We start from the raw sequence: 114,638 nt of genomic DNA on the forward strand, positions 1-114,638 counted from the left end.
GAGTGGTACAAGGAGATCCAACCAGTCCATTCTGAAGGAGATCAGCCCTGGGATTTCTTTGGAAGGAATGATGCTAAAGCTGAAACTCCAGTACTTTGGCCACCTCATGCGAAGAGTTGACTCATTGGAAAATACTCTGATGTTGGGAGGGATTGGGGGCAGGAGGAGAAGGGGACGACAGAGGATGAGATGGCTGGATGGCATCGATGACTCCAAAGGACGTGGGTCTGGGTGAACTCCTGGAGTTGGTGATGGACAGGGAGGCTGGCGTGCTGTGATTCATGGGGTCGCAAAGAGTCGGACACGACTGAGCAACTGAACTGAACCATGGAGGTGCTGAGGATGGCACCTGAAGGAAAGGACATGGAAGCTCCCCAGCCCCTCCCCATACCTTCCCTCTGCATCCCGCTGTTCCTGGTTATATCCCCTTTTAAAACAAGCAGTAATCTAATATAAAATGTTTCTCTAAATTCAGTGAGCCACTCTGTCAAACTGCTGCTGCTGCTGCTAAGTCGCTTCAGTCATGTCCAACTCTGTGCGACCCCATAGACGGCAGCCCATGAGGCTCCCCCGTCCCTGAGATTCTCCAGGCAAGAACACTGGAGTGGGTTGCCATTGCCTTCTCCAATGCAGGAAAGTGAAAAGTGAAAGCGAAGTCGCTGAGTCTTGTCCGACTCTTAGCGAACCCATGGACTGCAGCCCACCAGGCTCCTCCATCCATGGGATTTTCCAGGCAAGAGTACTGGAGTGGGGTGCCATTGCCTTCTCCGTCTAGCAAACTAATCAAACCCAAAGAAGGGTTGTAGGAATCTTCCATCTGTAGCTGATCAGTCAGAAGCACACATAACAGCCTGGCCTTGCAACTAAGGTCAGAAGTGGAGACTTGGGTGGCAGTCTTGTGACACTGAATTCTTAACCTATGGCATCTGTTACTGTCTCCAGGTAAATGATGTGGACATTTAATATCAGAATTGAGTTGAATTCTTGAAAATCCTGCTGGTGTCCAAAAATTGTTTGGTGTGTGGGAAACAACCCTCCCTCCCCCAACCCACATATACACACATTGGAAATTGAATCTTGGAACACCAAAAGACTAATTATGATGAGTATTTTTTCATGTGCTCATTGACCAGCTGAATAGAACTTTTTTTGAGAAATGTCTATTCAAATTATTTAACCATCTTTAAACTGGATTGTTTTGGTGAGTTGTGAAAATTCTTTACATATTCTGTTTACTAGACTCATGAGATATGCAGTTTGCAAATATTTTCTCCCATTTGATGGGTTGTATTTTCACTCTCTTAATTGTGTCCTTTGCACAAAGTGTTTTAATTTTCATAAAATTCATTGTGCCCATTTTTTATTTTATTACTCATGTTTTTGGTGTCATAGCTAAGAATTCATTGCCAAATCTGAAGGTCATGATAATTTACCTGTATATTTTCTCCAAGTTTTATAGTATTAGCTCTCACATTCAGGTCATTGATGAGTTTTGAGTTAATGTTTGTATGTAATATGAGGTATGGAGGAAATGTCATTCTTTTGCATGTGGATATCCTCTTGTCCCAGCTCTATCTGTGGCTGTCCTTTCCCCAGGGTTTATTTATGAACTCTTAATCTTCTTCCATTGGTCCGTGTGTATGTCTTTATACCAGTACCACAGTTTTTATTACTGTAGTTTTGCAGTAAGTTTTAAAAATGGAAAGTGTGAATCCTCCAATTTTGTCCTTCTTATTCAAGATTATTTTGGCCATTTGGGGTTCCTTGAAATTCCATGTCCATTTGAACATTGGTTTTGTTGGAGAAGACTCTTGAGAGTCCCTTGGACTACAAGGATATCCAACCAGTCCATTCTGAAGGAGATCAGCCCTGGGATTTCTTTGGAAGGAATGATGCTAAAGCTGAAACTCCAGTACTTTGGCCACCTAAAGAGAAGAGTTGACTCTTTGGAAAAGACTCTGATGCTGGAAGGGATTGGGGGCAGGAGGAGAAGGGGACAACAGAGGATGAAATGGCTGGATGGCATCACTGACTCGATGGACGTGAGTCTGGGTGAACTCCCAGAGTTGGTGATGGACAGGGAGGCCTGGCGTGCTGCGATTCATGGGGTCGCAAGGAGTCGGACATGACTGAGCGACTGAACTGAACTGATTCCAATTTTTTCAAGAAAAGGTCATTGGAATTTTGATAGGCATTGTTATGAGTATGTAGATCACTTTTAGTAGTATTAAGATCTTGATGTTTTTTAATCCACAAATACAGAATGTCTTTCAATTTATTAAAATCTTCTTAAACTGATAGATAATTATTAATCAATAGTTGATCTAAGAAAGAAAGGAAAAATTTTATTCCAATGTTATAATCTGGGTGACAATCTTTCAGAAAGCTCTGAGGACTATTCTACCTGTTAAAGGTCAAAGCACAATTATACAAAGTTTTGAGACAAAGGGTTGTATGTCAAATGATATATTGCTGACAGTTTACATTGTCCAGATCTACACGTAAGAATGAGCAGTGGATCATGGGTTATCATGGCCCCTTAGCAGATTAAAAAGGAAGGTTATCTCCTAAGGAGGTCTGGTTAAATGCACAATATACCCTAAAGGGAAATGAGGAAGCCCAAACAGGAGAAGAAAAATTTCATGTTTAAATTGCTCCCACCTTGCCATAAAATATAAATTTTATTTCATCACATTATTTAAGCAATGCATTTTTAGTTTTCTGTGTACAGTTCTTTCATCTCTTTGGCTAAATGTATTCTTAGTTATTTTATTCTTTTGGATGTTATGGATGAAATTGTTTTCTTAATTTCCTTTTCACATTGCTCATTGCTGATGCAAAGAAAAACTGAGTTGTTAATTTTGCAGCTTGCAACTTTGCTGAATTTGTTTAACAACTCTAGCAGCTTGTTTGTGGGTTTATTGTGATTTTCTATATGTAGGATCATGACATCTGCATTAGAGATCATTTTGATTTCGTGTGGTCTTGGCCTGCAGTGACTTAAAGCAGGGTTTTGGTTCTTGGCCAGAGATTGATGTCAAATCATGGGGGTGAGAGCACTGAATCCTAACCTAACTAGACCAGTGGCTGGTCTAGTGACAAGGCCCTAGTTCTTCGGCTTTGCAGAAAAGAATGTCCACAAAAATGGAATATAGTGAAACAAGTATTTATTAAGAGAAAAAGAATACATATAGTACATGTGGATAGACACACGGGCAGACTCAGAAAGAGTCACAGAGTCATATACTTACGGTAGTTTGAGTTACTTTTATAGGATATTTCTTCCAGGTTTCCCTTGGCCAATAATTTTAATTTGCTGATTCAGAGTCCATAGTTAGTATATCTTAGGATCCACCCATGCGTATGCACACATCTCTTAGCCAACATAGATTCTACAAAAGAGGCCTGTGGGTAGTTGGTATCACTTAGCATCACTCCCCTTTTGACCTCCAAGGAGCCTTTCTGTGTGTGTGTGTGTGTGTGTCTGTGTAATTGGTGAGGTCTCCTGACTTTGAGACATATGTGGTCTCTTACCTTCTATTTGGGCAGAGCCCAGCTGCCTTTCTCAATTGTCCTGCTATTCTCATCTTAGAGAATAGGTCCTCAGGGGCGTATGAGTGCTGCATGCTAAGTCACTTAAGTTGTGTCCAACTCTTTGTGACCCTGTGGACTGTAGCCTGCCAGGTTCCTCTGTCCATGGGATTCTCCAGGCATGGACACTGGAGAAAACTGAAGTGGGTTGTCATGCCCTACTCCAGGGTATCTTCCTGACACAGGGATTGAACTTGTGTCTTATGCATTGGCAGGCAGGTTCTTTACCACTAGCACCATCTGAGCAGCCAGGTCCACAGGGGATGAATCTCTAATTGCTTTACCTTGTGAGGCCCATCTACCTCCTCTCTCAAATACCCACTAAGAGACCTCAAGAAATCTTTATTGGGAAGATGAAGGGCAAAGGTCTCTTTTCTGTAGCTTCTAAAGCATGGCAAGGGGCTCTTAGACCCTACCTAGTTGGGGTCACAGAGCTCTCAACCTGTCTCATTAAGGGGCCCCAGAGTGACTTCTATTGTTATTTCGGCAGGATCTGCTTTGAGGAATGGCTGAAGTCCCTGCATCATCATTATCTTATGGTGCCCTGGAGAAAACAAACTGATTAGAGAAGCAGGGGTCTTTTACTAAAAACCAGTAAATGACTATTATAATCAGAGGCTCAAGCAAGGGTAGGAATCTGGTTATGCAAGGTCAGCATATCTGTTAATCTCAGGCTTAAAATTTTAATATCTATCTCTAAAATGGAAAGTCTGAACCTGTTGGTCTCAGGCCTCCTTGTTGGACTGAAAGGTCTAAGTTGCAGATTTGCAATAATATGGAAGACAACAAAGCACTAGGCAAAATATAGCATAAATCAGTATGGCTGAAATGAGGAAGGTTATAAGAAAATGGAAACCTCCCATCAGAAAGTTTTTAATACCTTGTGAGATCCAGAAGAACAAGTTAGAAAACCAGTTTTCAATTCTCCAGCCTGTATTGAATAGCGAGGATTGCTGGCTAATTGTTGAAGCCAGGTTGCTCGCTGTTGAATTATCTCAATGTCCGTCCCTACCTGAGTAGAGGTGTTAATGTAAGTGCAACAGGAATTGTTGGCAACTGCACATACTCCTCCTCCTTCTGCCAACAGATAATCCAGTGTCATATGGTTGCCAAGTACAGCCTTGGCCAGTGAGTCTAGAGACTTCTGTAAACTAATGAGAGTTAGCGGTACTGTGAGCTATGGCAGGAAGAGTATGAGACAAGTTTCGAAGGACATGTTGGTATGCAGCTACTCTCCACTATGGTAACAAGGTTTACCCGAAGAAACAGGTGTCTCTGTCCAGGTAAATCTCAAGTTAATCCAGTGAACAGTTTTGATGAACTTGGCCAAACGCTTAGATTCATTTAAAGAGTGTATTGAGAAAGGAGTAATCAGGGTTCCTGGCATACACTGTGTAGGTGTGGAGTTACTGCATAGGCAATTAGTGGCCCGTGGTTTCTTACCCACCTGGCATATGAAAACATATCCTGGTGGCATACAATATAGACTAGTGGGCTTAAGGTTTCGAGGCCCAGCCGTTCAATTCTATTGTTATGAAAAATGTTCTCCAACCTGATTGTTGTTGAGTCGCTAAGTCATGTTTGACTCTTCTGTGACCCCATGGACTGTAGCCCCCAGGCTCTTCTGTCCATGGGATTTCCCAGGTAAGAATACCAGAGTGGGTTGCCATTTCCTTCTCCAGGGGATCTTCCTGACCCAGTGATCAAACCCAAAGCTCCTGCCTGGCAGGCAGATTCTTTACCACTGAACCGCCTTGGAAGCCCCTCCATCTTTTTTTTTTTTTTCAAGATGTCAGTTCTTTTTTTTATTTAATTTTTTAATTTTAAAATATTGTATTGGTTTTGCCATATATCAAAATGAATCCGCCACAGGTATACATGTGTTCCCCATCCTGAACCCTCTGAGCCGCCTCAGAAGCCCCTCCATCTTGATACCTGTTCCTTAAATGTTGATCCTTCTTCCTTCGGGTAGCAATTTGGACTCTGAGCACACATAGGTAACTGGAATTCTGGTTTAGGAGGAGACACTAAAGTGCTGGGATGTATTAGTGCCAATTCTTCGTCCTTCCAGTTTGGCTTTATTTTCTCTTTCTATTGCTAAGGGTAGACTTAGGCAAGAGACATTAGAATTTTCTTCAGTAGGAAAAAGAACAATTCTGACCCTGTACATTACTGTTCTGAGCCTTTGGATCTCTGGTAGAAGAGCAATTTCCATCAGGAACTTGGTTAAAATTCCTTATGGGATGGGAAGGGTGTCGTTCTGGTGCATGATGGACTTAGCTTGGAGTAAACAAATTCAGCCTTCTGTCAACTGGGTGGAGGAAATGAAAGTTTGTGCATTGCAAACCAGAGAGCTGTATGTCTATCCTGTGGGTAAGGAAAATAGTCATAGAAAAGCTAAGGCAATTATTAGCTTTATAGCAGCACCAGTCAGGATCATATTTAAATCACCCAGCAAGAGCAGAAAAGTTCAGTGAATTCTGAGAGCAAGGGTGAAGGCAAAAACAGACAATAGTTATCATTTACCATAATATATCAATTTCTCTGTAAGTGGAATGGAGTACCAAGAGGCAAAAGGAAGACTGTAGCTATGGATACTTAGGCCTAGGGCCTTTTTGAACAGTAGCTTCAGGTCTTGTAGTGGCTCACTCCTCCACCTGAAATTTTCATGCTGTCCTGGATCCTCTGGATCCTGTGGAGTCTTGGAGGAAGGAGTGGATTCACAGGGATGGGCTGGAATGTGGGTCTTCAGATTCCTGTAACATATCAGTAGAAACAGGTTTAATCCTGGACAGATGAACCCAGCTGGTGAACCCCTGGGGTTTGACTACCATAGGGGTTGCTCAGCAGGACTTGGGAAGAACCCTTCCATTTTGGGAATAGCTGGTCACCAAGGGACTCATTTTTCAAGGTCTTTTAAAGTACCCACTCTTCAGAGTTTACAACAGAGCTACTGGAACTGGTATCTGGAGAGGGCTGTACTCTGTTGCCATATTCGTATTTTTTTTTATTTCAGTTCTTATTTTTGGCTGTACTGGGTCTTCACTGCTGCATGGGCTTTTCCCTAGTTGCATTGCACAGGCTTCTCATTACAGTGACTTCTCTTGTTGTGGAACAGGGGCTCTAAGGTGCAAGAGCTTCAGCAGTTGCAGCTCCCAGGCTCTAGAGCACAGGGGTGCATGGGCTTATTTGCTCCATGGCATGTTGGGATCTTCCTAGATCAGGGATTGAAACAGTGTCTCCTGCATTGGCAGGAAGATTTTTTTTTTTTACCACTGAGTCATAAGGGAAGTCCTGTTGCCATATTCTTATTTAGGCTTTGGGATTTAGCTTAGGTTTATGACACCTAGAATACACTGCTTCCCTAGTGGCTCAGATGGTAAAGAATCTACCTGCAAGGCAGACCTGGGTTCCATCCCTGGGTTGGGAAGTCCCCTGGAGAAGGAAATGACTACCCACTCCAGTATTCTTGCCTGAAGAATTCCATGGACAGAGGAGCCTGGCAGGCTACAGTTCATGGAGTCACAAAGAGTTGGGCATGACTGAATGACTAGTGCTAGGTTTATGAGCTTGGTTTTCTGGATCACCTAGCATGTTCAGAGTAAGGAACCATCTTCCATATGTCATTTCGAAAGGGCTTAACTTAGTCATTGTTTTAAGAGCTTCCCTGACCCTTAAAAGGGCTATTGGCAACAGGCAATACCATGCCTCTAGCATATCCTAACAGAGTTTGTACAAGATTTTCTTTAGAGTATGATTAGCCTGGTCCACTTTTCCTGAGGACTGAGGTTTGCAGAATGAATAGCTGCTAAGTCACTTCAGTCGTGTCCGACTCTGTGCGACCCCATAGATGGTAGCCACTGGGCTCCCCTGTCCCTGGGATTCTCCAGGCAAGAACACTGGAGTGGGTTGCCATTTCCTTCTCCAATGCATGAAAGTGAGAAGTGAAAGTGAAGTCGCTCAGTCATGTCCAACTCTAGCGACCCCATGGACTGCAGCCCACCAGGCTCCTCCATCCATGGGATTTTCCACGCAAGAGTACTGGAGTGGGGTGCCATTGCCTTCTCTGCAGAATGAATAGAGGTGGTAGCTAATTCCTAAAGCTGCAAAAATTGTTGAGTTACTTTCACTACAAACAAAGGTGTATTGTTACTCTGAAGATGATGGGGCAACCCAAATCTAGGAATAATTTCCTTTAGGAGCACCTTAGACACTTCAGTCCCTTCTCTTTTCTAGTAGGGAAGGCCTCTATTCATTCAGCAAAGGTATCTATAAAGACTAGTCAGTATTTGAAGCCCTGAAAAGAGGGCACCTGAGTGAAATCTACTTGTCTTCTCTTGGGTAAGTCCCATGTTGCTGGACTTGGTTAACAAGAGGGGGTGGCTTGACAGTGCCTCCTGGATTATGGATGGTATGAAGGGCACAGGCTTGAGTAACTGTCTCCAGGAGCTCTTTGATAATTTTCCATTGGTCAGAAGTATGAGCAATTTCTGATCTATGTGCCACCAACCATCTGTTCCCTTAATTCCCTCTCTGTCTTATGCCCAGTGCTTTTTGGAAGTCAAGTACCATGTATAATGTTAAAAGGGGTTAGGGACGGGATTACAGCCACTTTGTTTATGGGCATCAAAGCTGCTTTCTTTGCTTCTCAATTTGCCCTGTTGTTTCCTCGGGAAATGTGAGAAGTTCCCTTTTGGTGCCTGCAGCAGTGAATGACTGCTACCTGTTTTGGTTTTTGAACCGCTTCTATGAGATATAAGATCTCAACCCCATATTTTATAGGGGAATTTCTTACATTTAGAAGTCTCCCTCTTTCTAGATAGCTGTGTGGGCATGTAAAAAGAGGAAGGGATATTTTTAGTCTGTGTACATATTCACAATATTTCCTCCCCTTAGGATTAAGGCTCAGGTTAGAGCTATCAGTTCAGTCTTTTGGGCTGAGTTTGTTAGGTGGCAAAGGTTTTGCTTCTATGACTCTGAGTGCTTACTGCATATCCTGCCCTCCTGACTCCATCTTTAATGAAACTACTGTCCTCAGTAAACCATTCTTCCTCAGGGATTTCTAGACCCCTGGTCTGTTAGGTCAGACCTATAGGCACAATTAGAACTGGACATGGAACAATAGACTGGTTCCAAATCAGGAAAGGAGTATGTCAAGGCTGTATATTGTCACCCTGCTTATTTAACTTACATGCAGAGTACATCATGAGAAATGCTGGGCTGGATGAAGCACAAGCTGGAATCAAGATTGCCAGGAGAAATATCAATCACCTCAGATACGCAGATGACACCACCCTTATGGCAGAAAGTGAAGAAGAACTAAAGACCCTCTTGATGAAAGTGAAAGAGAAGAGTGAAAACGTTGGCTTAAAACTCAACATTCAGAAAACTAAGATCATGGCATCCGGTCCCATCACTTCATGGCAAATAGAAGGGGAAACAATGGAAAGAGTGAGAGACTTTATTTGGGGGGGGTTCCAAAATCACTGCAGATGGTGATTGCAGCCATGAAATTGAAAGACGCTTGCTCCTTGGAAGAAAAGGTATGACTAACCTAGACAGCATATTAAAAAGCAAAGATATTACTTTGCCAGCAAAGGTGCATCTAGTCAAGGCTATGGTTTTTCCAGTAGTCATGTATGGATGTGAGATTTGGACTATAACGAAAGCTGAGCACCGAATAATTGATGTTTTTGAATTGTGATGTTGGAGAAGACACTTGAGAGTCCCTTGGACTGAAAAGAGATCTAATCAGTCCATTCTAAAGGAGATTTGTCCTGAATGTTCATTTAAAGGACTGATGATGAAGCTGAAACTCCAATACTGTGGCCACCTGATGGGAAGAACTGACTCATTGGAAAAGACCCTGATGCTGGAAAAGATTGAAGGCAGGAGGAGAAGGGGACGACAGAGGATGAGATGGTTGGATGGCATCAGCAACTCGATGGACATGAGTTTGAGTAGGCTCTGGGAGTTGGTGATGGACAGGGAAGCCTGGTGTGCTGCAGTCCATGGGTCACAAAGAGTCAGACATGATTGAGTGACTGAACTGAATGGGCACAGACCTAGTCAAGGGTTTTGAGGCAAGAATGTGTTAGCTATGGCATTTTGGTGGGCATTAATGTAGTTAAGAGTGTGGCAAGTATTTTTTATATATAATTTATTTCTTTTTGGCTGTTCTGGGTCTTTGTTGCTGTACAGGCTTTTTTATAGCTGTGGAGAGCGGGGCTGACTCTTTGTTGTAGTCTACAGACTTCTCATTGCCTACTCTTGTTGCAGAGCACATGCTCTAGGTGCATGGGCTTCAGTAGGTCTGGTGCACGGGCTCAGTAGTTGTGGTTCCCAGGCTCTAGAGCACAAGCTCAATAGTTGGGGCACACAGGTTTAGCTGCTAAATGACATGTGGCATCTTCCCAAACCAGGGATCAAATCTGTGTATCCTGCATTGGCAGGTGGATTCTTTACCGCTGAGCCACCAGGGAAGCCCAAGAGTGTGGCAAGTTTTGAGGTTTAGTTCTGGAGAGTCAAGGAGCAAAGCCGCTTAATAATGCAGCCTCCTGTTAGCCAATGGTGGCCTTTTATCTCTAGCATCCCTTGCACTTGATGAGTACATACAGTTGATGAGGGGTCCGGCCTTCCAGGGGCTGTCCAAAGGTAAGTTTGTTAGTTTCTTCCACTAAGAAAGTGGTGGCAACTAGTGTCCAGAGGCAGCCAGGCCAACAGCAGGCCATGGAGTCTAGCTGCTCGGAAAAGGAACCTATAGGTGAGGAACTCCCCCTAACTTTGGTATAAGGACTTTCACGTCTGTCCCCTGCTTTTCAGCCACGTATAAGATGAATGGCTTTTTCAAGGTGGGAAGACTGTGAACAGGGGCTCATTATTGTTAAAAATCTTTTCCTATTCTCCGTTCCAAAGTAACAGTTCTGTATCTGGGCCTTTAGTGGTTTCATATAGGGGCTTAAACATTAGCCTGAGCTCTGGAATCCAAATTCTACAAAGTCCTGCCATGCTCAAAAATGTATGGAGATGTTGCTTTGTCTTAGAGTGCTTAGGCCTAACATAGCTTGTTTTCTATCTGGAGATAACTGTCTACTTCCAGGGTTTATAATATAATCCCCAATATTTAACCTGTTGCTTTGAGATTTGTGCTTTTGTACAAGAGACTCTGTAACCCCAGGTCTCCAGGAAATTAAGGACTTCCATGGTATTTTGATCCATGGAGGGACTATATATTAATATATCAGCTATATGCTATAGAATAGCATCTTGTTTTAGGTGTATTTCCCTTAGTTCCCTTCCCAGGGCCTGGGTGAACAAGTATGGGCTGTCTGGAAACCTCTGAGGCAATATCATCCAGGTATATTGTTGCATTTGGCCCAAGTCAGGGTTAGTCCAGTCGACAGCAAACAGATATTGTGATGAGAAATGAACTGGGATGAGAAAGAAGGCATTCTTGAGATCTAGTACAGTAAATGATATAGCGTCCTCAGAGATCTGGCTTAATATGTTGTAAGGATTGGCCACAAGGGGATATACAGTGACCATTGCATCATTTACCACTTTAAGGTCTTCTACCACCCTTTGGCTTAACAACTAGCAGAATAGGAGTATTGCAGTCTGGCAGGGCAACAAGAGGCCATGCCTTAAGAATTTATCCATGAGAAGTCGTAAACCCTTCTTCGCTTTCAACTTTATAGGATATTGTCTCCTGCTAGGTTAGGCAGTTTCTGGCCTAAGGCTAATTCTTATAGGATGGGCATTTATGGCCCTTCCAGGGATTTTTTTTTTGTCCCAAACTGAGCGTCAACTGCTTGTAGAATATGGTGGGAATAACACCTTGCTCTTCTGGCTGGTCTGTCTTAGAGTCAAGATAAGGGGCTACTTAGGGCCTCCTACTCATAGTGTGGCCCCGAGGGAGCTCAGAAGGTCTCACCCTCGTAATGGGGTGGGACATTCAAGTACAACTGAAAAGGCATGTGAAATCAACTACTGCTCTTACTGGCAAGTAAGAGACCAGTAAGATAGTGGGTGTGAGGCTTTCCATCAACACCAGTCACAGTACAGTTTTTGGAGGAAAGAGGTCAATGTGAGAAATTAAGACAGTAAGTGATTCCTGTATCAATTAAAAAACAGACTTTCTTACCTGCCCCTGCAAGAACTAGCCAGGGCTCCTCCATGGAGACAGTCATCTCATTGTGGGGAGCCGCCAGAATCCCTGGGCTATCTCAGTCGTCCAGCATGGCCATCTTGAGAGCAGGAGCCCCCGCTTCCCCTTCAGGACTGAAGGCAGCCCCTCTTCCAATGACCTGTTTGTTGGCAGGCTGGGCATGGCCTGGGGAACTCTTTCTGGCAATCTTGGGCCCAGTGGCCAGTTGACTTGCATTTGTAGCATTCCCCCTCATTGGTCTTACCGCTAGCCAGATGGTTAGATGTTTTGCCCCCTCAGATTGTCCTGAGGTAGCAAGGCATGACTGTCAGCAACAGCTATCTGTTGTGTGTTAGCCCTGGCCTGTCTTTTCTCACGTTGGATTCTCTTTTCCTCCTGAGCTTGGTCTCGATTATTAAATACCTCAAAGGCCACATGTAGAAGTTGGGGCATGGGCATTTGTGGGCCAGACTGTGCCCCATATCAGGGGCTGCTACTGCTAGGTCACTTCAGTCATGTCCGACTCTATGCGACCCCATAGACGGCAGCCCACCAGGCTCCCCCGTCCCTGGGATTCTCCAGGCAAGAACACTGGAGTGGGTTGCCTTTTCCTTCTCCAATGCATGAAAGTGAAAAGTGAAAGTGAAGTCACTCAGTCGTGTCTGACTCTTCGCGACCCCATGGACTGCAGCCCACCAGGCTCCTCCATCCATGGGATTTCCCAGGCAAGAGTACTGGAGTGGGGTGCCATTGCCTTCTCTGATATCAAGGGCAGACTGGTTAATAAGGTGTTGTCCCAGAAAGGACTGACCTTCAGAAGTGGAGGGATCTATGTTGATATACATTTCCTAAATGGCTCCACAAGCTGCCTGTGAAAAGGGGCTGGGTTTTCCTTTTCTTCTTGGGTCACTCCTTTAAACTTTTCATAGTGAACTGACTTTTTGATAACACTTTCTCATCCCTTCTAATATGCATTGGCTCATGTGCTTCTTGGCTTCTGTTCCCTCCCAGGAATTATGATTTCAAGGGGGCTCCTGGCTTTGGACTGCATCTCCACCCATAGTAGAATGTCTAGGTTGGTCTCCAACAAGCTGGTCAGCATGCCCCTGGGCTGCTGTCCGGATTCTGTTCTGCCTCAGGGGTACAGTAAGTAGATAAAATGACTTGAACATCCTTCCAAGATAAATCAAAAACTGGAGTGAGGGCATGAAACCCTTCAACAAACTTACTAGGGTCTTCAGAAAATTGGCTCAGTTCCTGTCTGCATTGGGCTAAGTTGGTTAAAGAGAAGGGCATATGTACTCTGATTGTTCCTTCACCGTTTGCCACTGCCTTGAGAGAGCATAAAATTAGGATCCTGAGTGATAAGAACTCCAATTAGAGTTACCCCAGAGGGACTAGAGTCTGTTTCTTGGGATAACAGAGGTTGTGGAGGAACATAGGAAGGTGGTTCAGTTCAGTCACTCAGTCCTGTCCGACTCTTTGTGACCCCATGAATTGTAGCACGCCAGGCCTCCCTGTCCATCACCAACTCCCAGAGTTCACTCAGACTCATGTCCATCGAGTCGGTGATACCATCCAACCATCTCATCCTCTGTCGTCCCCTTCTCCTCCTGCCCCCAATCCCTCCCAGCATCAGGGTCTTTTTCAGTGAGTCAACTCTTCACATGAGGTGGCCAAAGTACTGGAGTTTAAGTTTTAGCATCATTCCTTCCAAAGAAATCCCGGGGCTGATCCCCTTCAGAATGGACAGGTTGGATCTCCTTGCAGTCCAAGGGACTCTCAAGAGTCTTCTCCAACACCACAGTTCAAAAGCATCAATTCTTCAGCGCTCAGCTTTCTTCACAGTCCAACTCTCACATCCATACGTGACCACTGGAAAAAGCATAGCCTTGACTAGACGGACCTTTGTTGGCAAAGTAATGTCTCTGCTTTTGAATATGCTATCTAGGTTGGTCATAACTTTCCTTCCAAGGAGTAAGCGTCTTTTAATTTCATGGCTGCAATCACCATCTGCAGTGATTTTGGAGCCCCCAAAAATAAAGTCTGACACTGTTTCCACTGCTTCCCCATCTACTTCCCATGAAGTGATGGGACCAGATGCCATGATCTTCGTTTTCTGAATGTTGAGCTTTAAGCCAACTTTTTCACTCTCCTCTTTCACTTTCATCAAGAGGCTTTTGAGTTCCTCTTCACTTTCTGCCATAAGGGTGGTGTCATCTGCATATCTGAGGTTATTGATATTTCTCCCAGCAATCTTGATTCCAGCTTGTGCTTCTTCCAGCCTAGGAAGGTGGAGTCTGAGACTAATCAGAGGGATCAGGAGAAGTAGCTGTCTCTGGAGAAGTAAGGGTTCTGTCAGAAGAAGGAAGAGTTGGGTTTTCCCTCCGAGAGACAGGAGAGCTTTGAAGAGAATCATATGCAATGTCAGGAGAGTCTTCTGTTCCTCCAGGTTTTAAATTACATGAGTTGTATCAGGCAGGATTTTGGTAAAGGACCACAAAAGCCTGAATATAGGGACTCTCACTCTACTTTCCCATCCTGCAACAATAAAGATCCAATTGCAGAGTGATATTATACGTTAGAGACCCATTTTTTAGGCCATTTTTCTCCATCCTCCAACTTACACAAAGGCCAGGCACTGCTACAATAGAATTTAAGTTTTTCCTTTTTTATCCCTTCAGTTAAAAAAAAAAAATCCAATTCTTCCCCCCCCACCCCCCAACCAGGCTTATTAAACATAACAAAATTCTGTATACAAGGTGACCTAAACCTGCTGCTTCAAAACATGATACTTTTTTTATCTAGTATTCGATAAGTATTGATAGTATTCAATCCACAGAATGTCAAAAAGCAGTTTACTCTAAAATTAATAGAAAAGTGCCCAGTGCATATTACATGAATGGTCTAATTACTGGAACTCTAATAGTTCTAGAAGATAATTAAGCATGACTGAGTCCCTGTGACAGGATGCTGGAGAACCACTATGAGTCATCAAGAGGCCGTTTTGTGCACGGCCAGTGTGATGCCGTCGTGCTTCTAACGTCCCCATTATCTAATTCTAGACATACCACAGGAATATCAGTGAGGTCTTGAGGTTAGCTTAGCTGCTTGCCAGGCTAAAACAGATATCACCCCATCATGCTCATCTGACAGGGTTCCGAGGCAGCCCAGATTGAGCCATTGTGAATCTGTGCCTAGCACTCCAACAATGGATGGATTCATCGTTGTGTCCTCCAAGTACTGCTCTAAGGTAGCCTCCATCCCACTGTGCATTGCCTTTCTTCATCACTGGTGCCAGGTCAAAAATTCTGATTCTCAAGTATGCACTGTATATAAGTATATACAGTGTTTCTTCTGGCTCAGAGGGGGCTCCTCCTATGTTGAGTAACCTACACCTGAGAACAAGAGAGCACCTCTAGAATGGAATCCAGCATCTCAGAAACATTTACCAGGAAGCTGTAACCTGGATATCAGGGCGTCTCCCAAATTCCCTTTGAATCTGATGGGGTTTCAAGCATCCTCTATTCTTCCAGTGATTTCTGACCAGACATCTCTGGCCCTCCTTTTGACATTGCACAAGGTGCCTCCCCCAGCATAGCCAGAGGAGGACTTTTGAATTAGTGCAGACCAGTTGTCAGGACTTTCCTTAGGAGGTATCCCTTGTCTATAGAGCTTATGTCCTATGATAAGTCTTCCTACACTGGGATGTGGGCTTCCCAGGTAGTGGTAAAGAACCTGCCTGCCAATGCAGAAGATATAAAAGACATGGGTTCGGTCCCTGGGTCAGGAAGATCCCCTGGAGAAGAGCATGGTAGCCCACTCCTTGTCTGGAGAATCCTATGGACAGAGGAGCCTGGCAGACTTTGGTCCATGGAGTCTATAGAATCGGACACAACTGAGTGACTTAGCACTCACTCATGCATGCCCACTGGGGTGTATTCCTCGTGACTGAGCATCCACAGAATTTGTAATTTAGGCTTCTGGGTAGTGGTCAGCCTGATAAACCATAGCAGTGTGTAGGCTGCCAAGGCCTGGGGTGAAGGGAGTCCAATGGATACAAAGAGGAACGCTTGGAGAAATTGGAGCTGGGCACTATGGAAGATGGGCTTCCCTGGTTGGCCAGATGTTAAAGAGTCTGCCTGCAATGTGGGAGACCTGGGTTTGATCCCTGGGTTGGGAAGATCCCCTGGAGGAGGGCACGGCAACCCACTGCACTATTCTTGCCTGGAGAATCCCCATGGACAGAGGAGCCTGGTGGGCTACAGTCCATGGGGTTATAAAGAGTCAGACATGACTGAGTGACTAAGTGCAGCACCCAGCAATGTGGAAGATGGCACAGGGTCTAAGGCTTGAGGGCTGAGAGAGAAATTGTCATAGTAAATTTCTGAGGATTGAGTGAAACGAGAGACTAGACAGCAGAAAAACCCCAAATCCTTTGCCCTATCTGCCTGGCAGCTAAGATAGAATGGAATCTGTTTGACATAGACAGTACCGGGTTTGACGGTGGGGCAGCAGTTTAGGAATGACATCCTAAACTCCTTCCCTAAAAGGGCTAGGAGATAAAATGTGGAAGGAGACCTGCTTGTATGAGTCAAGTGGGAAAGAAAAGAATAGTGGAGGGTTCCAGATGGGACAGTGAAAGAATGAGAGTGAGACCGCTTGGGTTCAGAAATCATGTTTCCACCATGTTCCAGAGGACAGCGTTAGCTGTCCACCAACCATTATTTGAATCTGCAAGGCCTGGGGATTCCCTTGCCAGCCACAGTGTTGTTGGGGGGGCCATAATGCTGTGAGCAGACACATTACACCTAGCATCATCTTGAAAAGAAAGCAAAGGGGAGAGCAAGAGAAAGAAAGCAAGAAGTAAGTTAGGGGCCTCAAGCCGCAGCCATGTGAAGCCTGCAGTTTACCGTGATTTCCTGAATTCCTAGTTTTCGGCACCAGTTTTACTTCTTCCTTTCCAATACATTTTATTTCTTCTTGTTGTCTAATTGCATTAACTAGATCATCCAGTAAAATGTTGAATGAATGATTGTCTTATTTTGAACCACTTTTCCCTTCTTTGCATAAATCCTTGACTTTCTGGCATAAATCCCGTCATGATATAGAATCTTTGGAATGTGCTTTTGGATTCAGTTTGCTAGTATTTTGTTGAAGATATTAAAGGATACTGATCTATACAGTTGACACTTGAACAATGTAGGGATTAATGGCATTCACCCCCTGGGGAGATTGAAAATCTGAGCATCACTTCATAGTTGACCCTCCCACTATAAAGTGGTTCTGTATCCATGGATTTAACCAAACTGAGGGCATGTAGTACCGTGGTATTTATTGGAAAAAAAAATCCACATATAAGTAGACCCCAATAGTTCAAACCCAAGTTGTTTGAGTCAACTGTATTTTCTTTTCTTGTTATATCTTTATCTAGTTTTGTATCAGTAATGCTGGCTTCATAGAATGAGTTAGGAACTGTCCCTCATCCTCTCTTTCTTGGTAGAGTTTGAAAAGAATTGATGTTAATTCTTTAAATTTTGGTAGAATTTACTAGTGAAGACATTTAGGTGGTCCTGGAGTTTTCTTTGTTGGGTGGTTTTGATTACTGCTCCAGTCTCTTTGGACTTCCTTGGTGGCTCAGACGGTAAAGCGTCTGACTACAATGCAGGAGACCTGGGTTCAATCCCTGGGTCAGGAAGATCCCCTGGAGAAGGAAATGGCAACCCACTCCAGTATTCTTGCCTGGAGAATCCCATGGACTGAGGATCCTGGTAGGTTACAGTCCATGGAGTTGCAAAGAAACAGAAAAGACTGAGCGACTTCACTTTCACTTTCATTACTTGTAATAAGCCTATTGAGATTTTGTTTTCTTGAGGGTTCTTTTGTTTGTTTGTTTGTTTCCAATTTGTAGGAATTTGTTCTTTTCATTTAGAATATCTAACTCATTAACTGTTAACTAACTCGTTAACTAACTGGCATATAATTGTTCGTAACATTCTCTTATAATCATTTTTATTTTTGTCAGGTTAGTAGTAACAACTCCAGTTTCATTCCTGATTTTAGTTATTTAGAGCTTTTTTTGGTTGTTAGTCAACGGTTTCTAATTTTTGTTGATCCTTTCAAAGAACAAATTTTTACTTTTATTGATTCTCTGGGTTTTCTCTGTTTCATTTTCATTCATATATATTTTCTTCCTCCTGCTGTTTTTAAGTTTAATTTGCATCTTTTTTGGCTGGCTCAGCAGTAAAGAATCTGCTTGTCAATACAGGAGACCTGGGTCCAATCCCTAGGTAAGGAAGATTCCTTGGAGAAAGAAATGGCAACCCACTCTGGTATTCTTGTCTGGGAAATCCCTTGGACAGAGAAGCCTGGCAGGCTACAGTCCATGGGGTCACAAAAGAGTTGGACATGACTTAGCAACTAAACAACATCAACACTGATTTTAGATCTTTTCACTATTTACTGTGTTTACTGCAGTACCTGAGCACCGCCTTTGTTGCATCCCTTGCTCAAGAAAGACTTAATATTGTTAAGATGGTGGTAATCTCTGAAATCGGAGAAGGCAATGGCACCCCACTCCAGTACTCTTGCCTGGAAAATCCCATGGATGGAGGAGCCTGGAAGGCTGCAGTCCATGGGGTCACTGAGGGTCGGACATGACTGAGTGACTTCCCTTTCACTTTTCACTTTCATGCATTGGAGAAGGAAATGGCAACCCACTCCAGTGTTCTTGCCTGGAGAATCCCAGGGACGGGGGAGCCTGGTGGCCTGCCGTCTATGGGGTCGCACAGAGTTGGACATGACTGAAATGACTTAGCAATCTGTGAAATATTCTATATATGGATATTCTATATGGATAGATAGGGTGGGTATTCTATATATGGAAAGTGTATCCTCCTCCATATAGAATTTACGAATATTTAGTTTTGTTGTTGGTTAGTACTAATTCTTAAATACTCCGTTTACTTCATTGCTTTGGTGAAGCTCTTTGGGCATTTTCTTTCAGTTGTGAAGTTTTTGATTATTAGCTCATTCCATTTACTTGAAACGTCTGTTCAAGTTTCTATTTGTTCTTGATGCAGTTTCAATAGTTTTTGTCTAAGACTCTATGTCATCTAGGTTATCTTAGTTCATTGACATAAGTTGTTCATAGTATTCCTTTACAATCTTTTGTATTTCTATAAGGTCAGTGATGATGTCCCCTCTTTTATTCCTGATTCTGTTCATTTAAGTCTTTTTTTTTTTTCTTTTTCATTCTATCTAAATGTGCATAAATTTTAATTCACCTTTTCAAAGAACCAACTTTTAGTTTCATCGATTTTCTATATTGTTTTTTTTCTGCTCTAATTTTTATTTTCCTTCTTGCTTAATGTGATTTATTTAATTTGTTCTTCCTAGTTTTACAAGGTTCTTTTTTAATATAGGCATTTATGAATATAAACTTCCCTCTAAACAAGGGTTTAATTTATCCCATAAATTTTGGAATATTTTCATTAATCTCAAAATATTTCTTAATTTCCTTGTGATTTCTTCTTTTAGCCATTGTTTAGAAGCATATTGCTTAGTTTCCACATATTTTGAATTTCTCATATTTTCCTTTGTTACTGATTTCTGATTTCATCCACTGTGGTAGAAGGACCTATTTTGTATAATTTCAAGCCTTTTAGATTTAAGATAGTGTCTTATGGCCTAATTTATGTCTGTCGACATCTCTATGCATTTGAAATAAACATATATTCTTGTGTTTAGTGGAGTGTTCTATAGATATTTGGTCTGGCTGGTTTGGGCTTCCCAGGTGGTGCTAGTGGTGAAGAACCCACCTGCCAGTGAAGGAGAGTAAGAGAGATGGATTCGATCCCTGGTTTGGGAAGATCCCCTGAAGGAATGGATGGCAACCCACTCCAGTATTCTTGTCTGGAGAATTCCACGGACAGAGGAAGTGGGAGGGCTACAGTCCATAGTGTTGCACAGAAGTCAGACACAATTGAAGTGCATGCATGCATGCATGCTGGTTGGTTTATAGAACTTTTCAACATTTCTATATCCTTTTGATCTCAAGTCTAGTTGTTTATCCTTACTTAAGCTTTATCTTTCTTTTCCTCAAATTGGAAAATCTCAACTGACCAATCTTCAAATTGACTGATTATTTATTCTACCAGCTCAATTCTGCTGTTGAGTATTTTGATCATTTTTTTCATTTTAGTGATTGTGCTATGATATCCATGTTTTTAAAATAATATTTATCTCAGTTCAGTTCAGTCGCTCAGTCATGTCCTACTCTTTGCGACCCCATGAATCACAGCATGCCAGGCCTCCCTGTCCATCACCAACTCCTGCAGTTTACCCAAACTCATGTCCATCGAGTTGGTGATGCCATCCAGCTATCTCATCCTCTGTCGTCCCCTTCTCCTCCTGCCCCAATATTTCTCTACTTAATTGATATTCTCTATTTGTTGAGGCTCAAAAGTTTCTTGAAGGAAAGAATACACTGGAACTAAGTGAATATTTGTAAATATACATCTTGCTATCATGGTCCTTTATACCATCCAACAATGAATATTAACAGAGATGAAGGCCCTAGCCACCCCACCCCCCCACCCAGTGTATTATCAGTAAGGGCTTGTAATCCAAATTTGATTCCAACACCAGGAACATGAGCATCACCTGGGAGCTGGTTAGAGATGTAAAATCTCAAGCCCCACTCCAGATTCCCAAATCAAGCTGAATTTTTAACAAGATTGGGCTTCTCTGGTAGCTCAGCTGGTAAAGAATCTGCCTGCAATGTGGGAGACCTGGGTTTGACCCCTGGAGAAGGGGAAGGTTACCCACTCTAGTATTCTGGCCTGGAGAATTCCATGGACTGTATAGTCCATGGGGTTGCAAAGAGTGGACATGACTGAGCGACTTTCACTTTCACCTCCCACACACATGTACATTAGAGCTTGAAAAGCAGTGAGCCAAAGGTCCTAGAACCCATCACATTTTCAGAGCCTTCAAGGTATACCAGTATTTACAACAGCAACTTTGCATTTATTTGTATGACTCTAATAAATGTCCATCTTTCTCTCTAGATTGAAACTCCACAAAGGGGGTTGTACCTCAGAGCCAGGCATATAGTGAGTGCTGTAAAATCTGTCAAATAAATCAATGAACTAGACTCTGAGATCTTATAACTTATTTGCTTCTTCCAACTTCAAACACTTTAGGAAGAGGTTTTATTTCTAAAATATTTGGAAAACTTCAGTTTTCTCAGATCTCCTAGAAATGATTAGGAAGGATCTCTGAGATAAGGAAAAAACTGAGATAAGGAAGCTGAAGTTTTTTATTATCTTTTGCTTAAAGTATATATTTATACAAAATTTGAGCTTCCTAGCCACTAAGGGTTCTCTGAGTACTGGAAAGGAAGAAGCTATTAACATATTCTCTATAATAATTCTGTAGGACTAATTTTTGATCTTTAGATTTGTCTATCAGAAAAGATTATTAGAATAGGAGTAAAATGTCACAAATTAACCAAATCAACACGTTTTTTTAAAAAAGGCTCATAATTCATATATATATATATATTTATATCTTTATACTCCTTTATATAAAAAGATTTAAGACAAATGTTTAGAAGTAAATGAGACATGAGAAAACATAACTAAAGCAATTTGCTGAGGTATGACATGTTATAGTGATTTTCCGATCTTTCTCAGAAAGCATAATAATGTGGTAATATCTTTCAACTAGAAAATTATTCACAACCTGAAAGTTGAGTTATATTCCATTCAGTGGCAATTTTTAGGACTTCAAGCCTGGGAGGCAGCATCTCAAGTAATCCCGAGAGAACTGCTCCAAGAAGGCAAGGGAAGGAGCCAGGTTATATAGAAGTCTTGCATTAAAGGGCAGGTAGTCTGAACATCAAGATTATTGTTATTAAAGAAAATTAGATATCTCAAGTTAAGGAATTTTGCACTTTTTTTTGTATGGGAAGATGCAAGAGTCCGGGCTCAGTGAAATCATTTCTTTGATATGCAACTCAGCTCCCTGGGGCTTCAATCCCTGGGTTGGGAAGATCCCCTGGAGAAGGGAAAGGATACCCACTCCAGTATTCTGGCCTGGAGAAGTCCATGAACTGTATGGTCCATGTGATCGCAAAGAGTCGGACACGACTGAGAAACTTTCCACTTCACTTCACTTCCCTGGGGCTAGTATCCTGTGTTTTCACATCCTGAGTTTCCTCAGGGCTCACCATAGGGAGTGGCTGCAGGCTAATGGCTGCTAGATGGTAGGTATTCTTTCCTTTCTCAGCTCTGTTTGTTTCTCAGGGCTCACCAGCTCAGGTTGGAGGGCTGCAATCGCCGATGACTGTGACATCCTCTGTTTACTGATAATGGCAATATTTTATTTATCATCTTTGTTCCCAATATTCCTGGTATTAAAGTGGTTCTACTATAGATGGCTTCTGTGAAAACTCAAATTACCTTGATAATTCTTCCAGTTAAAAAAAAGAAACTCAAAGAGACGATTGGTATTATTAACAGTGTTTTTATTTACAAACAATTATTTTTATTTGGCCGTTTGGAAAACCACTAACATTTTTCACTTTTAGAAAACATTAAATAATAAACAAGATGTTATACAGTACTTTGGATAACTTCTTCGATCAGTGTAGTGCAATGTATTATTGGCACCTAAAAAGTGAAATTTTCTATTTTCCCCTTTCATCTCCCGTTGTGCAGTTATATGACCAAAAAGGAAATGAATCATTAAAAATGGATCTAAAGCTGTATTTCCTGGCCCCTAACTCAAAGGCTTACTGATTTATATTCCCCCTCTAGCCCTGCCTCCACCAAGTTAAATGATGAAAGATTCTACAGTCCTATTGTTCCAAAAACAATACCATTTTGTGGGGCTTGGAGATTCCAATTGATGAGAGAAACTTCTGCTATTAGGTGAAGGAAAGGTCCTGGCAGTGGTGTTGGGCATGACACTCTTTTTCAGTAGCCAGGTTGAGTTGTCACACACACTGCAGGGAGATTGCACCAGATAAAAATCTCTCTCAAGCTATGTTCTTAGCTATAGTCTCTTTAAAAATTTGAAATATCATCCATTAAGCAAGTGAAAGGGTTATAACTTTACTAAGAAAAAAAATACACACCACCACATTAGGCTGTCACTGAGATACTAAAATATCTGCCCATTATACTCTTTGGGAATAAATAGATTTTACATTTTTTCCTATTTTTTGGGGGGGTTTGTTTTTGTAACAGTTCTAGGCTTGCCATAAACAGAGAGACCTTTTCATGAGCTCAGTACTGTGGCTTTCCCCCTTTTGATTCCTCTCTATTCAGAGGCCAAGAGGGAAATACCTCAGTTAGACCTTAGCTTAAGTCCATGTTACTTAGGCCTGGAAGTTTTCATTACATAGTAATACAATCAAGGTATCTTTGGAGAGATTCTGTAATCTATTACTCTACCTTGAGGTAAGAACACTTTTAACCATCTTAAATTAATAGAAAAGAATGTTATCAAATTTTTGTAAAGTCTCAAAAAAATTCACACTTTTTTTAAAAACAAAAGATTCTAATTTAACAATTGTCCCTGCCAGGAAACACTCCCTCACACTCCAGTCTAAGCCTGTTTCCTCTTGTTCTATTCTTAGTGCATGTGGAGAACAGCTGGTCACCATCCTCTCTGTACCAACCCTTTATATACTTGAAAACCAGCAATGGTTTGCCCCTCAGTCTTCTCTTCTCCATGCTGAATAATCCCAGTTCCTTTAACTTTTCATCACAGATCTTTTTTTCCAACCCTTTAATCATCTTTGTGATTCCTGGCAAAAACAGCAGAAAATATTTTGATTACTTAATCAGAAACGAAAGCCTCAGGAATAAGTTGCCTTTTAAAAGTTCGGTATGTATATTTTTAAACCTACAAGTAAACTTTGCAGGGAGGAAATGTAGTCGGGGGCTCATTGATCTTAGAATTCCAATCTTGTCCTGTTGCCCTAGTGTGAGTTTGAAACCCATTCCAGCACATCCAGCGCCTCAAAACATGAGATTTGCCTCCTATCCTTTCCTGACACAACAGCACATAGGTCATGATCTAGATCTGCCTAAATTTATACCGGTTTAAAAATTAGTATGAAAATCTATTCAATGGAGCTTCCCCCATGCTTCCAAACACCCTGCTTCCACAAACAGAACCTTTTCTTCAAAACAACCCGAACTTTCATAAAGCTTCTTACAGATGACCAGAAAGAGCCATGTTGTTACGGTAAAAGCTGTTGGTTTTCAAGTGTAACCTGAAACAGTGAGGGTTTTATATGTTAACCTCAGTTTCCTGTCTATTACTGAATGGTCTACTGTCCTTTGTAGTGATCAAACTCGATGCCATTAAATTCACCCCCTATGACCACAACCTGACACCTCTTCCAATTTTCTCTTGCTGCCAATATAAGGTCCTGGAACTGGATGCCATTCCACCGTGTATTTTTTAACTCCAGAGATCACAAGCTGCCTTTCCCTTGCAACTAGAGTCTGTAACGATTAGGAACACGTAACTACGTATTACCAATAACACATTTACACAAAACACAATACTACTAACGAGGGATTATGTGCCCACTTTACATAATTGTCTTCAGAAGAAAAATACAGTTAACAAGAATAAATGCATCTTGATATGTTATACACCCTTCTTTTACAAAGAGAATGGCAGTGAAAGAGTTCAGGAACTATCCATACCGAGTGGAGAGCAGAAACCAAATTTCACAAGCACACTGTACAACACATCTTAGGGGAAGTCAATACTACTCGTGGTACAACACTGAACAGATAACAGAATGGCCATTTGCACAGATTTCTTCTGAAACTTTCTCCCATAATTTGCTACAAGAAACACCTTGCAACCAGGATGAAGGATGGTATAGGTCACACACGCCGAAGGCCTTCTTAAGAGACTCAGCATGAAAGGTTAACACCCAAAAATGACTTTGGACACATCTACAGATGCCCTCCTGTATTTCAAGGAGGGTGTCACTGTTCGTTGGGATTGCACAACAAAAGCAGGCCAGCGGGATGTGGGTCACCAACCAGACTTTCCTGACCCACTCTTTTCCTAGGCCTGATAAGAGGGAGGAGAGGACAGGAGGTGAAGGCTGGAAAAAGAGGAGGGAGCAACATGGGGGTTCATTGCTAGTTCTGGAGTTGCTCACGTTCTTCAGAGCAGTGGCCTTTTTTCAAGCTCACATCATCCAATCCAATCTCCCCAGTGTGACCATGCCTTTTTTCACCTTTGAAGATGACCTAGAGAGAGAACGCACACACGGGTCAAGCCTCCTCTGCTCCTGTCCAACGTCTGCTCATTTACCAAAATAAAGGCAACCTTTCCCCAAAACTAAACAGTAAGCTTAACAGAAGGAAAGACTAGAACCGAGTTGCCAGTGTCACTGATGCTTGCCTTTTGGTAGGAATTTAAGTCATCAGTCGACTGTTCACCAGATCACCTTACCCAGAATCAGTTCCTCTTTGAAAAGTTATTCTAAACAATAGTTACATTTAGGAATGATTATGAAGTGGAGACTTTGTCAAAGATTACCAAGGTCAGAAGAAAAGAGTGGGATGGAATATAATGGTGTAGAAATTAGGAGCCAAAGATCTGAAAGATCACAATCATGCAGCCTATCTTAGATGTTTTCCAAGTTTTGTTGCTTAAAATGGAGCAGAACCAAACACCCTAATGCAATCACAGCCTTGGTCACTTATGTCAAGACCAAAGTCTTTCCTGCATTTTATCTTCTGTAGAGCATCCTTGCTCCTTTTAAAACAGAAACCTATGTTAGGGTGTGAAACAACTTACTGTTTTTTATCTCCAAACAATGTAAATATTGAGAGAAAATTTCAGAAAAATAGTCAAACAAAATCCAATTCTCTGATAAAAGCTGTCTTCATGGACTCCATCCTTTCTTTTTAAAGCAGTTTCTAGAAACTATACCTCTAGGTATAGATGCAGAATCCCCTAATAATTTTTATAAGTATCGCCATAAAGATGACACGTTTCCCAAATACATTCACTATTTCAGTGGGGTGTTAGAGATCTTTTATTGCCACCTATAACTTGATTACTTCAGATAAAATTTATATATTCAATCGAAGCTTTCCCCACATCCTGTCCTGAATAGAATAATACTTTCCAAACATATTGTTCTGGTTCCCACCCAAGGCTGCTTAACTATGATCTCTGAGCCAAAGAAGGGGAAAAAAAGACTTTAAAGAAACATTTAAAAAATAACCCACTTTAGGGTAGCTCATGGTGCTCATAGTTTGAAGTATAAGGAGTTTGAGTAAAAGGAAAAGCAGGTTAAGCCCACCACAACCCCCACCTTTGAAGTTTTTGTTAACTTTTTTTAACTTTTGCAACTCCTAAATTTTTTTTTTTTTTTTTCATTAAAAGTAGGGGCTGTTCACCAGGGTCAGGGGAGAGGTGGTGATCAGAGGTGGCCGTGAAGAACATGTATGAAGGAGCACGGGGTTAAAGAAAGAAGCAAGAGGCAGGGTCACCGCGCCCGGAAAATGCAACAGCCTCCTGCCTGAATTCAGGAAGAGAGGAGGAGGCTTCCACTGCAGACCCCCGAGTTCTCCTCTGAAAGGAAAACCTCCCCGGTTCTGCGTCCCTGGCGGGTCTACTTACGCTCTTGATGTCGGCCCCTCGCAGGGTGATGTGCGTTTGCCTCCAGCCATGGCCACCATTTCTTCCCCACAGGGCTGCTCCGTGGGCACCGTGTTTTCTCACAAACACCTGGAGCGTGCCGGAGTGCAGCCCCGTCACCTTGTGCCTGAATGACAGGCACAGGTCCCCTGCATGCAGGAGGTGGCCGAGAGGGAGCAGCAGGCGGGCGGCCCTTCCCAGCGGGCCTTTGGCTGCTGAGACTGTCAGATACTGTCCACCTGCAGGGGAAGAGCAGGGCCGTGTGTGCGCATGCGCTCAGGTGTCTGCTGGCACCAGGGCGGGGACTGGCACTTCACTTCTGTCCTGGTAAGCCTCAGGCTGTGCCAGTCATTTGTAAAGAATTGCAGACTTTTGAAGGAGGAAGACAGGACTTATCTCTATGACTGTCTTAAATTCTGTGGTTTTCTATTAACAGAGAACCTTTGCTCATGAGGGGCACAGATTATGCCAAGAATGCCTGCAATAGTAATCTTAATGCTATAAATATTTCCAGTTGAATATGATCAGACACACACAGCAAATACACACTCACCACCTCTTGATCCGCACACATCTACTGCCCGGCTGGTGTGGTGGTTGACTTAAGTTGCCAGGGAGAATTTTCTAGGTGGATTTTCTACTTCCCGGCAGTAGAGCCGATGGTGATTTAAAGGGACACTAGATCTGATTATTCTTGCTTCTCCCCACTTAAAAAAAAAAAAATATCTCAAGGGAGAAGGATCATTTACAAATGAGCTCACTGTGGTTCTCATACCTGACCTCAAGAAGACGCAGAAGTGTTCTGGGAACCTGCCACTCTTCCCAGAGCATCAGTATTACTTGGAGGCAAACAGTTTAAAACATGTTTATATGAAAACAAATCCATAATAATGCAATTAATATATACAATTTCTATTACGTATACATGAATACAAAATGTTAATAAAATCTTTCCCTTTAGAAAGGTCACTTTGATGATCTTGGATCTTCAGGGCTACAGCTTTTGCTTCCCCCTATTGTTAGAGGAACTGCAATTAAGGGGGAAAGATTTGAGCAGCAGTGATGTGGGAGGGGGTGCTGCTTCTCAGGATAGGGAAAGCTGCAAGTCATATTTTGAAACTCAGTCCGTGTACAAATGACATTCCCCTCAGGCTGTTTTATTGCAACCAACTGAAAAACACACTGATGTCTCGACACTGACTTGTCCATAGGAAGAATGTGGTTGCAATGCTGAACATGTGTATCTGTTTTGGTAGAAACACCACTTACATTTCATTGGAGATGATTTCTTAACACAAACTGTACAAGACATGACAAGGTTTGGGATGTTATTCTGCAAGTGACTTCTCCTCTACCAAGTCCCCTCTGGCCTTTAAAGACCCAAAGAGGTGACCTGTGTGTACCTGTGCAAGTGCTCCACGGGGAGCATCTCACTCAGCCTGCTAACAAGCCTTGAGGTGAATACCTCTTAGCTTCTGCATCTGTAGAAAAGCCTGAGGTTTTGGGAGGTGATGTCACCCAAGGTGTCATCCAGCCACTGTGTAGCTGAGTAACAGTTTGAGTTCAAAACTGCCTGAATACCTGTTCAGCATGGGAATCACCTATCTCCACATTTCCCTCCTCCAGGAAACTGTGAACTCTTTGTTGTAACCAACTTCTCCCCTAAACCCCATTGCATTCCTAATACATGGTAGGTGTTTAATGCCATTTGTTGAATTAATGATGTTCCAAGAATACAGCAAAAAACAACAGAGAAATAAGTCCCTGAGTCATGTACTTGAGTCACCAAAAACAAACACAATTTTTTGTACTCCTTCCTCCTCTCCCTTCCCCAAATGAATCCAAACAATATTTTGAGCCAAAATATTTAGATGGATTTAGAATGTCTCCCTGTTAGTCAGCTTTTTGAATCATCACAGGTATTTTGGTCAAGACAAAGATATAAGGTTATTACAGTTAATCTGTAATATTTAAGAAAACAAGAATTATCTTAAGTCCCTGTGGAATGGATACTATCACCATACCAGATACTGCCTACAAACAAGACAAGCTAACAAAAACCAAGGAATCCTATGAAGAGTCAAATAATCCTTTTATATAGATACTTAAAAATCTATAAATGAGGTTACAATTGCTCTCCCCCTATAGGGCTACTCTGTAGCCACTAGGAGTTTATTTTGTTTTGTTTTTTAACCACAAATAATTTTTTCCCTTTTTAATAAATGGAGCTATTACAAACTTAGAAATGGTAGTGAAGGGAAAAGTTGATTGAGCATTCCAAACTACCCTATTAAATATTTTCACTTCTGATTACAAAATACTGGTTTAAATATAAAATTACATTTATTTTCATGGATTCATTTTAAAGCATCACAGTATCTAAAGTTGGTTTTGGTCGATAATAGATGCCAGATATACAAGTGATAAAATTTTAATTTCAAACAGATAGGAAATGATATCTGCACAAGGTTACTTACTACAGCATTGTCTGAACTATCCAAAGGCTGGAAACAACTGAAACGTCCCTCAGTGGATGGCTGCTTAAATACGTTTAAGGAGTAATGGAGTAACCACCATTAACAAGAGTGAGGGTGCCCTGTATGTGCTGATACAGAACAATCCTCAGCAGCAACAGCTAATACTATTTTAATGGTAACTCTGGGCCAGGGACTGCCTTAAATGCTTTACATATGTTTAGCAGACACTACTGAAATAACTTAACTTGCTCAAGATCAAAGCTAGTAAGTGGTGGTGCCAGGTTACAGCCCAGGCTTCCTGGCTTCAAAGTCCACACTCATGTTAACTCTTAAGATAACACTGTTAAGTGGAAGAAGCAAGGTACTGAAGAGGGGGCTGTTGTGTGGAAAAATCTCACTCTGGAAAGGTAACCAAGAAACTGGCTGCATCTGGCAGCCAGGGTTAGGAGGGAGATTTTATTTTCCTGTTTTCATGTAATTCAAAATAATGTTTCTTAATGCTACAGTGGACATACTTGTACATACATGCTAGCATATAATTTTATATTTAAATGAATTCCCTGTAGCTCTCAGTAGCAGGCTGAGTCAGTTGCCCTTAACTCTTGATCCCTAGAGATTAGGGTTCCAGGAAAAGGGCCTCAAGTTTAGTCTTGACACTATAGGAGAAGGACATGTATTCAGGGTCCCAGCGACAAGTCTATAGCACAACATCATATCTGTCAGGAGCACACACTCCCTAGAGGATGGATTAATTTCACTAAGTCACAATTAAGTTCAAGACTGAATGTGATAACAAAATCTAATCAGCACGAGGAAAGCAGCTAATAAATGCACTTATTTTGCAGCTATTTCTCAAAATTGTAAGTTTGTTTAATTAAGGTTTGTCTTAGAGATATTAGTATCTAAGAATATTTGCAAATCTGGATCTTGCATAAGAAATACACAACATAAAAATCAGTCATAACTGCAGAAATCCAAACATATGTTCCCTTACAAATGGTATAATCTAGATAAAAAGAAGCAAAAAGCAAACAGTTTGGTAATTAGAATAATCACACAAAAGTGATTATTTAAATTGCTTATAGTCTTTTTCTGGCCTTAAGCATGTAATATACGCACAACCTCACCTGGACTTCCTAGAAGAAAAGTAGGCTCAGAAAGTAAGCTTCAGTAGTATTTATCATCTGAGTGTGTTAGAATCTGTATATGGTCAGAATTTCCCAATATGTGCTAAAAAAAAAACAAAAACAAAAACAAAAACAAAAAAAAACCCCACCTGCAATTATGCCCTGACATATAAGCTGTATCATCTTTGGTCTTCTAACCACCTCTTCTAACTCTGTCATCTTTGGTCTTCCCATCCATTTTCCAAGATAGAACTCTGCTCTCTGATTTCTGTGGATGACCTGGGATGTTCCATTCTGGTTCAGAGGCTCCCAGGGCTCGAATCCAACCCTTGTCCAATTCTCAAAACAACACCTTGTCATGTGTCGCCCAGTCCAAGGTCTCCACTGACAGACCCCTGATCTCTCTTTAGACAGCTCTGACTATGGGAAAGTTCTGACAGTGAGCAAGTCAGCCCCCCTGTAAGTTTTTACCTACTGATCCAAGTTCTTACCCCCTTGCGGTCACAGAACAATTGAGATAGATGTTGCCGGTCATGTATTTGAAAAGCTGCCCTGTTCCATTATTTCTACTCCAGACTAAACATTCTGGGTTCCTGGGTTTCTCACCTGTTTTTCTATAAGCTTTGCGATATCTTTCCATCAAGGTCATACTCTTCCGAGTCACCGACAATTACCTCTTTTCTCTGACTGGTAAGAACCAAAGTGTATTTTGCATTCTAGAAAAAAATACCTATTTCTATGGAAATGACCCAACTTTCTGGCAGCAGTGACACAGGGTTCACTCACATTGATTTTATCCATTAAAACTCTAAGTCTTTCACACTTACTGCTAAGTCACATCCTTGCACTCCCACAGTTGTGTGTGTGGTTCAAGAGCTACACTATGTATTCATCCCCAGGAGATGCCACCTCTTAAGTGTGGCCCACTGGTCTAATCTTTGGAGGCTGCTTGTGTCGGCACACACAGTTGCTTTCTCCCGTGGCTTTAAGTTATCCACAGATTGGTTAGTACACCTTCAACATCCAGTTCATCCAAGCTGTTGGCAGAAACCTGGAGCAACCCCAGAAAAGGGGCCAGAGCCAATGAGCAGGAGCTGTCTAATTACCCAGGCAGCCACCATTCCTTTCCACTTGTTCTGTATTATCACAGCCAAAGGACTGTTTCAGACCTTTTTCTGTCTACCATTCTAACTGCCAATCCTCTTTTCATTTTCCTCTTGGAGGGCAAGTGGATTTGGCGGGGGCGCAGGGGTTGGGGAGGGAGGGGGTTGGTCACAGCAAATTTAAACGTTTACATATGTGATGAATAATAAAAACTATTGAAAAGTACTAAATTGGTTCTAAAAGACAGTATTTAAATTCTAAAAAGTCAAGTATTTCACACGGGCTGTTTACAGACAAGTGCAATGAATTCTGAGATGAGTGTGAATTACTCTCCCCAGTGTACCTTACTTAGAACAGTTATTCATTATGATCATGAGCATTATTCACCATTTTATCACATCAGGTTGCTAAAGATCCTTCCTTCTGTAGCACACTACTCCGGGTCAGTGGTCACTCAAATCTCCAGGCCTGAGACCGGCTAATCAGATCATGTACACAATCCCAGGACAGGGAGGCCAGGCTGGATGGGGCAAGCCTCAGGAATGCTGCAGGGGCTGTGGGCACTGAACTGCTGAGGTGGCTGCATAGGCAGGATAGAGAGGCCTGGATGGGAAGTCTGTTCTGTAGCTCTGTAGCCTTAGGAAACTGATGTAACCCCTGGGCCTTTGTGAAATAAAAACATTACTTCCACAGGGTAGATAAGAGGATTAAATAAAACTGAGATGATGAATGAGTCAGGACTATAGTAGATATCAAATAAATGTTGATTTCTCCCTTATTCACAGTTATCTATGACATCAATAATAATGTCATCTGTCTCAGAGCTAACCTTAAGTGAGAATGAGAGAGATTGTACTGGTATGTGTGTATGTGAGATTAAAAATTATTTTATAGTTAAATCTAAAAACCCCTCTGAATTTATTGGGTACTTATTTTTTAAGTGAAACTGTTAGTCATTCAGTCGTGTCTGACTCTTTGTGACCCCATGGATTATAGCCCGCTAGGCGCCTCTGTCCATGGAATTCCCCAGGCAGGAATACTGAAGTGGGTTGCCATTCCCCTCTCCAGGCAATCTTCCCAATCCAGGGACTGAATCCGGGTGTCTAACATTGCAGGCAGATTCTTTACCATCTGAACCACCAGGGAATTTTTTAAAAGCTTACCTCAAATTTCATTTTTTAAATATCTCTAACATTTCAGTCTTAGGGGATGTAATGAATATATTTTGGCCCCCAACCTTTAATAACTTGCTACTCAAAATGTACATGAGGGATGAACCTGAAAAGTATCCCCAGGAAGTATGAGAAATGCATGAAAACCTACATTTTAACAAGGTCTCTGGCTGATTTGGTGCATACTGACCACTAAGAAGAGCTGGTTTTAATAGAGCATATCCTCAAGCTAACCTTTACATGTTCTGTGCTCTATCTCTATAGCTGGGATAGTATTGAGGAACTAGGCTTTTAAAGCAAGTAACTTTTTTTTTCTTTTTTTCATGATTTGCATCTTTCATTCCCGAGTCTAGAATCGGGAGTGTAAAAAGGAAAAAAAAGAACCCAAACTTCTCACCCTTCCATTAAGTTTGACTCACCTATGAAAGATTAACTACTAAAGGGAGGAGGGGAAAACCAACAATAATATGTAGCTTTGTTTCCTGAAGCAAGATGACAAAACATGTTGTAATTTCTGAAACTTTAAGATTCGTAGGACATGTGTAATTTAAAAGTCTTAATTTTCCGAGTGTCTATATTTACATCTACCTTTCCAATAACATTCACTTGTGGAAAAAGTGGTGGTAATTTATAACGAATTTGTCCAACATCCAAATTAGACTGAAAATTAGATTGTGAGAGAGATCCACAACTTCACAGAAATTTCCACTGTTTCCTTCTACTATTTCTTAAAGAAAGACATAATCAAGAAAACAACCAAGGACTATATGATGGCTGCTGTACCATATTTACCATATTATTTTTATACTTGGGCAGGGGGCACTACACATAACTTTATATTTTAGAATGAGTCTACATGTTTTATATTTACATGAAGCTGTTTTGAGAGAAATTAGCTGGCCTTTTAATAAATTACTTGTCTACTTATAATTCTAATTGCTAGCTAACAAATTCAGTTCACCTAAAAAAATGGAAGATGAATGCTGGACACACTTTCTTTTCTACTGAGTAAACAGAGAGCTGTGGCGCAGTATCCTTGAGTAGCGGAACTGGGTCCTCAGATAGGATCCAGCTGAAATGTGTACTAGAGTTAGACGAATGGTTTTACCTGCTGGATCCCTCACTGGTTCCCAGTGCACGTCACTGTCTTTTTCCCGGATCCATCCACAAAGCCCATGGTCAAAATTACAACTGTGTATCAGAACACCTGCAAGGAAATCACCAGGAAGATGAGTAGACCACAAACCCAAGGGCTAACAACAGCAAAAGTCTTGAGAACTAGGAGTATCTGTCCAAGTGTTCTCTCCTGTCCACATTTAAATATCCCACCAGAAGGTCTGTCCATGAGATCAAAAGGAAATCACATGAATCCCTTCTCAGCACAATGGTGCATCAGTGCTCAGCTGCAAAAATAGAGCACGCCACTGCTGCCAAATTATGACCTTGTTACATCATCACTTATAAAACATGACTTCCTCCTCAGCTTAACGCTGCTTCAGTAGTTTTTAAAAGAAGATAATGACGATTCACTCTTTTGCTCAACGGATCTAACTACAGGGGAAACCAAGTGGTAAAAAAAAAAAAAAAAAATGTACCATTTTCTCAGATGTAACCAAACAATCTACAATTTAAAAGCTGCTTTACTTAAAGCTGATTCATGTTGTTGTAAAGCAGAAACTAATACAACATTGTAAAGCAATTATCCTCCAACTAAAAAATGTTATTCTAATGAAATAGAGGGGAATAGTGTCATTATGACAGTACTAAGAATACAGGGATCTACCTGGATCATCCTTTGCTTCATCATCTGCACTGACTCCTCTTTCAATTTCAAATATTTCAAACAAGTCATTTGAAGGCTGCCGTGGAACTGCAAGAGAGATGCATTTTGCTCAGTTTCAATGAGGCACTGACAAAGAGGCATTACCTTTAACAATGGGGGAAAGACGTAGGTATTACACGCATCTGGAAACTCCAAAATATTTCATCACAGTTCACATGAGGATTCATGAAGTTTGTTCTGGAGAGATCTTATAACATTTTTCTGGGTACAATTTTATAAATGGGTTTCAAAAGCTTCTAAAATTCAACATACATTAAAAAGTATCTGGAAAATACATTTTAAAACAGCTACCAATTTCTAGCAAAATATCTCTATGACATTCTAAAATTTGTCTATGAAAGATACATTATGGACTCGAAGGCTGTTTTAATGGGGGGAGAGGGCCTGTAATTGCAGTGAATGGTTTAACTTTCTAACCAAAGCATGAACTCGTCTCCAGTGAACTCCGCATCTGCGATAGGCTTCAGGGCTTAAGCAGGTTCCCTGGCTCCTTTTAGATCAAATCCAAACCCCTTAGCACAGCGTTCACAATCCACCCCCTAAATCACACAGTACTGCCCGAACATGCTGTCCTGTTCACCTCTCTGACCCCTTGCCCAGCCCGGGATGCTCTTCTTCCTGCTAATTAACCAGTCTAACCTCCCCTCTCTGTTACCAAAAAAATATTTTTTTAGTCGCTCAGGCATGTCTGACTCTTTGCGATCCCATGGACTGTAGCTTGCCTGGCTCCTCTGTCCATGGGATTCTCCAGGCAAGATCTCTGTTCAAAGCTCAGCATAAATACCACTGGCCGGGTGAAAACTCTAATGTTCTGAGTGAATTCAACTCTTCCCCACTGTACTCAGACGACTCATATTTACATGCTGCTATTCCACTCTTTCCTAAAGAACTGCAGTCATTTACACACATGTGCGTCTCTTCCTCTGCTGGCTTCTGAAGTCCTGGAGGGCATCAATCGCGTCTTATTCATGTGGCATTTCCAGGGCCGCACCAAGTGACAGGCATTCAGTAAATGTTTACTGAGTGAATGGGAAGATCTTGTCAGAAGCCCATGTACACTTTAAAAATGGATTCATATCCATTTATTTACTTCTTCAATGTACATCTAACTGCCACACATATGCCAAGCCCTGGGGGAGGTCCCGAGGAGACAGACTCACAAGAGCAAGAAGGACCTGGCCCCCTCGGAGCCTGCATTCTAATGGGAGAAGCAAATTTTAAATGTAGAATTTAGGACACTACAACTCCAAATTCTAATGAAAACTAGCATGGAAAAGCACCAGATGATGTCAGGGAGAGTAGCTGGGCTGGGAGTGGAGAGTGTGAGAGAATGCTGGTGGTAGTGGAGGGGATTCTTGGCCCAAGACCAGGGAATCCTCCCTTTTCTTTGCCAGAACTTAAATTAATTAGCTCTATTTTTATAAGGCAGGGAGGAAAGATGTAGAACACCATGGAACAGACATCAGTCAAAAGGGTTCTTTTTCAATAATGTTCCAGTGATTTTTAGCAATAATTTTTAAAATTAAGTAACAAACCCATAATACTTGCCCTGATTTTTTTAGCTTACTACTTTTGAAGTTTTTCTTTTCTATTTTTTTTTTGTGGAAGTCTAAACACTGAAGCCCCTTCCTCATCTCCACCCCCCACCCCCGCCCCCCACTCACATATACCCATCTGAAATACAGACTCAGATGGGTGGAAGAAGAGAGGCTAGTTAATGGACAAGATCTCAGGACAAACTGATCACAAGCGCCCTTGGGGAGGCCACTTTTACACCCAAATGACTGACAGCAAAGTCGTCCAATTCCAGCTTTCCTTTCCTCATCTGGGGTTCTGAGAGGCAGTCCGCCTCTTATGACTAGAAATATTACAGGGTTGTAGGCACACATGTTTCATTTCTCATGACATAGAGAGTTTAAAAAAAAAAAAAAATAAATCCATAGAACAATTACTTTTTTGTTCCCTTCTCTTGTTATAGAATATACAAATCATCTCTGGACTGGAATAGCTCAAATTTGACACTACCATATTTTAAGGGCATTATGCTGGGAGGGATTGGGGGCAGGAGGAGAAGGGGACGACAGAGGATGAGATGGCTGGATGGTATCACTGACTCGATGGACGGAGTCTGAGTGAACTCCAGGAGTTGGTGATGGACAGGGAGGCCTGGCGTGCTGCGATTCATGGGGTTGCAAAGAGTCGGACACGACTGAGCGACTGAATTGAACTGAACTGATGAAGGTTTATCAGCCCCCGTTTCTTCTTCAAAGAAGGTGCTTGGAAATATGAGAGAAAGGTATTCACAGTGTCTGGAGGATGCTCAGAAATGAAGAAAGTGGGAGGGATGGAGGTTAAAAGTAAGGGATGAGACCACACGTTTGGAAAACAGCCACTCAGAGAATTAGTCATCTAACAACTTGTGAAGTGCCAGATGGTTCATTAGTATTTTAGGCACTTCGTTTCCAAGAACCATTTAATTTAGCAGTGGATGGTCATGCCCACCTTCATTGCAGTTCACTGGGAAGTATGCCAAGGAATTTAGACCTAAGATGCTCAGCAGCTATTAGTTCTTACAATTTTGTGTGCTGCAGTCTGTGGCTCTGCTAAATTATTCAACGAATCCTCTTTCCTTACATACACCAGTATGGACTGAAGTGTCCCACTGAAGTGTCAAGAGAAGGTTCACTACCCACCCCCTGGTATATTTTACAGTTTATATAAAATTTTAAATGAAATGATTTCCACTATGTACAAGAAAAACAAATGAACAAAGAAAAAAACAGACTAGAAAAAAGTGATGAGATATACACTCCCATGCTTCACACTTACATGGTCAATTAATATATGACCAAGGAACCAAGAATCTACAGTGTGGAAAGAACAGTTTCCTCAATAAAAAATGTTGGGAAAACTGGATGGCCACATGCAAAAAAAAAAAAAAAAGTGAAACTGGATCATTATCACACACACAAAATGACAGAATGGGTTAAAGACTCCCTGGGGAACAGGGGGCTGACCAGAAGACAGATGCATGAACATCTCTGAGAGGAGCTGCTTACACTACGACCTGCAGGATGAGTTACTGTGAGCTGGCGCCCTAGAGATTGAGCAGGTATGAATGTGAACATCATTCCAGGGGCAGAGCTCACGAGGGTGTTGGGGGCGGTGGTGGAGAGGGGAAGTTGGGAGGGCTCCAACTAAAGCTAGAGGTGCCAGCAGATTCTGGAGGGCCTTTTACAGCACTGTGAAGACTGTGGACTTCATTCTGGTTGAAACTGAAGTCTCGAAGATTGTAACAGAGGAGCGCCAAGATCAGGTACAGCATTCTGGCTGAAGCGTAGAGGATGAACAGGGGGGAGTGGCTGTCAAAGGGCAGTTAGGACCACAATTAACATCAACCAAACAATGTTTTCATATACTCTTTAGATGATTTCCTAAAACCTTCTCTTCCATTAGTCAATGTTTCATCCACCGAAACCTACTTCTTATAATCTTATGAACTAAAATAAAGAGAAGGAACAGGTACTGAAGCAAGCGGACAGCTGGATAAAATGTGGTTGGATGGGGCTCAAGGGCCCAGGATGTTCCTGATGGCTGGGCGACACAGGAGCCCTGAAGCCTGGGAGAAGAACTGGCCACACAGATAAGCAAAAAACTTCTTAAAAGGAACTCTGCCCTGGGATGTTCTATTAAGTATATTTTCCTCAGGGATAATGGTATTAATATATAACCTGTTTTCATAAATGAGGTTTCCCCAAGAGTCAACTGAGTATTTTTACCAAAAAAACATTAAAAGTAAGCACAGTGACATATATACACTACTATGTATAAGTGTTAGTTGCCTAGTCGTGTCTGACTCTTTGTGACCCATCCGGCTCCTCTGTCCTTGGAATTCTCCAGGCAAGAATACTGGAGTGGATTGCCACTTCCTCCTCCAGGGGATCTTCCCAACCCAGGGACTGAACCTGGGTCTCCCACATTGCAGGCAGACGCTTTACCAACTGAGCCACCAGGAAAGCCCCTAAAGCCTATGTATAAAATAGATAACTACTGAGAACCCGCTACACAGCACAGGGAACTCTGCTCAATTTCCCGTGGTTACCTAAATGGGAAGGAAACCCAGGAAAGAGATTCATGTACACAGATAGCTGATTCACTGTGCTGTACAGCAGAAACTAATGCAATGCTGTAAAGCAAGTAAACTCCAGTTGAAAAAAAGGTAAGCCCAGTGAAGGAAATGTAAATATTATCCCGCACACCTACTACCAGACTTCTTTCAAAGAGTAACTACTATAGCAGAATGTAAGCACAATTTATTAAAGGTAGGTTTACAAATTCTGTTTCTGTTCCAGGGTGGCCCCCATGACATTACCCAGGCCAGTTCTGGCATTTGCTGCAGGACTAGAAGATTAAAGATAACACTGTCTTAAATTCTTTCTATACTTAGCGGTTTAGTTCATCTGGAGAAAATGGTACATATGTAACTTCCCTAATATTCTGAAGGCTCTTTCTTGTGGCAGAAGTGGGCATGAATGAAAGGGTTTTAAGAGGCTGTCTCTCGCCTCTCTGCTCCCCTCCTCCTTTCTCCCCTCCCCTCCTCTCCCTCTGCCCCACTTCCCTCTCTCCCCTGCCCTTGTCTTCCTTCTCCAGATGAAGAACATACACAGTACAGCTTTAAATCACCAGAGGGAAGCAAATAAAAAGATTAGAAAAGAGATTCTGAAATTTCCTTAACTACCTTAGAGAAAATTCTCAGTCATCTACCGATCACTAACAAAACGCAAAGGGTTGCTGAGCTGCACAGAAATAAGCCCCAGTGTGCCAAAGCTTTCACTGTGGGAAAAATCCCCAAAGTTCAAAAGACACCTTTGGGCTGAGAGTAAAGAGTAGAACTGGGAAAAATTAAATCTCTAGTGAAAGGTAGGAACATAGACACAGCTAACAATAATCAGCCCCATTTTTGTAACTTCCCTATTTCTCTTCTAGTAAGGTTTCAGGATGACTTGAAGCACTTGCCTAGAGCCACACCAGGAGAAGAGAATGTCTAAGAGATGGCTTTTCTCTAAGTATGACCATAAGGGTGATGACTCATCTCTTCTAGATCACAGATCACTGGACAAGGAATGTGGAGGCAAAGAACAAGGAAGAGAGGAGCAGTGGGAGGCAAAAGACAGCATCTCAGACTCCTTGCCTTTCATCCCCACTCTGTAATCTCTGAAGATCCCTAGGTTTTACCACCAGAAATGTTTTGTCCCTTTGCTTTCTTATAAGCCAAAGGAAGTTAGAAGGTGAGGCCTGAGTCTGAGCCCTAGAACAGAGCACAGGTGGTACCATAGCTGACTCTTTGACTATTGCTGCCCGGATGAGCATAGCACCAATACCCTGGGTGACACAGAAGCCCACCACTGTGAGGGACATGCCCTTGGGACTAATGAATGACTTCAAAGGAAAAGGGAAAGCTTTTATTTCTGATATTTAGAAGACCCATCATACAAGTTTCCCATCTACATAGATTCATCTCTGAAAAGGCTGTCGTTACAATTTGCTCAGTAAAGAAGTTGAGGTGATACCGTCTCTGTTTTAACATTACCACTGTTCAATTAGGTACCATAAATACCTAAAAAAACAAAACAGGATATTCCAATTATTTGGTCCTAAGTAATGAAACATGATAAAAAGCATCTGAAAAATATAAACTTAAAACTAGAAGACAAAATAAGGCTGTGTTTTTATGATTTAAGTGGGACATGTTTTCTTCACCATGTAAATGAATTCAACAATATCAATAGAAGTAGTACAGCTTTTGGGTATTGAGTTCTTATTGTATGCCATACACTATGGTAAGAGTTTTACAAGCACTCTCTCACCTGATTTTCACAACAGCCCAATGAAGCAGATACTGTTATTACCCCCACCTACAGATAAGGAAACAAAGGCACAGAAGATTTGGTAACATGCTGCAAGTCACAGAGTGGCTATGAGCATAGTATTTTTCATTACAACTCTAAATGTGCACAGCAACTCAACAAAAAAAATCTGATCTCTGACTTTGCTCATGTGCACCAAAAACTCAATTTATACCTTCTGGAGAGAGCTATTTTTTTTTAAACAGCCATCACAGGATCCAATTAAAATATAAATAAAATGCCTTGAAAACTTTCAGAATTCACAGCACTCGACCCTGACCTTCAAGCAGTCCTTCAAAACATTTGCTGAAATTTCATCTTCAGGAAGATACCAGGCATCTTCTCCAGGGTCTCTCTAGGCCTTACGGTCTACTAGAAAGCAAACTAGTTTGAAGACCTTTTCACCCCTCAGCAGAAACAATCTTTTTACTCATCACCACACAGAATCAGAAAAGAGATCATATTTCCATGACTGTGGAACAATGTGATCACACCAGCCACAGACTCTGCAAAATCCGTAAAAGGGAAAAGAGAAAGAACTTGTGGACAGGAGGCAGCCAAGCAGCAATCATTAAAGTGCAAACATCTCTGTCTTACTGATGGTGCTCAACTGGAATTTCAGCACACAGTCACGATCTAGAGTATTACAGCAACAGTGAGTCTGGTTTTCTGATATGGCCACTCTTAAAAGCCCCTGATACATATTACATTATATTCCAGAATCTTTATTCTGCAACACTTTCCTTCTTGATATGGCCCAGATGCTATACGCTATGTTTTAGGCACAAGTGTTAAATTTTAAACAACCACGTGTGCACGCTCCGTCGCTCAGTCATGTCCAAATCTTCCTGACTCCATGGACTGTAGCCCACGAGGCTCCTCTATCCATGGAATTCTCCAGGCAAGTAGACTGGAGTGGGTTGCCATGCCCTCCTCCAGGGGCTCTTCTAGACCCAGGGATAAAACCCGAATCTCCTGCATCTCCTGCACTGCAGGTGGAACAACCCACAGCTGGCTTGTCTCCATTCAAGGCATGGTTTTGCTGTACTGAGTTGCCATTGTGTTTTAGGGAGCCCTACTCTTCAGTAAAGAACTTGCCTGCAATGCAGGAGACCCAGGTTTGATTCCTGGGTCAGGAAGATCCCCTGAAGAAGCAAATGGCAACCTCCTCCAGTATTCTTACCTGGAGAATCCCATGGACAGAGAAGCCTGGTGGCTACAGTCCATGGAATTCTAAGAGTTGGACATTTTTAACATAGTCTCTGATTTATACACACACTGAAGACTGAGACATGCCTCCCCAGAAAGTCCAATCTAGTTAATGTGTGGATTAGGACTCTACATCTTAAATAAGTACCCTAAATTACTCTGGTTCAACTGGGCTTCTGATAACACTCTGAGAAAAATCTACTTCCTGATCCCAGTGCTATTATATTCCTTGCAGAGCTTTCTAGCTAAAACTGGACAAATCTGACATGCTCAATTATAAACAAATTTTGAAATTTTGAAAGGTTAAAAATAGAAGTTAACAAAACTTTGAGTTTTTAAAAACCAGCAAGTTCTAATAAAGTTAACATGACTCACCATCAGCATTCCCTGGGGTACTTTTTCAAAACACAAAACTCTCTTGCTAGGAGGGTGGGATTCTACGGAAGACAATGAAGGACAGAGAAGCCTGGCATGCTTGGGGTCTGTCGCAAAGAGTTGCACATGACTTAGCGACTGAACAACCACCACCACCCTCTCCTAAGGAATGACTGTTGTAATAAATTACTGTGACCAGTGCAGGGGGAATGGGAAGATTAAAAATCACTGCATGAGGATAACAGAAAGACAATGAAAATCACCCCAAACATCAGCAGCTGGATAGGTCCATGGTTACTATTTTGGTATTTTTTATTCCAGACTTTTGTATTCATCCAGACATAGGAAGATGTGTATTTTATACCTAATTGGGATCAAATGGTATATCCAGTTCTGTATATTCTCTTTCACTTAACATTTTTATAAAGTAAGTACTTTTCCAAGTCAGTGAATATTTTTTAGAAAAAGAAATAAATGCATAATATTTCACTGTATTGCTAGACTGGAATTGCATTTTTCCCTAACATCCTTTACTTTGGGTTCTATATAGCGTTTTTCCTTTTTTCTCTGCTTTGGGATCCCTCCTACTTGCTCTGATACCAGATTTTTGTCTTTGGTGTTCACTTAGTCTTCAACCTTTTAGCAATCCCCTGCAGCATACCTCTGATATCCAGGCAGGCAGTCCACCAGTTAAATCTGCCTTTCTTGCTCTAAGTCTGCCCGGTAATTTTCTGTCCTCCCTACACCCCCTTACTACATCCCCACCAGGCTCTTTGAGTCCAAGATCAACCCAGTAGTTTCAGAAACCACACAAATGACAGCTAATGGGATAAGGCTATTGAGTTTGTGGTCTCTAGAAGTCTTAGTTCAGCCCAGCCTGATCTGAAGTGGGCTGTAATGAACTCTGAGCCCAACAGTTAAATAATCCCATGGTTAAATCCATTTGGGAAATGATGCATCTTATATGCCTCTTCAAGAGATTCATAATGACCACTAGCATATTGAAAAGTCCTATACTTAACAAACCTATTTAAGTTGACTAAACCTGCAGGCTTACTCAGTTGCTCAGTCATGTCCGACTCTTTGTGACCCCAGGGACTGTAGCCCACCAGGCTCCTCTGTCCAGGGGCTTTCCCAGGCAAGAATACTGGAGTGGGTTGTCATGCCCTCCCCTCCAGGGGATCTTCCCAACCCAGGGATCAAACCTGAATCTCTTGTGTCTCCTGCGTCGGCAGGTAGATTCTTCATCACTGTGTCACCTGGGAAGCCCTGACTAAGCATAGGATCTCTCAAATTCATTCGACTTCAGAACTTTTTTAGGTATACACTTGCCTAATATCCCAGAAAACTAATGTTCTATGAAACACTTTGAAAAGCATCGGTCTGTCCCATTAGTGGAGGAACAAGAATTTAATGCTGTATCAGGTAACTTTGAAAGTAAAAGTGTTAGTCGCTGAGTCATGTCCGACTCTTTGCAACCCCACAGACTATAGCTCACCAGGCTCCTCTGTCCATGGGATTCTCCAGGCAAGAATACTGGAGTGGGTTGCCATTTCCTTCTCCAGGGGATCTTCCCAACCCAGGGATTGAACTCAGTTCTCCTGCATTGCAAGCAGATTCTTTACCATCTGAGCCACTAGGGAAGCCCATCAGGTAACTTCAGTGTTGCTTAAAACAAGCTAGGGCTAGTCCTGCAAATATATCTGATTATAATTCTGTTCACACAATCTGAAAAACCTAGGGTTCCTCACGTTGGAATTATTTAAAAAACATATGCTTAATATTCCATATCATACATAAAAGTTATTGTCTTAATCACATATTATTTAAATGCTCCCCATCACAGTCATTCCTATAAAATACAGCAATCTTTTACATTTCACAGTATTTAAAAATTCACAAACATTTTTACTTGTATTATGTTTGATCCCTGAAGCACTCTATGAGAATGTTAAATACCACTGCCATTTAACAGATGAAAACATTCAGGTAGAAAACACAGTAATCAGTCCAAAGTCACTGAACTCATACATAACAGAGGTGAGAATCAAAACCATATCTTCTGATTCAATGTATTCTATCCTCAACAGTAGCTAAAAACTTCTCGTTTTCATATGCCTCAGTCTTATATTCTTTTCCAATGTCTTTTGACTGTTTCTCAGAATCATGCTTAAAAATTTAGAAGTATGTTAGATTTAGTTTTCCAGAGAATGTTTTATTTTAATAGCTACATTAAGCTTCATCAGCCTAAGAGAAAGATCGTAAGTCTGAAATAAATAAGAGTATTTGGGGATAGCCTGTAAGAATCAATAGTCTATTGGATAGTTGAGAAATAGCTGAATCCAATATAAAAATCCATTTCACTTCATTCAACAAATATTTCTGAGAGCCTACTCTGTCCCAGGCATTGTATGACCTGCCTCAGGGGAAAACACTTGCTGATTAGATATCTGCCCATGAATCTGCACTATAACATACCTGGCAGAGGAACCTTAACACTATTTCAGTTCAACACCATCTATTCATTGGATACTTTCTTCATTTCTGGCATAATTATTTCTTGCTGTTGTTGTTGTTCACTCACTAAGTTGTGTCTGACTCTGCAGCCTCATAGACCGCAGCACATCAGGCCTCCTTGTCCCTCACTATCTCCTGGAGTTTACCCAAGTTCGTAATTTCTTAAGCCATCCTTACTCTCCATTGGTCTGAGAATAGACTTTGGCTCTCCTCATTTCATGAATTTTCAGTTGATGTTAGTTACAGTCACTGTTGGGCAGTCTCCAAATAGCCCCTTACTTCGATTGTGTTTTTCTTTACATTGAAAGATATATATGTTTAGTGGAAGAGGTTGTTAAACAGAACTTTTCTTTATATTATGAATTAAAATCTTAGAACCACTCCCTTACTTGGAATATATGCTATAGTCTCCAGACAGCAAATTAAGAAGCTTCCAAAATATCCTCATCCATGCTAATTTAACCAGCAGCTATGACTGAAGATGAACTGAGAGTGGAATTTAATTTTTGGCAGGAGTATCCCAAAGCAGCCACGCTATCTGCCGCATCCAACAGTCTTGGCGTGGGATCAAGGTAGTTCTTTCTGAGGGCAAGTCTTTAAGATCACAGTCTCTTAAAATGAGTGCTCTCAAACATCATTGGAGCCCTGCATCTCCCCAGTTTTATCCTGCTAAATGCTAGGGGTGAACGTCAATGTTATTTTTAAATTCATGTGTGTTGGTATAGAGAGGAATAATGGGAAGAAAGAGATTTAAAAAAAAAAAAGAACCCATTAAAAGGCTCAAAAAGAGGTTGAACAAAGCAAATTTTGTTCTAGTTATAAGGGGACAAGCTCTTCCCCACTTTCAAAACTTCTTTACCTACAGCCTCTATCTCCATTGACACCCATTACAAATCTGGAATCTTGAATCCAACCTGGTTCCCGTATAGATCTAACCACCAGTTCACAGTAGAGACAAGGGGTAGTTGGCCAGTTTTTCTTCTCAGTCCTTGGCTCAACCTGCCAGTTTGCTGGTAGTTTATTGCATATGCTTTGCTGCTTCCTACCCTTGCGCCTCTGTTGTGCCCGTGAACCACGCCTCCCTTTTTTTAATCCCCTTTGCCCCACTTCACTCAAGAAGCCTCCCCATTCCCCAAACTGTCCCTGGCCAGTTAGGTACCCCTCTTCCCTACCTCCACTTCTCTCCCACTAACTAAGTACTACAGTTATCTTCGGGGCAACTGTCTTTTCCATCAGAGTGTATGCTTTTCTGCTTTACCTTCGTAAGCCCAGTGCCTAATACAGGGCCTGGCATTCTAAAATGTTTACTGGTTGAATGAATGAACACTTAGATTAAAAGTTAAATGGCATGTGCTATGTTAAGCTCCCCATCTCTGAAAGTTTTCAACTAAATCTGAATAGGTTAGGAGAATTCTCATACTGAATAGAAGCTATGATCTACTTATTCTTTCCTTTTCCACTCACATTCTTAGTTGCCCAATTGACAGACTTTTATATAGCTCTTTATAATATGTCACAATAGGGATATATGACTTATACTATGTATAACTAGTTCTTATTCAAGACATGGCCTGTGGCTAACACAAAAGACCACAAACAGCCAAAGCAATCCTGAGAAAGAAGAGCAAGGTGGTAGGCACACACTTCCTGACTCTAAGCTACACTAGAAAGATACAGTCATCAATCAGTATGGTACTGGCATAAAAACAGACATTTAGACCAATGGAACAAAATCAGGAGCTCAAAAATAAACCCAAGCACATAAGGTCAAATAACATTTGACAAGGGACGCAAGAATACTTAAAGGAGAAAATTCAGTCTCTTCATAAATGGTGCTGGGAAAACTGGATAATAACAGGTAAAAAAGAATGAATCTAGACCCTTATACTACTCACAAAAATTAGCTTGAAATGAAATCAAGACTTGAACAAAAGACCTGAAACCACAAAACTCCTAGAAGAAAACAGGAAAGAAAGTTCCTCAACACAGATCTTGGCAATGATTTCCTTTGATGGGACCTAAAGCACAAGCAAGAAAATAATAAGCAAGATGACATCAAACTAGAAAGCTGCTGCACAGCAAAAGAAAGCATCAACAGAGTGAAGAGACAGCCTACAGGATGAGGAAAAATACTTGCAAATCATATATCTGGCAAGGAGTTAGTATCTAAAATATACAGGAAACTCATATAACTTTATAGACAAAAAAAAAAAAAAAAAAACACCACCAATAATTAAATTAAAAAATGGGCAAAAGACCTGGGTTCGATCTCTGGATTGGGAAGACCACCTGGAGGAGGGCATGACAACCCACTCCAGCATTCTCGCCTGGAGAATCCCCATAGACAGAGGAACCTGGCGGGCTACAGTCCATGGAGTCGCAAAGAGCGGGACACAACTGAGCGACTAAGCACAGCACATTATAAGTCAAACCGTTATGCTGTACGTCCTTAAACTTCTACAGTGCTGAATGTCAATTACATCTCAAAAGAACTGGAGGAAAAATCCCCCCAAATGTGGCAACATTTGTGACTTACTGAACACATCTCCTCGAGGTTTCTGAGTATCCGTCTGTATCTTGTTGTCAACTGTAATCTCTCTTGAAGACGTGGTGGCAACTGGTGCTACGGTTGTCGGTCTGGTGGTTGGTCTTTCCGGGGCTGTTGCTGGTGGAGGTGTTCTGAGTTCTGTGGGTGGGGGTGGAGGGGGTGTAGGCTCTGGCATTGGCTTTGGTGTAGGCCTAGCTGTTGGCTTAGAAGTGGGCCTGTCGGTCATGACGGGAGGCATGTATGGTGTCTTCAGAGGCCACCTGGTACTTCTGACATCAGGAATCCAATTACCGTGTCCTCCATCACCCTTTGAGATGGTACCATTTCCCTTTGGAACATGAATAGGACCTGAAGGTTCAATCATTACTCTTGGAATATCTAGAAGAGTAAATATATTTTAATTAGTGCATAACCATCTCTCCTTAAAAAGAAAGATATGAACTTGTAAGAAACAAACACATCAAAATACCTCATGCCAATGAGGCTTACTTTTTACATTTAGAATATTCCCCTAATGTAAGTCACGCTGTTTAAGAAAAAAAAAGCAAATACTAGTGTGTATATATAATATATACATATATATACTCAAACACATATCGCATAAACATATCTGGTGGCTGTATAAAGAATTATATTGTGTTTCTAAAGTGAAATGTATAAAAACACAGTTTTAAGTATTTGTAAAGTAGAAAGAAATAAGAATCAATGAGATTTTTTTTTAATGCAGAGATATTCTAAAATTTTAAAGTATGAGAAATGTATATTTAGAGTCAATGTTAAATGTCCCCATGGTACGTGTATATTAGCAATATAAAATCATGTTTAGAATTGTCTAAAGACTAATACTTTTCTTTTCCACACTTTATATAAATTCAGTTCACACAAACACATTCTCACTAAATGCTCTATTTATTGTTTAATATTTGGTTTTCCTTCCCCTTTATTAATTTATACAATTGCTTTTTAGAAAAATGTCCAGAGATCATGAAGATCATCTGTGGAAACTTTGTCCTTGATTGTATTCACCAAAAGGAATTAATATTTAATCTTCCTGGAATGATCTACTCCAGACTGGGCATATAACTACATGACCCTTCAAAAATCCTTTAATCCTGATTTTATGCTCCATGATCTTCAGTAAATATTTTACTACAGAAATTTTTAATTTATCTATTGCTGCATGAAATGTATGCTAAATTGTGGCCTTTGGTTTGTGAAACTTTCATCTTGGAGGGTATTTTTTTCCATGTTTATCTACTAACATAGCCATACTACAAATAGAATGTATAAAGTTTTAAAAAGCAAAACAGTTCTGAACATAGAGAAAATAAATAAAGAAATGCTTTTTTAATAGCAGAATTGGAGGCATAAACCAGAGGAACAAAAATGTACAAAATATTCAGATTATCCCATCATTTTAGTCTAATGATAATGACAAACATTTATTTCTGATTGTAACAAAATCAAATTCTCAGGAAGGGCTCTAAAATGCCTTACCTGCTAAAGAGAAGCTATTGAGAGAGTTCAGTCAAGGAACTCAATGCTTTTAAGATTAGAGTCTATCACTGAGTCTTTAATTTTTTAAAACACCTGAGCAAGTGATTTTTATTTGTGGAAATCAAAGACTAGTTTTACTAGCTATGAAAAACGATATTTCTTTGATTCTCAATCTTGTTCCTTATCTTCTCTAGCAGTGGCCTTTGTGTAACCCTGTACTTCCTGCTGGAATTCAGAGCTGGGAGAGAAGCATGACTCACACACACAATTCAGTCCATCGCCCTGGTATCCGTCTTTACATTTACACTTGTAGGACCCGTGTATGTTGTAACATCGCGCAAAGCTGCTGCACTGATACTGCCCAAGGGAGCATTCATCTACATCTGCATCAGGAAGTAGGAAAAGAAGAGGTTTATTTGGGAGATAAATAATGAGTCACAAAAAATACATAGTTTCAAAAAAAAAAAAAAGCCTCTTTTTTGCAATGTGAATGTTCACGTAAAATCGCAGATAAAGGGAAGAAATAAAGTACATTTGCATCCAGAACTACCGGGGTTTGAATTTCACGTCTGCTTAATTTAATTGCCAGTAACCTCCTGTGCCCTTGACATCCCAGTCATCATCATAATTAAGAGATCTTTCCGCTCCACAGGAAAAACACAACACAATGCAATGGCTGGGGTTTATTACCGTGACATTGGTATTTGCCTCCTATGTACATGAGGTCGAAGCCTTTATGACATTTGCAGATGTAACTCCCAAAAGTGTTCACACACTGCCTGTGTCTGGGGCAGGAGGCTCTTCCAGTAGCACATTCATCAATGTCTAGAAACAGAAGCCAATTGCATTTTAGGAAGAGCAACAGCATGTTCAGGTGGAGTAGATTTTAAAATAAACAATTATCTGCAAAAGGTTGCCTGACGTAGCAGCTCATCATAAATGTTATCCGGCTGGTGGCCCTGGCAGGCAACATAAATTCTGTATCTCCAAATTTCAATTCATCCTTACAACCCAAGCTGTCCTCCTCTTGCACCACATCACAGGATGCACTACACCTATATCCCCCTGCTAGCCTGAACTAGAAACATAAGTCATCCTTGACAACCCCATTTCCCTTAATCTCCACATCATCAATCCCAGCTGTTTGTTTCTCTGGCAAATTCTGTGAACTCATTTACTCTGCTCTTCACCTACTGCCATGACTATAGTCCAAGCTCTCCCAGGATAGACTATTATAGGAGCCTCCAAACTGGCCTTTCCTCTGCCAATCTTACCCCCTCCAAAGCATTCCCACTCAATTGCCAACAAACGATTTTATTAAGACATAAGAGGGCTTCCCTGGTAGCTCAGATGGTAAAGAATCTGCCTGCAATGAGGGAGACCTGGGTTTGATCTCCTGCAGAAGGGAATGTCTACCCACTCCAGTATTCTTGCCTGAAGAATTCCATGGACAGAGGAGGCTGGCAGGCTACAGTCCATGGAGTCGCAAAGAATCAGACATGACTGAGCGACTTTCACTCTCGAGACCTAAGAAGGGATTGTTACCAAGCGCAAAACTCTCAACTGTTTCTACTTGCTTTCTGAATCCATTCCTTGTTCCTCACCATGTCTTTGGTGACCCTGTAATAAACAGTCCTCACCTCCCTCACCGGCTGTATCTTAAGCCACCACCCCTCATACTGTGTACTTAAGGGTATGGTCTTCTTTCTTTCCAAACCTCAAAGAAGTCAGCCTCTCTTTCACTGCAGTGCTCTAGAACATGTTCACCTGCTTGGCTGATTCTTCACATGGCCAGCAGTCCAGGTCTTACTTTATGGCTATCCTGACCATTATTTTCTAAAACAGATCCTTTCTGTTTTTCACTCTCTTAGTACCTCATTTTAACAGTTGGTATTGTTTGTAATTTCACTGGATATTTCTTTCTACTCTGTCCCTCCCATTAAAATATCAGTTTTGTAAGGACTAAAATCTGGTCTGCTTTGTCCATTACTCTACATCCTAGCAGTTAACAGTGTCTGGAATATAGAAAGTACTCAATAAATATCTCTCGAGTCCCCAAACACCTCCACTCACTCAGTGCTTACTCCATGCAAGGTACTACAAGCTTAGCTTACTAGATGCTAAGCTCTTTGCATCTATGATCTCATTCAATCCTCACAAGGGTTCCATATGGCATTACTCCCATTTTAAAAATGAGAAGACTCAAGCTCAAAGAAAGGAAGTCTCTTACCTAAGGTTACATATCAAGTCTATGGCAGAGCCAGGTTTGAAATCAAAGCCCACACTCTTATCTTTACTGCCTTCCTAATTTACAGGGGAAAAAATCAAATCTTTGAGTGCAGGACATGCAGTCTAGCCCTGTCTACCAGCTCAGCTTCAACACTCACTGCCTCTTATGTCCTAGAAATACTGAGCTTTTCTTGTTCCCTGAACACTGCGCTCCCTCTCAACGTCAGTGCCTTGGCACATGTGGTTTCCTCTGGCTGCACCTTCCTCCTGCCCCCCACAAGGTTTTCACAGAGAGAGGAGGCCCCCCTGTGAGACATGTGATAGCCTCTCAAGGGCAACTAATTACCTGATGTTATTTAACTGCCCTTTTCCCTTCCCTCCATCATATTTCATTTTCTTCCTTACCCTCAAGAGGCTACTGACAGAGATGCTTGGTCTTACAACTCACCCACACAGGTCCTCCCGTCAGGAGCCAGCTGGAGGCCAGGAGAGGGGCACTTGCACCGAATTTGACCTTTGACAACATCACAGCCATACTGACAGTTTGCCATGGAGCACGTCAGGGCACCTGGAAAGACAGGGACTGTCTGCCTCAGAGACGGGGAGCATGCCTGGTCCCTAAAATAACTATGTTTTCTACTTATCCTGAAATCAGTGACACGGAATCAACAATGAAGACACAACAGGCTTAATTCTCCAACTATCTAAAAAAAAAGTCAAAAATAGGAAGGAGATCTCTTCCCTCAGAGATGATTAAGAAGTGAACCGGTTCTGTTAGTATCTGGGGAAGATCCTTATGCATCTAAAGAACTAAAAGACAAACGTAAAACTTAGAAAAATTATATGGAACTTTTTCCAGTGGCCAAGCCAAATAGAAAATTGAGGTTATTTTTCCAGATTACTCATATTAAGTGCTGGTCTTAGCTAAAACATCCAAGTAAGTGTCTCAACCATCCCTTAAATGTCTCCAGGTACAGCACATTTCCAGTGAGTTGTACAAGGATAGAGGAGTCTAGCATCCCTCCCACTTGTTCATAAGCATGAGCTTGCCTCACTGCAAAAAGTTCCATGCTAAATATGAAATAATAAATAAAATTAGCTAACTTTTTTATTTTATAAAATGCAATCCAATTAGAGATAGCTGATACCTATTGATAATTAACTGACCTAGCTGATAGTTCAGTAAAAATAAAATTCAAGTCATAACTATTAGATATCCTATAACCACAACCTCAATTTAACATTCAGCCTGCAGAGAATTTTAGGCCATTGTCCATTTATAAAACACATCCAAATGATAGTAGGAAACACCATCCATTTCTTTCTTACAAAGACACACGTAAAATCTACTTTTAAGTTATTATAAGCATTTTTTTTTTCATTTGAACTATGCTTTTTTCAAGAAAAAAGCCGTAACTTAGCCTTCAGACTATTATAAAGAAATGTAAAACTGAAGTGAGTGGTTTATTGAGTATAAACCACTTGTGGGTGGTTTATACTCAATAACCAGGCTGGGTGGATTCCCTACCAGCCAACAGTTTACTGCCCAGCCTTATGGAGAGCACAGCAGTCCTCAAATGGTCACCGAAGTTCTTTTTCTACATGGAACAGTTCTAAAACCAGATGGAAGACAGGGAAAATGTGCTAGGAATAACATCAGAAGACCATTTCCAAATTAATTTGACATTGGCACCCACGGTAAAAGAATGCTAGACATCTACAGTGGGCAGCTCTTCTGGTTTTCCATTCCTCAGGCACACATACAAACACGTGCTCACATCCTGCTTGGGAGGAGGTTAGGAGGCCACTCGCACACACTTGCCGGGCACGGCGTGCAGTCAAGCCCAGAGCACTTATAAAGCAGTTAAGATTCTTGACATACTTGAGCAGGAACCGTCCGGCAGAAGCATGTATCCGCTGAGACAGTAGCACTTGTAGCTGCCAAACGTGTTCATGCACCTGTGCTTGCAGGGCCGCGGCTTCAGGCCACACTCGTTTAGGTCTGCAGAGAACGGGGAGGAAGCAGAGAGATGACAAAACCTCGACACCACTGCGAACCACCGCCAATGCTTCTCTATGCCAAAGAATGAAGGGAAAAAGTCAATCAAGCTATCGTAACCAGCCATAAACTTAAGAGATCGTTTGCTCACAGTGTCTTCATTTTAATGCTGGTTACACTAGAGCCGTGAAGAGTCTGCTAGCAAAGGTGACCATAAGCCTTATCACAATGGAAGGCTGTGTGAATTTCTGGGACTTAATCTAACATGTGTGATCTCTGTTTACAGAGGACAGTTGGGGAGATTCTCCTCACCGACACATACATGGCTTATCATCCCTAGAAAGAGCAGTGTACACACCATCTATCTGACTTCAACATCCTCAAAATATCTGGGGTTATACTGCTAGATTCACTCTGGTCCATGTGATCTTCCTACTTTAACTTCTTGTCTCTGTTTAAAGAAGATACTGTGTGAACCTATCTTAGTTTGTAGAAAGTATACGGATTTTTAATATTAGACTGCTTTGACCTTCCCAAAGAAAGGCTATTTTTTTTAAGAGGATAGAAGCTCAATGAATTAAAGTGATCACTGTTGAGGTTCCTCTTATTCATAGTCTATAAATTGGTCTCAGATTAAAGAAGCAGCTTCAGTCTCCTACTATAGTAAAGCATTCAAGTCACAAAATAAACTTTAAAAAAGACCCTCCAACATATTTTCATTCATTCTGCAGTTAGGAAGGGCACATAGAAATACAAATGGACAATACATAATAGACTATCATCCTGTATTTTAGGTTTACTGGTTTAAATGTCAATACGAAGGGAGTTTATGAACTTCACGTGAGACTTTTCCAACCCAAGTTGAACACTGCCTCAAGTGAAAATAAATCTCATGACAAATATACACTGAAACACTAATGCCCAAAATACAGATTTCATTAAAAAGAAATATGACATGTTTATTTTGTCAGGACTGCCAGCAAAGGCACCTGATTAGCCTAATTTAATTATCTATTAATCCATGTCATCAAATTGGAAATATATCTAGTTACAAGTTGTTTTCAAATCTAACTAAATTTAAATCTGACCTGCTCATTTATTAAGTCTATACATTTTTAAATACTTAATGTATACATTTTTATATACTTAATGTAACCAAGTACATTGTTTTTTAAAACCATCAAATAGTTATTTCATATAAAAATTTTAAAACTGTTTTACCAACTTGCCGACTTAGTCTATTTTCTAACCTTAACACAACTGTGAGCAGATCCCCACCTGGGTGAAGCCTGGGGAGGTTACATAAATAAACCAGATACCTTCATCATCTCCTATGCTTTCTTTATTTTTAAACTTCATACACTCTTCCCCAGTCAAGGATATTCAAAACAGAATCATAATTAAAATTTTTTTCAAAAAATTTCCTCAAAGAAACTGCTTTGCAAATTATAATATCAACAAAAATTTGATTTTTCCCCCGTTAAAATGAGTAAAATTTTTAAATCAAAGAGAAAAGACAGAGAAAGAAATCCATTCCACTTCTTATATTCTTCTACCTTGTTTTTCAATATTTATTAAAAATTAGAGTCAAGCAGTCTTTTCTCATGTTCTAAGAGTTAATTACAATGCCTAATGTGTCCCTGCCAGAGAAGGCGATGGCACCCCACTCCAGTACTCTTGCCTGGAAAATCCCATGGACGGAGGAGCCTGGTAGGCTGCAGTCCATGGGGTCGCTGAGAGTTGGACACGACTGAGCGATGTCACTTTCACTTTTCACTTTCATGCATTGGAGAAGGAAATGGCAACCCACTCCAGTGTTCTTGCCTGGAGAATCCCAGGGACAGGGAAACCTGGGGGGCTGCCGTCTCTGGGGTTGCACAGAGTCGGACACAACTGAAGCGACCTAGTAGCAGCAGCAATGTGTCCCTGCAGATTCACACCTGGCTTTGATAAATCCCTGACTGACATTAGGAGAAGGGGACGACAGAGGATGAGATGGCTGGATGGCATCACTGACTCGATGGACATGAGTTTGAGTGAACTCCGGGAGTTGGTGATGGACAGGGAGGCCTGGGGTCGCAGAGCCAGACATGACTGAGCGACTGAACTGAACTGAACTGACTGATATTATAGTAAATAGTATTAAAATCTGAATACATTAAGAGAAAGGCTTTGTGCTTTAGAATAGAACAACAAAGAATAGAGTAAGACTGAATTCTATACCCCAAGGGAAGCATACTGATGGATATAAAACATGTAAATTAAGAACCCTTAAAAAGCATCAGAAACTTCTGTGGTTTCTTGATGGGATTGGTTAGATGTTTATAGCACCAGGCAGCTCGTATACAAGGCGTATTTATGCCAGTGGAAATGTCTGCGGACACTACAGTCATGAACTAAAGCTGAAGCCCAGCTGAGGCCGCTCCAGTCTTGGTGGATAAAGTGCCCCCCTGAGGATGGCCAGGGGAGTCTTTGCAACTCAGAATGGGGTTGGTGGTGGTCTTCAATCAAATTTACCTTTCCCTTTCCATAAGAAAAAAACACTTAGGGGTTAAGAAGCATAAAACTGAAAGGAAATGAAAAATAAAAAGACCCAAACAAACCTGAGAATCACCTATGAAATGATATGGAAAATTAAATAAACATGCAGTATTTAGGGGGGCAAATATGGAGACACGTGTTGGCTATTTTACTATTATTAAATTGACACATAAGCATCCAAATAGGCTGAAAGCAATTTGAGAAAGCTGTACTCTAACAGCTGGTGACAGGCTGGGTGACACCCCCTGACAGCTGGCCGCTGTCCACGTCTCAGTGACTGCCACCATTGCCCCATCTGCGGTACGCAAGTCTCCTAAAAATTTCCCACTGACCCTTACAAAACCACTGCAGAAATGATGAAATAGAATTCCACAATTATCCATGATTTTCAGTATTTACCAAATATTAGAACTCTAAGGCAGGGCGCTTCAACAGATTAAAAGCATCTAGTGTCCCGTGATGAACTTCCTTTTCCTCAATATTCTTTAGAGTTTCTAGTCTATGATTACTATCTTGTACTTTATTTCTGCCTGCAATGCAGGAGACTCAGGTTCAATCCCTGGGTTGGGAAGATTCCCTGGAGAAGGAAACGGCTATCCCCTCTAGTATTCTTGCCTAGGTAGTTCCATGGACAGAGGAGCCTGACAGGCTCGAGTCCACGGGGTCATACAGAGTAGGATACGACTGAGGGACTAATACCTTATTTCCTTATTGACCTTATAAAATTGCGTTGACGTTTCCTGCTTCCAAAATCTCTAGCGTAATAGCCCTTGTAACATTTTTATTACTATCAAATTAAGTCAGAAATTCGAAAATGACACTTCCAATTTATAGGAAAGGCTCCTACAATAACAAGCAGATTATAAAGAACAAGTAAATTCCCCTTGATCGCACTTTCTCAGATCACTCTTAGAAGTTGACGAAAGGATGTAGGAAAGAAAACTTGTGTCTTTGTTTTAAATTTACTTAAATTTTGCTCTTTCTCTAGAAGTTTGTAATGTAATATACTTCATAAGGAAAATCTATTATAAAAAAATGAATGACTTTATCATGTACCTATCTTATCACATCAATGACAGAACTTTACAATTAAACCACTTACATTCAAATACTCATATTGTTATATATACAATCTTTAAGGAGTGTCTATTACAGTCAGGAGTATATTTAAGCAAGTGGGTGAATTCAGGAGCTTGGATTGGGGTTGGGGGGAGGGAAGCGGGAAGGAGCTGGTCCAGGACAAAAATGCAAGCTGCACAGCATTATAATTACACTTCAGGAAGAAGAAAGAATCAGAAATTTTATTAGCATGCAGACACTGAAAATTAGCTTGAAAATCTGGAAGAGATTCATTGAGTGAAATAATGCCATGGATTTTTAAGGAATATCACCTTTCATTCATTTAATGTAATTTGGACATTTTTTTCTTCCTTTGAGGTTTAAACTATGCAATGCCTCAGAAGTCTAATAAGCTTTTGCATTTTGTCTGACTCAAGTGGAGGTCACAGGCAAACAGATCTCAGTATGTCAACCGTCATAACTCTTACCCCTTAAATTTTCAATGATTCTGAAACTCATCCTATTGCCCGAATTTCTTGATCCAAATCAAGTTCCCTATGAGCACAGGCAATAATAATTTAAATGAATTTAATTCATTCTAAGTTCCTAAATTTATGAGTGAGGGGGAAAAAAGTCTTTCAGAAATACTGTAAAGTTATACTGCCATTTAATTTTTCTACAAAACTCCAGCCTAATGAAGATGTTAATATTTTGGGTGTTTCTAGTCTCACACTGGCCCTGCAGATGACCAGAACAGGAATTACTCTCCTATTATTAATTGGTATGCCAAGATTTGCTCACAATTATAGAGCTACTTGGGCCTTCCAAGGTGGTGCTAGTGGTTAAGAATCTGCCTGCCAAGAAAGGAGATGCAAGAGACACGGGTTCAATCGCTGGGTCAAGAAGATCCTCTGGAGTAGGAAATGGCAGCCCCCTCCAATATTCTTGGGAAATTTTATGGACAGAGGAGGCTGGAGGGCCACAGTCCATGGGATTGCAAAGAGTCAGACACTACTGAGTACGATGACAGAGCCTCTTAAGGCCTGTGCTGGAACCAGAACTCAGACTTTCTAATATCACAAGAAAGTGAAAGTGAAGTCGCTCAGTTGTGTCCGACTCTTTGCGACCTCATGGACTGTAACCTACCAGGCTCCTCAGTCCATGGAATTTTCTAGGCAAGAGTACTGGAGTGGGTTGCCATTTCCTTCCCCAGGGGATCTTCCCAACCTAGGGATTGAACCCAGGTCTCCCACATTGCAGGCAGATGCTTTACCATCTGAGCCACCAGGGAAGCTGGTTCACCAAAAGAGGGACACTCACATATGGTCTTATTTCCAGGTGACCTAAAACTCTAGACCCCAAATGTGGTGGTGGGGAAGAGGACTTGCACACTTCTAAAATCTATTCAGCAGATGTCATCAAAACCCCAGTCTCAGGTGCTGTGGAATTCCTGACTTCGCCTACATAAGAAAACAGAAGCTACTTTGTTATCTGATTCTCTGAGAAAAAGTTTGAAACTCAGAAGAGAAGAAGAAAGGCCATGGGTACTTGAGGCAGGGAAAGGACAGCAGAGGCGCCAGGCTTTTAGGAGCGCAGAGAATCGGCACCAGCTGACAATTCCTGCCACTTGCTTCACATGCTCAGGACACGGAGGACTGGGCGCTCCTGGGGGAGCCTTCAGGACACCGGCAAGAAGTGACAAGGCTGCAGGAAGCCGTGCAGGTGGGGGGGCAGGCCACCTGAGACGACGCACGCTCACCCCTTGAAGGCAAACTGGTGGCTGGATGATCCGGGGGTTGTAAAAGAGGCTGTTCACTGCCTTGGTCAAGAGGAGTTGGGTAGAGGTGTTCGTCTTCACACCAGGAAGAAGGTAATAAGAGTCAACTTTGAACTGATGTCATTTTAGCCCTAAAAATCTTTGTAAGTATATATTAAACAATTACATAAAGTTGGTGGAGTTCAAAAAGAATGCTTTAGATACTTTACAAAAATAAGGTTCTAGTTCTTCTGGCTTCTCTTTTTCAGTTTTAATTTCTGTGTTTCTTAAAATTTATCACTGCTATCTTGCTTCCGAAGAACACACAAACATTATAAGTTAACAATCCACATCTTCATATCGACTTTTTTAAGCACACACAAAAAAGAGATGGTCATTTTTAAAATGATTTTAGTCATCAACAAAGAGAAAATTCAAAGATTATACAAAAATTGACTATAATCAACCTGCTCTGTTTAGGCACATCTAGGTTTTAAATGACCAACTTAATATCTTTTCCTATATTAGTATGTTGTACAACAGTTTAAAACCTTATATAATCATGCATAAACTTATGATCTGCATAAAGATCTCATTTAAATAAGTAACATGATAGATCATTTATGTATTCATTCAGGTGTAAGAACTAATGTCACATTTAGGTCACTTTTAATTAGAATATACGTAAGAAACCCTGCCCAGACACAGATAGGATTGAGATATCAGGGGTTGGGGGAAAAAAAAGAATATACATTAGAAGCTTTCTGCAAAAAAAAGTGGTGTTGCCATTATTAGCTTACCAAAATATTATGAGTAGGTCCCAAAGTAGGCAATCACATCCTGTTTCAAGACTATCACATTATTAACAGCCAGTTAAATTTCCAAATTAAATGCATATTGGTTTCTGGGGTTGAAACCGCACGTCATTCAAAAAATAAAGCCTTAAGAAACTACCTTAATCTTAGTTAAAGCACTCCAACTATCGTGTTAAGGAAGGCAATCAATTTAGACCTAATTAGCTTACCACAGTTGACTGTCTCGTTCCCTGGTACAAGACACGGATTCTTTTCTTGGGATAAGGAATTCAACATTTGAAACAAAAACCATGCGAAGAGATTAATTACTGATATTTATGAACTGCTTCTTCTGAAATTATTATACTGTAAGGCATGCTGTAAATTCAGCAGGATATCTTTTATTCCTGAAAATATGCAATGATATGATACATTACATGCCCCAAATAATTCTCTAATGGGAAAGTTATGAAAAACACTATTATCTATAATAGTATCCTTTTTTGGCTGAGGAGAAAGGGGATTTGTATGGGTAGAGGCCCAAGGTTGTGGGGGGGAGGAGGGGGCAGTAATCTTCATGAATAAAATTACCAGAGAAAGTAAGCTGGAAAAAAAAATTCTTGCCAGAGTTCAGATTAGAATGAATATGACCAGTCCATGCCTACAATTTTCTATGTGATCTGGCTATGGCAAATCCAGAGTGTGACCCAGAGAGAAGCACAAGTCATGACCAGCAGATTCACACTAATCTTGTACCAAGGTTTCTAAATTAAGCCAGTTCCAAAGTGGGCCTGCCCTGCTCTTCTGCTCTCTGGCAGCTCCAAAAGCACTCATTAAGTGCTTGTCATCCATTCGAGCTGTTCACTCAGCTGTTCAAGCAAGTCTCCAGGGGTGAGTTCTTAAAGTACACAGCTCGTAACACAATTTTTAGTGGATATAATTTTTGCCTTATACCCAAACCTACTTTTAATCAAATGCTAATTTCCAGTTCTGTGGAGATTTATTTCAATTCTAACTCTTCTTAACATTTCTCTCCTCAAGAAAAAAGAAACCAGGGAATTCCCTGGTGGTCTCCTAGTTAGGACTCTGTGTTTCCATTCCAAGAGGCATGGGTTTGATCCCTGGTCAGGGAACTAAGATCCTACATGCCTTATGGTGTGGCCAAAAAATAAACAAAAACACCCTGGGTTTAAAAAAAAAAAAAAAAAACCTGCTTAATTTCTCATATCTCTGAGGCATGTTTTCCATTTTATTAAAATGTATGGATAAAATGTCTGGATAAAATCAGTCTAAGTTAATCTGTTATATAGCAGATATAAACACTTACTTCTAACATTTAACAACATTTCTGGGGCTCTCTGGCCTCTACCTGGATCACTGCAGCAGCCTCTCTGACCCTGATAAACAGTACACGGATACAAAGAATAAAGAGTTATACCAAACAGCTCCAGGGAACTCTTTCAGTTCCTATAGTGTTAGGACCAAGAACCATGATATTAAACAGTCACTAAGCAAATATTTCATGTACACTTATCATGTGCAAATCATTTTGATAAAAATTTTCAGGAACCAAGAAGTCAGAGGGACCCCACAAATGGTTCCTGCTCTCAAAGAATGTAACTTGCCACAATTGCTTATATGGTAAAAAAGGAAAAGAGAGAGATGATCAAAATACGTAGGTTTACTGTAGACTCAAGTTTTATATGGAGAAGGCAATGGCACGCCACTCCAGTACTCTTGCCTGGAGAATCCCAGGGGTGGGGGAGCCTGGTGGGCTGCAGTCCATGGGGTCTCGAAGAGTCGGACACGACTGAGCGACTTCACTTTCACTTTTCATTTTCATGCATTGGAGAAGGAAATGGCAACCCACTCCAGTGTTCTTGCCTGGAGAATCCCAGGGACGGGGGAGCCTGGTGGGCTGCCGTCTATGGGGTCGCACAGAGTCGGACACGACTGAAGCGACTTAGCAGCAGCAGCAAGTTTTATATTCAGGATTTAACTTGAAATTACATTTTCAGTAGGGCTCACTATTTTTGCAGGTGTAAAATCCCATTTTGCCACTGATAAAATCCTCTTCCCCCAATTATATTTAGTTTGGGAAGGCAAGATTTCAACTCGGTATATTTCCATTTTTCTTAAGAGAAACAGGTATTATTGCAGGGAAAGGTACACAGTCAACTAGTTTTCTGAAAATCAGAGATACCCAGATATGGATCCGTGTTCCAATGATAGTTTTAGTGTCTACGAATCATATTAAAGTTGATGTAGCTCCTGCAAATAAATTTAAATGAATTTCTCCGCAACCTCAACAGTGGCTTCTTTTAATAATCTTCTTTGTATACATTCCTGGCATGAGGACAACGTTTCATGGTGCTGACATATTAATGAAACCTGCGATGCTTTATGTTCAGCACTTTAAAAAAAAAGAAGCATGCTGGCACTCTAAGATGAACACTGAGAACTCAATAATCAGAACTGAACATGCTGCTACTTGAGAACTTACACTGGATAGGAAAAATTAAATGGGTTTTTAAAATCAAATGGGTTTAAAAACATGTCACATTTCACTAACATGGATTTCATCTGGTAGTTCAGGAACAATTACCCATACTTTCAAATTTCAATGTGCCTGATTCTTGTGAAAACTATGTCTATAAATCACAAGTTTACATGACACACTTCAGGGAACATCAGATACTGAAGAACAAGAATATTTCCACAAGATCATTTCTGTATCAGATGAGGTCAACTAAGTATCCATGGGACAGTTAGACCCTATACAAACTGTTTCATTTGACATTTAAAATGCTAGGAAATATTACTTTAAGGAATAAATGAAAAATTTTACTCCTTTTATCCTTGAATCTTTCTAGTGAAATCTAACCCTATCTTTTCTTTACATCTGTTTTTAGCTCTGAATGGTAGAAAGATTTTGGTTGAAATTAAACAGACAAGCCTTGTCAGCCTTGTAATGCAGCAAGTCAGAGGATCACATTTCCAATGTTTTTGCCATCCAAAACTACACTGGTAGAAAGAACATGAGTTATATAGACAACAGCTCTAAGTTGACATAGATCTTTTACCAACTAATTTTTTGAACCTGGACAAAACACTGATTATATACGATGTCTCATCCAGAGGAAAATACTATTTATAGCTTAATTATAATAAATAACATTCTACCTCCTAATGCTGTTGTAGTGATATAAACAGGTAATATATGCAAAATACCTTAGCACCATGAGGACTAAATAAAGATCTGCTTTTAAAAGCAACTGACACCAAGTTAAAAATAACTTGTTAGGTTAATCAAAATCTTGATTTCTCAGAGGAACCTCACAAACTGGTCAAAAGTTGAAGGGAACTGAATCACAAAGATCAAAGAGCTCAGAGTTGGAAGGGACCTCAAAATTTCAAGCCAAACCTCCTACCTGACTTTGCGTATTAAAGTGTTTTCACCTCACAGAGATCCAAGGAGGCTGAGAGTTTGCTCAAGTTTTCCAAATAGTTAGTGGAAGACCGAGGAGGAGCAGACGTAAGGCTTCTACTGACGCCGTCATTTTCTTTTTCAAAATGCATTTTCATTATTAATAGTGAATGAAAGGACGAAATTCTTTAACTGCCCCACAATTCAGTAGATTTAACAAGACTTATCATTATTCGATTTTTATCTTTCAGCGAAATGACATCTCACGTTTGGGGACAATGGTCATGGAAAAGTGGTCTGCATGAGAACTTAAGTTTCTGTATCAGGGAGGGGTAGAGAGGGTTTATGACTGTCTACTCTGCACAGGGTTTCCCTACCTTGATTGCAGGTCTTCCCGGCAAATCCAGGGCGACATTTGCACTTGTTTGGCCCGACACATTCGCCATGCTTGCACTGCGGCTGGCACACAGCTGTGGAGAGAGGGCATCACGCATTATTCCTCGTTCAGCCGCACGTCAACCATGTAGAATCTAGGTCATGTACCAGTTTGATAATCAAAGAAAAAACGAAGAACTTGCAACAGAGTGAGCAGTAAGCACTGTCTAGACTACACAATCACACACATGTATTTTGTGTGTCTGTGTGTGTATTGCTTATGTGCGTATTGCTTGGGGCTGGAAATTTTGCTAAACTTGAGGATAGTACTCAAATAGCCAAAAAAAGAAGAAAAACTGGAAAACTATATACAAATACAACTGATTTTTGTCAATGGTTATCACTTTACAATAACCTGCACCCATGATTTCAAAATGATTTTCTCAAATATGCTTCAAAACATAGTTCTCAATCCAAAGATATTAGTTAAAAATGAACCCTTAGATAAATATCCAATTAAATAACAAACATTTCTTTGGAAAGGATATTTCCAAGTATACAATGGTTCAAAATGAATTAGAAACTAAAACTCAGTATTTTGGAAACTTCAACTTCAGTATACTTCTGTCATTTTGCCCTTCCTTCACCTTAAGTTACATCATAATCACTCATCAATCTATAATAGGCTTCCTATAGCTTATCACAGAAAAGAGAAAGTTCCATTTTACATTGCCGATCTTCTATCAGCTGAGTTTGTCATCGTTCAAGACCCTAAAACGCTGTAAACCATCAATCAAATCTTTTCATAGTCTTCAATTCCTGCCAAGATACTGATAAGAATTTATTCTGTGTATACAGTAATTCTCAGAGCTGGGGATATTTTGCTGTCTATGGGGCACTTAGCACAAATGAAGACATTTTCTATAGTCACACTGGGAACAGGGTACCACTAGCATCTAGCGAGTATATAGTGATGCTGCTAAACATCCTTCAATGCTCAGGTAACTCCCCATAACAAAAATTATCCAGCTCAAAATGTGATGGTGCCAGACTGAGAGATCTTGCTCTATACCAAATCTGTATATGGTACTACACCAGATATTAAAACAGATGCAAAATCATTGTATAGTGTGGTCACTGGTCTCAAAGAGCTTACACTCTAGACACAAAGACAAAGCAATCATGTTTTTATTCAAGGCAACATTAATGAGCAAAAATGGTGGCACACGTGGGATTTGTGAAGAAATCATCACATATCCACATAGAGTTGTACAGAAAGCCTTGAAGAAGAGGTCTTGAGGTGGATCTTGAAGCCAGGTAGACAGAGAGGACAGTGGACCATCCAAGGTGTACAGATTTATACAGCAAAATGGGTCTCATTGATTTAGAGGAGGCTTATCAAGCCAAAGAGATAGGCAAACACTAGGGGAAGAATAAGAGGTAGACAATCATAGGTGAGTGGTACCAGATCATGATGCTCCCTAAATTCCAGACTGAGGAATATGCACTTTGTCTATAAGAAGTGAACACTTCATCATTATCTTTAGGAGAATTACCTGATAAAAATAACCTGGGAATATTAGCATGGTGATGATACGCAGGATGGACTGGAGTCTGACATGCAGATAAAATGATCTATGTTTGTTGACAGGAAGAGGTGGGCTTCACTAACCCCTGAGGGACGAGCAAATAGGTCTTGAAGACCAAGGGGAGAGGGGTTCAACAGTGATCCCGTGTCTCCAGTACCTGACACCTGCTCCCTGCCATATCAGCCCACACTTTTCTCCATCCTGGCAGATGCTCCCATTTTTGGACAATTCTCAAACATCATCTCCTTCAAAGCACTAACACTCCTATGAAACTGTTGTGCATTTTATCTTTGGTTTTTCCTCATTTCCTCATTTGACTCACCAACCCTCCCCTTGCTGAGCACTCCACACACAGGTTTGTTTGCCAGTCTTACTTTTAGCCCTTTCCCGCCTGTGTGACTCACCCCAAGTGAACCCTGCACCATGACTAATCCTTACTGCTGCTCTATAGGTATTTAATGTAAAATCTTGCAGAAAGAAATGATGAGCAGAGAGTCAAGTATAAGTGGTAGAGAAATGCACTGGGGAAATTCATAAAAATCCGATTTTAGACATGCATGACATTTAACAGAAAGCAGTGAGAAGAAATGAACTATCTAGGAGGTCCTTCCAACATTATGCTTCAGTCAACTGTATACCCGGTAGATGGTTTATATGCAGTTTTAAAAAGTAGTCCCAGAAATAAGCCATCCTTTATGTAAGTTCCAGGCCCAATCAAGAAATGCAAGTTAAAACATTTTAATTTTAAAGGAAAGATGTTCCATAAATCTTAACAATTATATATTAATACAACCTGAATTGTTATCACAGACGTATCCCAAGTGCCATATTTGAAAAAAAAAATTAGCAAATCAACTAGACTGGAATAAAATAAATTTTTAAAAAAGAAGAAGAGGGAAAAAAAGTAAACACCTCAAAATAATTAGATGCAAGTCAAGGTAAAAACCTCCCCAAATAACTGGATTTTGAAAATATCTCTAAAACATGAAAAAGAAATTTAGAAAGTAGTACATGAAAAAGTTTGTCAAACAATTACATATGAGGCACCCAGGCTGGGCTGCCTTTTGCCCCACTGACCAGCCTGAAGTCCATCCATTTATGGTGCTTTCAGGTACTTTTCAGAAATAAAGGGTTTTATTGTCCCCCTTCCTTTTTCCTTGTTTGTTCGGAGTGAAGTGCCCTAATCTCGGGCACATCAAATGCCCTTGTTCCAAGAGGCCCAGACTCTTAATGTTTCCTACATGTTTAGGGAGCCAGTATTTTCAAACAGACTGCTATTTACACTTCTACCTAACAGACTATTCACTGAAGGAACCACCAACCTATATATTAGTCAACAGCTATTAAACAGACTAAGATACTCACAATGCTGATGTGTGTGTGTGTGTGTGTGTGTGTGTATATATATATATATCTCCTTACAAAAAGAACACCCTTATTGCACAAAAAGAATTTCTATTATCCTGCTAGCATTAGGTCTGCAATGGAATTCAATACACATGTACTAAATATTGAGTAGATGCAGTTATTCTACTAGGCAAGTGAGGGGGAAGAGGGACTCACATAGGATATGAAAACTAACTTTGAAATTTTACTATGTTGGCTGAAAGTTAACAAGAGCTGTGACAGATGAGACGAAAGAAGCGGGGAGGGGCAGAGGGTAACTGACTGTGGTCCTAGAAAGGCTTCCTGCTGGAAATGTGATCTGAGCAACGCCTGAGAGGCAAGCAGCAAAGGCAGTTGAGATGGGAGACAAAGCCTTTCAGAATCAAGCAAAGGATGAGGGAAGGACAATAAAGGGCATTCTCAGGGGCCACCAAGGCTCTGTGGAGCCACACAGTATAAAGCCATACAGTGCTTAGAACAGCAGATGGGAGCAAAAGATGGGTTGGTGTAAGTCATAAAAGGCACTGGTGGCAGAAACTGCTAGGTTGTTACTAATATTTGTTTTTCCCTTCTTTAAAATAGAGTGGCTTTTTTTTTCTGAGTAGGTGAAGGGTTTATTGTTTAGTTGATGTCATGTCTGACTCTTTCACGACCCCATGAACTGTAGCCCACCAGGCTCCTCTGTCTATGGGATTCTCCAGGCAAGAGTACTGGAGTGGGTTGCCATTTTCTTCTCCAGGGGATCTTCCTGACCCAGGCAGGGATCAAATCTGCGTCTCTTGCTCTCCAGCTCTGGCAAGCAGATTCTTTACCACTGAGCCACCAGGGAAGTCCTAAGTAATGAGTTGAAAGTGAAGTTGCTCAGTCGTGTCCAACTCTTTGCAACCCCATGGACTGTAGCCTACCAGGCTCCTCTGTCCATGTGATTTTCCAGGCAACAGTACTGGAGTGGGTTGCCATTTCCTTCTCCAGGGGATCTTCCTGACCCAGGGATAAAACCTGGGTTTCTCACATTGTAATGAGTAACCCATAACAAGTAATGAGTTAGCAATAGACAATTATATTCCCTGTCCTCCCTGACATATTTGGGTAGTCAAGTGACTAAATTCTGGTCAGCATAAAGTATTGGGTGCAGCTTTTGGAACTTGAAAGCTACTTAAAAAGATGACTGATTAGTATATATATCCTCTGTCTTTTTGCCTGGAATATAGAAGTCATGGCTGAACTACAATGGCTACTTTGTGATTATGGGATGAATCTTGAGAATGGGAAAGAGGCTGAACTAGAAGTCATATTAACCCTAAATGGCCATTCTAGCCTTTTAGGACACTGGTCTTGTGTCAGTGTTCCTTGCAGCCAAGTACAATTACAATACAGTATAATTACAAGTAATACCTGACTATCCTGGAGCACAAGGCTGTGGAATCTGGACTTACTCTGTGTTTACCATCAAGCCAGCAGATGCTGGATATACTAAGGACAGAACTGTTATGACTGAATCTTCGTAAAGAAACACAACTTGTCAAGTTATCTTAAACCTCCACTATCATTTACTTTAGAAGTATCTAAAGAACTTCACTGCTACATCTAAAAATTAGATGAGAAAACACAGATCCACCTTGACATTAGGGAAAAATGATTCCCAACTTCTATGTAAACAGACCCACCCTTTGACAACCCATTTCACTACAATGTGAGTTCTCAGTGGTCAGCACACACCAACCTTCACAACTTGCTGTGAATAGTAGGTCAAGAAAAAAAAAAAAAAAAAAAGCGGACTTTTTTTTTTTTTTTTAGCAGTCTATTTCAGAATGAGCTTCTCAAAACAACAAAAATAGATGAGACCCTGACTGGTAGGAAACAATGTGTCTGCTGTCGCTAAAGGTTAAGCAGAAGTCAGCACTGTTTAGCTGAGCTTCCTGTGGATCAGGGACAAGAAGTCTGGGCCACATGTGGTCCATGGAGGACCACTGGCATCCACATATGATTTAGCAGCTCAAGAAACCAAATTCAGGTGAGGATCACAGGTAGTCAGTGAAGGACAGATTCTTTTCCCCACAAAATCAGATGTTGGAATTAAGGTCAAATGGGCATATCACACTCAAAATTTACTCTGTAACATTCCTACAACACAATCTCCAAAGTGCCCTTAAAATAACCCCTAAACCATTACTTGAACTAAAGAAACAAGTCTCAACTGGCAAAGCAAACAGAGTTCTTTAATGGCACATGTTCCTGTTTGACTACAATCTAAGATTTTCCTCTTAAAAATTCATCCTAACTGATGTAACTGGGGTTCTGAGAGTTGGACAATGTTTTCTGACACTAAGTTAGACAATGTTATCAAATAAGATAGGGGAAATTAAACTGCCACATCAGTTCTATATAATATCTTATGTAATCTAATCACAGTTGGGAGTCAAGTGCCAACATTTGTTAAAAAAAAAAAAAAAATGAAGACCCTGAGTTGCCCAAGCAGATGTTGGCTCTGGAGAGGGGCAAGGGAAAAGCCAACTCAACCTCAGGTGTTGTAACTTGAGAAGTACTTTCTTAACGTGAATAAGATTGTCTTCTGAACCTTAAAAATCACTTGTAATCTTCCTATTCTATATCATGTTGTAACTTGGGAAGTATTTTCTTAATGTAGATAAGATTGTCTTTCAAATCCTAAGAATCACTTGTAATTTTTGCAGTCTCCATTATGTTGCTATTCAGACATGGCACCATTAAAGGCAGAACAAAGAAACTGCTCTCCAGGGTGAGTGATTTGGAAACAACAATGACATAAAGTATTTGAGAGCAGGGCAGAAGGATGATGGATACAAAACTGGGACATTTCCTAGAGTGCTCATGACACCTAACAAGCTTCACAGAACTCAGATATGGATACACTCATTTTAAGGAAAGAGGAACACAAAATGAGGAGTATCTTTTTCAAAGAGCAACTGGCCTTGGGAGAGAGAGAGTTGCTGAAAGAGGCATTAAGCAAGCCATTGCTGTATTAAGGGGAGCTGGAAGGAATGGAACTTTTGAACTGTGGTGCTGGAGAAGAGTCTTGAGAGTCCCTAGGACTGCAAGGAGATCCAACCAGTCCATTCTGAAAGAGATCAGCCCTGGGATTTCTTTGGAAGGAATGATGCTAAAGCTGAAACTCCAGTACTTTGGCCACCTCATGCGAAGAGTTGACTCATTGGAAAAGACTCTGATGCTGGGAGGGATTGGGGGCAGGAGGAGAAGGGGACGACAGAGGATGAGATGGCTGGATGGCATCACCGACTCGATGGACGTGAGTCTGAGTGAACTCCGGGAGTTGGTGATGGACAGGGAGGCCTGGCGTGCTGCGATTCATGGGGTCGCAAAGAGTCGGACACGACTGAGCGACTGATCTGATGTGATCAGTCACTTGCTAGCTGCGTGTGTGGAAGGAATGGAGGCAGGATGGTAGAGGGCTCCACCGAAAAGGGCCTTGAGCCTCCTTTGCCTTAGGCACCACAAACCCACAGAGAAGAATCCTACAGATCCCAAGATCTCCAGAGGAAAACAACTCTCCAGCCTCCTAATATCCTGTATTCTAGTGCTGTATATCCTATTTTCAAATCTAAATCCCTTCTGTCGTAAAAACTGGAGGAAAAGTGCCTCTGATTGTTATCATTATAAAAAAACTATCTGTTAAACGATCTCATGAATACAGAACGCAAAACCACTTTATATGACTGATTAAATTTACCCTCAGAATATCCATATAAGGCAAGAGGGAGAGACATTATCCTTATTTTACCAGCAGACAAACAAAAGCACAGAAAGTTAAGTGATTTGCCCGATTTCAGAAAAAATTTCTTATAATCTTCTAATTCTTTTGGTATTCAGAAAAACTCCAGAAACCTAGCTTTTTGAGTGGATTTGGAAGAGAGGAGAGTGAGGTTATAGTGAAAACACTAACCAGGAAAGGATGAGAGGGATAGAGACTATCAAAGGTAATTAAAGGCATAAAAGTATTTAGGAAGGCATAAAACTTCGAGGAAGAAGTCACAGTTAAGAATACAACCTATAATTTGAGAAAATTTAAGTTAACACTGCCAGAATATTTCAACATAAAATGATCTTTTTACTTCACTTCTTGTTAGGTACAGAAGCTAGATTCTGAATCATTAATGAAGTATATAGAATTGTTATCTCTTCTGATGTATTATTACATCTATGATTTTTTTGCTCTCACATTTTAATAAATGTTATTTTCATTAAGAACTTAAACTAATCATAAACTACAGTCAAATATTAAGTCAATCAGTTGGTAATTTAGAGTATGAAATTAAAATAAATAAGGATTTCTGTTCTATATAATGTTATTTTCCAAGAGATGTCTGGTTAATTTATTTTATTTTTATCTTTTTGGAAACATCCAATTGAAATTTCTCAAGTGTCTATTTAATCTCTATTTAACCTTTAATTCCTGAAGTAGACCAAAGAAAATAAGTGCCTGCATCTTTGAATTGTAAAACAACTTTTATTTACTATAATTAAGCACTATCCATTTTCATTTAAGGAATCTTCTTCTGAAAGTATTGTCATTTTTGGTTAACTTGAAATTTTAACTTTTTTCTGTTTTCATTGTAGCAGAACACTGAAACTTAGATTAATGCTAAATGAGACTTTAAGAACATTTCATAAAGTGTTATTACTTATCTGGAAGTGTGAAGTAGATTTGGGGGAGGTTTTCTTTAAGGAGGGTTAACTGGAGCTACTCCACGTTCAAGGTCAGGAGGGGTAGGCTCGTCCAAGGTAAGGAGCAGCAGCTGCGCTTTGCTGGAGCAGCCGTGAAGAGAACCCCACGTCCAAGGTAAGAGAAACCCAAGTGAGACAGTAGGTGTTGCGAGAGGGCATCAGAGGCAGACACACTGAAACCATAATCACAGAAAACTAGTCAATCTAACCACACTAGGACCACAGCCTTGTCTAACTCAATGAAACTAAGCCATGCCCGTGGGGCAACCCAAGACAGGCGGGTCATGGTGGAGAGGTCTGACAGAATGTGGTCCACTGGAGAAAGGATTGGAAAACCACTTTTGTATTCTTGCCTTGAGAACCCCATGAACAGTATGAAAAGGCAAAATGATAGGCTACTGAAAGAGGAACTCCCCAGGTCGGTAGGTGCCCAATATGCTACTGGAGATCAGTGGAGAAATAACTCCAGAAAGAACGAAGGGATGGAGCCAAAGCAAAATCAATACCCAGCTGTGGATGTGACTGGTGATAGAAGCAAGGTCCGATGCTGTAAAGAGCAATATTGCATAGGAACCTGGAATGTCAGGTCCATGAATCAAGGCAAATTGGAAGTGGTCAAACAAGAGATGGCAAGAGTGAATGTCGACATTCTAGGAATCAGCGAACTGAAATGGACTGGAATGGGTGAATTTAACTCAGATGACCATTATATCTACTACTGCGGGCAGGAATCCCTCAGAAGAAATGGAGTGGCCATCATGGTCAACAAGAGAGTCCGAAATGCAGTACTTGGATGCAATCTCAAAAACAACAGAATGATCTCTGTTCATTTCCAAGGCAAACAATTCAATATCATGGTGATCCAAGCCTATGCCCCAACCAGTAAGGCTGAAGAAGCTGAAGTTGAATGGTTCTATGAAGACCTACAAGACCTTTCAGAACTAACACCCAAAAAAGATGTCCTTTTCATTATAGGGGACTGGAATGCAAAAGTAGGAAGTCAAGAAACACCTGGAGTAACAGGCAAATTTGGCCTTGGAATATAGAATGAAACAGGGCAAAGGCTGATAGAGTCTTGCCAAGAGAACGCACTGGTCATAGCAAACATCCTCTTGCAACAACACAAGAGAAGACTCTACACATGGACCATCACAGATGGTCAACACTGAAACCAGATTGATTATATTCCTTGCAGCCAAAGATGGAGAAGCTCTATACAGTCAGCAAAAACAAGACCGGGAGCTGACTGTGGCTCAGATCATGAACCCCTTATTGACAAATTCAAACTTAAATTGAAGAAAATAGGGAAAACCACTAGACTATTCAGGTATACTGCTACTGCTAAGTCACTTCAGTCGTGTCCAACTCTGTGCAATCCCATAGACGGCAGCCCACCAGGCTCCCCCGTCCCTGGGATTCTCCAGGCAAGAACAGTGGAGTGGGTTGCCATTTCCTTCTCCAATGCATGAAAGTGAACAATGTAAGTGAAGTCACTCAGTCGTGTCCGACTCTTAGCGACCCCATGGACTGCAGCATACCAGGCTCCTCCATCCATGGGATTTTCCAGGCAAGAGTACTGGAGTGGGGTGCCATTGCCTTCTATGACCTGAATCAAATCCCTTATGATTATACAGTGGAACTGAGAAATAGATTTAAAGGACTAGATCTGATAGAGTGCCTGATGAACTATAGACGGAGGTTCGTAACACTGTACAGGAGACAGGCATCAAGACCATCCCCATGGAAAAGAAATTCAAAAAAGCAAAATGACTGTCTGAGGAGGCCTTACAAATAGCTGTGCAGAGAAGAGAAGAGAAAAGCAAAGGAGAAAAGGAAAGATATTCCCATTTGAATGCAGAGTTCCAAAGAATAACAAGGAGAGATAAGAAAGCCTTCCTCAGCGATCAATGCAAAGAAATAGAGGAAAACAATAGAATGGGAAAGACTAGAGATCTCATCAAGAAAATTAGAGATACCAAGGGAACCTTTCATGCAAAGATGGGCTCGATAAAGGACAGAAATGGTATGGACCTAACAGAAGCAGAAGATATTAAGAAGAGATGGCAAGAATACACAGAAGAACTGTACAAAAAAGATCTTCAAGACCCAGATGATCACAATGGCGTGATCACTGACCTAGAGCCAGACATCCTGGAATGTGAAGTCAGGTGGGCCTTAGAAAGCATCACTATGAACAAAGCTAGTGGAGGTGAAGGAATTCCAGTTGAGCTATTTCAAATCCTGAAAGATGATGCTGTGAAAATGCTGCCCTCAATATGCCAGCAAATTTGGAAAACTCAGCAGTGGCCACAGGACTGGAAAACGTCAGTTTTCATTCCAATCCCAAAGAAAGGCAATGCCAAAGAATGCTCAAACTACCACACAATTACACTCTTCTCACACGCTAGTAAAGTAATACTCAACATTCTCCAAGCCAGACTTCAGCAATACGTGAACCATGAACTTCCAGATGTTCAAGCTGGTTTTAGAAAAGGCAGAGGAACCAGAGATCAAATTGCCAACATCCGCTGGATCATCGAAAAAGCAAGAGAGTTCCAGAAAAACGTATTTCTGCTTTATTGACTATACCAAAGCCTTTGACTGTGTGGATCACAATAAACCATGGAAAATTCTTCAAGAGATGGGAATACCAGACCACCTGACCTGCCTCTTGAGAAACCTGAATGCAGGTCAGGAAGCAACAGTTAGAACTGGACATGGAACAACAGACTGGTTCCAAATAGGAAAAGAAGTACATCAAGGCTGTATATTGTCACCCTGTTTATTTAACTTATATGCAGAGTACATCATGAGAAACGCTGGGCTGGAAGAAGCACAAGCTAGAATCAAGATTGCCGGGAGAAGTATCAATAACCTCAGATATGCAGATGACACCATCCTTATGGCAGAAAGTGAAGAGGAACTCAAAAGCCTCTTGATGAAAGTGAAAGAGGGGACTGAAAAAGTTGGCTTACAGCTCAACACTCAGAAAACTAAGATCATGGCATCTGGTCCCATCACTTCATGGGAAATAGATGGGGAAACGGTGGAAACAGTGTCAGACTTTATTTTACTGGGCTCCAAGATTGCTGCAGATGGTGATTGCAGCCATGAAATTAAAAGACGCTTACTCCTTGGAAGGAAAGTTATGACCAACTTAGATAGCATATTCAAAAGCGGAGACATTGTTTTGCCAACAAAGGTCCATCTAGTCAAGGCTATGGTTTTTCCAGTGGTCATGTATGGATGTGAGAGTTGGACTATGAAGAAAGCTGAGCACTGAAGAATCGATGCCTTTGAACTGTGGTGTTGGAGAAGACTCTTGCAAGTCCCTTGGACTGCAAGGAGATCCAACCAGTCCATCCTAAAGCAGACCAGTCCTGGGTGTTCATTGGAAGGACTGATGCTGAGGCTGAAACTCCAGTACTTTGGCCACCTATGTGAAGAGTTGACTCATGGGAAAAAAACTCTGATGCTGGGAGGGATTGGGGGCAGGAGGAGAAGGGGACGACAGAGGATGAGATGGCTGGATGGCATCGCTGACTCGATGGATGTGAGTCTGAGTGAACTCCGGGAGTTGGTGATGGACAGGGAGGCCTGGTTTACTGCAATTCATGGGGTCGCAAAGAGTCGGACACGACTGAGCGACTGAACTGAACTGAACAGTAGCAATGAGCACACATAACACCCATATCTTAGTTTCCAAATACCATTCCACAATAAAACCAGGGCTGAAGCAGAGAGGCTGGAATATTTTGCTGTGACAAAAAGCAAAGGCATATTCAAAAAATTATAGAAACAAGTGAAAATGACACAGGAGCTACTTGGAAGTGTTCCCACTAGCCATATTTGGCATAATTTGAGCACCAAGAAGAATAAGGATAGTAATTGATAATAACTGAATAGTAAAGGCTCTGGTTTTTCCAGTGGTCATGTATGGATGTGAGAGTTGGACTGTGAAGAAGGTTGAGCGCCGAAGAATTGATGCTTTGGAACTGTGGTGTTGGAGAAGAGTCTTGAGAGTCCCTTGGACTGCAAGGAGATCCAGCCAGTCCATTCTGAAGGAGATCAGCCCTGGGATTTCTTTGGAAGGAATGATGCTAAAGCTGGAACTCCAGTACTCTGGCCACCTCATGAGAAGAGTTGACTCATTGGAAAAGACTCTGATGCTGGGAGGGATTGGGGGCAGGAGGAGAAGGGGACGACAGAGGATGAGATGGCTGGATGGCATCACCGACTCAATGGACGTGAGTCTGAGTGAACTCCCGGAGTTGGTGGTGGACAGGGAGGCCTGGCGTGCTGTGATTCATGGAGTCGCAAAGTGTCGGACACGACTGAGTGACTGAACTGAACTGAACTGAATAATGAAAGAATCCATGGTCCAGAGTGATTCTAAAAAAGGAGCATAGAGCTCGTCTTTACAGAATGCCAGGAAACATGCAGAAGGAATGACAGAATCTGAAAAGATAATTTTACAACCACGACTGAAATAATTTGAGTAAAAATTATCCATAGATGTTAAAACTTTCACTGGGTGTAAGTTTGTTAGGGAACAGAATATTCAGAGAGTATCAATGTATCACCCCGTGGGGTACTTACTCATTACAAAGAGAAGGTGCCTTTCAGTGGAGAAATCTGGTAGACTCCTTAATCAAGTGATCAAACTTGGCACCACCAATTACAGAATAAACTAACATTATGTGCAATGGTAATGTCATAATACATGATCACCTATGTAATATTTTTGCCAAAAAGGCTTAACCAGCATCTAATAATGAGGAAACTTCAAATTCAGGTCTACAAAAAAAGTAGGTCTAGAACTGTTCTAAGGAATGTCACCTAAATGAAACATCTATGATTGGCTCTGGATCCAAAAAATCCATAAAAATCATTTGGAGATAATTTGGGAAATCTAATCATGGACTGCTTGCTACATAATATTACTGTACCTATGTTAAATTTAAGTGTGACATGGCATGCATGCTAAAGTATGTAAGTACAAAGAGCCATTATATCTAGGTTACTTTCAAATGGCTCACTAATTGTGTGTATGTGTGCAGATAGGGGTGGGGAGAGAGAAAGAAAGGGGGAAAGAGTGTATGTAGCATACCTGCAAATGTGTAATATGTTAACAATTGTACATGAAAAGTACATGGCTATTTACTGTTGCTATACTTTCAACTCCTGTGTGGATTTGAAATTTTTCAAGTACAAAAATGGGACAAAATTTATAAACACATGTAGGATAATATGCATACCTTGACAAATATTACTGAATTACTCTGACAAATATTTCTTAACTTGTGGGCTTCAGTGTACTTAGTGCGCTGTAGAGAAGGGGTAAGGGCACACGTGCTGGAGTTAGAGCCCTGGGTCCCAGCTTTACCTATGCAGAGTATCCAGCTCTCTCTGCTCTGAAATGAAGACTATAGGTTGAACCAGAGGAAAATGTCAGCACCGCCATTTTTTACTTAAAAAGTAGTAAGCCAACAGGGTGCATATAGAGTTTACCCATAGGTTTATGGGGATGATTGAATGAGAAAATCCAAATAAAGTACTTAGAACAGTACCCACCTCGTAGTAAGAGCTCAAAAAAAAAATATCTATAAACAGAATTATAAGAACAACAAAGACGAATTGCTACAGTGTCTAAGAAACTGTATTAAGGACTAGGGATAATAAAATCAGTAAGAGATCAAGTCCTCACCCTCAACTAGGGAAGTCTAGTAAGGAGAGAGAGAAGTAAGCAAAGATATCTTAATAACAGATATATGTAGAGGATACAGGAGAGGAAGCGGTCAATTACATAGGTTTAAGGGAGTCAGAAAAGGTTTTGGAAAGGAAATAGTGCTAACAGATTTCTTTCAAAAAAAGAAACTTATAAAACACCGATAGCATAATGTAAGAATTCATTGAGATTATGATGAAACACAGACTTCCAGGTGGCGCAGTGGTAAAGAATACACCTCCCAATGCAGGAGATATAAGAGATTCAGGTTCAATCCCTGGATTGGGAAGATCCCCTGGAGTAGGAAATGGCAACCCACTCCAGTATTCTTGCCTGGAAAATTCCATGGACACAGGAGTGTGGTCGGGCTACAGTCTGTGGAATTGCAAGGAGTCGGACATGACTGAGCACACAAGCAAGCAAGCAATGATGACAGATATATTAGGTGAAAATTATATTTGTTTTAGCTAAGGAGATGATGCTCTAATTTTGAATAGGGGTACTGAGCAATCATCAAAAAAAGGCCAGAAAGTGTTAAAGTAACCATCACCACTTCCTTTAGTGACCAAAATCCTTACGTTTAAAGAGTCACTGACAGACAGTGAGTTCAGCCATTTATTAACCATTTTTAAAATGCAACCAACTTTGTGACTATATACAGAAATGCAGGATGTGAGGAATTTTGTCAGTGCGGCTCACTTTTTTTTTTAAAGGAAAGCATTACTTCACTAATTGTTCCAAATTTATCTGATGGAGGACCTTACACAGAAACTTGGAAACAAACGTCCATCAAAAAGGGATTGCTTAAATAAGTGGTGGCACAAGGGCCTTGCTGCCTCCAAGATTGTGGACTTCAATTCAGGTATCATCTGCTATTAGAGGGACCTCACTAAAAACAGGCTTCACCATGATTTCACCATGCCGTTCTCCCCAAACACTCACTGACTCCCCTTCATGTTTACTTGGAGCTCATCATGCTGGTTCTAACTTTTTGTACGGCATTCAACACCACATTTCACAATCTGACTCCTGCCTATCCCACCAGTCTCCTGCCTATCCCACCAGTCTCCTCTCCGGTCATATCCACAAACAGACCAACTAATGGTAGTTCCCAAGAAATCACATACTCCGATACTCCCACGCTTTTACACAGACTGCTGTTCTTCCCTTTGTTTGCTGGACTAACATCTAGACAGCTTCAATACTCAGCTTAAATAATATTTGCTTTAGCCCTTCATTCTGATTTTGGGGCCCTCCTCAGTACCTTCATAAACCTCTGTGCATAACTCTGCCATAAATTATATATATGTGTGTGTGTGTGTGTGTGATTCACACACACACCATCCTATATTACCACAAGTATTATTCTTACCTAGCTCCTTCTCTAGACTTTGAGCTCTTTAAATACACAGTATCTGCTCTGAAATTTCACACAGTCTCCTAACAAAGACAGGCATGACAGGTGTACAAGGTGTTAAAAGAATATAGAAGAAAGAATTTCTCAGCAGGCAGGCAGGAGTAGGGAAAATGTCAGGAAAGGCTTGCAAGAGGAAATGTGAACTGAATCTTAAAAGATGAGTAGGAATTCACCATGTGGAAGGCTGAAGGGCCTTTTATTCAGAACAACCAGCATAAGCAAAGCCAGAGGCGCGAGAAGCAGCAGAGGGTCTGGCAGCACAAGGGTAGCCCACTGTGATTGTGTCCACAAGGCAAAAAAGAGTCCTTCTAAGATAAGGCAATCACCAGCTTAAAGACTCTCATACTCAAAGAATCAGTATTCCATCCATAATGGCGAACAATCAGTCAATTGTAAGAAGTAGATGTCACAATCAGACGATGCTTTATGTGTTTTCAAGCGTGTGCATTGATTTAAGAACCTTTCTCAAGTGTTAAGATCTTTTATACAATATGTGGTAAGGTCATAAGAAAGGCAGACAAATTAAATATAGTTATTTCCCCAGTAAACTGTCTTTCCTAAAACTACAATCTGCTTAGTAAGATTACATCATGTTCACATTTTTTATTTCTTTTATATAGAAGTGCCTGGTCCTTATACCTTCAAAGTACTGACTGAGCTAAAGAGGTACAAGATACAGTCCCCAGATTCATGGAACTAACAGTCTAGGAGAACAAATGATATAGATCCACAAATAATCCCAACGTAGAGCAGGATGAGACAGGTGCCACGCCAGCGTTAGAACTCAATGTAGAGAAAGAGAAGACTTCCTGTCACTAAAGTCAGGAATGCAGAGTGAATGCAGCATCTGAGCCACGACCTGAGGCAGGGCTGAGTCACCGTACGTTCTAATAAGAAAGAACATAAAGTTCTAACATGCGTGTGGGCTTCCCCAATGGATCAGCTGGTGAAGAATCTATCTGCAATACAGAAGCCACAGGAGATTGTGGGTTCGATCCCCGGGTCAGGAAAATCGCCTGCAGTAGGAAATGGCAGCCCACTCTAGCCTGGAAAGTCCAATGGACTGAAGAGCCTGGCAGGCTACAGTCCAAAGGGTCACAAAGAGTCAGACACGACTGAGAGACTAAACACGTACGCACACACACACACACGCATGCACACACACACAAGTGTAGCTATTCATTCCTAACAACAATTCACTTTGAGTATCTGCTTAGAATTAAAAGTGATAGTGATGGGATACAGAAAAAGTTAACCAAAAGGGGAAGAAAGAATGTTTTAAGAGAGTGGTTCTCTTTTTCAGCCCTTGATATAAACAAATGTTGAATTACTCATTTCTTTTGGCTAAAGGCCAAAATGGTAAATTGGAAAGAAACTTTGTCAAGAACCGAAAACTGTCAAGAGAACATTTCAGCCCCCATGCAATACAGTATTTTCCCTCTCCCACATTCCTCGGATACGTTTAATGTTATTCTTCTATGGAGTAAATTGTGAGGATTATTAATGTTGACTGAAGGTGATGGTGGGGAAAGAAGGTGCGAGCAGGACAGAGGTGAAGATCATTCAACCCCAGCCGGTGCCCCACTCGGACCCGCCCTGGAGCTCTAGGCCTGGAATCCACCCATGTATCACATCTCTCCACTTCTGAGTCTCACAAGAACTTCATCGATGTCACATCCAACACTGAGGTCATCCCCTGAACTTTCTCCACCAAATCACACACCAGAAACCCGGGCATCGTCCTTGATTCCATCTTCCTCACACCATCTGCTATCATTTCACCGAATGTGAAAAAACAATTACTAAACCAAGTGCTTCACATTTTTTCATTTGATCTTCATAAAAAAAAAAAAACCCTATAAGGTTGAGTTCTTGTCTATATTTTACCAAAAAAGAAGCTATTTCCCAGAAAGGTCAGGTAAGTTTCTCAAAAACACAGGTCTGGTAACAGCCGGGTCTGACCAGGAAGCTTGAACTCTCTGCCCCTGTTCTAATACTCATCCCTCCATCCTTTCTTTTTATTATCCGTCAATCCCTATTTTTCTCTGCTCCCACAAGTGTCGCTTAAGATAAAACTCGATGTCTCGCCAGGTTTACTGTAACAGCCTCTAGCCCTGAGCCTCAAAAGGCTCTCTCTTAATTGCCAACCAGCAAAATGTTCAGCAAGTGGCCCCAGAACCCAAGGGCCTACAGATCCTGGCGTCTGTCCTGAAGCAGTGAGTCCTATGGGAGTGCATGCTTCGTCCAACAGAGCAGCACTAGGCAACTCCAGCCCACCAATTCCTTGTAGCAAGAGGAGCGACTGATTTATTAACAAAGCCTGATCACTTTCCCTTGGAAACACTGGCACCTATTTTAAAAAATGTTCAAGCTCTCTGTGAGCAAAACTAAATTCACCTGTATGCTAGATCTGACCCACTGCATGCGTGTATGCTCAGCCGTGTCCGACTCTTTGCAACTCCATGGACTGTAGCCCATCAGGCTCCTTCTCTCCATGGAATTTTTCAGGCAAGAATACTGACACATTAGAATGAGCTTATAACTTCTGAAATATAAATCTGATTGGGTAATTCCCCTGCTTAAAATCTACACAATGCTGCTCTACAGCCCTGGGATAAACACGACTCTAAGATGCCATCAAAGGCCTTCTGCAAGTCAGCTCATTTCTCCCTCTCCCACAGCATCTGTCATCACAAACCCTTCAAACACACACCCCAATGCCCAGATGAAGGTTCTTACATTGCCTGGAATGTGCCCCTAACTCTGGCTTCTGAGGCTTCAGTGTATATTTTTATCTGGCCCGGTATCCCTCACTTGACTTAATCCCGAGGATACAGTTGGGCCACCAGTCCATCACTCTTGGCTGGGATGCTGCCCACTGCAATGGGCTTTCACAGTGCCTATCTCAAAGCACACCTGCATCAAAACACACTTCTCATCCAATATTGTCTTCATCTGCGGGCCTTCCACACAGACAGCGAATGACATCAACGCCTGTAGCTTCATCTTACTGATGTCTGCGGTGGTTGGCCCAGGATGAGACAGGGGATAGCCCTCAGTATGTAGCTACTGAATGCATGAATCACCTGAAGCCCACTGAGTCTGTGAAATCTTCCTTGATCCACTCCGGCAGAAGTAGTTCTTCCTCTAAACAGCCTCAGCTCTTTAATCCCTAACTATTGCCTACTTTAGAATCCAGGAAGGAATAAGAGACAACCATCTTATCGATGGGCTTCCCTGGTGGCTCAAATGGTAAAGTGTCTGCCTGCAATGCGGGAGACCCAGGTTCGATTCCTGGGTCAGGAAGATCCCCTGGAGAAGGAAATGGCAATCCACTCCAGCACTCTTGCCTGGAAAATCCCATGGACAGAGGAGCCTGATAGGTTATAGTCCATGGTGTTGCAAAGAGTCAGACAGGACTGAGCAACTTCACTTCACTTATCAAATCAGCTCCTCCTAAGCAACAGTCCATGTTTTACTAAACTTGGATTAAACTTTTACTAAAGGTCTCTCTCCCGGCCCTTAACTTAGCTCCTTACCTTTAGTAAGCTCTCAAATGTGTGTCAAATAAATCTCTAAGTAACTCTACATGTAATTCTACAATTCAATTCTTCCAGTTCCTTTTTCCTGGGCTAGGTAACCAAAACCATACCTCATTCTGACATCTGCAAATGGATGTTATTAAAGAAGTGGAAAAGGAATGGTTCAGAAGCACAGGCAGTTATCCAATGACAATTTTTACTTTAGACATGAATAATTTGAGAAATTTTCTACTACTTCCAATGGATTATTTCCAAATGATGGGCATGGTAAACAAAATGTAATTTAAAACATGCTATATACCAAGGATGCTATCATGGACCCTGGTAAAATACCATTTCAAAGTTCAAACACTTATCAAGAACTGTTCTTCATGAGGAGGAGGCTTTTTCCTTATGGCCAGCAACAATCCTGCCAGTAGGTTTAAAGATTAGGAAACCGTGGCTCAGAAAACTTAAATAAAATATCTAGTATGTCATGGGAGAAGGCAATGGCACCCCACTCCAGTACTCTTGCCTGGAAAATCCCATGGACGGAGGAGCCTGGTAGGCTGCAGTCCATGGGGTTGCTAAGAGTCAGACACGACTGAGCGACTTCACTTTCACTTTTTACTTTCATGCATTGGAGAAGGAAATGGCAACCCACTCCAGTGTCCTTGCCTGGAGAATCCCATGGACGGAGAAGCCTGGTAGGCTGCAGTCCATGGGGTCGCACAGAGTCGGACACGACTGAAGCGACTTAGCAGCAGCAGTATGTCATAGTTGGTGAGTCACAGGAAAGAGTCCTGAACCCACATGTGTTGGGGACAAAACCCAAATTATATTCTTTGGCACTGACTCCTTAACTTCAGCCATAGCTCTGATAGTTAATCCTATAGCTGACAGTAAATAAAAGATACACATGCTTTGATTTTTTAAGTCTCTCTGAACAGAAAAATGGAGAAGGCGATGGCACCCCACTCCAGTACTCTTGCCTGGAAAATCCCATGGACGGAGGAGCCTGGTAGGCTGCAGTCCATGGGGTCGCTAAGAGTCGGACACGACTGAGCGACTTCACTTTCACTTTTCACTTTCATGCATTGGAGAAGGAAATGGCAACCCACTCCAGTGTTCTTGCCTGGAGAATCCCAGGGACGGGGGAGCCTGGTGGGCTGCCGTCCATGGGGTTGCAGAGTCGGACACGACTAAAGCGACTTAGCAGAACAGAAAAAAGTCTTAACATTCATTTCTAGAACTATCAAGTTTGTTCCCAAATGGTTTTATTAAAATCTCCCCTTAAAGACACTTTCTCTGACATGTAAAAATATAAAGTACATTGTCTTTTTGGTACCAAATCCATAAAACAGAATTATACATATTTCACCAAAAATTTCCAGTTAAGTATCATAAGGATGATTTGTCAGGTGACATTGTTCACTTTCAAGAATATTTAAAACAAGAAACTCCTTATGCACCAAAATCATAGCATGAGCACTCCTAGGTGCTAGTACAACATCTTACATATGCTACACAATAAAAATATTTCTTACCTGATTTTTCCATGGAGAATTAATGAATATGAGACACAACTCCCTCAGGTTAATGATAGGATGGTGTTAGTAATTTCATTTGGTGGATTTTTTTTTTTTTGCTTCTTTAAGTATTAAAAATATAAACTGTCCTTTAGGTTAGAATGGAGGTCAATTTATTAGATTTGTAAAACAGAAGAAAGCAATTATAAACTGAAATGGAAAAGTTTAATGTAAGAACTGAAAACAAAATTATGAACAGAATAAACACATCTCTAAGGAATACAGCTTCCCCCCAAAAGCAACTCAAGAACAGAACTAGTGTTAAGTTTTATTAATAACTTTATAAAGTTATTATTTAGAAGTATGCCTTTCAAGACATAGATTAGCCGAAATTATTTCAAAAAAAATGTTCATCTAACCTTTGAGCTGGCACCTTATCCTGGCTATTCTCTGCCTTAAGACGTAGAAAGCTGCAAAACAAATGTCCAAAAAAAGAAATTCCAGATCTTTTCTCTGTAAGGAGGCTGGACTTGGGTATTTATCAACTTGTTACATTCCCGGAGACTTACATATTTGCAACTTTCAGTGCTTTTCTGAAACAAACAAAAAAAATCTAGGACATGTTCAAAATAGTAATATTTTAGTCACCATTTTGTCATTAAAAAACATTCTGTCACAAAAATATTCACCAATAATTGAAGTTGTGCTATTCTTTCATAGTTCAAATTCTAAATTAAAATATTTCAGACCTCTAGTGACATTGTACCTTGCAATCCAATTTTTAATCTTCAGAATATTAATGTTTGGTTCCAAGAGACAGTATCCTTTTATTTACATGAGTATTGGACAAAATATCTGAAAAAAAATTAAAACTTTTGATCAATTAGTAACCAAGGCTGGTAGTTTTTTAAATTGATATTATTTTTTACTTACCTGTTTCTTACATACTGTGTTTCCCTTTTCTCTCCAACTTTGAGAAGGAAATATTAAAGTTTTTTTTTTCTTTTCCTTCCACAGCATTTTCTTCTTGCATGGCTGCTTTGGTTGTCAATAGCAACAGGAGTTAGAGGGAAAGCTCAGCCATTTCACTTGAAGATACAAATAACCCAGTACAATGAAAGTAAATGGAAGAAACTTGAAACACTACTAGTAATGGTCAGGGTTCGACCAGCCTAGAAATCCCAGAGGTAAGGGAAGAGATGATTTTATTACTTCTCTTTTGGATCATGCCTTTATAGCATAAAATATTAGTCTTCTTTAAAGCACAAAATATTCACTTTAACTGTCCATTTGTGTTATTTGTTTGTATAATTTAAAGCAAGGTGAATAGAGCCTTCTTTGGGGTAGTATCAGAAAAAAAAAACTGTAAGTCCAATCTGACTCAAACTAGCAGTTTATCGATCCAGAATGATTGCTTTATACTTTTAAAGGCACACATAACATTTGCTTTTTAGAGTATTATTTTCATGTCCATTGGGTTTACAAGTTAGCATGTTGTTTTTGTTATTGTTCCTAACTTTAAAAGAACTCCTGACCTTGATACATTTCTTAAAATAATGAAATATATCAGGCACAATCTAAGCAAAAAGCTGAAAATAAATCAAAGCATAAATTGCAAATTATATTCTGGATCGCATATTAAGGAAAACCATGACTATGGTTATGTATGAGAAGGAAAAATATAAAAGGATACTGTTTCTTTAATACTCTTTAAATGTCAATTTTGAATAATCTATCAATAAAAAATATTAAATGATTTAAAATAAAAGTGAAATAAGCTAATAAAGAATAGCAAACATCATTATTTTCTAACTAGTTATGTTAGTACCAAGCAGCCAAACAGTTCTGTATAGTTTATTTTTGTCTCATAATATCTTAGTTGAGTCACATTTCTCCTACTTCCCTTAAATCAGTGTTGACACACATAGATTTATCAAGTTTTATGGTATTGGTATCTATTAAATAAGATAATTAATTAATATTAAATAAACCCATTAAATAAGACTTCCAGAATGAAATTTTAGCCGAGGTCCCATCTTCTAAAATTTGCATTTTAAAACTATACAAAACTGCATTTTAAATCAAAGCAATGTTAAACTTGGAGTAATTATTTCCAGGAAGTTTCTGGAATCTATTCTCTAATGATGTGTAAGAAAATGTTCATAGGCAACCATCACCACAATTTTTGTGAAAGCTGCCAAAAATAAATGCCCTACATGTATTTTTTGTGTGGTATAAACCCCTCGGTGAAAAGCACTAAAATAGGATTCATTCGTAGCACATAATATAGAAACGCCTGTTCATTTTCTCCTGATGATCAGTTTTCCAACAGCCACTATAAAAAGCCATAGTGTTTAATACATGCAATCTTGCCAGCTCCAAGCCACCCAGTGAGAATTCTCAACTGCAGAAGTCTCTCCTGAGACTTGCCCCAGACCACTGCTTCAGTACACCTGAGGGTTCCCAGTGACACTCTGACTTTACAGACAGGTCTCCGTGATTATTAGGCATCCTTAAACATCATAAGCACTCTGATGACTTTATAAAATTGTAACTAACATAAACCAGAGAAGCTAAACAATTTGGGGATGTCTTTTCTTGCCTGCTAAACACAGGTCACAGATTTGGAGTCCATTCTGGGCCCTGGGCAGAGTTAGGTAAAATAAGGGATAAGAAACCCAAAGGAATTGAGCCTCTGTATTATCCAAAGGGATCCCTATCTTACGGTGTATCATCACACAGCCTCTGAAGCATGATACACGCACTTCCTTCAAGGCAATAAATCCAGGCTCCCAGATGAAAGGGACTGGTCCTCCCAGACTTTGCACCTCTATCTTCCAACCTTAATCTCCAGCTGGAAAAAGCAGTAACTCTAAGATGTTCTCTATGTCCCAACCCAAAATTTCATGTATCTCTCATTGTCAAAAAAGTTAATATTAGCCCAGGAAACACTATTTATAGACAGTTCTCCAACTCTGCATGTTTATTAAAGCAACATCCAAGACAACAGATCCCATGAATAGAATTTTGAGTAACAATCTGGAATCTTTCCACTCCTTTATAAGTATTTAAGTTACAAAATTCATCAAACCTCAACACAAGATTAGAGAACAGAACATTTAACAAATCTACAAATTATCTCTTCATAATTTTGTATTTTCTTCATTTTAATTGCTTAAAAAACAAAACAAAACAAAAACACAATTCTGCCTTAATTAGGAAATAAGCTATACAGGACCATACACAAAGATGTAATTTTGAACCATACACAAAGATGTAATGAACTTTTTAATTCATCAGTGATTTAAAAACAATCTAAGGGACAAAAGAACTTGAAACTAACCTTATCAATATGAAACACCATGAAATATTTATGTAATCAGATGAACTTAGGACAATTTATCTAGTAGAAACTATCACCATAGTAAATTATATAAAATCATGTACCCTAACCCATGTATATTAAAAAAAAATACATTTAAGTATAAGCTGCAATTTGTGTTTTTCTATTACTTGCTATTTGTTGGCATGAAAGCATTTGGACAGTAGATTTCAAGTACCTACAAAACCTTAACAGTGAAAGAAAACAGGAGGTCACAAAGGCTTTAGAAAAATATTTTGGGTGGCATGAAGCTAATATTCAGAAAGTCTATCCAAGGAGTTAGTTTCTGTGCTAAACACACACCTCTGACCGTTTAAGGATTTTTCATAGAAACTGAGTTTGAAAACTCTGATCTATGAAAACAAGGCTAAAGTTTTGTAAAACAGCATTGTTTTCAGCAAAGTTAAGCATAAATCCAAAAATATTAGTTTCTTCATTTGTGTACATCAGTGCAAATTTTAACTGTGATGACATAGTTCCTAAAAGTTGAGAATAAGTCAGCAATATTTACAAAGGACAACTTTAACCTTGTGATTTAATGATGTTATAATAGGAAAACAATGTCAGATTTGGAGAATTTATATCGTTAATCTACAGGACAGTTAAAGACATATTGACCAAATTAAATGTTCAGTTTTAAATTTTATTTGATTCTAGAATACCCTTATTTGAATCATCTACAGCAAATCTTTAGTCTTAACTTGTATTTCCCTGGCATCTAGTACCTATGAAGACTGTCTCCAGCCTTTGGTTAAATATGGCAAAAAAAATGAGGGCTTCTAGCTAAATATAATTAAAAAGAAAACTGTTTCTTCTACAAAATCAACTACAATTAAGCTAAGAAGCCAACTTAATTATTCATATCTCTTTTTGCTTCAATCAGATAAGAATAACAAATTGACTTGTGCTTCATAGGCTAAGGTAAAACTACAATTCTTGAGAATATTTATGAAAGAATATGTAACAACACATGGGTATCTGACATTATTTTAACATATAATAGTACTTTATCACATCTAGGCTACAATGTATTCCTTTATGCTGGCTTTGTTAGGAATTTTATTAGTAATTATATTATGACCATAATTATCTGAATTAGGCACTACCAGTAACTTAAGTGGTAAAACTGGAAAATTTTAAATGAAGCTTTAGTGCATTAAAATGCACTAAATATAATTTAAAATGCACAAGTTTCTTTATATTTGACATTACTTAACTGAACTCTGTACCTTGCAATGCACCAGTTTTTAAGTAACTAGATCCATATTTTGCAACCAGTTTGCTCTGGTCAATTTCCAGGGATACACCGTCAATCCCATTAAGTCTATGCTAACAAGTTGGTGATGGACCAGGAGGCCTGGCCTGCTGCGATGCATGGGGTCGCAAAGAGTTGGACACGATTGAGCGACTGAACTGAAATGAACAATATTTTGCTATGGGCAGTGATTGATACCACTTTTAAATTTTTTCAAACCAAATTATCTTCGCTTAATTCTTTGAGAACTGATCATTTATTAATCCCCACAAAGAAGTGTAAGATCTTGGCCCTGGCAATGTAAACTCCTTGGCTCCCCTACAGGTTGATACAAGGTGGCAATTTTTGGACAGGTTAGATTCTCGGTTGGTGCTGATCTTTGAGGGAAGGCATTCAAAACCCCTTTCTGTGTTTCTCCTAAAGAGGTGGGGGACTTACTGGATTGGTGCCCTCTCAAGATACATGGTGAGTCCTCTTCTTTTTTGAGAGAGAGAGAGACTGATACAGAGTGATTCTCCTGGGCATATGTGTCCCCAGAGTTTCAGGTTCCAACGCCACTGGAGCTTCAGGAGTCCCTGAGAATTAGCCTTTCCTCATGTGTGTGTGTGCTAAGTCACTTCAGTTGTGTCTGACTCTTTGTGACCCCATGGACTGTAGCCCGCCAGGCTCCTCTGTCCATGGGATTTCCCAGGCAAGAATACTGGAGTGGGTTGTCATTTCCTCCTCCACAGGATCTTCTTGACCCAGGGATCAAACCCGCATCTCTTATGTCTCCTGCACTGGCAGGCAGGTTCTTTACCACTAGCCCCACCTGGGAAGGCCAGGCAGGCTTTCCTCAGGCCCCAGTGAAGGTAAGTTTGTGTCTGGATGGTGACCTGAGACCCTGTTTTGAGTCTATTCAGGTCTAAGTAGCTTATTTAAAGCAGCCTTCCATGAGATGCAGGTGAACTAAAATAAAAACTAAGAGTCATTTTGGCTCCTCTGCACATGTATAACAATCAGGAGCTTTGGGGAAATGAACACTGGTCAAAGATTTTGTTGTTTCTTGGCTCACTGGCCCTTATTCCATGTTACAGCGTAAGTAGGATAAATGATGCATTCGTGCCTCACCACTTATGCCAAGTCATAATTTGCGCAAAAAGGAGAAAGTACATACAAAATGATAATGACTTTCACACTGATGTTCAATGAATACAAAAATAATAACTCATTAAAATTGATACAAAAAAATTCTCCCACTGATTTCTTTGCAGAGCCTCTGATTATACTGGATCCTGCTGCTGCTGTCCCTTCAGTCATGTCCGACTCTGTGCGACCCCATAGACGGCAGCCCACCAGGCTTCCCCGTCCCTGGGATTCTCCAGGCAAGAACACTGGAGTGGGTTGCCATTTCCTTCTCCAATGCATGAAAGTGAAAAGTGAAAGTGAAGCCGCTCAGTCGTGTCCGACTCTTAGCGACCCCATGGACTGCAGCCCACCAGGCTCCTCTGTCCATGGATTTTCCAGGCAAGAGTACTGGAGTGGGGTGCCATTGCCTTCTCCGATACTGGATCCTAGGAGACATCTATCTGTATTCCATTCCCAGTGCCTCTAGGTACCAACTCCATCAAATGCTGACTGATCTTAAAATACATGGGCTAAAAAAGTAAAGATATATGGTTAGCTTTTAATTAATATTACAGAAAACTTGACATTGTTAGAGATCCTAACTTGAAACTGTCTGGTCTAACCAAAATCTAATTGGTTCATCCAATTAGTCCATCCAAAATCCCATATAGTTAACCCATTGCTGCCAGATATTCTGGAATGAATCAAGCTGAGCCATCAGAAAGCTCAGTGTGTGACTCAAATTATACCATATATATATATATTTTTTAAATTATTTTCCATTATAAGTTATTACAAGGTATTGACTATATTCCCTGCACTATGCAGTAAAACTTTGTTGCTTGTTGCATACTTATTTTTTAAATTAGAAATCTAGCATTCTATTCATGCTAAGTCAAACAAACACACAAAAAAAGGAAAGAATTCTACTTTTTAAAATTCAGTAATGTGTATCTTTTTGCCAGTTTTTCTAAATGTCCCATGGACATCTAATAACAACATATGAGAAACAAAATTTTAAATATATTTGTGTAAGATATAAGATTAATATAAATATAAATAGAAATCTATTATGTTTAAATTATTAATGACATCATTCAAGATGCTCCTATTCTTATTTTTTTCTGTACCTGATAAAATATTCAGAGAAATGTTAATGTGTCTTACTCTGATCATATATTTTTTTCTTTTCCCCTATATTTCTTCTGACTTTTGCTGTACATATCTTTTGTTCCTTTGTTGTTCGGCGTCTAATGGTTTATGATGTCTATCTTCTTCATAAATTGTACCTTTTATCATTAAAAATATTCATCTTTGTTTCATTTAAAAAGAAAGAAAGAAAAAAAATGGACAGCTCAGTGTGTATAATGTTTCTTAAGCTGCATATTGAATAGTTTTCTACGAACTGCACTTCTCGAGTAAAGGCCTCATCTTAGGCTGGCCTTCTTTTTTGGAACAGCTTCACAAAACCACCACTAGTTCATGGTAAAAATGTTGCTGTGGCCCCTTCCACTCCATCATTCACCCCTCTTCTCTAAATACCACATGAAAGTCTTTCAGAACTGTATGTGGTAAAAGCCATAATTTCCCCCAAATAACTGGCTTGCTTCTTCCCTAACAAACAAGAAGAATTATATGAGCAATGAAAATTCCCTTTTCTCTTTGGCTAGGAAAAACTAAGAGCCAAATTGTACAACAGAATTTGACTCCTATGGCTTACGTGTCTGCATTTATTAACTCTCCTCCCATCTTAAATTTTGTTCTATCCTTTTTCTTCCTCTAGACTTTGTTAATTCTATTTTCCTATTTTAAGGCACTCATTCCTGGAAACCACATCCTTTTCCAAACAAGGTAGGACATAAAACCATAGAAATAAATCCATTCTACTTGTCTTTTAAGGTATCTTCTAAGGAGCCAAAAATAGAAAGTGACTAAATGGAAGGTTTATGTTCAGTAATATTATCCATGACTTAATCTCCTTTAAGTTACATGTTTTATACAAGAAATTTTATAAAAATAAAATGAGAACTATTTAGTAACTGTACTTACATAAAAACAGAATGACTCTCTAATTCCCGCACATCTGTATGTATACAATAGTGATGATGAATATGTAAAGGTATTCACTACAGCTTATTTTGTAAAAACAAAGCACTGAAGACCATCTAAATATACATAAATAGGGGATTTTTTAATTAATTAATTTAAAATTAATTATGGTGCATCCACATCCAATTTACCTTGGTTCATAGACCTAAAATTCCAGGTTCCTATGCAATATTGTTCTTTACAGCATCAAACTTTACTTTCACCACCAGGCATGTCCACAGCTGAGCAGCATTTCTGCTTTAGCCCAGACTCTTCCTTCTTTCTGGAGCTATTTCTCCACTCTTCCTCAGTAGCATACTGGACACCTACCAACCTGAGGGGCTCATCTTCTGATGTCATATGCCTTTTCATACTGTTCATGGGGTTCTCAAGGCAAGAATACTGAAATGGTTTTCCATTCCTTTCTCCAGTGGAATGGAGGAATTTAAATTAGATGACCATTATACCTACTGCTGTGGGCAAAAATCCCTTAGAAGAAATGGAGTAGCCCTCATAGTCAACAAGAGAGTCTGAAATGCAGTACTTGGGTGCAATCTTGGAAAACAACAGAATGATATTGGTTTGTTTCCAAGGCAAACCATTCAACATCGCAGTAATCCAAGTCTATGCCCCTACCACCCACTTCTTCATAGAAAAAGTCTATGCCTTCTTCTTTCAAAGAAGCTGAAGTTGATCAGTTCTATGAAAACCTATAAGACCTTCTAGAACTAACACCAAAAAAGAAGATGTCCTTTTCATCACAGGGGACTGGAATGCCAAAGTGAGAAGTCAGGAGATACCTGGAATAAAAGGCAAGTTTGCCCTTGGAGTACAAAATGAAGAAGGGCAAAGGCTAACAGAGTTTTGTCAAGAGAACGCACTGGTCATAGGAAAACCCTCCTCCAACAACACAAGAGAAGACTCTACACATGTACACCACTAGATGATTAATACCAAAATCAGACTGATTATATTCTTTGCAGCCAAAGATAGAGAAGCTCTATACAGTCAGCAAAAAACAAGATCTGGAGCTGACTGTGGCTCAGATCATCAGTTTCTTATTGCAAAATTCAGGCTTAAATTCAAGAAAGCAGGGAAAACCATTAGACCATTCAGGTATGGCCTAAATCAAATCCCTTATGATTATACAGCATAAATGACAAATTGATTCAAGGGATTAGATCTGATAGAGTGCCTGAATAACTATGGACCAAGGTTTGCAATATTGTAAAGGAGGTGGTGACCAAAACTATCCCCAAGAAAAAGCAATGCAAGAAGGCAACGTGGCTGTTTGTAGAGGCCTTAGAAATAGCTGAGAAAAGAAGAGAAGCAAAAGGTAAAGGAGAAAGGAAAAGATATCCCCAAATGAATGCAGAATTTCAGGGAATAGCAAAGAGAGATAAGAAAGCCTTCTTAAGTGAACAATACAAAGAAATAGAGGAAAACAATAGAATGGGAGAGACTAGAGATCTCTTCAAGAAAATTAGAGATGCCAAGGGAACATTTCATGCAAAGATGGGCACAATAAAGGACAGAAATGGCGAGTACCTAACAGAAGCAGAAGATATTAAGAAGAGGTGGCAAGAATACACAGAAGAACTGTAGAAAAAATATCTTCATGACCCAGATAACCATGATGGTGTGATCACTCTCACTTAGAGCCAGACATCCTGGTGTGTGAAGTCAAGTGGGCCTTAGGAAGCATCACTATGAACAAAGCTAGTGGAGGTGATGGAATTCCAGCTGAGCTACTTCAAATCCTAAAAGGTGATGCCATTAAAATGCTGCACTCAATACATCAAATTTGGAAAACTCACCACTAGAGTCTAGAAAGGGTCTAGAAAGGGTCAGTTTTCTTTCCAGTCCCAAAGAAAAGCAATGCCAAAAAATGTACAATTGTGCTCATTTCACATGCTAGCAAGGTCATGCTCAAAATCTTTCCAGCTAGGCTTCAACAGTACGTGAACTGAGAACTTCCAGATGTATAAGCTGAATTTAGAAGAGGCAGAGGAACCACAGGTCAAATTGCCAACATTCACTGGATCATAGAAAGAGCAAGAGAATTTAAAAAACCTACTTCTGCTTCATTGACTATGCTAAAGCCTTTGATGTTGATTACAACAAACCTTAGGAATTCTTAAAGAGATGGAATACCAGACCACCTTACCTGTCTCTTGAGAAACGTATATGTAGGACTAAAAGCAACAGTTAGAACCAGACATGGAACAACAGACTGGCCCCAAACTGGGAAAGGATTACATCAAGGCTGTATATTGTCATTCTGCTTATATAACTTATATGCAGAGTACATCATTTAAAATACTGGGTTGAATGAATCACAAGTTGGAATCAAGATTCCTGGGAGAAATATCAACAACCTCAGATATGAAAATGTATCACTCTAATGGCAGAAAGCAAAGAGGAACTAGAGAGTCTCTTGATGAGGGTGAAAGAAGAGAGTGAAAAAGTTGGCTTAAAACTGAACATTCCAAAAACGAAGATCATGGCATCTGATTCCATCACTTCATGGCAAATAGATGGGGAAAAAGTGGAAACAGTGACAGACTTTATTTTCTTGGGCTCCAGAATCACTGTAGATGGTGACTGCAGCCATGAAATTAAAAGATGCTTGCTTCTTGGAAGAAAAACATAACCAACCTAGACAGTGTGTCCAAAAGCTGAGATTACTTTGCCAACAAAGGTCCATCTAGTCAAAGCTGTTGTTTTTCCAGTAGTCATGTATGGATGTGAGAGTTGGCCCATGAAGAAGGCTAATCACTGAAGAACTGATGCTTCTGAACTGTGGTGTTGGAGAAAACTCTGGAGAGTCCCTTGGATAGCAAGGAGATCAAACCAGTCAATCCTAAAGGAAATAAATCCTGAATATTTATTGCAAGGACTGATGCTGAAGATGAAGCTCCAAATACTTTGGCCATCTAATGCAAAGAGCTGATTCACTGGAAAAGATCGGATGCTAGGAAAGATTAAGGGCAGGAGGAAAAGGGGATGGCAGAGGATGAGATGGTTAGATAGCATCACTGACTCAATGGACATGAGTCTGAGCAAATTCCAGAAAATAGTGAAGGACAGGGAAGCCTGAAGCGCTGCTGTTCATAGGATTGCAAAGAGTTGGACATGACTCAGCGACTGAACAATAACATGGTAATCCATATTTAGAAGAATGAGCCAGGCTTACATGAATTGATAAGGACTAGCCTCCAAAATGTAGTATTATATGAAAAAAGAAGGTACAGACTAGGTTTACTTCATGCCATTACTTTATGAACAGGAAGACTTTTGATTAATCTATTATAACATAGTCATATGGTGGAATATCAATGCTATGTCACTTCAGTCGTGTCCGACTCTGTGCAACCCCATAGATGGCAGCCCTCCAGGCTCCCCCGTCCCTGGGATTCTCCAGGCAAGAACACTAGAGTGGGTTGCCATTTCCTTCTCCAATGCATGAAGGTGAAAAGTGGAAGTGAAGTCGCTCAGTTGTGTCTGACTCTTATCGACCCCATGGACTGCAGCCCAACAGGCTCCTCCGTCCATGGGATTTTCCAGGCAAGAGTACTGGAGTGGGGTGCCATTGCCTTCTCCAATGGTGGAATACTACACATTCATTAAAAAATGATCAATTGCTTCATGTACTGATGATAAAGAAAGACCTTCAAGATGCATTTTTAAGAAGGTAAAATGGGGTATATAGTATGCTTTCATTTGCATTAAAGAGGTAGGGGTGGAGATACACAGGAATTTTCCCACAAATATGTAAAATATTTCTGAAAAGTATACAAAAACCTGGTAATATTGTCTAACAAGGGGTATTTAAGGACCTGAACACACTCTTATAAAATAAAATATATATTTTTAAAAAATTAGTGGGAAAAAATTTTAAACCTGCACAAAATTGCTGGGAGAGACACAAAAATATCCACTATAGTTACGGGAGTGGGAAGTAATGAGAATTAAGGCTAAGAATGCTCCTCCTCTTCCCTTTCATCTCCCCTGTGGATATCTTCCATTATTCACTGAAGGAAACTGCAGAATCACTCAGCATCACTGGATTGTCATTTTAAACGCATGCGGTTGGTTCAATTGACTGAAAATGCAGATAACATGAACTCTACATCTGAAAACTGCCATTACAATTGCCACAGGAGGGGAGGGTGAGGAGTACACCTACATTTTTCAAAGCTTATCAAAAAATTTTGAAGGCGGAAACAGTGTCGTTTCTGGGCTAGAAGCGGCTCCTTGGGACCAGATGTGCATATGCTTCCAGGCAGCATCTCCATGTGGCAGGTATTTGAGGGCAGATGAAGCAGCTGAACTTCCAGCCACTAAAGTGCTTCCTTTCACTTGACCTGATATCCCAGGCTGAGAAGTGCTAACATTTCTGGTCTATAAAGGTTAAGACCCGCCCAGATTAACTGAAATGGGGATCTTAGGAGCATGCTAAGTTGCTTCAGTCAGGTCCGTCTTTGTGCAACCCTGCGGACTGCAGCCTGCAGGCTGTGTCCAGGGGATTCTCCAGGCATGAATACTGGAGTGGGTTGCCATACCCTCCTCTAGGGGATCTTCTCGACCCTGGGATGAAATCCCCGTCTCTTATATCTCCCGCATTGGCAGGCAGGTTCTTTACCCCTAGCACTACCTGGGAAGCCCTCTAAGGAAATTAGTAGCTCTCAATAGTAAGATATAAAGATCAGTTCTAATCAAGGGAAAGAATGAATGAACAAGGTAATTTCTCTGAACCTTGACTTGCAAGAAGACTCATCCTCCAAAACCACCTATGTGAAAAAGTCAAACTCCTTCAGCGCTGATTTTGGTGTGGAATCTACATTCCAGGACCACTTGAAGTTACCTAAAGTACATGCCATTCTTAAATAACTTTTTCATGGAAAGTGGATGGTTTGGTTTATCTTGAAGACTACTTCCTAAGGATGTGGAAATTCAGATTGAGGGCTGAAAGTAGTTATAAGATGGTCCACAGTCTAGCATTTATTCCTACCTCCAAAAATAAACCATGACATTTTGCATTCTCACCCCAAGATTAGAGGAGGAAGCTGATAAACATTAAGACAGTGAAGCATGCTCAACTCCATTAAGCTGGTCCAGGACCTGCTGGCAGTCTTCAACACGGCTCTGAGCAGCACAGCCCGCCTTGAGATTCCCAGCCACTCCTGGGGGGATGTATACAGTTGTATGGGTATAGAAAACTGCTTCATCCATAAAATGGATTCATGTCCAATGCAGGCTGCCACAGCTGTTCACCACTAAGGGAAAGGCACTCACTAGAACAGTGTGGGAACACTAGAGGTGGCCTTCAAAATCACTTCCGGTGTTTCTCGTTTACTCTTATTTTAAAAAGGATTCAAAATCCAAATAATCCCAGAAGGGTATAATCTATGTATTTTGTGACTAGGGACATGAAATCAATGACTAACATAGGGAGCGAAAATGAACAAATCATGTTCCTTTTATGAGGCTGGATTTCTGAAACCAGACGTGAATGAGGAATAAAATATGAATTTTAAGTGTTTCATTTACTGTATCAAAATTTTCTGCTTCAACTAATAACCATTTCATTTGACATACAGCAATAATACATTCAATAATTTGCTCATCATTCTTTCTAGTGATGCACAATCATTAGCCATAATGCATATCATCCAAATGAAATTATTGGAGGTACAACTCCAAAACAGTTTCAGAATGAATTACTGTTTCTCAGTCCTTGAGTTAGTCCTTGAACTAACCTGTAAGTTTATCAAGCACTTTTAAGAATCCAGAATTTTCACTTTACATGGCAATTGTACAGTTGTAGCCTGTACTAGGAGAAGGCAATGGCACCCCACTCCAGTACTCTTGCCTGGAAAATCCCATGGACAGAGGAGCCTGGTAGGCTGAAGTCTATGGGGTCACTAACAGTCGGACCCGACTGAGTGACTACACTTTCACTTTTCACTTTCATGCATTGGAGAAGGAAATGGCAACCCACTCCGGTGTTCTTACCTGGAGAATCCCAGGGATGGGGGAGCCTGGTGGGCAGCCATCTATGGGGTCACACAGAGTCGGACATGACTGAAGCGACTTAGCAGCAGCAACAGCAGCCTTTACTAACTTCGGGGCGGGGGACGGTAGGAGGAAATGAGGTTTAGAACTAGTAAAGTAAAATCAAACTTTAGGTGTGGGTTTTATTTCTCACCAAAATCTCCAAAGAAACATAACAAAATTCCCACAGTTTTTCCTGGTCTTAAGAATAATTGCTCAAGGACAGCCAAAGAACTCAGAAACTTAATAGCTTTGTTGAAACCTAGAACTAGTTGCATTTTGAATTTTTCTTCACACCTTTACAAAGTGCTTTCGACAGAAACACTATTGTTACAGCCACATAGAGAGCCAAACCTCCCAGGAAACAGAAAAACAACCATACAGAAATGCAATGTCTAGATCCTGTATACTTTAAAAAATAAAGGAAGTTCTCAGGTGGGATTTAGAGCTGCAGGGCACCTTAGAAATCCACTGGTAAACTGGGAAAAGTGCTGCTGAGAAATGTTAAATAGCCAAACAGGTACAAAAGTCAGAACTCCACTCAGTTGTCTCAAATTGTCTTGTGCTTTTAGTTAAGAACTGTTTCCACGGCATGCATGGCTTTTTAAAATCAGAGAAACACAGAGAAACCTTTATTACTGAGATCTCCACTTGTTAGGAGTAGAGAAATTGTTAAAGTAATTGAAATGTCTCATTAACATGATGGGGAAGTTAAGGAAGTTAAGCAGAATAACTACAGAGCAAGTAACAAGTAGTTTGTGATCCTCTGAGTGATTAACGTGCTGCGTTCTGTAAACATAGACCCATCCGGTGTGCTGCAAACATATTAGGAAACCTCCCTTTTCCAGTCCAGAGTTATATCAATAGTCAATAAAGGTAAAGTCCAAGACAGTTAATTAGAAACTCCAATTTTGAATCCTCAACATGTAGAGATCTGTTTGAGTCAAGAATACGAAACAAAGAGTCAAAGGATAGAAGGAAGATACAGGTATGACCTCTGAAAGCACAGTGAAAACGTAACCTGCCTATTTCTGGAACAGGGTGTGCTTTCCCCGGCCAGGTGGAAGTGTTGGGTGCCATGGGCAGGATGCAGGATGGTTCCTGTGCCTGCTGGGGAGCATCTCTGGTCCCTCCTTTCTTAGTCCCAGAGGAAAGCATGGGAGGTCTGGCGGAACTGTGGCTGGACTTGCAGGCTGAGCCATGCAAGCCCCATGCCAGGTGAATCGTCCATGAAAAGGTGGGCAGCAAGTGAAAATGAAATACAGCATCTTTTGGGTAAATACATATACTCGACTCACATAAATATTGAATCAAAACATCTCACATGTGCTCAACCAAATGGAATAGACACCACAGGGTCAGTGCCTTAGCCTGTGAGATCTCCCCCAACTTACACCTTTCCTAAGGGATAAACTGGGAGGTACTGCACGCAGGAGGGAATTGCTCCCTTTTGCTTTGCTGAGCTGATTTGAAAGAAAATTTCAAAGTGAATCATTCAGAAAATCAAGACCCAGGGCACCTTGTTGAGGAAGGGAGAACGCTCCTCATGGGAAAGGGACTGAGATTATATAAGGGTCAGAAAGGCAAAAACATTTTTCACATTAAATTTCCCAGAAGCTGTTTGGAATTTTTATAGGTAATCCATTACCAGATGTAACTGTTAAAGAATAGCAAGTCTATTTTCCTCGAATAAATATAGTGACAAGGGTTTAAATTTCACAAAAGCTTTCTTTAAAACCAATCAGGAGTTTTCCTTCTGTCCCCGACAAGCCTCTTTTTGGTGCTGTTCACTCCCACTTTGAGCAGACTCACCCTCAACATGCACATTTCTCTACCTGTTTATAGCAAAACAAAGACAGAGGGATCTCTGAACTGGTAAAAGATGCTGGGACCATCTGAGATTCTGCAAAAATAAAACACAGGCAAGGAAGCATCCATCGGTAAAGATCCATCTGGCCCTTTTTAAAGGCATTTTATTTTACGGCAACAAAGAATCTCAGAACCATTTTTTAAAAATATAGGCAGTATAAAGAACAAAGAATCTAATGGCACATAAGGACCCATCCCACAACACTGTCAACACCAGTACTCCTTTATATTTAATTTCACCAGACGCACATAATAGGGTATACCTGGAGTAGTTTTCCATGCTTTACAAATGATAATTTACTTCAACTTTGTTACGGTCCTAGGAGGTATTGTACTATTTTAGATCCGTTTTAGAGATGAGCAAAACAAAGCAGAGAGGGACTGAATGATCTGTTAAAGGTCACACAGCTAATAGGTGGTGGAACTAGTTAAACCCAGGGAGTCTAGCTCCAGAGTCCACATTTCCTCCATTATGCTGCCTCTCAAATTTTCATCAAATCTAAGATAAACTGGGATTTGTGAAGGATCACCTTAACGCATTTATCACCATTTCAATAACTAACTCATGCCATGTTGCAGCTTCCTCGGATCCAATGCAAGAAAGAAAAAATAAATACTATCAAATACTATATTTGACTGCTTGTGCGGTCTTTCAGAAACAAAATGAAGGTACAGAAAATTAGAGTGTCCCGTATCTGCTGGGAAAACTACTGCACAGAAAATGAAATGCCAGGCAATCACTTGGATGTTTAAATTTTGTCATACCACTGGACTCTACAAAGGTCTTTAAACTCATTCAAATTCAGAACTGCCAAGACAGTGTATATCAGAGCAAATTTAATTCCAAGATAAAGAGACATAAAACAGCTCTTTCTGGGGGAATTCCACAGTTGATGAACCTCTAAGAGAGTTTTCTCCTCAAAATTCTTTAAGCACAGCTGGCAGAGCGCAAATATCCTCCCACTTGCCTCTGCCGACTGCCCTGGCACGCTGCCTTCACGGAAGGTGCGCTCCGCCAGGCAGCCTTGTCCTGGGTGGGGCTGGGGGCCTGTGCACACCCCAGAGTCCTTTGGGGGTGTTCAGAAAACAAAGGCAATGAAGGAGGTGGAAACTACCTTCCTTCCTGCCAAGAAGCTACTTATCTTTTATTCAGGAGAGGTGTGTATATTGATTGGGTCAAGAGAAGAGTCCTCTCTTCACCTTTCGCTTATCAACACCTGACTGATCTTCACATTCCACACCTGTGGCCTCCAGCTGTGCAAACACCTCTGTCCCAGTGGCAAAGTGGCGCCATAGACTATAGTCCATCAGGTACCATTCTTCTCTCTGACCATCTTCCCTTAAAAACAACGTGAAACAGACCAGCCAGTAGGGGCACAGAAGCTTTACCTTGTTCTTTTGTTTACCAAAAACTGGAGTTACCACCATCTGCCTTAAATAAACGCGGCAGTGACCCAGCTGTGCAACAAGTCTGACCCAGAGGCTTGCAAGGAGCGGGCAACCAACCATGAGTCCCCTCTACCTTTTGCTCCCTAACCAGAAACATCAACCCAGGGCTGTTACTCTCCCTCTTTCACGAAGTTAGGGGCAGACATCCCCAAAGACTGAAATAACTAAGAAATGCCTAGCTTTCCAAACTGAAATTTACCTGATTCCTCACCTCGCCAACACTTCTCTAAGGCAGGCTCCTCCCTTTGCAACTCCAGCCTTTTTAACCACCCTTCCATATTTCTCTAAGCCCCTTTTTTATTACTGTTAAAAACAATGGAATACATCGAAATGAACTCAGTTCCACCATCTAACCAGACATACCAATCTAGGGATCCAAAGATATCGCAGAAATTTACTTGAATGTTTTGTGAATTTTTTGTTAGGGCAATTGGGAAAGATAAAATTTTAAGATGTAGATAAAAAAGTGGGAATGAATTTCTCAAACTTCTGGGGTGTGGCTCTGATTTCTACCATTAAATATCCATCTGTGATTATGGAAAAGGTAAAAAAAAATCAGTGTTCTGATTTGGCACTTATTACATGATGTTGACTACTCATAGAACTTCAAAATGATTTTTTTTAAGTGCTATTTGATTATACTGGGTGGTCCATTTAGAATCCAGTCAATATAATCTCACTTCAAAAAAAAAAAAAAAGATTTACAAATAGGCCACTTTATACAACAGCTATGGCAAGGAATTTATAAGTGCTGCAAGGTTCAGAGTTTATTTAGTGTAAATACAGTCTAAACTCATTATCTTACCCCCATCTCACAGCCCACAGCAAAGAGTAAGCCTGATGGGAAAACAAGAGCTGGAGGTCCCGAGGACAAATGCTAAAATGAGCGTCCTAGGTACCTCTGTGAATAACAAAACTGGCACCTTACTTTAGGAGGGGGGATTCCAGTTGGAAAGGGGCAGAGTAAGAGGTCAGGGGCAACTCCCACGTCAGAACCACACCAGGAAGCCTTGCTCTGTAAGGAGCCCTCCGATGTGCACAGTGAAGCCATGACTGACAGTGGACAGCCCGCCCCCCACAGATGCTGACGTCCAGGCTGATACTCACGCTGACACTGTCCCCAGGGCCGGCGGGCCCAGCCCCAGCAGCAGTCAATCCTCCCACCGTAACGACACAGGCCAATGGATGACACTATTTGCCTGGGCCACCTACCAAACAAAAAGATGCAAATTAAATAAAGACACTCTTGAAATTAAAAATAATTTCCTCATTACTTTAGAAAAACTTTTTAATAGCACCCAACAATTTTCTACGAATCCTTTTCATGCCTGAAGAAATTAAACAACAGAACACCTTCAGAGAAATGGTTCTGCTATGATCTAATTTCAAACATCAGACAGACATATATACAACAGTGCAAGAATTGAGGGGCAAAAGGAGGGGAAGATCCTTTCTTACAGGGAAATAGCACCAGCTAAAACCAAGAATTCTCAAGGCTGCCACTCACAGGATGGTTTCTGAAGTTTGAAATAAAACAGATTCCTCAAAGGCCCACACCTGTTACTGAGGGGAAGGCCAGTTTTGGCTGATTCATGGTAAACTGAAAAGTATTAAATCAGACATGTCAAAGCAGAAAAAAAAAAGTCTGCCTTGTATAAGGGGGTACCTGTGGGAAGGGGCAGAAAGAGGGGAGGTTTCTCAAAATCAAATGGAACAAAACTCTTTTTGAGATATGACTCTTCTGCAAAAAAAGTTTTCAGAAAAAAAAAATGGACTGGAGAAAGAAGACTAAATGAAACCAAGGAGAGTTTAAAGTGTAGCTAACATCTCAAGTGTCCTTGTAGTTTGAAACTTTCCTTCCTGCATCAACAATTCGTGTTACCGTCCTCTCTAACATAAATAAGGACTAAAGCAAACACTGGATTTCAGGATCCGATTTACTAACCAGATTCCACTTTGACACCTTATTTGGTACATTGGTTCCTTGTTTAGATTCACATCTACCTCGACGACTCTCCCCGCCCCCACCCCAGAGGATCAATATTTTAATCGTCTGTTTTAGATATTTTTAAGACTACATGAAAATGTATGCATAGTCATGTGATTATTTCTTGTTGCAAGAAACGCACAGGATATCCGAATGTGGGGAAATCATTGCTTTAATAAAATAAAACAGCCTCTGGCCGCTACCCACTTTTTTTTTTTAACTTTACTAATCTTTTCATTCCCCTTGCCTTCATCTCCCGCTTCTGCCCCCGAGCCCAAAGGCCAAATAACCCCGAACTTTACATTTCCTGAGACTAGGTGATAAACAAGCGGCTGCGCTTTTTCTCTCCAGCGCTCCACTGGCTCCCCTCCGTTCCTTCCAGGCACAAGAAAGCCAATCAATCGTGGAATTGATTCGTTCCAAGACTGCAGGTAAAACAGGTGCGGCAGTCTCTCGGGCTGCGCGGGGGCGGGGGTGAGGGTCATTGCATGAGGGCTGACTGGGTGGCGGTGGGACCCAAGTTAAAAATCTCTCCTGGCTCCCGCTGCCTATTTTCTGCTTAAGCAGCAGCGATGGGCGCTCGGGGCAAGTCTGGTCTGTAATAGCACCGAGGTGGAGTAACCAAGCACGCCCTCCCGACACACACACATACACATGCATGCACGCACACACTCGGGAGCCGATCTGGCAGCCGGGGCGAGGGCTCCTCGCTCTGCGGTAGGAGGAGCGGCTGAGTGACAGGGGAGCGGAGCAGAGCCTGGGGTTGTTGGGACCTGTCAGAGCACGCAGCAGTCAGGCTCGCCCGAGGTCTCGGGAGCTGTGTGTGCTTACAGGCACCCACACACGCGCGCGCAGCGTCCTCCCCCCGGCCCCTCGGTCCTTATTTTGAGTCCTCCCTCCCACCAAGGAAACCAAGTGGGGAAGCAAACGGGTCTCCCTCTGGAAACACAGTGGCTTCCTCTCCCTACTCTTTGTGTGAGTCATCGTGACAGCCCCCAGGCGGGATGTGGCCCGGACCACCTGGAAGTTTCCCCACTGCAGAGCTGTCTAAAGCAAGAATTTCCCACCCAAGGGATGTCCCGCACGTCACCGCCTGTGGGGCAGCTAACCCGCGCCCTCAAAGCCCAGATGCCGGGCTCCACCTCCCTTCTCCCGCAGCCCCGACTAGGGCTCGGCGGCCCACCCCGCAGCGCAGCCTCCCCGGGTTCCCGGACGCGCAGGGGGCGCGCCCTCTAGGCCTTGGGCAGCCACTGGTGGAGACGGCTGCTCGACGGCTCTCCTCCCGCCGAGGCCGTGCGGTGGCCCCGTTTCTGGCCCGAGAGCAGAGAGATGGGACTCCAGGGCGGTGTGAAATTAGCGCTGGATAGAGCAGGAGAGGGTCCTCGGGGGGCGACTTACCTCCCGTCGAACTCCGCGGCCGCCTGCAGGTAGAGCGAGGACCCGAGCACCAGCGCCAGAAGGAAATCCATCTCGGGCGGCGAGTCCCGGGCGGAGGCTCAGCTGCAAGCGGGGAGCAGGTGGCGGGTGCTGGGGGCGCAGAAGAGGCGTGCTCGGCTCCCCCAAGGAGCTGCGGCCGCCGAGGTTACTGCTGCCCCTCTCGGAGGAGAGCCGCGCTGCGCGCAGCCGGAGCAGGTCTGATTGCAGCGTCCCGAGCCCCTCCGGCTCCCTCCCCGCGAGGGGAGGCGCTGCCCGGGAAGCCGCGCCGCCTGCGGGGAGGGGCGCAGGGGCGGGGGGCGCGCGTGCGCTCGGCTTGCCGCCCTCGGGTCCCCGGGTGAGGGGTGGAGGGCGCCCGGCCCTTCGGCGGGAAGCTCGGGGGCGGGGGCACTGCAGGAAGGCAGAGTCTCTTGGGGACCAGCCAAGCGGGGCGAGCGCCAGGCTGGGAGAAAAGTTGCCAGCCCGGCCTGGACCAGGGAGAGCAGGGTGCTCAGCAGGAAAGTCTGAGCCGGGGAGGAAAGGGGCCCCGGGCGTAGGTGCGCGCTCCGCGGGTTCTTTCCGAACAGGTGGGGACCGCAGGGGCGAGCCGTAGCTTTCACCGGAGGGCGAAGTCCAAGATGAGAGGTTTGTGGGGCCAGAGCTGAGCTGTGTCTGCATTTAAGCGAAACCGCAGCACGACTTGGACAAATTAGCGAAGGCAAACTCTGGGAGTTTGCTTCTCCCGCAGAGCTGGCAGAGGCAGGGTTTTTAAAAAATTTGTAACCAACCGAACGAAATGCTTGGCGTCTTCGAGTTTTGAAGAGAGGTGCAGACTGTTTCCGTCTCCGCCAGCTCGACTCTGAGCACAGTAGGAGGATAGCAGCGGCTGCCCCTTTAGGGGCACATGCCCGCCAGAGAGGGAGAGCAGTTACTTCTTAAGTCTTGTGGTGCCTGATCCTCGGAGATCATTTAGAGAACCATTTTGAGCAATTATTGCTCTGTTACTGCTGAGTGAAATGTGTTGTCGAAGGGCTGTGTTCAAATAAAAACACGCAATGATTATACTAAAATTCATGTTAAAGCATCAGTCGGATCAAGTCACCTCTCATCCCACACCCAACCCGGAATGACAGCCCGGGGCACTGATCTGGCATCCCATACCTCTCCGACCTAACTAACAGCCTATGCCCTCCCTTCCTCTAATCCGTGGTCGCCCATGCCTTTCTTCCACACTCAGGCGTTCCTGCCTCAGGCCATTGACGGTCACTTCCACCTGAACCCAGAGAGCTCTTCTCTGTGTGGTTCTCACCCTCACTTGTCTTTGCTCCTATGTCACCTCTTTTAGGTGACCAGTCTTGACCACCCTATTTAAAAGTGCAACCTGTCCCCTCCTGATGTCCCCTGCCAGTTCTCCTTTGTCTTTTCTGCAAACCACTCATCTTCTAGTTTCCTGTGCCTGTGCTCTCAATCCTGTCCGACTGTGCGATGCCATGGACTGTAGCTTCCCAGGCTCCTCTGTCCATGGAATTTCCCAGGGAAGAAGACAGGAGTGGGTTGCCATTTCCTCCTCCAGGGCCTCTTCCCGACCCAGGGATCGACCCTGCCTCTCTTGGGTCTCCTGCGTTGGCAGGCAGATTCTTTACCACTGTGCCATCTGTTTCCTATATAATTTGCTTATTCCTTATTTTGCCCATCTTCTTCCTGCTAGAATGCAAACTCTACAAGGGCAAGTTTCTTTGTTCGGTGTGTTTCATGTAGTGAAACGGTATGTTTCATTCATGCTCATAAATGTTTATTGACTGAGTTTGCTACGTTACAAACTTTACCCCAATCTTTATTTTCTTTTTGAGATTTCTCCAACTTTAAATTTTTTAATGGAAAATTTTGTGGCAGAGTGACCTCACTATCCTGATCTCTTAGTGTGTATAAACACAGGCATTTTCTGCAAGAAAAGGAAAAATAATGGTTTCAACTTAAATGACTCTTTGATTTCCAAGTTGTTTTCTGTTAGCAAAACAAGTTTCTATTTTAATCTCAGGAAACATCCATGCCATTTTGGGCTTGGGAAATTATTTTAGGCAAACAGCTTGGTGTCATCCATTTCAGATCTTTCTAATGAACTCCAAAAATGTAGTAGTCAAAATATTTTTTCTGCAGAAAATAAAAATTTTTAAGTGTAATGTAGGCTTGGTTCCAGGTTTCAGTGGCTGCTCCTTAGTCTTTTTCTTTGTTTTATAGGTTCCTGGGTTGAGCAATGGATGATTAGAGAGAAAGGGGCCAACCAACAGGCTAGAAACTGGAGTTGGAAGGAAAGGAGGATGAGGAGTAGGTGAAAACAGGATGTATATCTGGAGTAAGATTGTAGTACCCCCTCTATTTGCCTTTTTTTTTTTTTTTGTATCTTTTCTTTGAGCTAGAAAACACTCCATTCATCTTCCTTCTTTTTTTTTTTTTTTTAAATTGGAATATAGTTGATTGACAGTGTTGTGTTAGTTTCAGGTGTGCAGCAAAGTGACTCAGCATCTCCCTTCTTCATACAGACACACTTTCCACTTACCCTTTGGATCCAAGCTTAGCTGACACTTACCCAGGAAGGAAGCCCGTGTACTATTTCACTTGGCTGAGACTCCTGTAGCTTGTGTTTCTACAGCCCTTTGCGTCCCCTAGAGTAACGCGTCAAGCACTGGTGGAACTGCTTCTCTACCACATTGAGGTTCCCCCAAGACACTAACCAGCAGGAGGGCAAGAGCAGTGTCACTATATCCCTCGTGCCCAGCACGGTACCTGGCATGGGCTGGATTGACTTCTGCTTGGTGATCGTTAGCCTCTCCCTCAAGTCAGCTGTAGTTAATTATATCATTCTTTGTTGAATCATGGAGCAGAGGGGGTTCTAAAAGAATTGCAAGGTCTAATCGGGTAGCCTGATGCAGTTAGGACCACCAGTGCCCATTCCAAAAAAGAAGCGGGGTTCCCATGGGAGTGACATACTGCTATCTCAGTCTTAAAAACAAACAAGAAACATACTGAACAGCGTGCTTTTTGCAATATCTGTATGTTTCCAGTAGGATGACATTTTGGTTAGGTTTCACATGGGATAATGCCACCTTGGAAGGAGTAATCCCAATATCCTTGCACAGAAATCATAATCTTTACTGGTCACAATGTGGCACAGATCAACAGCAAAATAGAACCAAGTAACACAGCTTCCCCCACCCGGAAATCAGAAGCTCTTAATTATTGAGTCTTTTTCTCCCCCAGTAAATATTTACTGAGACCCTACCATGTATTAACCATGTCTATGTGCTAGGACTTCAGCAACAAGACAAAGTTGTGCCCAGAAAAGGTTAACATTGCAGTTGGGGAGCAAGACAATAGGTGCTATGGAGAGAGGGTAAAGGTGTAGAGACTCAAGGAAGGGTAGGTAGTAGAAAGAGATGGGCTGTGATTTTAGGTCACCTCTCAAGTGAAGTGAAGTGAAAATCAATCAGTCATGTCCGACTCTTTGTGACCCCATGGACCATACAGTCCATGGAATTCTCCAGGCCAGAATACTGGTGGGGGTTGCCATTCCCTTCTCCAGGGGATCTTCCCAACCCAGGGATCGAACTCTTGTCTCCTGCATTGCAGGCAGATTCTTTACCAGCTGAGCCACCAGGGAAGCCCAAGAATACTGGAGTGGGTAGCCTATCCCTTCTCCAGCGGATCTTCCTGAGCCAGGAATCGAACCGGGGTCTCCTGCATTGCAAGCAGATTCTTTACCAGCTGAGCTACCAGCACCTCTGGGAGATGACATTTGAGCAGCGTTGGGATAAAGGGGGTGTGGGTCACAGGAAAGAGAAAATGTGTTTTCTCTCAGCTTCTCATTGTCAGTGTCATGCAAGACATTCAGCATTTTATTGCTCCTCCTGTCCCATATGCAGCGGTGCTTAGGGACAGGATTACTGCTTCAAAAACTCCCATAGAGCAGTTCTCTTTTTAGGAAAAGAGAAGGATGAGGAGCACACAGCTGCTCATTCACAGCAGTCTTGACTCCCAGCTGAGCAAGAATTTTGGCGATGCAGTGCCCTGGCCATGGAGGGAGGGCCTTGGTCAGACAGTCAGGTCACCCCTGCTTCTACTACCTGATCCATGAACCATGTCAGAAATGACTGTTGGAGCAGATACTTTCCTTGGGGCTGTACATCATTGTCAGTTCTTTTTCTACTGATACAGATTTGAAGGCCTGACTGTTTCTTTAAAGAAGCTAATAGAGCTAGCACATTTTCAGGCCAGAATTAAGGTTTCTGTGGCTTTAAGATTTCCTTAAAACCCTAATAGGCTTCTAATTGTTTCCAGTCAGTTCCCTGTGCAGATAACCATAACCAAAGTCTTTTCTAGTCCTAGTTCTTAAGCCTGCTTTATTTCTTTGCTTCCTTGTGTCCATACTTAACTCTTTCATCTTAATGGAGGCCACCTTGAGGCTAGCTTAAATAATACGGTTGTTTGGGAAGGTGACACCCTTACCTTGATCCTCACCACAAGGCGTGGATCCCTATATTTATATTAATGTTCAGGACATAAAAGCAGTTGTGTTTTTCAACCCTGGGAGGCCTGAAATTTCTGGACATTCTCATTTCCTGCCATTTCTGCTTGCAAAAACAGCTAGTCCTTGCCTGAGCCCACCTCTTTCTTAAGATACCTTATAAAAGCAACAAGGAGCGGCACATATACAAAGATTTTCATTTTTTAAAATGATATCCCCTTTATCTGGATATATACTGTACCTTCCAAGTGAGCATAAGTAATGATTTTACAAAATGACATGTGTCACAAGCTTTCCAGCCTACAAACAGCAGCTGTACAGTTAATACCATAACTGTGGCATACCACCTCTTCAAAGAAGAGATAATTCCAATACTATGTAAATTCTTTTAAAGTATCAAAAAAGAAACACTTACAAATTATTCCTGAGAAGTCATTGATATCTACACCCAGAAAAAGTGTTTTCATATATGCACACATATACACACATATACAGATATGACTATCAAAGCAAAAGCCCTAAATAAATGATTAGCAAGTACAGTCCAGGAATATACTGAAAGAATCCGTTGCAATCAAGTTGACAGAAACCTTTATGTGGGTAAAGGGCTAACAAAATCCTTTCCCCTTCTGCATGAGAATTTGACCTTATGCTAACTTTTTAGCACTGTTCCCCTGGCAACCTGATAAAGTGATTTGTGAACTATGTTGCTATGTTGCTGGTAAAAATGGACCCCTGATTGGTAAACTGCATTTAGACAAGGAGAACCACCTATGCCTGATGCATAGCATTGGACCGACCTGAGTTCAGTGCCTCTTCTAACTGGGCATGTCCCTTGCAGAGGCCTTGGACATTAGGCCAATGGAATTGTCACGAGAGATGGAACCAAAGATGGATCACCATTGGTTGAATCTGCAGATGTGGGCCATATACTGTGCCACAATCTTTTATTTAAGGGTCTTGAGCATCTGTGGAGTTCGGTCTCCATGGGGGTCCTGAAATCAGTCCCCTGTCGATATGGAGGGACCACTGTCTTTAGTGCCAATAATTCTCATCCATCTTCAAATAATTCTGCAGTGACAATGGAAGACTTTGATGGGCCTTCGGTTCTATTTTAAACATCACCAGAAGAACTGAAATAGGCAAGAATGGCTCACCAACAAATTAGAAAGAAGTTTCGAGAGTTATGAAATAGTCATGTTAAGTTTCCTAACTTTCAACTCTTTTAAATTTGTATCGTAATACTGGAGTGAGTTGCCATTTCCTACTCCAGGGGATCTTCACGACCCAGGGACTGGACCCACATCTCTTATGTTTTCTGCATTGGCAGGTGGATTCTTTACCACTGCACCACCTGGGCATGATCTGATGCAGATTTCAAAAAATTTTATTCATGTTTTTGTGTATAAAATAGACAGAGTCTTCTGTGCTGTCAATACATTGTTAGTATCACAAAACCAGGAGGGGTAACACTAGCCAGCTCCTTTAACACGTTACTCACAATCTCTTTGGCTTAACAGAATTAAATTCCTTTCATTTGTGCACAGATTTAATGAAGGTTGGACAGTTTTCCTAAGTGGTCCTTTGCAAGTGGCTCTTCAGGGATCTGGGCTCCTTCTGTCCTGCGGTTCTGTCTTTCCAGAGTTCTTCTCCTGTAGCCACAAGGCCAAGGGAGAGAGAGAGCCCAGGCAATCATTTCTGGGGGTTGTGGCATTCCACTGGCTACTACCCAGTTACATGGCTCCAACTTAACTGCGAGAGAATTTGGAAAGAATATTTTTCCAGTGTGCCAAGGAGGAAAATGAAAACTTTTCATCTAACACCTAGCATTGCCTTTGCCTCAAGAAATCAGTGAACTTTGTATTTAACTACTGCCAGAAAGGAAGCCTAACATTTAACTATGACATCACTGAAAAATCATTATACTTGGAAATCATTCTCCAAAATTCACTTAGTCAATGATTTTCATCATACAGCGGGCCAATATATCTACTTGGGAATTCTTAATATATAACTCACCCAATTAAATTAGGTAAACTGTATATAATACCTAATCAAGCAGCTGGTACATGTAGTAAGTACTCAACAAACACTGACTCAACTCAAGGGAAGGTTTTACTGCTGGGAATTAAATGCTTCTCTAAGATTTTCTTTTATGGCCAAGACAGGCATCTTCAAATACTTGCCTTAACATTTTCTATGCCTCAACCAGCTCTGATAATGCTATGTTGTGAATCTCTAATCTCAGTTTAGCTTTTATCAAAGTTTTTGAGCAAATTCAGCTGCCTAAAATCCTCTTGCATCTCACTGCCACATGGGGGAAGTACTAGTTAAGCTTTTCACCTTTCCTACTAAATTATCAACTTACTCTTCTGGTCTCTAAAGCGTGGCTCTGTTCTCAAACAACATGGAAGACCATTCTTTAGGCAAAACTTTGGTGCTTATAGAAATCCTTCTTAAATGATGTTTATAGAAGCCAGTCTAGGTAGGGGGTGTGCTATCTAACAACCCCTGTGGTTTCCCAAACATTAACTCAATCAAGTTAGTCTCTTGGAATTTAACCTGGAACCTGGAAGACTTACTAAATTGGGTTTACAGCTTTAATGGGTTTATTATAGGATATAGCTAAATAAGATCTGCACCTGTACTTTCTGGAAGATTGTCATGGATGTTATCTGATACATCTGTCTCCATCCCTTAAAGTAGTTAATTTCTTACAGAATTTCAGGCCAATAAACGTGTTTCTTTGGAGAAAATTTTGTCTTCTATTTTCTGATGAATACTTACTGTATCAAGTTTCCTTTTTAAAAGTGGGTTCCAGAAAACTATGGAGACAGTAAAAAGATCAGTGTTGACAAGGAGAAGGGGATGATGAACAGAGCACAGAGAATTTTTAGGGCCGTGGAACTATTCTGTATCATACGATGATTGTGGGATACATGCCATTATACATTTGTTGAAACCCACAGAATGCACAACACCAAGAGTGAACCTTAGCGTAAACTATGGACTTTGGGCGATTATGACGTGTCAGTGTAGGGGCACGGACGGTGGCAAGTGCACCACTTTGGTGGGGACACTGATAATGAGGAGGGGACAGGAGTGTATGGAAAATCTCTGAACCCGCCTTTCCGTTTTGCTGTGAATCGAAAACTGCTCTAAAAAATAAATCTATTAAAATTTTTTAGAAGAGAGGGTTTATAATTTTACCATGAATTTTCCTCAATAATTTAAATTTTATGTGGCAGTTGTGTTTAATGTATTTACTTTAAATTATGGGCGATTAAAATATTCATGTAAACGTGGAAGATAAATTATGTATGTATTTATTATTATACAATATATTATATGATATATATGTAATATTTAATTATTATAAAATTATATATATTTTTAATATAAATTATATAAATACAATTTTAAAGTGTCTACTACGAAGCTCAGAGTTAAATTCTGCCTCGAGTTATTTAAACTCTTGGATTAGCGTGTGTGCTCATTTCTTGCATTCACTAGTCCCAATTTTCTCTTTCTGTTTTACTTCCTAACATGCTGTGATATAATGGGCTTCCCTGGTGGCTCAGACGGTAGAGAATCTGCCTGCAATGTGGGAGACCTGGGTTCAATGTAATAAATGTCGATTTAGTCTTTGTTCTGGTTCCTGGCACAGAGCTTCTAAAACCTTTGTAATCACCTGAATAATTAAGGGTGAGTGGAGTGTCTTTTGTTATTCACGGTAAGTCCCTTTTGACCACATTGTTGTTTAGACCCTAAGTTGTGTCCAACTCTTACAAACTCATGGACTGTAGCCCGCCAGGCCCCTCTGTCCATGGGATTTTCCAGGCAAGAATACTGGAGTAGGTTGCCATTTCCTTTTCCAGGGGATCTTCCCAACCCAGGGATTGAACCCGTGTCTCCTGCGATGGCAGGCGTTTTCTTCATCGCTAAGCCACCAGGGAAACCTCATTTTGATCATACTTGTGTTTAAGTTAGTGAGGTGATTCTTGATGGAACTCTAGATACCTTAGGATGGGGGCTGGTTGCTAGAGGAACCAACCATGTGACTAGATGGTTGGATCTTTCAGGCCCATCCTGGGATCTCTGAGGAGGGGAGAATGGCTGGAGACTGAGTTAATGGCTAAAGATTTAATCAGCCATGGCTACATAAGGAAGTCACCATAAAGGCTTAAAGGACTGGGGTTCAGAATGATTCCAGATTGTTGAAGGCATCCATATACCAGGAGGGTAGTGATCTGGAGAGGGCATGAAGCTACCCCTCTTTTCACACATATGTTGCCCTTTGTATCTCCACTTAGCTGTTCCTGAGCTATATCCCTTATAATAAACTGGTGACAGTAAGTAAAGTATTTCTTTGAGTTCTGTGAGCCATTCTAGCAAACTATTAAACTTGAGGAGAGACTCATGGGAACCTCTGGTTTATAGCCGGTTAGTCAGAAGTTCCAGTGACAAGCTGGGACAGGTGACAAGTGTCTGAAGTGGGGACAGTCCTTTGGGACTGAGCCCTTAACTTGTGGAGTTTTTGCTAACTCTGGGTAGTTAGTGTCATAATGAATTAAATTGCAGGGCACCCAGCTGGTGTCACAGAGAATTGGAGAACTGCTTGGCATGGAAAGCCCACACATTTGGTGTCAGAAGTATTGTGAGTAGGAAGAAACAGAATTTTCTTTTATTACCCTTATTTTATATTATCATTTCTTGAGGTTTTTCTCCAAGTTCATTTTGGAAAGAAACAAGGCCAAAATAAGTTCAATAAGTAAAAAGATAAAAATATAGTCTCCCAACTATTAAGATTTAGGTTTGATCTAAAAGCTGTAGCTTAATTGTTGTTTTAGGATTTTCCATCAAAATTTTTTTTCCCCTGCTTCTAACACTGAGTTATGTTCTCCAGAAATTCTTTAAATTTTGAATTGTTCTAGCTTACCTGTAAATAGATAGTTCACATTCTTTGTAACAGTTCACTTTTGCACCCCCCCCATTCAAACAATAAAATCTGTCTTCCATAGAATAGATTAAGTTTTTCTAAATGAAGGTGTGAATACAACTCCAAGACCTCACAGCTGTTTGTTGGGAAGTTTCTTATGTGAAACCTAAATGAGTGAAGACCATGTTTACTCATCTGTCCCAGATGATAAAGAACCCACCTGCTAATGCAGGACATGTAAGGGATGTGGGTTCGATCCCTGGGTTGGGAAGATCCCTTGGAGGCGGGCAGGGCATCCCACTCCAGTATTCTTGCCTGGAGAATCCCATGGACAGAGGAGCCTGGTGGGCTACACTCCATGGGGTCACAAAGAGTTGGACACGACTGAAGTGACTCACGCATGTCCCAGCTGGAGAAAACAAAACACCATACAATATACCGACAAGCTATATGGTCTACTGAATGAGCCAAGCCCTACTCCCCAGTGCAAATAAGATGAAATATAAATTTGTGAAAATTGAACAGCTGAAAATATTGCTTGATGAATGTTTTTAATTACAGTGTCTTCAACTCTGGTAAATGTGCATATTAACTACAATGTATTAATTTACAAAATAATCCATCAAAGAAATCAAATCACTCTAGCAGTATTGTCTTGTTTGTTTAAATACATATCTGGAAATACTGTGACTGGGAAGAACTTTACTTAAGGAAAAATTAATGCAGGATAGCACTTAATGGTTGTTCAGGCTTCAAGTTTAATTTTACTCTGATAAATACCAGTTGAGCTCTAACTGGACCTCTCTGAACCTCAGTTTCCTCTTCTATTATAAAAGAATACTAATGTATTGTGTATACATAATTTCCTGTATATTATGATGTTTTGACATCATAAGAAACCATTCTGGCTGCAGAGAGACTGCCCCTCCCTGGTCTAGCTGATTCTTACAGTTGGCAAATGGCCCAGCCTGGAGCATGACTTTGATATGCAAACTAACCTTTCCAGAGCCCTATCTCTTCTATCTGGTGCATATTCAATCCACCCCAGAGGCAATATTCCTCTGCTTTAATTATCCCAGGGCTAGGTGCCAGGAACTAGGGATCACTCTACAGGTCAGAGCCAACAGACTATATTCCAACTTGCCAGTCCTAAACTGTTTACCCTGCCCTGCCTTGCCTTTTGCATGATCACCTCAATAAAGTAGCCTAAGTGCTTCCCCCACCCCAACTCCTGTCTTCTGCCTTCTAACCACCCTGTTTTTTCCCATTGGCCTTGCTTGGTGTGCCTCCTGCCTCTAGGACCTGTGAGTATAATAAACCTTGTTTCTTCCTGACTATCTCATTAAAGAATATAAAACAACCAACATGTGTCTTGCAGAGTTACTGTGAAAATATAATGCCATCATTACCGTCCCTAGTACGGAGAAAACCTTCAATGAACAGTTGCTATTAGGAAAAGTAAGCCTAACATAGGAAGTATTAATATAATTCCATCATTAATGATCTGGACCACCATCCATGCTCATACTTTATCTGAATATAAAGCTTTGGAGGGCCTGCCCCTCTGTCTCTTGACACAGCATCTGAGATAGAAAGGAATGCTGGACCATTTCTGCATTCTTATGAACATGTCTTTTTTTTTTTTTTTTTTTTTGCCACAGGGATTTCCTGTCTCTTACTGTCATAGAGGCTGGAAGCAGAGCCTCCTGTCTTTCAACAACAGGTATGAATTCTGCCAACAGTCTAGCCAACTAATGCTTCCAGATAAGGAGGGATTCACCTGGACTAGAGACATAAAGAGTTTATTATTTTAATGAATTAAAGATGAAAGTGGAACATACCAACTCAAAAGAAGGCAACGAAAACACTGACTGGGTTTGATACCCAGGTTCGGTTTCTAGGAGCAGCACCAAATGCTCCCCATCAGGCGGGAGATGTTTTCTCGGCTCGTGTCAACCCTTGGCACAAGCAGCTCAAGTTTCTTTATAGTCTCGGAGAGAGATTTATTTTGAACAGGTATCTACTGCCTAACTCTTGTGTGTGTCTCATACTGTGTCATAGCTATGTCCTATCCAGCCTTTCAGGCGAGCCTCATCCCTCGGAGTCATTTAATTTGGTTTTGTTTTCTAAAAACAAACAAAACAACCCCCTACAAAACCTATAAAAAAGATTATGGTCACCATGCTGTTGCCTTCTGTATGGTAGTGAGTCCATCTTTTTTACTCATCAAAAGTAACCCCAGGATGAGCTAGGAGAAAGGAGATTAAAATCTAATAGGTCAGACATATGCTA

The 114,638-nt window shown here is 41.1% G+C and overlaps 1 protein-coding gene, 1 long non-coding RNA gene and 1 pseudogene across 7 annotated transcripts; all 3 read right to left on the reverse strand.

Annotated features, from left to right (window-relative positions):
* Positions 1–14,731: 14,731 nt before the first annotated feature.
* LOC123334569 lies at positions 14,732–15,001 on the reverse strand (annotated as a pseudogene).
* A 7,250-nt stretch (positions 15,002–22,251) lies between these two features.
* NPNT (nephronectin) lies at positions 22,252–103,008 on the reverse strand. Of its 6 annotated transcripts, none has more exons than XM_006077182.4 (15): positions 102,871–103,008; positions 100,593–100,693; positions 82,698–82,748; positions 62,389–62,481; positions 57,794–57,886; positions 52,318–52,437; positions 50,884–51,003; positions 48,897–49,031; positions 48,467–48,589; positions 46,698–47,087; positions 34,095–34,181; positions 33,420–33,518; positions 26,414–26,670; positions 24,939–25,029; positions 22,252–23,555 (listed from the first exon to the last, which is right to left on the reverse strand). In XM_006077182.4, the coding sequence occupies exons 1-15, from the start codon at positions 102,939–102,941 to the stop codon at positions 23,311–23,313; spliced, it is 2,076 nt and encodes a 691-aa protein (XP_006077244.2). In that variant the 5' UTR covers positions 102,942–103,008; the 3' UTR covers positions 22,252–23,310. The 6 variants fall into 6 exon arrangements, with proteins under 6 accessions (XP_006077244.2, XP_044802086.2, XP_025146121.2 ...); XM_044946151.2 differs by lacking the exon at positions 102,871–103,008 and adding an exon at positions 101,775–101,796; XM_025290336.3 differs by lacking the exon at positions 82,698–82,748.
* LOC123465999 lies at positions 82,755–87,627 on the reverse strand. The gene is made up of 3 exons (XR_006641287.1): positions 83,212–87,627; positions 83,045–83,133; positions 82,755–82,871 (listed from the first exon to the last, which is right to left on the reverse strand). It is a non-coding gene; the product is annotated as an uncharacterized LOC123465999 (long non-coding RNA).
* Positions 103,009–114,638: the final 11,630 nt, after the last annotated feature.

Source organism: Bubalus bubalis, chromosome 7 (assembly GCF_019923935.1).
Source record: "Bubalus bubalis isolate 160015118507 breed Murrah chromosome 7, NDDB_SH_1, whole genome shotgun sequence".
NCBI classification, from domain to species: Eukaryota; Metazoa; Chordata; class Mammalia; order Artiodactyla; family Bovidae; genus Bubalus; species Bubalus bubalis.

Coding starts and splice junctions, on each gene's coding strand:
- NPNT (XM_006077182.4), bottom strand. CDS start 102,941: ATGGATTTCCTTCTGGCGCTGGTGCTCGGGTCCTCGCTCTACCTGCAG. Junction 47,088..48,466: donor CGATGGACTGAATTGTGTGT/GTGAGTCATGCT, acceptor TTACTCTTCTAG/ATATTCCAAGAGTAATGATT. Junction 23,556..24,938: donor AGGCCACTGCTCTGAAGAAC/GTGAGCAACTCC, acceptor TGTTTTTGCCAG/GAATCACAAAGATGATTAAA.